This window comes from Clavelina lepadiformis, chromosome 6, assembly GCF_947623445.1.
Source record: "Clavelina lepadiformis chromosome 6, kaClaLepa1.1, whole genome shotgun sequence".
Classification (NCBI taxonomy): Eukaryota; Metazoa; Chordata; class Ascidiacea; order Aplousobranchia; family Clavelinidae; genus Clavelina; species Clavelina lepadiformis.
In genome coordinates, this window is record NC_135245.1 from 4,887,035 (window position 1) to 4,997,037 (window position 110,003).

Here is a 110,003-nt window from a genome sequence, read left to right on the forward strand (position 1 = left end):
ATTAATCGGACCAGTCCTTTTATAATTGTGACCAAATAACGTGAGGAATCCGTGATGCGCTTAGGTTTGATGATGCTCCTGGGGCAAAGTTCGTATATAAGCTCGCTTTCGGAAGTAATTGAAAGCACAGCTTTGAGCACTGCGCGTGCCACGAAAAGCTTAATAAACACTGCAATGAGCGGTGTTGGTTGGGCATTGATAAACCGATGTGACTTGGACAACACTATTGATGTGGCGCCGAATTGTTTTGCTCTCTTTAAAGCTGTAATTGCGCAATCTGGCACCTTTCAGGCCCCGTCGAAATGCGTCACAAAATTGTGACTACCCGACAAAGTGCTCTTATGCACTTATATGCCGAGAATTTTTTCCAAGCGTGAATTGTGACAGGTATTTTAAGTATGCCGCTAATCTTTTTTGTGCTCACGCCTAGCTTGGCTGCTGAAAACTGGTTATCATTCAAAGTGATTATGCCTTGTTTTGTATTGTGTCTTCGCTAAACAGATACAAGAAAAAGTTCTAGCCAAAACTTTTAATAAAAACAAACAACTGACAAGGTGATGACACAGAAAATAAATTACACACAGTGCGCAAAAGACACCGCTCAAGCGCTAAAAAACAACTATATGCTGAAAAATATAGAGGGTCGAGTTTGAATGACACGTAGGCGTTTTATAAAGCAGGTTTTAAACTAACACATATATATCCAACACACATTTGTAAAGGTAATACGATAACGTTGTTGTGACAAAAACACATTGAAGAAGATGTGAAGCAATATTAAATACATATCTATAATAAAAATGAGGCAGCACACTCCTTAGATTAGATGGCGTTCCTGAAAATGAGCGGCAACAAGCATTTAAAGTGTGTTATGTCTGCAACCGGTCCAGCGGTTGACAAAAGCAGAGAAGTGTTGATATTCTAAGAATAAACTGGGTATCTGTACGATTTGGAATGTTCTCCTCAAGTTACAAAACGAAATATTTAAAGGTCCGAACAATATGCGATGGTAACAGTTTAACACCCAGCTAAAGAAAAATAACAGAACGATCACCAAGGGTGCTGTCAGCTGCTTTTTCACCGCAAGAAGCAAGCACCATCCAATGGCAGTATTGTGTAGGCCCATATGCGGCCGCATTGACGCGCAAGGCGTGGCATGTCGAGCTCAGCTCGCAGCGTGGTTGGTAAAAATACAAGATCCTCAACATTTGATAAATATATTTTCAAAAAGTGGATATGACGTTCGGCGTGCTCCTACCAATGAACAGATATAGAAATCGTCACAGCTGCACAAAAATGACGTGATGCGTGTTTCTATAAAAACTCAATATCGTTGTCGATGGCCCAAGTCAAAAGAAGCAGCGGCGTAGCTGTCAAATGCATAAGCGCATCACAGTATGATAGGGAACACTCACATGTCAAAAAACAAACGAAATCGTTTTCGTCATAACGAGCCCGAGTCGGGTCCAATCGCTGTAAAGTAAACAGGAAACAATGGCAAGTGAGGAAAGCAACGCTACATGAATTGCAGCAGCTTCCACCACACTTCCCGTAAGTAAGAACCTTGCGTAAGCCAAATCTTTGTGACGAACGGTTTGACGTAAGCGAATGGCTTGCAGAAATACCGCCATACAGCAGGCCTTGACGTCAGAAAGCAATAAATAAATGCGCAATGCAAAAAACGAATTTCTTTCTAATACGACTTAAATTTGTTCTTGTTACAAGGAACGCTTTGTTGACGTAGTCACAACATTAATTTGGTGAAACTTTCATTCTTGAACAAAAACCGGCCTATCACTTATTAATGCGCAATGAATCAACAAAGAATAAGTAGATGATAAAAACTGAAAAAAACGCCAGCAAATAACTTTTAAAACTTGAAACAAGTTTGAATCTTTTTGGTCGTGGATTACTGTGTTCGAGCGTCCGATTATGTGTTGTCATATCGAGGAGTATTTCTCAGGTGCATGTGCATGACAATAGAATCATGTCGGACATTTGTGTAATTTTGAACTTGCCTTCGTTGTAGTACATGATTGTAAGTGGTTCAAGTTCTTTAGGAGCGCAGCAAGGAGCAGAGGAAGCTCTGGGGTTCATGCTACGGTACAACCCCAATATAGTTGCGTGATGTGAATCCATGCTCCACAAGTAAGGGCAAGCTCCCCCGCAGAAATTAGCTCTGTACCTTGGAGGAGAGTGAATCCAATTCCAGCCAAGGTCCCTGCGGAAGTCAATTTCTAGTTCCCGGAGACAACAGTTGGTTTCAGTTGGATTCCTCCGAAAGCAATAATCTGCATCCAGGGACCTCTTTCGCCGTCTGCTGTGACCATTATTTTGTGACTTTGATTGGGCAACTGGGGTTCTGGTCATTATCACCAAATGAGGGTTATTTTCTGGCGGATACTCAGGCATCATTACTTCTCCGTTGAAATCTCCGCGGCGCGCATCATTTCTTGGTAAAGAGGAGGAACCTAAAATAGAAAAGTGAATTGCTGATTGACAGCTAAGCGGAAAGACTGGTAAGCAATAGCCCACAGCTGTTTTAGGGTTTTGTAATCACATTCTGTAATCTATTTAACAGCTTCAAAATTAGCCCTTTAGCAACTGAGTAATACACACAAATTGGCTTGCGCAAGATCTGGAAAAACAAGCCGCGTTCTGCGGACGTCAGCAGCTTGGATAATAAGCGTAAAATGAGTGTAGCTGTCAGCTTAACGCGCTGGCCATGCGTCCAAGCTAACATATCGAGTTACTCGGGTACGTGGGAGAGTGGGACGCTCTAATTACTGGAAAGTATTACCCCAAAGCTCCGCAGTATTCCCTGTAGTGCCAAAGAAGCAAAGTACTAAAAAGCCTCAAAAAGCGCTCGGTTTATCGTGTCGTGGTGGCAGACCGACAAGTTAAACAAGTTTCTGAAAAGAGCGAAAGAAAAAATCAAACGTATTGTTATATTCCCGCGGGTGGTCTTCGGTTAAATGTCTACGCAGAAAATGAATTAAACAGTTAGGCCTACCCCTTATCTTAACAGGGCAACCGGGTCGCCGACCATCATTCGGCACCTGCCACCACTTCGTTCTGTGTGAGATGCTACGAGATAGCGCTGTCAGTAGTTTTGATAGCAATGAATATAAATTATAGCGAGAGAACAGACGTCGACAATAGACCTACGATTGACATGACTGGGATTGGGTTACGTCGACGGAACATACAAATAGCTATACATTTTATACATGTTTTTTATACTCTATCAACTCTTGACAAAGCCTAAATTTTTAATCATTGGCTTGGGTTTGAAGATGTTGAAGTAATAAATGTGAAAGTCAAAAGCTAACATCATCGCATTGCTAGGGTCATGCAATAGCGATAAATATGTACTTTATTAAATTCCCGTTAATTTATTGCGTTTTTGCCGTTTTTTTACCCAGTTAATCGGCGATGTTGTGATGGTTTATTGCCGAAGCAGCAATACAATGTTCCTATATACGTTGCTAATTTGCAAAATCAAAGCGTGTTACCTGCGAATCTGATCATGAGTCTCTTGCTCTCACCGGCGGAGTTCGTATTCAGCCCGCTTGACTCCTCATCCGAACATGGGATAGTCAACTCCAAACCTTGGTTATTTGCTGGAAAAAAAGCACACTATCAGAATTTTATTCATGCAAAGCACAATAAAAACATATCAATAGTTTTATCCTCATCATTTTGTGCAGAAGAAACGTAAAAGATAAAAATGTGTCATTCACATGTATCAATTCAGAGCCAGTTATTTTTGTTCTACGAGACGCTCAAAAAAGCGGTAAAGTGAACTTATAAAAAATATGCCTCCGTATAAAAGAAGTGTCCACGCCCAAGTAAATACTGTTCTACAAGGTTAATCCAAAATGCTATGGTTAATTCCTGCTGAAAAGCTTATGAAGACGTGACAGTTATTACATATAATTGTAGCGTGCTCTCGTAACTCTTTCCACGTGTAATTTGTACCGAGTGTATAGAAGCCTGTCCGACGTATAGCAATTTTAACCAAGTCGCAGTGGTGAGGGAAACAAGATTGTCAGAAGAGAGTAATTCAATGCTGGCATTCATATTCTAAGCAACTTGTTACAAGCCATCTGGATCCGGATGTTCCCCACAGGTCTCAATTACGGTTTTGTGACCTGTCACTGCTAACATTTTCTCTGACGTTTGCTTTTGAAAACCGATGATTTTATTTAGTTTGCTTTGCCACAAATACAGTATCATGACGTACGGCTTTGTTTACCAGCCGGACAGAAAAGTTTGCTTCACAAACGGCCCTCTTATGCGCCCAAAATGACGTAATTGAAACATATGAATAGTTGTACAAACTTCTGTAAAAGTATACCAGGGTATTTACTTTCTAAATTACCTGTTATTTTTAAAATGTACAAAGGTTGTAATCAGTGTATGCGACTAAATTGGGCATCAACCCTTGACCTTGAACCACGAACGAATGAAATTTGCGGAATGTCAGACTGGAAAAATGCAACAATTACTTAGCAGGTGGTGTAAACAACTAATTAAGCGTAGACATGTTTCTTGTATATTTAGGCAGAAAGCAAACCGGTTTATCTTAGCTATAGCTTTTCTCATGAGCACGCAAAGCAAACATTCCGTTCACGTTAATCGATTGTAAGTTGCCCGGCTGTTACAATGAAGCCTTCTAAACCGGGCTTAGCTTACAAAATCAACACAAATCCTAATAAACACGACACCGTGAGTAGCGCCAGCGAGTGCATTCGCACACAACTTGCAAATGAAAGCAGTGTAATGCATGCAAGGTAACGCACGCTATCTTACCAACTTGACTCGCTATAATCTTGCACAAGTCTGATATGCAACGCTCTTGCAGTGTGGTTTGTCTTAAGGAACAAGGTTTAAACCTGACCCTGCGACAAGACACCGTATTACAAACACACGACTTCGTTATTGGCGAAACACGTGGCTTAAAGATTGCAGACTCAAGGTGTTTAATTTGTCATGGGATTTATTTAAGAAGTAAATCTATTAAGCACTTCAGTCATGCTTAACTGGTCGCGAAAGGGTTTTTCAATACCCTTAAAAACTACGTGAACCCCTCACTAAATCTCTAATTCGTGTTGTTATTGAGCGACTAAGACCACTTTGTGTTTGTGAAATAATAATCTGAACCTTTCGTTCCCATGACGTTTGACACTGAGAGTATTTTGTAACTTTCGTGATCGTGTTTGTTGCCCGTGCAAGTGAATCCTAAACCGCGAGGTCTGTATAAACACAGCTTGAACGCACGCGAGAGTTATTTAGATGTTTATGTGTTACGATATGTGTCTTCGAGTGACCTCCTCAACTGACGTATTGATTGAAGTGCTTGCTTAAGATGTCACTTGGCTTACTCAAAACGATGTACTCGAACAGTCTATTATTTGAATGCCATAACTGTCAAAAGCCTCACAACACCGAATACATCAGGTCGATTGGTGTGAAGCCGTTCTCACTGGGTTGTCACAGCTTTTGTCCTTTTGTGAATTGAAGCTGTGCACTCTACGTAGGCCTTGGTCTTCCCTTACGACCTCTAAGGTTAATTTAGGCAAATTTTTTTTGGGAAGCTGACTTGGTCTGCGTTCACTTTCGTGGTGACGTATCAATGTGTAAATGGTCTAAGTGCTGAACTATAAGCCATATAGCAGAAACAAAAGGTGGAAAAAAGTCACGTAGCAAATAGATCATTGTCAAAGAAGGCAATGTCGACATTTCTGTCGACAATTTCACGCATTTTGCACCGAGCCTTCGTCCAGACAGCTGACGATTTACTCTTTCAATTAGCTCAAACTTTTGACATCCCAAAATATGATAAATCACTACAACGAAAGCTTTGCTTTAGAGCATATTTTCCACACACATTCACCCACTTTGATGCCGTTGATGCTTAATAACACAACACCCCATATTTGTGCAATTGTATATCGTACATGAGATATTAATACGCAGTGATTTTTGCTACAATAAAGTTTTCCTTATCTTTCAAAAGTCATTTGAGTTGTATGAGGGTTACACAAGGACGTTGCTGTGATGTAATTCAATACCAGTTCATGAGAGTGCGAAAAAGATTAACTATCGCAACGAAAAATCATTTCAAAATAATTGAAACGTGGAATCCCTCTTTGACCTTAGATATATTTAATTTTTTAAAAATCTTGTTGTCGATATTTTTGTGACATACTTAAAGTAACGTTTGGCTTAAAGCTGGAGCGTGAGAAGACCGATTTATTGAGCTTCAGAAATGAATTAACTACTGGTACAAACAGAGTTAACTTTGTCTTGCGTGGGCGTACGTCAATCACAGAGGCAACTTTCCCACCGCACTTATCCGCTTCGGTTTTGATTATGACGCAATCACAGCGGGAAGCTCGTCCTGAACAAGGCACCGTTTTACAGAAACCGATAAATCGAGCTTTTACCTCGGACGATCTTGATGACGAGTTCAGGTACAGCCCACAACGACTTGCCACCATGTGTAAGCACAGCTTCGAAGTGTCGCAATATCGTTCATGTGTGTGTGCTTTTGTGATTATCCGCTTTGAAGAACAAAGAAAACGAGCCAACAATATCTGGATAACAAAGCCATTTCCAATACTCGGCCGACCGCATTATCCCGTTGGGTCACCCTTGACTTTTTCAATATTTTACCGGTTCGGAATTTTGAAAATTTCACCTCGAGACGCGTTTGAAGATCCCTGTATCAGATAATGTCGCCTTGCTTTACAAAGCGTGCAATAACACGTTTTAAATGCCATGATATTCTCATGGGCGTCAGGAAGTAGAGTTTAAGGGTGTGAAGAGTGGTTAGGTGCCAGCAGTAAGCGACCCTTGCTGTTGGAGATAACCCAGATAAGAAAACAGTCAACTTTTTTAACCCAATTTTACACTCAAACACGAATCAATACCGCACGTCTAAAACCATGCCCTGATACAAAGTTAGCCAAGGTCATTCAGAGCTGAAATCTGACTCCGCAACGCCGAACATGTTTCTTTAGTACAAGTTTTGATTGAGAGATAAAAACTTGCAATCTTCTGACAAAATTTTTTCTGCGTAACAGCAAATGTCTACATGTGACAGGGTTTCAGAAATAAAATATCCCGCCTTTTGACCACGCAAGCCAACAAAATAACTCATCAAGACTCTATGCTTGGAGTTCGAAAAACATATCACGAAACTTTTAACCATACATTTCATATAATTGGTATCAAAGTAGACGACCATCACAGTACTTTACACCAAATTGGTGTCAAATGATAATAGATTGTTTACGAGCCGGCGAAATGCTATATCAAATTTTACGGCAGGCACCGACCTTGGGTATAAAATCGCATTTTGGTACAGCTGTGTCAGTATAGGATGCTATAATTCGACGCTTAATTTTGTTTACCATTAATAAAAGATTCAATTTCATCGGATTAAATGAGTTTTGAAATCAGCGAGTCAACGAGTAAAGTCATTAGTTTAATTTTCAAATCATGTTATGACAGGTGAGCGGATATACGGCGATGTTTTTTCTCAAGCTGAAATCATTCTGAGAATATCGAGATTGTGAAATCTTATACCGTCGCCGATCGGGTCGAATTTCACCGGCGTTATGTACTAATGAAATAAAGCTGCGGTAAACTTAATGCGAAAATCTTGTGTTTTTCGGATTTTCAAATTACACTTCGTTAATAAATTCATTTATTGCTATTTCCGTTATGTACAAAACCATTGTCTCTACGCGTTTAGCAAATTGCCTGTAACTCAATAGGTGGTAAGGGATCGGCTGTAAAAGCGTTACATTGCCAAAACGATGATAAGAAGTACTGTGTTTTATTGGCTTCAAAAAACCGCAAATAATATATAAACGACTTGGAGAAATTGACCTGACCAAACGGGGCATATTGGCGGCGTCATGGTTCCTGGCCCCCTCGAGGACGACTAATTGAGCTAAAGGAATAGTAATTTCCCAAGAAATAACAAGGCCATAATGAAACTTGCGAAACAATCACGTTGCCCAGATGATATGAGAAACAAATTATCTTAAATTATATCTATGTTAACACTTTAAGAAGTAGCTATTACACTGGCAATTTGTTCGTTTAAATCAAAATAGCCACGAGCGTTAAAATTGTTAAATACAGATTTAACACGATTTGAAATTACATGTTCCCTTTCTAAATCGGGTTTTATAGATGTTTCCTTACGTGTTTTCCGACCAATATCCAAGGGCAATTATGACAACTTTATATTTGGCTGGAAATGTTCATAAGGTTGAAAAATACCCGTAATAAACGTCACATCAAACGGAATTATATACCTGTATCTTTTAAAAGTTAAGAAGTACAAGATCGCGCTTATTATCTTTTCGTTTTCAGGACCAAATTAATTTTGCGGACGGAAGCTTTGTGATTAAGGTGTTTTGTTCATTGCCGAACTAGATTGTTACTGTTACTGTTACACCAGGCACAATATCAGGATTAGGACGACTTTAAAACTGTAATATCATGTAATTTCCTCTTTTTAAATGGCTTGAGACCGGTTAAACACCTGTACGACATGACTGCGACTGTATCGTTCAGTTCGTATTATTGTTCTCCACCAAGTCGAACCACTGTCCTATGGAGTAAGTATTCAAATCAAAATTTTAATAAAATTTACGCCGTAAGTTTGCATTTTCCTCCGGTGGTTTTCAGCTACTCCAATGTCTATATAAGGTGTTGATTTAATAAAAGCCTTTTCGAATTTGCAAATATTTAATTATCGTATCGCTTTCAGTAATGACAGTGTACAACTCTCGCGCAATTATTACATGATTAAGCCGAGAAATAACAGCAAGAATTCCCATGTCCCTGCCGATAGTTTATGTCAAGGTATCGCACTCTAGCCAGTGATGTAACCACAATGTAATGATAAGGGAACCGCTGATTTTACATGACAACAGCGGCACATCCAGAATAAAAAGGAACGCGGAAATTGTTGAAAATTCCCGTTCCTGTTTCCGTAAAAGTAAACGTTTCCCGCAGATCGGTACAAGCGTGTGTGAAAATTTTAGCGTGGGAACACTTCAGGTGGCAAAACACATAATACCTAGCAGTGCACCCTACTTTAAAGCCTTGGTATTGTTTCGTCTTAGCACCCCAAAACCTGGGACGTTTCACATGAATAACTCCTTTCGAAAAATAAGTTTCCACTCTTCATTAATGGGGTTAATGGTTTTATCTTGCTAAAATGACAACACCTAAATTAATTTACGCTCAACCGCTTTAAGCACTCGAAGGGGTTAAACCCCCGACTCCCGAACACCTTATTTGATCACTTGATGGGTTGCATTGTTTTTGTTAAGCTTCACGCCATTTTGTTCTGCCTAATACTTTCACGAGATTAGGGAAAGTTTTTGCATGACTCCAGTTACATTCCAACAAGATTGGAAGTTGGAAAATGAAAAAAAAACTTAAAATACCATGGATATGACTTTACCATAAAGGCTCGCTAATGGGTGTGACTCGAAAATACCGTTTAACGCTCTAATCACACTTAAGGTATCGGTTACAGACACCTTAAAACTAAAGCGCGGGTAGCATTACACTTTCCTAACTCTTACCTGGCGATTCAACCCAGTCCTTCACCGTAGAGGTCACGTCGAACGAGACCCAACCCTTTCTATATATGTCCATCGATCGCATGGTCAAGAAACTTTTTCCGGGCGAGTAGCCAGGCGATTCGGGCCTTGAAAGCTTATACAGCTGCACCTGTAATTAAATTACATCGGTCATTTGCGCTATATGCTCCAAGGGGAGGCTTAATTAAATCTCAGTCGCTTTCAGTGTGACATTTCTCGCCACCGGTCGCATACTCCGGGTACAAGAGCTTGTACCTGCTGCCTTGCTCCGCTCGGAGTTCCAAAAGACTCCACTTGATAAAGTCGCAAACTTGCGCTAACGATTGAGTCACGATTTAATTTGTAAGTTTCGAGATTGAAATGAAAGAACTCTGACACTCCTCGGTTCATTCTGTTTACTTTGTAATTTTTGGCTGTTCCGGCTGGAAAAAATAAATTTAAAATCGCATAAATAAAAGTAATAAACACATATTTTAAGAGAAAAAAATGTACTTGATCTCACCATCTTACAACTAGTATGAATGAGCAACTAAATGATCCAACTGTTGCTGCGATTGCGATAAACGGCGTGTATTTTCGCAAACCTTTTTAAATAATGATTATTACTTGATTCAGTGAAACGCAGCCATTTTCCATTAGAAGCAGCACATATTTCAATGCAGTGTATGAAAAACACTGCGCGTGTAGATATCACAGTTAACAACCTTGTCACACATATTCAGTTGCGCACAGCACATGTCACTGCGATAGAACTTTTTAGGATTTTTTGTTAGTTAATGTTTTATCGCTAAGTTTTGAAGAAACAGAATAATTTGGTTAGTTTTAGACTCATTTACCCTTAGGTTACAACAATATTTCTGACCAATCAACAAGGTTTTCTTAAATTGGGAATTCCCGTCGATTGCAAAAGCGCTGAAGCCACTTAAAAGCGTCTTGAGTGTTTGTTATAAGCAGCTTGGAGTGGGCAATGATTACATAATTACCAGCAATTTTTAAGTTGCGTTTTACAGTTAATTCAAAGTAATTCATTTCACTCTAATTTCTGGAATTAATTACGTCATTCCAGATTGCGCCTCCTGGAAATCTGTCGTTTGGTAACACGGCCATGAAATCACACTTTGACTCGAGGCTTAATACAATAGTTGACCTTTAAAGACGAAAACTTACGAAATCACCAATCTGCAGCGTAGCTGCCACGAGTTGGAAACATTGAAATAAGAACTTAAAAGTAAGATACAGAGCAAAGATTTAGCTTGTTTGTGATTTTATTTTTTTATTGAACGGTAGACTTGCAAACGAAGGTGGAATTTTAGTGAGCTTAGTCGGGAAGATCAACTCAATTCCAGAATTGTGTTTTTTTAAGCAAGGTATAGTTGCTTCAGTGTGGTCGTTTTAGAAACTCCGGTCACTGTGTGGTCCTTTAGATAATACACAGTTGTACTTGACACACCGCCGCCTATAAACGCTTTTTAAAGTGGCGAAACGAGGTTTATGAACTCCACAACAGTAACTCTTTATCTGTCATTTCACCATTTCCCTTTGGACACCTGTTCGACGTTTGGTTGCCTTTCAAAAATCTTCTCACGCTTTTTGAAGATGTTAATTATATTTCAATTTCTTCGACAAGGTCACGGAACAAGGTTTACGCGGGCGCCGTGCTTGTTTTTCTCGTAACCATGCCAACAACTCAGTAGCCTACTGTATGACCGCGTTGTTGCAATGGTCCAAATTATCAGGTAGTGGGTTAATTGATGTTTTGACCCAGCGCCAATCTCCTAATACAGGCTGTGTTCTATAATTTAAGGTTTGCTTCGTCCCGTGATCCTAAACCGCTCCCTTCTAAAAATGTAACGGCGCAGAAGTATCGCGGGATCTCGGGAGTAATATCTTCAGGCAACAAAACGATAATGACCAGAAATTAGCACGAGTAACTGGCCATTATCGCTCCTAATCCAACTTGTACTTAATACGGCAACTACAAAAGATGTAAACATACACGTACGCGCCCACTCAATTGTTTGAAGAAGGTTATTATTGTAAGGCAAATGAAAAGGCGATGAGCTTATTATCAAGTTAAATATAATTTTACTGAACTTTTTAGGCCATGAAACTGACCGCTGGCGAGACGTAGGAAGGAAATTAGGGGTTTGAGTAACACCGCCTTGGGCATTTCGGTGCTGCGGTTTGGTCAACACAATTGAATTGTTTTTATAGTCTTATCAGCCGGCAGCCCCCTTTGCTGTATCAGTTTTCCTTCGGCAAACAGGTAGGGCCAGGCTATAGCGCAGCCAATAGTCTATAAATCTTATGGTTCGGTGCAGCCATTGCGTCTGATGGGGAACGCCATTCTCCGCTATAAAGGGAAACAATTGCACAATAAAAATGCTCGGAACGTGCTTATCGTATCCATCGTCGCGCTTGCCACAATACGGTTTTCCAAGGGGTAAAATACAGTCTAGGGGTCGAGAGGTTAAGCTTGAATTTAAGTAAAATGTCAAGACTTGCGTTATCTCGCCGATAAGAGATATCCCTTTAACAATATTGGGCCGCGCAATTATATCCACATGACTGCACGGTTGTCGAAATGAGCCGGCAGCTATGCCTGAACAAGCTAACTTCATTCCGGCGGACGTGCAGTCAAGTTATTTGCAAAAGTGCTCATTTCAATTGGGCAATCCATCATAAACCAACCGTAAGCTCTTAAGACAATTGCCGCGGGTATTCTGACAGTTTTGGGCTTTGAAAACAATCCCACAAATCACATTACTCAAGCCCAAATGGTATCACTTGCGAAAACGGAATCATGGTTATTACACCGAACACACAAAAAGATTTCTGTTTTAAAAGAGCTTTATCTTGGGCGAGAAGTGTTTGGTCAACACGGCAAAAACGGAAAAAGAAGCACGTCAGGAAAGCACAAAACGACATCCCAGAGAAATAGAGCGTAACAAAAGGCATGGTTTAATGTATATTTAGCCCTTATCTATTGACTAGGTCCGTTCGCGCAAGAGCTGTTATCGTGCGAAAACCCTAACGTCCAATGTTTAACCACGACGAATTTTCTTGTTTTGAGATAGCGAACTGTGTTATCAGTTCGCTGTCATGTTTAGTTTATGAAGTCACAGTAAACTACTGGTAAACTAATGTTACTCTATAGAGGAGTAAATGTGTTTTATATGCTGGCGATAATTGTTTTAAAACTATTGCCATTACTCACGTTGTATAGGCGGCCGTGCTTTCTTCATATACACGGTTTCAATGTCTTGAGCATAATAGTCTTCGTCTTGTTCCTCGCATTCCTCGCGCTTCTGGCGGGCTTGTTCCATCACGAAATCCCGCGTGCGATTGTAGGTTTTCTCCAGCTCCGTCGTCATTGCGCCGACGGGAGGTTCTTTGTCGGGTAACTGTGTGAGACCGAGCTTACTCAGAATCTGTCCCCGAATCGCTTCTATTCTGCGTTTGCGCATTTTCTCGAAATCTGCGCCACACGCCGCATTGGTATTTGGCACTAGCATCGTAAAAAACATTATGCACACTACAACCCATTCCATAAAATTGCAAATTGTTTTCGAGTGAAAATTCATGGTGGTTGATTTCAGTTCGAAACCTCAACAGACTAGACTTGCAAGATTCCCGGTGGCGATCAGTTGTTGCTGTGGCGGTAAATTTGCTTTCATCAGCAGAGTCAGCCACTTAGATCCGTTCTTTGCTTTCTCAAGTCGACGCTACTAACGTTATTGTTAATAAACTGCACAGCTAAGCTTAACCTGCAAAAGTCGAATAGAATTACCATGAAATTCGCTTACGACAGCAGCAGGTACCGGATCATCGGCTGCACGCCCGTGCAACCTTTGGAAAGAGAAGCTCTGGAAAGCTCACACTGAGGAAAAAATGTCTTCTTTTCCGGGTCAATCGACTTTAGGCCGGGCGCCAGCGTAATTTGCGGTGGAGCGAAACTGCATAAATGAAATAAGGCCGGCCCGGCGTGCTTTGTTTAACTTATGAAGTTTTAATACCGGTGCCGGTGCTTACGTGGTTGCAATTTGACGCCTTTATCGGACCAAGCGCTTCCTAATGGCATGGCACCAGCGAATCAGGTGCCAATTGTTGTAGCCGCGAAGTCGAAGGTTACATGTATCGTTCTGTTTTCGAATACGAAACGTAATACACGAGACCTTGAGTCAACAGCCCGGCTATTTACGAAAAAGGGTAAGAATTGTGTCACAGTTTCTCAGCATTGCTTCCGTTGATTCAGTCATTTATCATTTAGCCGGTTCATCATTTATCATTCACCTGTTAGTTTATCGTATTGAATTAGTCAGGTGAAACGGGATAATTATGGTCGCACTGAGAGCCGCTTGTTTACGCCGGCGTGTTCCGCAAGACCACCAACCCGAAACATTACGCACAAACAAATTTGCGCTCTATTTGCTCAAAAACCACAAATCCCATTTTAGATTTTTCGCCTTAACGACGCAAAACGCGGCTTTAACCGACTGATAGCTCATCCAAAAGCAAAAGCTTCGGTGACTTTGTAGTGACGCCATCAGCGGTACCGAGTTTATCTCAAAATAAAATTATTGGACTTCTAAAAACAAGGCGTCAACAGACTGCTTAGATCCACTCGCAAAATCAGATTCTTCTCCAAATGGAGTCGTCATTTTTTGCAATGAAACCACGCCATAATATCTATAACGACCCAACCTAGGGCAAGCGAGTAATGTGAAACCATTGCAAAGACCGTTTTGATCATCCTTAACGGTTTAAGGGTATCACCCCTAATATGCGTAAAAGGGGTTAACGGTGTTACTGACACGCATCAAATATACAAGTGTTTCCCATGCAGAATCAACCTTCGCCAATATCATCTTGAGAGAGCCGGCGTTTTTGCTATTAATATTATATGACTGGTTCCTTTGAGTACCAAAGATGATATTATCTCTACTGTTAGCGGTTTCTATTTCTCTTTTCACCGTGCACGTGTTTCGACTGGTTTAGGGCAAGGCGCCGCTACAATCTTTTCAACACTTGAAAGTTGCTTTAGTGCGTAAGGTCAAGTGTAAAACGCGGTGTTTTTTTACCGTACTGCGTAAACAGCAACAATTACCAAGAATGTTAGAAACAATTTTATTGTTTTTGCCGGGGTCTCGAAATATTTTCAAGTTTAACTAACATCATGCAAAACAAACCTGGGCAACGAGCCATGACAGTCAACTTACGGACATGTCAATCGGCAAGCGGATTGTCGTCTGCTATAGCATTATCCATTTCAGGTTATCATCAGACGGCTTGAGAGGTGAAAAACAAGTACTGTAAATGTTTTCTTTTACAAAAAGTTTAAGTTTAATATTAAAATTTACGTCTTCTGTCGGTAGTAGTTGTTTGTGATAAAATAATAATGCAACTAAACAACCGGTTACCAAAATAATTTTTCTATCCGGGACTTCATGCTAACTTTAAAAGCTTACAGACACTTCATAACGCTCACACAGCAAGCAAAGATAACATCAACACTTTAATAGTTGCTTGATGAAACACTGCCACTGGTCACTCGTCAGCTTATAAAACGTGTCCCTCATTTTGCTAAAACTCGCTTACACGATCTCAAAAAACGAACATTGCGTTGATCTAAGGGGGCCACATAGCCCACTTCAAGATTTTGCACTTTGAATGCCATCCACTTTAACATGGCTTTGTTACGATTTTCGTTACATTACGTGCCTAACGCTTTACCATAGCCCGTCCAGTTTGGGGCGCCGCGATGTTGGTACCATGACACTAGCAAATTGCGCTCAATTAATTATAAGTATTTTGCCTCACCTATTAAAGTTTTATGTATGTCTATAAATTGCGTATCTCGGCGTTCTTGGCATAACATGCGCTTTTTCGCTATCGAAAACAAATAAAAATCATTCGATTAAAACGAATTCCTTTCCTTAAGCAAACAGAAAACAAAATACTTGATTCCCTATGAAAAAATCTAGCAATAACAGATATTCCGTTTCCATAACAGTGATGTGTCAGACGAGACTCTTTACGGGAGAAAATATATTGACGCCGAATACATAATCAAGCAAATTGACATAAATGCTCTGGTATCGGTCATGATATCAGTAACACCGTTTTCACACTGGATCAGCTGACTGCTTCTAAACAACCGTATACCAGCTCCACTAAGCAAGCAGTGATACAAAGCCATACGTCGACTCTATTGAGCCTGTAGGCACTTGTTATTGACGTGAGTCATCCTTTATCTAAATGCACCTTGTGACGTCCTAACTACAGCTGCTAGTTCAACGGTTGCAGACGTCTGAAATGTAATGGCAAAAGTGCAGTCGGCATATTCTGTAGTAAAGTCGCAAAAATGGCTTTATTGTGATGTCAAGGCCGTATCAATTCCAGCTGTTGCACGCGCTTTGTACGCTTTGTTAGACACGGAGACATTTAATAAGCGTTCCGAGCTTCGCAATTTCCACTCTGGCTTCCCTTCTGGTCTATGATTTCAGCAACAACGACTAGTATTATCCCAAAAAACAGTCATTCGCGGTTTTTGCTATGATTGAAACGATGAAAATGGCTTGGTCAAGCCGTTCAATTCTCAACAGTAGTTAAGTCTAAGGGTAAAAAAGTAACACTTTGTGTCTAAGGCAATTGTAGTTCCGGCACAAAGCACTCGATAAAGCGGGCAAGGAGTGCTTGATGACACTGCTGTTTCCTGCTCGTGCCCCTGGCCTCACACCTGCCAATTTCGTTTTCAGCGGCTTTAATTTCAATATATACCCGAGGGTATGCGAAGAGAAAAACTGAAGAGAAAAAAGTAGCATACGCACAGGAAAATAACCTATACCTGAACTAAACCAAAGCTTTGCAAATCTTTCTCTCGCCTGGAAGATACTTCTTCATATGAAATCTGCAAAGCTGATTGCGGGTTTTACTGGCACGTGGATTTACGTTTCGGAAGCCTGCATGGTTATAGTTGTATATTAATAGGTTTCGTGTGTGTTGGTCAGTATTTATTTGATGTACATTGATTTATCTTTCTGACTTGTCTCGACCAAACAGTTACTGTATTTGTTACAAGTCAGATTTTATTTGTCGCAGCTTGTACTTACAAGGGCATTTGCTGTTTGTACGTTTTATTGTTGCCCTGGACCAATGAAAATAGTCCAATTTTGAATTTTTGTTGGAAGAATGTATTTTTTTTTTGATAGAAAATTGTCTATAAGTATTATGATAATAAACGTTAAATTAAAATAAGTTGTTCGCATTGTTTTTCTATGGGACATGCGTATTTGCAAAAATTACCGTAATGGGAATTTTAAAAACTGATTCTCTTTCTACGTAACATGCCTATACTCCCATGCTTAATGACTTGAAGCTTACTTAATAACAGGAGGAAAACAGTAATCAAAGTTCTGTTATTGTTGCTACAACACAAAACACGCGTTAAATTCTTTTTATTGCCATTTCCCGTGCGTATTCCTATTCTTTTTTTCTTATTCTTAGATTAATGTCTTCATTCATTTTAGAGCAAATATGGTGAAATAAGATTACGCATTTCCGCCGCCTTTCGCCACAGATCCGTTTCCCATAATCTCTCCAATGACGTAATTTCGGAAAATTCCCTCTGGCGGATCCACTTTGATAGGTCTGTCAGTCAATTTGGGAAAGATTGATACTTGGCCCTTTTTTCAGACGACTTGTGCTTCCGCGAAAGCAAAACGATTGTTTTTTGCCATTGCTGTAAGGGTTTAAGTCCGTGTTGATCTCATATGCCATGACGCCCTTTATTGGTAGGAATCCTGCCGTACTTTATATTTACTGCATTGGTTTTGGAGCCAACCAGCTCCATTCAATTATCGTTTGCACCCTGTATTGCCTGTTTTGCTTTATATGATAACAACTTGACATTTTGTCTCTTTGTTATTATTCCGAACGAGTTGTTAAAAGTTCAGTTTGCATTTTTCACGAGCAGCAATGCTCGGTCGGTTCCTCGTGTTTGTCTGATAAGAAATGATGCAACGACCAACGGCTGACACGATCGCCGAAAAGGTGTAAATTACACAAATCACTTTGTCGTGGTTTCATTATACGTCACTCCTTGGATTTCACAAAGAATCTTTCGCCACTTCTCGCTTTTGGTTATGCGAACTGTCCCCGCCAAAACAACAATACAAGCTTGTAAACTCCACCTTACAAGTAGGGTTTGTTTTTGTGTAACTTCAGCACTTTTTGCGCAATCGGGGCCGATTTCTTAAGACCTTTATTTAACTCCGCTGCGCTTGATCTATTATTGTAAACGAAAGTTGAGATAACATCTAAATAATCGAACATAATTGCGCTCGAACTAGCAGCCGTTTGTATCGCCGGCAGAGACCGATTTTCAAATGTTTACAATGACTAATATAAACATCGTTTGTTCCTATTTGGCCACGTACACTATCACACCATCATAGAGGTGGTAGTGTAAACAGCTGTCTGGCTAAGTCAACATCATCACAAAATGTATAACCTTGTTCCGGTCTTGGCAGCACTGAAAATGAAAGAGGGACCTTTAAACATTACGTCATTGCTTGTAACGTGAGGTGTAATAACAACTTAAACGGTCTGTGACAGCTTTGCACTACAACAATAACTCTTTTCATTAGACGGATGGTCGGCTGGTCGGGTGGTTTTTCTCTGCTAGACAAAGCCACGCGACGACAGCCAGCCTGAAGTAGGTTTGTGTAATGGGGGGAGAACCAGTGTGGAGGGGGTTCGGGTCTTTTGAACTTCGATTTTTACAAATTTTGCAGGCGCTTCATCTTGTCCTTTTGCCTTTGTTGTGCAATTCACCGTTCCGGCAGTAAACGAGATATTAACTCTAGATAAATTTTCTAACGGCAATTACAAGTGCTTACAAAATAAATAATAAACTTGAACATGAAAGAATATTTATCGAACGCCGTTCGCCTGGGGTAAGCTCACGTTATGCCCTGCAACAAGAGTCTTAGAAAAATGGTGTCGCGGTGACATGCAGAACGCACTTTGGGGCGAAAATGTTGCAAAAACACCACCTGTTTTGCATCGTCTCTCGTTTATCGTCGTCCATATCTGTTATCGTAATTGTTGTGCGGGTGCCCTGGGCCGGACAATTATTATCTTACCAAGTGGTGGTCCCAGAGGGTTTTTCCTGACATCATGACCGCTTGAGGTGATATATGAGTCAAACTGGGAATGAAAAAGGACTTTTCTCTCGTTGATAAAATCGTTCATTTGGCTTTTTTTTGTTTAATTTCCATTCATCAGTCGCGTGCCATGCTGTAGACACTATAAATTATTACGACACATTCATCCAAACTCCAATGTTTTTACAATCAGCAGCAATCGATTGTGTCACGCAATAGTTTATGTTTTATTTTCTACTTTGATGATGTAATCGACATTATTGACTTTTTCGAGTCCTGAACAAGCAGGCGGCGTTTACAAAAGTGGACAATAGCGGTCCGCCAATTTGCGTGGGCGTTTTTTCCGGGACCGAACCCGGAAACCGGGTCATGTTTATACTCAGCTTCGTAAATATGTCTACTTTATGTCGCAAGTGTCACTTTTGTTTTTGTTCATGGGTGACGTTATTCCGATATGTTTCCAATTTGCAGAAATAAACCTCGGCAACTGGTGATGTGCAAATACGGTCAAGCGGTTGTCCAGCGCGCTTAAGAAAACATTTGGGTGCCATGGGAAAGCAGAAGTAAACTAAGGAAAGTGGCGCTATTGATTCATGGGTATTTTGCGTCTGACTCACAATCATTTGAACCGGCCAGGCTTCAGATGTTCGTATGCGCTCATCTGTTTTTCTTTGGTTTGAGCGTTCCCATAATATAATTTCTTTCACATGTAACTAGGTCGAAATATCAATCCAAATTAAATGATTCCAATCGCAGGGTTACAATTAAAATCTCCACCTGGGTACAAGAGTTATTTTCCATCTAGAAATTGGACTTGGTCGTAAGAAAGCTGTTACTTTTTTTCCTTTCTTTTCATGAGTTTTGGGTTTCTTTTTATACGCATTGACGAAACAAAAGCATGGAAACCTTATTTTCTTACATGATTAACTTTCCACAAGTCAAGTTGTTAGCACATGTTACAAATAATTCAAACTGCTAGGCGAACTCGCGATGTGTTTGCGACAATTACAGCAAAATTTCAAATAGCGCGTGTTAACGTCTGTAAATGTGTGAGCATTGAGCGTGCTATTGTTTTCACATTATAATAATTTTATGTCACGTGCGACTATTTATGATCTGCTTTTATCATGATCGACTGATTGAAAGCAAACAGCGCGGCACGATCGGTCGGAACCTGACTTCTGCGTACAGGATGCGGATAATTTTATTGCTCCTGTTTTCGGAGAAAGGTGGAGTCCATGGGAGCAAACTAAATCAAAAATCTGTCATCGTAAACGCTTACAATACGACTTTCGGCTTTTTTTCTTTGATCGTCTTGTCATGAATAGATATCGCGTTGTTCCCCAATTGCCTTCTTTTCCTGTCACGTCCGTGTAGTCTTTTACCCACGCTCACAACTTTTCAACGCGCCGCTACAAGCTCTAATGTTAGATCAAACATAGATCTAAAAAAGAGTCTTTGATGTTTTTTCCTGGTACACCTAGAGAACTGTTGTATCGATTGGGACTATATTGTTTTCTTTTATTTTGTAAGACTGCTCCTTTTACTATATAGGTGGGCTTGCCTGTAACGACCCCTTTTCGTTTGTTGTTTCACGTATGCTTGTCATGTGGGATGATACGGTTAGTTACAGCTTGTCACGGGCCTTAATAAAATCTTTAACGCCCTACTTCAGCAAACCCAATTTAGAAAGAATACAGGTTTATGAACATCTTTGTACCATCTCACGGACACAACTAAAACTTTGTCTACCCGCTAGATGCCGCAGCAGAGTAGTATACTGTATTTCAAGTACCAGCCACTTCATCATATTCTACACAATGTACAGTATGAGTCATCAGGCAACCCTCATAACCCACATTTACCTTTTACCTGATGTCTAGCGAGAATGCACGTGGCCCAACACCAAAAAATGTTACACATTTGCCACAGAAACCGTTTTCAAGTGGAACCGGCAGAGATACAGAAGATGATGTTGCAGAGTTCGACTCAACTTCGTTCAGATGTAGTTGCGTATAATCCCGCATCGATTTGAGATGCGTCAGCGTAAATTACCGGTCTCTGACCCCAAAAGAGCACGGTAACATTGCCCTGAGAAGTTCAAACAAGTCTTGTAGGCGGTGTTGTCTTACGCAAACCTTCGTCTCAATTTTCTCAGCCGCCTTTTCATTGTGTGTAAGATGCCAATCGATACTAGTGTTGGTGTAGATTAAAATCAAATAAGGACCTTTATTGAATGAATGCGTTGCATACATCGTTCGATCGTTGAAAGTTTAAAAGTATTCGGTAATAACGTTGCGCGCAAATAAAACTGCCAAGCATACAGTTTCAGAGATTGTGATAACGATTATAGAAAGTATTTTATGTGCAACCGCTAGTAACCACAATTTTTGTGTGTGAAAAATATCGTATCAAACCGTAGTTTTTGTCACAAAGACTGTCCAACGGATCTACGAAATGTGTGTTAACTACTCCGGCACTGTGCCTTCTCTGTCTCAATGGTTCAAACGCCGTTATTATGAACTGTACGACGCCCGCAGCGAGCGACCAATTAAAAGAGCAATGATTGTGCTTTGTTATTATCTGGCTATGACCGTCAGATCATCGGCTTAGACTTGGTTTAAACCGTGTTGATATAACCGAGATGCATCTTGACGAAACCGAGCGGAAATGTGCTGTCTGAAGTTGAGGACGTCGGCGCAAAAGGCCAAGCCGCTCAAGCTGACAGTCCCAAAACGTAAGTCGGGGGAAAAAAAGCGCCGCTTTGAGGAAACGACGCCGAAAAAGAAAGCTTATTTGTCGTACGATATGTATAGTAGCGAACGGACAAAACGTAAGTCCCTTCAAGTGCGCCACACCTGCGCTACTCTACGAAGAGCTGAATGTAATATTTTTTAAATAAATACTGGGGTCGCGCGTAGACCAATTGTACTCGACGCATGTCACGAACTTAGTTCAGCTGAGCCGAGTCAAGCTTTGCAAGGTCTTGCTGCTGCTTTAGACGAGTTATTCAAGTTTGCAAAGGTTTCGTAAGTCAGCACTGTTTCTGCACCATTGGCATTATCTTGTAGTGAAGCAACGGCACTGAAGCCCTTACTTACATATAAACAGGACGAAACGCGCCACAGAAATTTGATAAGGTGCTTTGATTGTGATCAGCATGTCTGTACACAAGGTTCCTTCTTGACCATTTGAGTAAGTTCCTCACCAAAGACAAGCGTAACATTTTTGCGAGTGTGCTTGTTCAGTTGGAATCTATTGTCTAACAGTTTTACGACCTCCTTTGAAGGCAGCCACATACTTAGCAGATTTAGACTTAGTACCGTTAAACATCATTGTTCATTTGTATTTGCTTAATCGACGCAAAGTGAATATAGGCCATCTTGGACTAAGTTGTGTCGCAATGTAAAACCACATAACTTTTACAAGCCTTTATCTCGCCTTGATTTATGATTGCGCTTGCCTAATACATTCTTATATGTACCAACTAGGGCGTAAGTGCTCCTGAACTGTTGGTGTAGTGCTGAAAAAAGTGCCTTTGGTAGACTTTTCTATACAGCAAGAAAAGGACCAAGTTCCTTGAAGGTAACAGAAGAATCAACATAAGGGCTATCACGTAACAAAGTTATCATTTCAACATCGTTATGAAGAAGGCTGTTTTTGCAGCCTGCCTGCTTTGGTTGTGCTGCTGCGCTAACGCTTTGGTAAGCTCCTACTGTAATTGTTCCAGTTACTTCTGCAAATGTTATTGATTTACATATTTTGTCCAGAATGATTCTTATCGGCTTATTATTGGATTTTCGTCTGCACCCCGGCTGTATATGTCTGTACCGGCATATCATTTACCCATATAAGCTACATTTACATGTTTGTTTTTACTTTAAAACCCAACCGCTACTCAAACACCATTGCGGTATTCTCTCAATTGACTTTATTTGTTATTATCGTGACGTCCGGGTTAATTTGAAGATCCATCCAGTCTCCCTGGAAGTCTTTGTGTGTGTATTTTGATTTTTGTTAAGTTTAGGGGACAAGGTTTGGCCATTAAGAAAACCAAACAAAGTATCATTATAATGGCAAGTATAATTATACAAGAATAGATTCACAAACTGTACAGGTCTATAAACTTATAACTGTTTGAAAAACGTATTGTGTAACCAAGATTGTAACTAGTTTTGCGGAGTGTTGTAATTGTCTTCTTTTGTTTAAATTGGAGATTGTTACTGCTTGAGTAATTCTGTTCACATATCATTATTTTTCTGACAAATCTTCTGATAGCTACTCCCAAACTTAATGGCGTAAAGGATTCAAAACAACGACATGATTCATGACAAATACTGTAATGCGTATATTGTATAATGACAGAGACTGTTATAGCTACTGGTTGCATATTGTATGACTATCAGTGGAATACCATTGTCGGATGCTTTTGCGTTGCAACTTTACTATTTGATTGATTTTACGATGAAGTCGTAAAACGTTATGCCATGTTTGATGTGTTACAACGGCAAATCAATATTTAAACTCACACGGTCTAACTCTCACAAGCAGTGTGGTTTACCCATGTACTTATCAATGTAATGTCTTATCGCTTCTTGTCGACTCCCGTCCGCAAACGAACATCCTTGATTAAGTGTCTGTCTCTAACCCAAAGGTCATGTCCTGAACAGTCGGGTTTCTGGACAGCTGTAACGGCCCGTAGCCGCGATACAACCGGTTCACTAATCCTACTTGTCATTTGGAAGTTTGTTCAACTGCCATATAAATTAGAGCTAGGCTAAAGCAACCATGGACGTAGATTATGATGTATTGCTTGCCGCTCAGCCTGTTCTATCAACATGTAGAGAGCATTCGCGTCTGTTTTCGTTCACACGCTGAAAACTTAGCCTAAATTTAGTCACGCCGCAGCCTTCCATTCCTTTGAATTTATTGGTAGCAGGAGAATCGCCTAAGTCTAATCTCCGTGACTTGCAAACTTACACAGCATAAGGATGATAGAAAACAAAAACCTGTTGCCGAACATCTAATGCCTGACTTCTAACGCGAAACAGGCCACTTTAAGGCTGTTTATAATTCACTAACATTGCGGCTGCAAAACTAAGACCCCAAGCAAATCGAATAAATTTTGACCCCCAAAGCGTTTTTTGGGTTTAAAAGCAATCCATAAGTTCCTAGCATTTACCGTTGCTTAAACGCGATCCCACGACATGGTTCATGTACTCTATTATATGTACGTTGTATTGTTTATGCTATAAACAATAAACTTTCTAGGGTTTCCCATCGTGAGGCGTGGCAATATTTTGGTGGGGCATGCGGATTCAGATTTAATCAATCAATGTGTAGTCAGTTTCATAGCTTTGTGCCTTAATTTGAGCAGAGTACACAGTACAATTATACAAACGTTAGACGTCTTTACAGGCAATATGATTAGCAAAAACATGCCTTCCATTTCATGACTTTTTTCCGTTGAAAGTATGTTAAACATATACATTACATAATCATCATCATCAGATAAGCCAGGCTTGTCCATGGGAATGGGATTCCCACGGGAGTCCCATGGGAAATGTCCCATAGGATGGGATGGGATGGGACAGCACGAATTGCAATTCCCATGGCATTGAAAATTTGCTAAATGAGCACAGTGACTCGGAATATGAGTACCAATGATAATAAATTGTCATAGATAGACAACTTTTCTGAACTTTAAAGTTAACAAAGTCAATAAATTTTGTCGTTTTGTATCTCTCTTTGTACATGTAGTCAATTCTAATAGACATTAGACTTAAATTTCCATAAATTTAATAACATTTATTGAATTGTATTTTGATGGGATGGCATGGGATGGGATGGGATGGGACAGGCATGAATTGCTATGGGATGGGATGGGATGAGACAGAAAAAAATGTCCCATGGACAAGCCTGAGATAAGCTCATAGACTACAATGTAGTCAGCTAACCAAGTACTGAATCCATAACCGGATTTAGCCATGGACTTCATTGACCTTTATGTATGTTTAAGTTTGAAATTGATTTTCTATCTTCGTTTTTGCATGATTTTTTATAGCAAATCTGTGCTCGAAGTATTTTACCTGTCACTTACTGATATGAAGCAATATTTAACTCAAATTTTATAAAATTTATCGTTGTAGCCGTTCTTTGGTGTATAATGTTGCGAACATAAACTGCATAAAACTAAATAAGAACTCAGAGAGCTCAGATGTCCTCTAAAGTGATGCAAATCACCTTCACAATTTATTTCAGAGCCATTCTGTAGAAGTGGTCAAATTTTATTAACGACGTTTTGAGTAACTTAATATAGCTAGCAATAAAACGCTTGTGTCTGCTGCAAAACTTTCGTCTTAATAGTTAAGTGATAGTAATAAGTTAATGACGTATCACGTAAACACAAATTGGTCAGGCTATGATTATTTTTAAGACACTGGATTACATATTTTGTATAATTTAGCGGTTTTCTATTAGTTTGTAAGCTGGTTATTTACTTAAAATTTTGCTCTTGCCTGTTGTTACTTTTTTATGATTGAATTTCTTTGTTGTTATGTAAGGAAAAACAAGACTTGATCAAAGATTTCCCAACAAATTATATTGACATTAACTTGCTCATCAGTATTTCATGTTTACCTCTTTACCAGATGCAATTATAACACTTCTACACCCATGGGTATAAGCCTCAGGCTTCAAATAGTGTGCACGCTTTTATGTCTCATTAACCGCCACTGCGTATAATCATTCATGATGATTGCTTTGCGTCAGTCTTTTGTGAAACCTAGGTGGATTTCTGCAAAACATGTGGCTAGACGTTGTTTGCTTATAAAAAATATTCGTATTTTTCTGATTCAAATGAACGACTTGTCTGACTTCTTGTGTGAAGTTAGTCTATAAGGCCATAACTAGACGTCCAGTCCAATGAGGTGTTTATGAGAAAATTGTCTAATTTTCAAACTACTTTTAATTGCTTTAGTTTTTGCGGACACTAATTATTGCGTCACTGCGTGACACAGGCATTACTAGTAAGTACATTAATTATATCAGATACTTAAAAGCAGACGTTATTGACATTGGAACAAGTTTACTAAATGTTAGCTTGTTGTTCTTTTATCGAGATTAATAATTTTTTCTTCCTCACACGTAAGAGGAAACAGCCTATCCAGAACGTGGACAATTAAGGCCTTGATAAGTACTTGGAATCGCCTTTAGGATATGGCTTCGCTGAGCCTGCTATTATAGTTTATCCGTTTGGGTAATATCCGGCTGTAACAATTGCTTTGTACAAGGAAATTAAAACCTTTTAAACTTAACCGCCAGTGACAGACGATATTTATATTTTTGAAGTTGTGGTCGGTTTTTTAGATCCACGCCTTTACGTGACCATCATGTACAAGTTTGGTCTGGTTTCAGCTGGCTAAATGAACCAAGTACTAACAGGATTTTGTCCCAGCTGGCCAGTTTTCCGCATGGCTACGTGTTATTGCCTCATTATTTCGAATGCCCACCCACATTTGCTTTAAGTCCCCGGGGAAGGTCTTGTCAATTTAAACCTTCTCCCTGCTGTTGCCCTTATAATGAGATCTATTGTGTGGATCATGATAAAGTGACCTTTATTGTCTGCCGCAACAAATCCTTCACTGTAACATGCGGGCGTAACCAACAAAATTGTAAACATTGCGTTGTTATCTGCTATTGCTAACAACTTAATTGACCGTGACCAACACGATTTAGTTTGCAATGATACTTTTAATAATAAATGGTAGTGTTCTCCAACCTAAATCGTAACTCTTGTTTTTTAGAAAAGGTTTACTGCTTTTCTCCGTAATATGTGTTAATAATGCGCAGATTTGTTAGAAAAATTACTCACATGTGAATGTGGTTTTTGAGTTGTATCCTGCGGTTTTAGGCTACTCCTAAGCGTTGGGCTTAAACAGTTCCTTTTGATTTAGTCTTAGTGTATGCTTCGGTTAACAACGTATCTGTTAACAGTGCAAACGGTACTGTTCATAAGCTGGCGAACGTTTGATACAAGCGTTTGAACTAGCAACGTGTAAAAAGGCTTAAGTAATTTGAGCATCTTAAGACGAAATTTCTAAGTCTTTTCTACCTTTTTTGAACGGATGCCATTCTTACTTCGTTCCTTTTTTAGCCGGCGCCGTTTTGCAATTGCTGAAATTTTTTGACATGCCAAGCTCGCAGTCATCCGGTAAAAACACGCGAAGTGTAGAAAATATTTCAACTAAACTATTACAAGTCGAAAACCTAAGCATGTATTAGTACTGACCTATGGCATCATCGACAGCCGGATAATGTATCTTATTCACACGCTAATGCACTGTGAAATGAATTGGTTATATTACTGGCATGTTAATTGAATGCTGTTGATAGGTTAAATGAATGGGTCTCCCATTCAACATGTTCAAAATTTCACCAGAAAGTTTCTGCTATTAGTGAAGCTCACAAAAACATATCAATCAATGCACTGTTTATTTGTTGTCACGTTGTATTAGTTTCCAGGCTTAAGTAAATGGTTGGTAAAACACAATTTTTTCATATTTTCCAACAACAGCAAAATTGCATCTTATAAAGTTGACTCACACTTCGGCTTTGCCCGGTTTTATCCGGTTTGCAGACATCTGACGCGGCAACTCAAAACAAACTCTTAAACCCAGCCAATGAATTTTTATTTTAGACCAGCTTTGGAAATCAATTATAGCGCCGTCTTCCTTTGGCACTGCTTTAGCCTTATATAGTAAACGGCCTCACACCGGCTGTTGCAATGTTTAACCATAAAAGTCCATAGATCATATTGCCCGTATTTACGTGCTAAACTGACCAAGATTTAAACTTACCGCTTAAAGGTTATGGCGATGTCATATGTATCAATTTCGAACGGAAGCGGCATCAAACGTCATGAATAAGCGATGACGCGTAGTGCAATTGTATTGATTTTGGTTGTCAGTCCTTGTGAAAAGGTACATGTCGTTATACTTCTTTCTAATTCATTCATTGATTTTGTTCTTATGCATTAACTATTTCTTTGTGTATTGCGATATTGCTACGTTGACGAGTCTGCTGTCATTAAGACGTCGTATTCAATTGACTATTCCCTGTTGACGTAGATTATACGTCAGCTGACCCTGTATTTATTTAAGGTGGTGACGTAAGAAACTTAGCAAATGTCTGCTTCTCGTTATAAAGATTGTATAATAATTGCTATTGTGACTTCTTTTCCGCTGGTCTTATGCGTGTCTTGTAGGTGTTAATTCTAAAATCTAAACTGTGGTTTTATTTGTGTTGCAATGCCACTTCTACTACCTATTATAATTTTTATTGAGATCTGGGTAGGATAAACGCATAGTGTATCTTGATGTACAGTACAGCGGATATTAACATATGGAACAGAATATTTGGTAAATATACGTTAGCACGCCATCTGTAATGAATCCATTTCCTGCATTGCCCTTGGCACGTTTTTGTATATCCACATCCATTCTGTTTGACAAAACAAAAGGTGAAAAATAGCTCATTGTTTCACACGAAAAAAATTCATTCATTGCTAACGAAGTATCCATGAGAATTTTGATAGTGTTACTTTAGAATATTCTTTGAGTTAAATTTTGAGTCACTGCTGCATCAACAATGTAAAATTTAATAACGACTAGTTTCGTGTCTTCTCCTTCTTGCCAGTCTTAAAATACTGTAAAATACCCTAGTGTGAGTAGCACAGTAGTTTGAAAGCCAACGCTTAACAACAGATCTTTTTACCAGTATTTACAATATAAGCTATCGTTAACGCCGTGTTTTTCAATTTTGAGGTGTTATGATACGTGGCGTGGAACTCTTCACGTGGCGTACTGCACAGACGAAACGTTAGGTATAGGTTAATTGCATTTAATGTTGCGTCTTTTGCGTGTGGAATAAGCGATGGTTGTTTTATTTTCCTCGTTTGTTGACCTTTACAGACATGACTGTGTTGTGTTTGCAATTCACAGTCTCCTTAAGCCCTTGAAACTATCATAAATGCTACTTGTAGCACACAGCGAAGTGGGCATGCCGGGTTATAACCGCAGAAGCTTAGAAAAGAATAAGGAGTCGTCCGCTTAGTTTTTCCTTAGACTTTTAACGCCTATTGTTTTGACAATTCTTTTCAAGTATTTCTTCGTTACCTTTTCAACACTTGCCATCTGTTTTTGGTTTCCGGATGCTGCCATCCTTTGCTTGAATTGAATTGGCAAGATGTCGAGGAACTTGTCGCCCAGAAAGAGGTTAACAAGACCGTCTGATGATTCACCTTGAAACTGATGCCTATTGTTGACAGAAGAACCAGTCCACTTGTCGGCGAGAGTCGCACGTTTCCGGATTATCAAAAAAACTAGATGCAGTTGGTTGCTAGATAACAGAAGGCCAAGGTCGGTAACACTTGAGCAAATCAAACACACTTGAGCTTGATACTTCATCGCTTGCTTTGAATTTGTCAACCAGGTGTTGTGAATAAATGTTTGCCCCCACTACAAACTTCAAAAAGTCGTCAGAGGAAGAAATGTATCTGGTTTCCCGCAAATATTTCTTTCCGCGACTTTTAAATTCCCTCAATGTTATTGGACGAATCAAGTCCAAAGCTATCGCGTGGTAATCGCATTTTCTGTCGGTGGTTTGGCTCGCAGAGATTTACATAAAATCAGTTTGCGTCTTGACGTTATTGTGCCAGCCCATTCCTTTTCTTGTATCGAGGTTTTCTTAAATGTTTTGGCCTATTATTCCAAGTCTTTAAACCTCTTACACGTTTTTGCGACATCTGTAAAAGAATGTTCATATTTTCATAAGTGGAGGTTATTTGGCTTATTTTGTGTATTTGACTTCAGAGAAATGTCGGAATTATTATCAGTACAAAATGTGGGCGGTTACGTTGCAATAAACCAGCAATCAAGCACGCGACTGCAAAATAATTTCCAAATTCGTAATATTTTTAAGAAATGACTTCATCGATATAGCAAGGCCACGAGAATAGTTTTTGCCAGACAAGCGTAATGGTCATTAGTCATTACTCATTCCTTTGAATTTCTTTCGGCCCAAGTTTGGTCGTCGATTCTTTGTTCTCCGGGTTCAAATGGCGAATAAACACGAAAGACTAATCATAATAGTGGGCATATTACCACTATCGGCCCCAATTAATAACCGTTTCGTTTCCTTTCAAAATTCCCTCCTTGATGTGGTGAGGCGAATAACGCGGCGTTGTCTCTTTTAAAGTTACAAATTTGGTCATTTTTTTCATTAGAATGATTTAATCGCTGAAACTGAAACGTTGTCGATACGTTTTACTGTTGGCGTCATATGTTGATAAAAAACATGATCAAATTTCATCTTTTGTTTTAATAATATCAATTTAATATTTTCAAGTCCTTGATTTTCAGGATAGAACAGCGATCCGTAGATCTATCCTTGTTCACCGGATCTCTCGCTCCACCAGCGGAAGAGAGGACCCTTTGTACGGAGAGGAAGCTGCTCGGAGGAGATTCCGGAGACAAGTCTTCCCATCGGATGATGAAGATTTGACTGAAGGAAGCGGAACGGATGGAAATGAAGTGGATGTAAATGTGACTCCAACAGAAAAACCAGCTGATGCAGATCAGACAGGGATATCGCCGACTGATTGGGGTAAAATAAAACTTAGTTACAACATCTACTGTTTAACTCGTATTAAAGGAAAATTAATTTGTCCCGTTGCCTGCAAACTCTTGGTTATATGCTACTGAGTATAGTTACAGACGAATTGTTTTGTGTGTTTCAAATAGTGATAGAGTTCGCGGAAGTTAATTCAATGAACACTCACGCTTATGTATTTTAGAGACCACCAGTGCTTGGTGCTAAACTTAATTACCAAGAATGCAGGTTTAAAATTCTCAAATGCGGTTCAGAACGCGTCACTGGATTGACGTTTAATTTAGACAGGCAATCGTCTTATAAATTTTCATGTTGCTCTACGATCTGTTTACTGCATTAAAGCCGGACTGTTTTATTGGCAGCACTTTGCTCTCAGTTTAGTTAGCAGGTAATGTAAAACAAGGAGGTTGACAAATGCTAATATCCTCGGTGGAGAATGTGAAATACAGGGTTGCATGCGTAGTGCTAAGGATTTAAAACTATGAACAAGTCCGGCTATGACTGCATACTGCAATTGCTGTATATGTGATAAATCCATGTTTTCTAGGTTGGTTTAGAACAAAAATCAACTTCTTGGATTCAATTGAGTACAGTGAGGATCTTACGAAATACCACACCGACGCTTTTGCTGATTTATCTCATGAAATTATGGTGGTGGTGAGTGCAGCATTGTTCATTGTTTTTATGGTTTATAGGAAAAACCGCATCTGCTTTGTAAAATACCTTTTATAATCACACAACACGCTCTAATGAAGGTACTCTGACGCGCTTTATTAACAAAATTTGCCTCCAGGCCAATTTTTGCTCAAATTTTTTAATAATTGCTAATCCCTAAGAAAAAATTTTTGGTCAGTTATCTGTATGCTTTAGAATTATCTTGGCTACAGATAACTAACTTATCATGCATAAACATGATTTTGAACGCTTATATTTTGTACACAGTTAAAATTTCTCTAGATAGACATAAAATGGACTAAAAGCCATGACCTAAATTGTCTGCAGCGATGTGTATATATGTCATATTTTCCTTAGGCCTGTTTGTTGAGGACAAATATTTCTATGAATAATAATTTTAACTTAGGTGGAAGACTATTTGAAAAGGCGATTACCCGGGTACCTTGAAGCAACCCCGCTTATGTTCAGGTGAATGAGTACCAAGTTATAATGTGCTTGTTACAATACTTTTAAAACTTCCTGAAACGTAACGTCGTGATTTGGAAAAGCTATGACACCGCACAGAAAAAGCATTCCTTTTTGCTCCATTTAAACAGGAAATAGCTTTAAAAAGCTTTATTAACCATACTTCAGCAATGGTGTGTTAAGTTGCTATTGTGTATCCAAGTCATCTCGCTCTCACCTACTCTAAAACACAACAAAGGTAACATTATCTCCTTTCACTCCTCCCATAATTAATTTCTTGTATTCTTTTTCTCCCACCAGCATGTCTGACGATGACGTAATTGTCATGATTGATGTGGGAATGTGCCTGGTGCACTCGATTGATGACATCACCGCTGCCATCACATCGATTACTGAGCAAGGTTCACTGGGAAGGTTTCGAGTCAGTCCTGATGGCTTTGAAATTCGACAGATTGGTGTTGATAGAGAACGTCGTGAATGCGGTGTGTTTAAATGATATAAGAAATTATTTCTATTGCGCCATGTAATGGCGCTGTAAAAGCTTGTTCGTATTGATTAATGTGTAGCCTAAGTAGGAGAGTATTTTATGGTAAATATTGTTACTAATTTTACATTTTATGCTTTGTGTCAATTAGTACCGGGACCGTCATTACCACAAGCTACTGAACCAACCCCGCCGCCTTTGGTAAGTTTCGTTTTTAACTAAATTTATATGAAAAAGCTATGTGTGTACGTGCAGGTATTAAAGCAACCTGCGCCCTAAGCAACAACCCAATAAAGATAACAGTTAGTGTTTTATGATCAAAGTAAGTAAGTAATAATGAGGAAATAACTATATGCCTTTGCTTCAGTTCTATTACTCTGTTTGTCATATGTCGAAACAACTGTGTTACGTATTTACACGAATTTAGCATTTGATTTGTGTCAGACATTTTGATAGCGTTTATTGGTCTTTGACGTGACATCATGCAAAGACCTCTTTAGTATATACAACCTATGTAAATGTTGTATGCTGTTCATAGGCCACGACCGAGCCGACCCCGCCGAGTGAAGAAGAAGTTGAATCTGATGATACAAAGTAAGTCCTATTGGGAGTGTTAATATGTAATTTTTACTTTTATTAATGCCTTGCTGTATCTCACTGATAGGACACAATCTGTGCAATGAGTTACAGTGCTGTAATATCTAACTTCATATTGCCGAAAATCGACAAAGTTATTTTAGTTGAATATAACCAATATCCTTAATTTTTGTCAATTTTTTTTTCTCAAGTGAGGCAACTGCAGTATCAACTCTTTCTCCAACCTTATGCCGCTTCGACCAAGCAACATGTAAAAATGGTCAGTGCATAGACAAAAGTTATTTGTGTGACGGCCACGACGATTGCTTGGATGGCAGTGACGAACCCGAATCATGCGGTAGTAAGTATTTTTGCTAAAACTTAAACGCAAAGTGTTAGGGTGCTTCTCTTTTTAAGAAATCGTGTAATGCGCTTTTTTAATGGAAATTCATTGGTAAATTATTTGCGAAATCTTTTCAGCATCGTCAAGCCAATGTGATCCAACAGAATTTCTCTGCGTCGGCACCGGACTGTGTGCCCAGAAGATATGGCGCTGTGATGGAGATGACGATTGCGGCAATGGATTTGACGAGCAGAATTGTCGTAAGTGCTCTGCAATTTGACATGACGTTTGCAATAGACTTAATAGTCAGTAAACTTTTTCACAAATGGCCGGTGTTGTCTTTCAGCAACGGCTGCCCCAGATGCCACGTGCGCAGCGATACAGTTCGAATGCGGGAACAAATTATGCATCCCGGCCAGTTATCAGTGCGATGGTGAATCTGACTGCGAGGACGGAACTGATGAGGAAGGATGCTGTGAGTACCCGGATCATCCCGACCATGAGCAAAACAAACTCGACGGAGTCTGCTCTCTTAAGTTTTCAACTTCATACGTTGTCCTTGTAGTTTTGTGAAGACTTTATTACTTCAGCGTCATCTAGTGGTTGCTGAAACGAGATATTAAAAACGTGCAGATTCAGTTTGCTGTTTGCCGAGTAACATTGCGTGTAATTTACGCATCTCATACAACTCATTATAGTGTTTTATTGCACAGAAATTGTTACATAGTTGTTATTTATGACTCATTTTTACACAATAAAGCTGCTCCCGTGGTTCTTGTATCGCCAAAGAGACTTATAAATGCCGTGGAAGGTGAAACGGTGACTATACAATGCGAAGCAGTGGGTGTGCCATCTCCTGTCATTAACTGGAGAATAAATTGGGGAAACGTCCCGCCACCACCTAGAGTGACCATGTCAACAAGCAATGGTGTTGGAATTCTAACCATAAGGTTTGGAATGGTGCTTGTCTCAACAGTCTAAAATCGTGCTCATAACGCCTACGAAGTGCTGAAAAGTGGCTAATTTATGTAATTTGTGGACGTTAGATCGGGCTCATGCTTTTGTGCAGTTAATATTTTTGTCAATTTATTTGTGAACGCATTTACAGAAAGGTGAAAAAGTCTGACCAGGGCGCTTACACATGTGAAGCCATAAATCCCAATGGATCCATTTTTGGAGTCCCGGATGCTGTTTTAACTGTGGAGGAAGGAGAAGGACCACCTCCTTTTGATGTTCCCTCTGAGGAACCGAAGACAACCAGTTCATCTACAACCACTACCACTCCTACTACGGCTACCACTACATCAACCACCACCACCACTACTACTACCACTACTACTACACCTGAGCCCACTATAACACCAGAACCTAGTACTACACCCACTACACCTAGCTGTAAGAAACTTTGCATACTACAGTAGATCATCGTATCAGTGTTAATTATTGCGTTTACCTTACAGTACTTAACTGGCGCTTATTTGCAATGAAATGGTTAAAAACTTTGTACTTTTAAATATTGCTTCAGTTGATTCTGGATTTTGTCCACCTGGCGAGTTTAACACATCACCTGATGAGCCGAATGAATGTGCACCCTGTTACTGTAATGGTGTGACTGACCAATGTAGATCAAGTAAATTGGAATACGACAAGGTAACGACTATCTAGCTGCACTGGCTGCATTTCCATAAAAACAGTGACGTTTTGACGACACTTTTAAATGTATTCTTAGGTTGAGCTGGAGTTTACGGAGCCCAATAACAACCTAGGTGTCAAACTGGAACCATCTGAGTTGGTCAAAGGGGAACCGGAAACGTCACAGCCCATAACTGAAAACCAGATCGACGTCAACCCTCCAGCTCGTGAACTTCAGCTGATCGATTTATCAAAGAGGTTCCTGGCAGCTGCTCATTACTGGAGCCTGCCTGCTCAGTTCCTGGGTGCAAAGGTTAGGAACCATAACATTGACAGAAGACTTTTGTGCAAAATTTATTAATATCCCATGCTATAAAAAAGTTGTTTTTTTAATTGTTGGATCTCGGTAAAAAGAAACAACTGTATGTCCAAAAAGCAATATCAAGTTTTTTTTCTTAGACGCCATTGCATGTTTTAAGTACCTGAGGAAATTAACATAACCATCAACGAGACTGATAATTTTGACCTTAATATATTAAAACCTTCAATACCTAGATTAACAGCTATGGTGGAACACTGACTTTCTCCTTCAGTTACAACAACTCCTATCACATACCAAGCATGCCTACCAACCATACAGACGTTATTTTAGAAGGTAATGGAAAGCGATTGTTTTATAACAATCCGGGACCTCAGCCTGAGCCGACTGTCAAACACACTGCAAGTGTGCTTTTGGATGAGGTAAAGCTAAAGAATTGAATACTAGATGCACCGTACTCCATCGTATTAGTTATAATACGCTTACCCAGACTTACAAGCGTAACATTTAAACGCGGCGTTTTATTTAGACTTATTACTTGTAAGAATCATAGTTATTACTTCCAATAATAACAGTTTGTGTCCAAATTTGAAGGACAATTGGAAAACCGCTGAAGGGGAGAAAGCGACTCGCGAAGAAATGCTCGACGTTTTAAGTGGACTTAGCCGTATTCTCGTGAGAACTGTATACGACAACTCAATGTTAAGCTCAGGGTAAGACGTTAAACAGGTCTTCAATGTTGGTGTGCTTAATGTTTAAGACTCTAAAGCTTCATGCCTGTTAAATCCGTCTGATGTCTGTGTTATTTTACAGCTTTTTCGCATATTATACATTTGCATTAAATTTTAAGTTCGGATTTTTACGATTGAAAGTTGAAATCCGTATTTAGAATAGGAGATGTGAGCTTGGACGTGGCTAAACCGCCAGAAGAAGTTGATGAACCTGCTTCCGTTGTAAAACCTGCTGGTTTGATTGCTTATGCTGTGGAGGATTGTGTTTGCCCACCTGGATATGAGGGTCTTTCTTGCGAGGTGTTTATGCGCTTTTATTTCTTTTATTCATTATAAAAATGACTCAGCTAAAACAAACACAAGGACACCTGGGTATAACCATATTTCTGGATATAGTTTAATCAAGTGTATCCGAATGTTTTCTGCCAATTTTACCTTGGTACAAAGTGTTCTAGTTACAAATGGTTTCATTGTTAGGTAATTTACTACTTGTTTGTTCAAAAAATGTTCTGTAGAGATGTGAAACGGGCTACCAACGTGTATTATCCGGTGAAGATATGGGAAAATGTGTTGCAATAGAAGGACGTTTATGTGATACTGGTTATACTGGTCCGGACTGCAATCAGTGTGCCGAGGGATACGAAAGAACTGCTGATGGAATATGCGCGGAAAGTCATACAAATTCTGATATTTCTTGTGATCCAGTTGGCAGTTTTGGACGTGGGTTGGACAGAGAGTGTATCTGCAAGGTTCATAATACTAAAAATCGTAATATTACCCACACGTTTTGTATTATTTATCTTGTAAGAACAGCAGTTTTTCGAAAATATGTACATTGGTTTACTAATAGTTGCTTTTAAAAGATAATAATTTAAAAGTAATAGTCTTTAATATAATGAAAAAACTGATTCACTGCTCCTACACATAATATACTTGCACATTCTGTTCAGCCTGGCACTGAAGGGCCTAAATGTGACCAGTGCAAGGAGAGTTACTATTTCCTCTCTGATGAAAGCTACGACGGTTGCTTGTCGTGCTTTTGCATGGGAGTTTCAAGAACTTGTACCAGCTCAAATTTGTACAGGATGCAGGCAAGCATAGAGCACTTTTTACACTTAGTTGTAATAACTCTGCCATGAAAAGCCTGTTTTATGTTTACATAACCTTCTGACCTCGGACTTATATTGTATTTTATGTATTTTACAACCTATTATACATGTTCAGTATGAAGAAATGAATGCCTATATGGGGTATATTGCCTAGGTCAGTGGTTCTTAAATTGGGAGGAGAAATGACAAACGTTTTATGAGTTATGACTAAACAAGCTTTCGAAACCAAGCTGGACAGTTAATTGCTGTCGGATGTCAAATTGTTGGCTTCCAAAAAGAAGCTACAACCTTCCCATTGATTAAAGTTATATGCAAATAAATTGTTAATCTGTTTAATGTTTTTTGATTTTGCAATAAGTTAGGGCGCGAGTTTTTTTGGCATCGTTAAAGGAGGACCCGTCTCAAAACGTTTAAGAACCCCTTGCCTAGGCAAATAAGCAACCTCTTTCATAGTTGCTTAACTATATCATATAATTAATATTTGTTTGAAAAAAGCACTAGTTTTATAACTTTGAGAATGTAAGCATCAGTTATTTCCAACTTTACAAAACACCTTGCATCACGAAATGCAGGCAGTCTCGTGTAATTAGAACCATGTGTGATTAGATTGTTCCCACCTACCAAGGCTCAGATTACTTTCTGCTCACCAACGCAGCAGCAACTGAGACCTTTCGTGATCACTTAACAGTGCAGCCGTCATCTGCTGGTTCACAACAGGTTGTGCTGGCTCATTTGAATAGGCTACCAAGTGACGTATATTATTGGCTGCTGCCGGAGGAATTTACAGAAAATCAGGTAACTTAGCAAATACGCGCGTGTGTGTGTTTTAAAAATAGGGTCCATCAACAGATGATTGTTAAATTATGTACTTACAGTACATACAATGCATTTGTACGAGAATAAGCACATTTACTAGCAGTAGGCAAAATCTTATCATTGCAAATTTTTCAACAAGTCTCAACAGTTGCTCACATAAAATTTCGGCATCGCTTCAATTTTTTATTATTTTTTTCCTTTCTAGTTGGCATCCTACGGTGGTAGTTTGGGTTATACTATAAATTACAGCCAAGAACGTGGTGCCAGGCCAATTACAGCAATTGCTAATGTAAGACTGATTGGAAATGGACTCACTTTGGAATATATCGATGGCAGCCACCCTAATCCAGATGTTGATAACACATACAATATTAAAATCAATGAGGTTAGTGTTAGTGATTGTTATCTTCAATTTTTTTTTGGTTTTTCAAGCACGAATAGTTCTCGGCTGAATTTGAAATATTTTGGTTTGTTGTTGTACTGTGTACCCTTAAAATCGACATGTCATCTTAAATTTGAAATCAAGACTTCAGTTAAATCGTCATTCAGTCTCTGTCGGACTCTCGATTCGTGAACGTTAGTTGTTAAATAAAATTTATGGTCAACTGGCAAATAATATCTCAGTATAATCTTATATTATAGAATGTTTGGCAAAGAGCAGACGGCAGTACAACTTCAAGAGATGACGTGTTAATGGTGCTTGCCAACGTTGAAAGCGTTATTGTCAGGGCTACGTACTCAGACAGGATGACCACAACAAAGTAAGAAATTGCCAAACACTGACGTAACATGACAAAAAGCTTTAAAAAAAGAACAAAACATGTAATGCATGCAGTAACGAACACGTACCAAATGCTGCATTTAGTGTTCTCATAAAAAAGTTTGAAACCATTCACAATTAAGAAAATGTTTGAAACGTATCTTGTTGCAGAATTACGGGCATATTCCTGGAATCTGCTGCTTCTCAGAACACAGGAAGACCACAAGCTTATGAAGTGGAGCAATGTGTTTGTCCACGCGGATATACCGGACTTTCCTGCGAGGTAAATGGTGTCATGTCATTTTAGGATAATAATTGAAACTTCGGATTTGCAGATTGTAGTTCTGCAAATGTGTCATTGTAAGCTGTTTAAGCCATATTAGTTACATTGATCCACTGTAAGTTATTTTCCATCGTCAGAAATGTACTCAAGGCTACTATCGTGTGGACGAAGGAGAATTCTTAGGAACATGCGAGATATGTGACTGTAATGGCCATAGCCAAGACTGTGACAAAACCACTGGATTGTGTAAGGTATAATATTAAAAAATGTTTTGTGATGATTATCAAACTCAAATTTCAGTTGAGCTAATTAATTAATAAATGCAGCATGATTAGTTTCCTGATAAATTTCTTCCTTTTAGTCAACCATTTTAATAAATTGTATTTGTAACAAGAAGTATCATATATCTTAACTTTAGAACTGTCGACACAACACATACGGTGAATACTGCGAGACATGCGAGCCTGGTTACTATGGTGATGCACGTTCAGGAGGTGTCGATGATTGCCAAAGATGTCCCTGTCCCACAGTTTCCGGGAGAAACGACCGCGGTGACATACCGACATGTAGCATGGGTCTCGATGGCGAACCTGTCTGTGACCGTTGTCCAACTGGCCAAGCTGGCGACCGTTGTCAAATGTATGAACTCCACTTAATTGCACTGTGTGCTAATTAATTATTAGCTATTTACAGTAGTTAACATTTTATTTTATTATCATAAAAAAGCATTTATTTTTACCACGCAATGTTTTACGTATTTTGGGCACATTATGTCAGACATTATCTGAATGAATCTTTACGCCGTACAGATGTGCCCCTGGTTACGTGGGGAATCCCCTTGTATCGGGCCAACCATGTCTGAGAACGGACACTAATTGCAACTGCGACCCGTATGGGTCAGTTGATGGCACATGTGATGCATCAGGACAATGCAACTGCAGGGTAGGTTATAAATAACATTCAGTCCTATACAACATTATGACAAACAGTGCTCATTGTAAAAATTAAATGATTAGCATGGGAAAGTAAATTTGTGGAAATTCTGGGTTAACACTAATTAATATATAACAAAGAGTTACTAACTTTGTTTCAAATTTTCAGCCAAGTACGACAGGAAAGAAATGTGATCAGTGCAAGCCGGGTTTTTTCCATCTGAGCGTAGAAAACCCCGAGGGTGGTTGCCTGCCGTGCTTCTGCATGGGCGTTGCCAAACAATGTACCTCGGCGTCGTATAAGCGTAATGAGGTATGCCACACGTTGCCACGTCTGATGCTATGCCATGTGTATGAAAATATTATTCTATTGCTAGCAATGAACGGTTTTGGATTTGGTGCTTGTTTGGATGAATTCAAGCAGAATCGACAAACACAGAAAAGTTCTTGTTTTATTTTAGATAACATCTGACTTCAATGAAGACTTTGGTGGTTTTAGACTGACCCAACGCGAACGACGTACTGAGATATCATCTGGGTTTGATGTTCTTAACGATGGGCGGGATTTGTCCTATCCAAGAGTGGATTTGTTGCCGCGAGGTGGCGCATACTACTGGCATTTGCCGGAGGAATATCTTGGTGACAAGGTCTGTAATTTTTCACTTGGTAATTTCTATCGGTTGATTAAATAGAAGAAGCCTCATTTTTTATTTTGTAAAAGACTGAAAGAAAAAAATTAATAATTTATGCACAAGTACTTACATTTGTGTTGCATATTACAAAGAACATGTTTGTCATGATGATTTAATACTTGCATTTGCCAGATCGTATCATACGGCGGTAAGCTCCAGTATAAAGCGATGTACACAACTTACCGCAATGGCATACCTTCGAATGACCCGGACGTAATCATTACCGGAAATGACATTACTTTGATGGCAAGAATGGCCGGCAGAAACTCGCGTGTGCGGCCCAACGTTTTAATGGATAGAACAGTGACCTTCAGAGAGGTTAGAAGCCCTTACACGCCATGGTAGAAGAAAGCTTTAAGCGCTTGTTGAAATGAAAGCTGTTAAACCCAATTTCCCCATCAAGAAATCATTTTTAGAGTTTCTGGTGTGTAAGAACGTTTTTCGTTTTTTAGAATTTCTGGCGCCGCAGCGACGGGCAACCGGCGACCCGCGAGCATATGCTGATGGTGTTGGCCGATCTCGAGATGATCTTGATTCGCGCGAGTTACTCAAGCGCAACTCTTCGCACCACCATCTCGCAAGTGTCGATGGAGACCGCGAGCGAAAGCATGCTGATGAGCGAACCCGCGTTAGAAGTGGAGCAGTGCGAGTGCCCAGACGGCTACGAAGGTTTATCCTGCGAAGTAAGTGTTGTGAGGAGAATTTGTTGGTGAATGGCACATTATCCGCTACTTCTTTTCACACCATGTTATGTTCTAGGATTGTGCCCCAGGATTTACTAGATCGGGAAGTGGAATTTATTTAGGGCTTTGCCATCAATGCCAGTGCAACGGACATTCTGAGGAATGCGATTCTGAAACCGGTATCTGTGAAGTAAGCCAGTCATTGTAGACCTTATTATATGATGTAAAGTAAGGTAAAAAGTACACACAAATATTTTAAGTAATTATTAATTAATCACTTGATGAGCAAAGACCACCGTTGAACATTATGGTAAGATGCAACACGCGCAAAATGATTTTATTTTTGTAGAACTGCCGCGACAACACAGCAGGGCCACGGTGTGAGGAATGTGCCCGTGGTTACTACGGTCTTGCCACTGTGGGAACATCGACAGATTGTCAGCCATGTGCTTGTCCCGGAACCGGTGAAAACAGGTAATTCGACCAACAGCGACTTAAAATGTGTACAGCAAATGGCAAAGAATGCTGTTTTTAACATTTCTTTTATGTTGTTTAGTTTCTCAGAAACTTGTGCGTTTGATGCTCTGCAAAATCGTTTGACGTGCACAGACTGTGAGGAGGGGTACGCTGGAGAAAGATGCGAGAATTGCGCTCCTGGTTATGAAGGAAATCCAACGGTTCCTGGAGGAAAATGCACAAAGAGAGGTATCGTCGCGGAGTGTGCAGGAATAAACCCTCTCCTGTACATCATTAAATAGTTGTACTCCAGCAGTCTCTCACAACAACTTGCTTAACTTTAGATGTTGCCCTCCCTCCTGTAGCTACGTTGCCAGTTGTGAAAGTGTCGCCAAAGCAGGCAACGATCAGAGAAGGCGGAAGTATAGTACTCAAGTAAGTTTCCTAACCAAGTAGTCGTTCTTTAAAATACCGTGAATGGCGACCGAAACACCTAATGACTTGGTCCCGCAGATGCGATGTTACCTCGCTAGTAGCTGTCGGAGTAGAGTGGCGCCGAGTCGGTTCTGAGGCAGGCCCGCTTCCATCCCATGCTCAGCTTACTGAGAGCGGAAGGGTTTTGCGCCTGCCTCGATTTTCGCGCTCACAAGCCGGGACGTACGAATGCGTTGCTACGAATCGTTACGGTACCGACAGCGACACTTCGGTTATAACGGCATTAGGTGAGGAAAAGTTATTGCATATTTCGTATTATAAAAAAGGTAAACGGTTTGTAATAGGTTTTAAAAAGCGAGCTAAATAGCCGCAGAGGGTCAATGTGTGATTTACAGGTTTTTTTTTTTTTCAGATGAAAAACCGATGCTCATGGTCACTGTAGAAGAACCAAGAGTAGTCAGAGCAAGAGTTGGCTCCCAAGTTACTTTTGTCTGTACCGCTTCTAGCAAGGTTGATATAAACCCTTCTTTACTGTTAATGCATGCATTGTTGAAACACGCGGTAAATTAGGATTCTTTGTCTGTCTGCGGTCCATTTTATAATAAAGATATGACTTTTCAGATGCCGGCATACATTGTATTTTGGTCCAAGAAGAACGGTAGGATCCCGATGGTGGATGGCCGAGCAACAGATTTTGAAGGGATTTTACACATCAATAATTTGCAGCTGTCTGACTCCGGAACTTACGTCTGCACTGGTTCTAATATGTATGATATTGCCACCGAAACGGCCACTCTTATTGTCGTGGAAGGTTAGTGCCGACTGGTTTGGTCTGGTTTGCACTGGTCTTGTGTTTGAAACTAGTTTCGGTTGTACTTTGGTTTGTATTGACTCCGATTCATATCAGCATCATTGTGTTTCAAATGCCTGCAATCATGTTTTTGTTTTCCTTTTTCTTTAATGTTTGTGTCTTTCCGATGCTCTTATTTCCATACTTTAGCAGTATAATACCGAAGCGGTTTGCAGTAGAAAACTTAAGACACAAACCGCACCAACGACTTAACGTAAATATTCAAAATCATAGTCTTAGCCACAAAGCAGGTTACTTTTTGCCGGATATTGCATCTTGCGTGAGTAGGCCTGTTTGCTGTTTCTTGTAATTATCCTAACAAAATTGAAACGGTTTCTTCCGGTCATTTGACACAATGTTATCTGTGTTATCAAATGAGCCAACCATTTTTAAACCCAAACCTGTGTTTCTGTCATGTACGATTGTGGTATCAAATTTCAAGTGTCTTCACATACCACATTCGTTGTTTGGTTTTTGTAGTATCTCATCTTAGATATCATGTCAATCTTTTGATCATGGTGCTTAGGATTTTGTCAAAACATTCTGCTTGAAAGTCTAATATTATACTGTAACAGTCTTTCTTGCTACTAATCTCTTATTTCATCATGCATGAAATATAATGTTGATGCATGTTTTAGAATCTCAAATTTGACATTGAAAATATTTCAATTACGTGCTGCATGTAGCCTTTGGTTTGACTTGGCACACTGGCATGGCGCGTAACATTATTACCAAGGCAGTTGCATTGAAAGGAAATAGAAGGAAGGCAAAACAGACCAGTTAAATTTTTTCAACAGTGCTAAACTTATGTAAAGTGGAAGTAGTTATGTGTATCAAATGGAAGTTAACGTTGTTGTACAGTCAGCCTTTGGCAAGGTGTAAAAATGTCTTGCTAGCTACCTTTCTGCTTTGTTGACCGCAAACCAAGTTCAAGCGAAAAGCGATATTGCAAGTAAATGCGACGAATATCATAAAAACTTGCCTAACAGCTACTGCTGGTGAAATGCCATAATTGAAAATCTATCTACTAATAATCCTGCACTGTATTAGGGCAGGAACTGACTCGGAATAAAAAGTTTGCTATTAATTAGCCAACTACCAAATTCAGCACAGAATGAGCACCATAGCCTTGTAGACTTCACTTTTGCCAGTTTAAGTGGCCGATGGCTAAAATAAATACATACGGTATATATTTGCTGCTATACTTCCAAATCTATGTAGTTTTACTTACAACAAACAACTTACTAAATCCTCACAATTAACCAGCTGCTAGCAAAAGCAATATGCATTTCGAACATAAGGGCTGCAAATAACTGAACAACGTACGTCAGTGTTAATACTGCATTTATTTCTCCAGTCGGTGCCGCAACTGCATTTTACAAAACTGCTAAAGCGCTTCCTCTTATACATATTACTCACTATAAGCAAATGCCATAACCGCAGAAATTGATTCAAAGAGCTTTTTAAAACTGATCAATTAGCTTACCAATCTAGCCATTCTTGAATAAATTTTCTTCCCTCTTGCTGCCGCGTCATTTTTTCAAATTTCTGCACACAAGTGAAGCATATGAGTTAATTTTTTCCGAAATATTACATCTCAGAATTTATATTACCATCTTGCTGATGTTTTCAGGCATAATGTTTTGACACCGTAATCATGTAGCGATTGTGTTTTCGATAAGCGTGCTTTTAAATAAGGCATTAACCGCAAATATATTTGGTTATACGTGAAAGATTGGTTTTTCTTCGTGGAACAAGGTTCTGTGCGTTGTAAGAACGCTTTTTTCCAGCATAGTTTAATTAATTTGCAAACGTTTCGGCATTTTTCGACTTTTTGTTATAGATTTTCTAGAATAATAATGTTTTTTAATCAGACTTTGAACATGATGTCAAACACATCTTTTAATATATTCCCTTTTCATTATTTTGTATAAGATGAAAAATGTTGCATTGCAGCCTGAATAAAATTGTGCAGTTGTGTTTTGGAATATGCTTGTATTATTTCGTGCCACACTTACAAATCATCTCCACCATAACTTAGTTAGTTACTCAGTAACCGAATGATATTATTCAACGTGTATTTACAAAGCTATCAAAAATAAATCCATTATTTGTCACTTTGAAGTATTGTTGCTGCATGTATGTTGTAAGAATTTCAATGTCATTTTCGTTCATACACCTGTTGGCATTTTAAAGCAGAAAGGTCGATAGCAGACATTTGAGCAGTCAAAAATCAGTTAGCAAAGCAAAAAATATTTTACGTTAGCTCGCTATCAAACTACGTAAAAGGTGAGTGTTTAGTATTTAGTGCGCTTGCATATGTTGTGTGTTGTGTGCATGACGTTTTTGCACTTTAAAAACTTTTCGACCCACTAACACTTTTCTGGTACAAATCTGAACAACAATAGCTCGAAAATCTTTGAAAGAAATTGATCTTTGCAGACGACGTTCCGGTCCTGCCCACAGTAACCGTCACGCCCAACAATCAAAGTGTAAGCTCAGGCGAACAGGCAATGTTCTACTGCACGGCCAGTGGATATCCACCACCTGATACTGTGTGGCTCAGAGGTCGGTACAGTTCCTTGAAAGCTTGTTATTTTTGTGCATTAACTAGCATCTAACAACACTAAAGCTGTAGGTGTAGGTTTTAAGACTTTATATTGCGACGTCATTTGAATTTAATCCAGTCATCGCAACAAATAAGGTAATCTTGAAATTTTACAGCTGATGGAAAACCGCTGCCTGACGACGCTCACGTGATCGGTAACATGCTAATGATACCTTCGGCGTCGATGGATGACAAAGACTTGTACTACTGCCGCGCCACGAATGACGCTGGAACGTCTGAAGCCACTGGAGCGCTTGATGTAACGGGCAAGTAAAATCTAAATTTTGTGCTAAGTTGTATTCTACAGTACTTTGTTCTAATATTATGGCTGGTTTAGAGCAAGGGGAACCGCCCGTTGTTAGAGTGATCACCCGAGAAGTCGTTCTGAATATTGGCGAAAGTGGCACATTATCCTGTACTTCGACTGGTGACCCCGAACCTAATTTTGCTTGGTCCAAGCGCAGGTCTCATCTCCCCGCAAATGTAAGTACTGCAATTTGCTGATCGTGTTTTGGAAGAAAATAGGTACGGTTTGTTCCTACCATGATCATCAGTGCTCATTCAATCTTCTGTTATTTCACGTTTGGACAACCATTTATTTTGCACATATCCTTACCTCCTAAATTTCAGTAAAGCATATTTGCATGTTTGCGTTTAGGCGGTCACTAATGGTGGTACACTTGAAATTTCATCTGCTATTGGGGAAAATCAAGGAATTTACGTTTGCGCTTCCAGTAACATTTATGGCCATGATGAAGGCTATATACGAGTCCGAGTGCATAGCAGAGGTAATACCGCCTGCTGGTCATAAAAGTTTTGAAAATGTTTTGCTATTTGTGCTATTGTATTTTTTTTTGGAGAAAGCAATATGTTTTTACATGTATTCCAACCTCTTGAAAAAGTGATTTTATTATATTGATTTTTCCAGCAGCCTCATCGAAACCGATTTGCCGCACGGAGCCGAAAGAAATGACGGCATACGTCGGTACAAACAGCACGATCACGTGTGTAGTCGGCGGTGAACCGTTACCTCACGTGACTTGGCAGACTGACGACGGTTCAGACTTGGATGATAACATCCAGGTTTGCGGCGAGACTGACAAAAACCTCTCAGTGTTGTGTGAATGAAATGGACATGTGATAAACCTTTTTCCTTTCTAGGTCATGGGAATAAGCATGTCCATTTACAAAGTACGACAATCAAACGCAGGGAAGTATGTTTGTGTGGCGACCAATGAAGCCGGTGTTTCCCGTAGCAAAATGACTTTACACGTTGTCAAGAAAGACCTTCCGAGGGTAATCTTAATCTTTCAAGTTTAAAACCTGTGGTTGCGTCCAGGGCGGGAAATTCGTTGTGAATTTTGCTCCTTAGCGCTGAAAAAAGTGTTAGTCATGCGATGAAAACGTACTTGTACGAAACAATATGGAACAATTTTTCTGTAGTCCATAGCCTCTGATCTAATTTTTATTTTAATGCTTGAAAATACTCTATTTACCCGATAAAGTTTGGGGTCTAGTGTGAAATACTTTGCCAATACAACATATTTCATCCCGGTTTTTAAGAATAGAAAGTAATTTTGGACTGCAGTTGACAATGTGACTTGACAATTAGCGACGATGCTAGATAGCGGAATGCTAAAAGCTAAAGAAAGTTCAATCAGCAGCTCTATGATATGTTTACAGGGTTTAGGTGCTTATGGTGGACGTAACCCTTAAAGGACTAATGTGCTGCTGCCAGGTGTTGAAAGTTTTGTATGATTTAACTTATTCCGCCATATCTGCAGGTAATTATCGAACCATCGAACTACCAGCGCGTAAAAGCGGATACCGACGTCACATTCACGTGTCTTGCACCTAACCAAACCGACGCCGATATCACGTGGCTACGGTCCGACGGCCGCCAATTTACAGGTAGCTTTCAAGACAAGACTTCACAGATAAATTTCAAAATATAATCACTATCTTTTTCGACCAGGTGAAACTTATCTAAGCAACAACAACCGACAACTAAACTTTCGTGAAGTGACCACAACCGAGATGGGCTACTACGTCTGTGTGGCTAGCAATGTAGTTGGTCATCGTGAAGTGTCCGTGTATCTTAACGTAGTCCGTACGTCAATTACTAGTTGATTATACTGCTAGTTAGTCATCTATTTTGTATGTAGAATATTATAAATTACATCAAACATGCTCTATAAGAAGACGCGTAGAACGTGATGTGGGTTTTCATACGGAGGCCTACTTCGATTGTTTTTATTTTACGTGGGAAAACGATCCGAGTGAACATTAGTTACTGAAGCAGTAGGAATTGAAATATCGTGCCTTACGTTCTACAGAGTCCCCTGTTATAACAGTGAAGCCGGCAAAAATCATCGACCTCACGCGAGGAGATTCCATCATACTGGAGTGCAAGGTGGTCGGGGTTCCCCCTCCCTCTGTTGTCTGGCTTAAATCGAACCCGGGAGGTGAATCTGTTCAAATTATTCCAATAAATCAATTTTTTACTTCGTTGGCGGGCTTAGATTCTTAAAGATGCTTAAAGATTCTGTTTTAGATTTGAGACAAGTATTATGATTTAACGTTGATGTTATGTAATAGGTACCTCCAAGATGCTGACCAGCTACAGACGCAGTTCCAATTTTTATTCCATCCGAGCTGCTCGATTTAGCGACGCCGGTGATTATATTTGTCGAGCAGTGAACGAAATTGGCAACACCGAGGAAAAAATTGTTATCATGGGTGGGTCAAATGTCAGCCGAACTGTCTATAATCACCTTTCAACCACAATTTATTAATCAACTATCATAGAACTTTGGGCACCGCTTCAAGCAAAAAAGAAAACCTTTAGTATTTTTTGTTAAAATCATTCTGTAAGACGTCACAATCACTCTTTTTACCCATTTCCTTTCAGTTCGATCAGAAATTATTCCCGTCTTACCGAGCGTTACCGTTGAGTTATCATCCGTGGCAGGAGTGGTGGGCAGTCAAGTGGAACTACGATGTATTACATCCGGAACACCTGTACCTACGATCACGTGGTCGAAAGTGGGAGCAGAACTTCCATTAGGTGAAGCTTAATCCTTAACACGTCGGCGTTGTTATTGTTTACAATGCAATATATACATATTCATACGGTTCCGTTTGAGAACATGCATTTAGCTTCAGTACCTTAGATTTGATTTAAAAGCCTCATCTTTTTTTCGTACGATTTAAAAGATCTTTTTTACTGAATAAAAGATTTTTTTAAATTCTTTAAGTGTTATATTAATCATCAGTTTTTGTCGTTGATCTATTGTGCTGTTTTTTCTTTCTTCAGGGAGCACACAGAACAATGGGACACTTTCCATAAATGGCCTTACGGAGGACGACGCAGGAACGTACGTATGCTCAGCATCTAATATATTAGGAGAGGACAGCGAACCGTTACAGCTAAGTATCATTGGTAAGCCGGCTTATAGATTCAAGATGCAACTTTGAAGCATGAATTATACGAACAGCAGTGACTTTAACGTTTTTCCTTGTCTAGCTTTACCCGTGCTTGAAATTGAACCTGCTTCGAAAGTTTATTTGGTTCGAGGCGAATCTGCTGTGGTCACGTGCACCGTGGTCAGTGGTAGCACCCCAGTCTCCTTTCAATGGACCGAGGTAATATCTTTTTGCTAACTTGTAAACCTTTATAGACGCTTTCAACTTCGTCATTTCTGTCATTATTTTCTAGGAGTCTGGCAATACATCTCCTTCTATACTGACATCTGGCGGTAGGATGCAAATCCTTGAATTTAATCCGGATCGGGATGTGGGACGATACACTTGCACTGGCACCAACGATGCCGGAATAACCACCACTACACTGACTCTTGCGGTTGCCCGTATGTTATTTGTTTTGTGAGATCTTATACAACTGACTGAAGAATTTAAAGCTTATACTGTATAATTCAATAGAAATTTTTCATTTTTCTCGTTAACTAGTTAACTAATTAGTCACTGGAACATCAGTGTCGCTTATTATTATACCCATAAAAAGTTTAAAATTTTCTTCGGACAGAACCACCTTCTGTGAACGTGTCACCACGTGACGTCATCAAGCAGGTTGGTCAATCGGTTAGCATCCATTGTGATGTCACAGGTGTTGAGGAGGAACTCGACATAGCCATCACGTGGCAACGATTAGACGGAACGGATTTGGACGCGGAACGGGTAAGATGTCATTCACCAGGAAAAAAAATTCGTTATTTACCAAACAATAAACTTAACGGCGTGTTATTATTACTACAGGTCTTATGTTGTGTTAATCTCTTCTCTTTTAACACAGGTCTCAATCAACAACGGAGAACTTTACGTACAAAATCTCCAATTAAGTGATACCGCCCAATACGAATGCACAGCCAGCAATTCAGCAGGATCGTCATCCGTGTCTGCTTCCTTGACAGTGAATGGTGAATTTTTATTATTATCAGTCCGTTTCCTCTACAAATCAGTTTGTTGACTTGCAAATTACAGCTAAAGTTACTGACAACTTATAAGTTAGAGTCGTATTACATGTACTAAGTTTTCAATCTAGCTGTATGGCTTGACGGCAACCATAGTTTAATTGCTGTATTTTGTTTTATGGGAAATGTAGAACCGCCTGAAGTTAGTTTAAGTTTGAGCGACGGCAAGACGAGCTTTGTAGAAGGAGAAAGTGTAGCTGTTGCTTGCACTGCCACCGGAACCCCGACCCCAACAATCTCCATATACAAAGTACCTTGTGTTGTGTGCTAATCTTTGTCTTCACATTAGTTTTGTATTATCTAAGTTTTGCACTGTATTATATCTCTTTTTCATAATTAGGCGACATATTTGTGTATGTTGACCGGCTGTTAATTTACTTTAAGGACGGCACTCGATTAGAAACTGACGAAAGTGGTCAATACTCCATAGGTTCTCTCTCTGCTGCCGACAGTGGAACTTACTCGTGCCTGGCTACAAACTCGGTCGGAAATTCGGAAATGCGATTGACGTTGACAGTTCACAGTACGTTAAAGCCGTTAGTGGTGGCCGTCATATTACTGTACCCGTTAAAACAACATACACTAGCGCATACTGAATGGTCTTATATCTCTTTGCAGGTGTGCCGAATGTTGAGGTAAGTCAGTCTATGGTGGAAGTACAATCTGGCGAGGAAGTTGTCCTGTATTGCAATGCTTCAAGCGGCTCGGTAGTGACTTGGTCGAAGCAGGTGAGATACGAAACACTCATGTGCAATTACTCCCCATACCTTGTTATGAAAGCATTTTGTTTCAAACGGAAAGATAGAAACCTAACTAACTGTAACCACTGTTTTCAGTACTTTAGTATTGCTGGAGTATTTTATGTTGGTTTTAAATAGTTATACTTTTTGTGATAGGTTGTTGTTTTGTAGAACGTATCACAACTTGTAAAACTTTAGTCTAAAGATAATAAGATGAAGTAAAACGTCTGATAAACAATAGTCAGTTTACACTCCTTCGCAGAATGGCACTTTGCCCGATGACATTGAAACAGATGATGATAGACTCAGATTTGAGCACATTGGGCTCAATGATGCAGGCACCTACCTGTGCACATCAACCAACCAAGCGGGTACTTCGTCTGCTCAGGTCCAGGTCAATGTAAATGGTAAGTTGTTTGAGATTGCACAATAAGCAATTTTTATTGCTGTAGTAGAAGTTGTCATGTCCATTACCACGTTTTTATACTGAAGTGTAGGTCACTTAATAGCAATTATGTTATTGCTGTATTACGGTAACATATTAGCTATTCCATGTTACCTATATCGATGTTGTACCGTATTTCTTGGACTGGATGAGTAAAAAAAGTTTGAAGAAAGTTTGTAAAAGTTTTAACGTAACTTATGTTTTAACTGAGTTTGCTCTCTATTGCAGCTTTTATCCCATACTTCACTCAAACCCCTCTCTCTTACCTTTCACTGAACATCCCAAGAAACAGTTTCTACACGGCGTTCAACATCACCGTCTCCTTCAGAGCAAACTCCTTCGATGGGTTACTCTTCTATAGCGAGGGTGGCATTAGTGACTTCATCAGCTTGTCACTTGCTGAAGGATTTGTAAGATTTAGCAGTAGATGTACTCTGTAGTAATTTCTACCCATATCAATCGCTATTACCATCTAATGACGTAAATGTAGTAAGATTGTTGTATAAGCCACAATATCGTAATCTATACAGAATAGAAATTGCCAATAGTTGTGTTAGTTTCTCTTTTACATCTCCACTGGCCCTTGCAGAGATCTCTTAAATGCTCGGCTACCATTGTACTTTTTTTAGGTCGAGTTTCGGTATGACGTTGGTTCCGGTCCTGTTACAATTCGCAGCGACTCTTCCATTGAGAGAGGTCAGTGGCATACGGTGACCGTATCTAGGGAGCAAAAACGTGGACAACTGCGGCTGGACAACAATGACCTGATCAAAGGGAAATCACCAGGGGAATTCCGGGCGCTCGACCTAAGTAACGATCTCTACATCGGTGGAGTCCCATCAACGACATTACTTACTTCTCGAATTCCAAACCTGGGTGTCGATCCGGGATTTTACGGTTCGTGATATTTGTGACATTAACTCAAATCTGTAACTTTTTTATAAATGCTTTAACTATTGTTCGATTATAGCTTATTTCCGTCGCTTGTCCTCTATTTAAAGATAAAAAAATAATCAACGTTAATTTTTTCATCTTCTTGCAGGCTGCATCAGTCGACTTGAGATCCAACAGTTTAATTCCGGTCCGGTAGACTTCGGTTCCTCCGATGAAGTCACCGAAAAAGTTGGTTTGGTGCGATGTAGGACGTGCCTTGGGGAAGACGATGAGCCAGCGTGTGAAAATGACGGCATCTGCATCGAATCTCACGTCAAAATTGGACGTCGGTGTTCGTGCGTGGATGGCTTTGTGGGAGCCAGATGCCAGTTAAAGGAAAGCGAACTTTGCACAGCGGGTAAGGGATCGGGTTGGAACCGTAAGTGTTGCTGATGTGTTACTGGTAATGCAACCCTGCCAATGGATACAGTATCGACAAGATGTAATGCCAACGTCAATAGCAAAGCATACTTTTGGTGCAAATGAAATATAGTGATTAGTTGTTGAAATCATTACACTTCCATTTCTATGGTATGTCGTATAACATTGACAATGTAAACCATGATCATATGATTTTACCAATCCAGAATCTTGCAATTCGCGGGGTACATGCCACGTAGACCTTGAACTGCGTCACGGTTACTTCTGCGAATGCGAAGATGGTTTCATAGGTACAAATTGCGAGGTCGTTGTAACTACTACAACTACTACCACAACCACGACCACCACTCAAGCGCCGGTGCTGCTGTCCAATCTCTTCTTTGTGCGGCCTAACACCCGACAGCCGTTCGGTTTACGATTCAGTAACCCAAACCCACTTGCGGTAAGGCGTGTGCCGCCTAAATCCACTCTGCGTGCCACCCCTGGGCGGGCAACAACATCCGGGACACCAGTAGCATCAACTCCCTCGAATTTCCATATACCTGGAGCGGTCTCTTTTAATCAAGTTAGTCGTTTAACACTTTTATTTGGATACCGTAATTTTACAAGCACGGTATCTACTATAGGCTGTGATACCCTAAATACTTGACTTAAGGTTAACTTCCAAAAAATAATTAATCAATGTGATACTATATCACATGAAACCTTGCTTTTTAAAAGATTTTTTCATCAATATTGCATGATGTGTAGCTTGGTACTCAATTGTCAAAAGAACGAACAAACGAACGCCGAAACAACCCTATTTATACCGTCTTTCTGTAGGAATCTTACTTAATGACAAGAAGGTTGAGCGTCACAAAGCCACGACACACGGATATAATGCTCCGGATTCGACGTCGAAGCCACGCCGACGGGTTACTGCTTTTCAACGGCGGTTCATCTGGAAACTCACTGAGCTTTATCTCGCTTTCAATAAGAAATAACGCGCTGGAATTCCGATTTAACACGGGATCGGGTGAATACGCAGTAACTTCTAGACATACACGCCGTACATTTTTATAGTGTGTCGGTTTAGAACCTTAACAATGCGACTTGTATACAGCTTTGAAACTCTGATAGGTGAACGTGGTTCTGCGATCATTTTTTTAAAATTACAAATACTGTTTCGTCTGAATAACCTTAAAAGAGTTTAATCTAAGTATTGTAGATATTCAACTTCAACCTAAATTGTGGATGGTTCTTCGGCTCGCGCCGCTGTGTTATTAGTTAATAAATTTTTCTTCCAAGGTTATCATAACTTAATTGGTGCTTTTCCAGCAACGGCTGTGCTCCGCGCCCCATCATCTGCTCTTGGGGTTGGAACATGGCACACAGTGCGCGCCCTGCGAAAGAAGGATAAAGGAAGATTGGAAGTGGATGGGAAGTTGGTGGATCGGGCAAAAGCTTCCGGATCGGAAATGCTGGAACTGGGAGGGGCGCTTTTCATTGGAGGAGCAAAATTCTGGGACTACATCCCCGCAAAAGTGAATGTTCGTGATGGATTTGATGGATGCGTGGAAGCGGTAATGTTGCTTTATTGATATATTGTAACTCGGAACGAACAAATTTTTCCATCTTAAGATGACACCATAAGCCTACTTTCAGCTCGTTAGGCCTACTTTTGTCAAACACTGTTATGTAACAATAAAACAGTAAGTAAAAAGTGCAGAGTCGGTTTGCTTTTGTAATTCGTCTGATAAAAAGATCTTCCCACGTTTATACCAACTGTCCCGTCCAACTAACCAAAACTGTCTCATTTTTACAACTGCGTTATTGTCATTGAACATGTATGGACAGTTTTTCCCTGCCCAGTTTGAAAGTTGCGATCACATTGGCAAGAGCACATGTTAAAGGTTCTTGAAGTTTTCTGTTTTCTTTGTAGTTACGAATTGATAACGTCGACGTACCGTTTGGTGACACCTTTAATAGGAAGAATACCGGTGAATGCAAAATGAAGCTTCGTTCACCAAACTTAGGTAAGCTTTGCAGATGAGTGAATTTTCCAAGCAGATTACCATAGCCTACTAAATCGTAAGTTATAACCGAGTTTTGGTTCCCATCCACATGATAATATAGAGTGTGCGACACGTGGTTTTAACGTAGAATCGCTACCTGTTGCGGTGAGCAAGCCACGTCACTCGGCCAAGTTCACTGGATTATCCTACGCCTCGTTTGATCGTTCGCTCTTTCCGCATGATGGCGCGGCAGATCAAATCAATCTTCAGTTTCGAACGACCGAACCGTATGGCTTGATTTTCTTCCACGGAGAGGTAAGAAACGTGGGAATGAATGAAAGTTAAATAAATATTGAAAAATAAGGTTATTATACTTTATCTTTGTGTAAACCTGCATAACACCAAATCGATCAGCTCAACCCAAATTTTTTGGTGTCCCCTATTTAGGATTTAGAAGGTTCGGACACCTCGTCCCGAACTCCCCATCGGCGCCATGGACGTCGGGCACGGCGCACGAAGAGTAAAGATTACATATCGCTTGGCGTGCAAGGTGCAAACCTTGTTTTCCTATTCGACCTTGGTGGCGGCCAGGGACGAGCCACAAGCGATTTCTTTGTATCTGATGGTTTGTGGCACACGGTTGTAATCGTGCGGCGTGGCTCCTTGGCGCTCGTGTGGATTGACAACATGCCAGTGCCAGTGGCCGCGCAGGCGCCAGGCTTGCACAGTAAAGTCAACGCGCCTGGCCGCGTTTATTTAGGCAAGTTATAAACTCATTCAATTTAATCATGTTTACCTACTTCTTTGTATCTATGCTTTATATATTATATATTTTTGCCTAACCGACAGCCCTGAAGTATTTCGAATTAATCAAAACCACAATTGTAATAAAATATTTTCCGGCAGGTGGCGCACCCGATGTTATATTTGCGACCGCTGGTCGTTACACTTCCGGGTTTAACGGATGCGTGAGAAATGTTCGTTTGACGAGCTTATCCGCATCAAGAGCGACTGAGCTCGGTTCAGGATATTTGGATGATTCGACGTCCGCCCCCCTGGACTTTAGCAGTGCCGGCTCACTAGAAAGAATTGACGTGCGTAGATGCGTAACGCCAAACCATGACGTACACTGAAGATGTCACAGAATCCCTGTCATGTGTTATACGTTAACGTATGTGTTGGTGCCACTTCAAATGCTATGTTTTCTTTTGGATACGCCACGTTCATCAAGTTTTTTTCACGAATGTTAGTTTTTCTTTATTGTTGTTTGGTGGACATGCCTAATGCAAGCACTGTACTTTTATAAGGCTGTTGTTTTTTTGTGGCTTTTTGTTGCAAATTTTAGGTTGCCATTTACAATTGCCTCAACCAACAGTATTAGACAATATTTTTATAAATTGAGATAACGTTAAGCCTGCAGGGCGGACTTGCATCATTATTTTTGTAACGACTTGGACAACTTGCTGGCACAATACTCGTGTTTGAGAGCGCGCTGACATCGCAACGTGAAAATGTCAGTTTGTGCTTGTGCGTTTTTCTACGCTTTGCACGCTTTCGTTTCTGTGATAGCTTTTATTATTATTACCTTATATTTGCCTTTTTTCAGCATCGTCTCATGTCTTGCCCCGTTTTTCTAGGTTCGTTTTCTTCTAAGCAAATGGCTTAAAATGAAAGATACCTTACGGCTAACAGCGTGTTATTCGCGCGTTGGTACACTTTTGAAGCTAACTCATGTTCACTCAGGTTTCCAGCTTAAACCGATACATATAGCCTTCATTTTCATAACTTCCATGAGTGCTCTTACCGTTTGTAATAAAACTATGACGGTCCTGTCTTCTGGTTTTGGTCGTTGCGGGTTGAAATGCTACCATCAGACAATAAACCAAACAACGGTTTAAGTTAACAGTCACCTGGTCGGTCAATTTATTCCAGTCGTCTAACCCGATGTTTAGTGAGTTGCTGACTTGTCACCAGAAAGTCTACAGCTATACTCATAGATAGATAAGTGTGAGTGTGTAATGACTATAACTATTATTACGATGAGCAAATACATTACATCTAATAAAAGTGACGTCGGCACTGTACATAACAAGACGGCACTAATACGATCGTAGCTTTTCTCCGGCTTTTGGTATTATTGAGTTTTAACGATCAGGTACACCGAAGCTATACCAGTTTATGTTTGACAAATTTTGGAAGTAAAATGTCACCAACGCAATAAATAATTATTTTTGGATATAGTTTCTTAACAAAAATTCTCATACAACGACGGTGCGTGTGGAAGATTGGTGAAAAGGTCAACCGGTAAACTTGACCGAATTCTTTCCCTGACCAGCCTTCATACATTTTTATAAAGATTGTCCAAATTCATTTACGCCTTCATAGAATTGAGACTTTTTCAAACGCCTATACATATTATCATGATCCAATTACAGAAGTAGACGTTGAAAAGTAAAACAGACATTTTACGACCATTTATTACAATACATTATAAAGTTATATAACCATCACAAAAAATAGGAACAGTGACTTGCAGAACCTTATTTTAGACACTTTTGCCTTAAGCGAGTCTAAGTTCTTCATTCTCCCTTTTCATTTTACTCCGCTTGGTCCATTCCCCTGGAGTTGAACTGTTTATCCGATTAAGTGAACGTCTGCTAAACCAATATTCTGCATATCGAAAGGTTCTTTTGTGTATATCGACCACACCAAGGTAATGATTGCACAGTGATGCTCATTAATTTCCTTAAAACTGAATAGACAGACTTGCATTGAATTTACTTCAAACGTTGGCGATATGACGACATGGAATATGTCTCAAAGGGAAAATTATTTGTCTTGCTGCATCATTGTATAGCTGCAACTTTACGGAATATTCAAAGAAAATAATAGATAAATGGAACGATTTCACGCAATTGCGCCATCTACACATTTCAGTGCGGTAGGGACGCGTTTATCAACACCAACAAAAGAATATCATTATCGCAGTAATTATGTCAGTTTAAAACGGCTTCAATAATTTCATCAACACAATGTTTATGGATCGTTCTAGTATAATTGACTAATTTCATAGACTAAAAATTACTACCAGAACTTAAATTGCATGCCCCTTCATGTGCAACCAGATGGCGTCTTGTTTAGTGATAAAGATTGACTTATCGCAACGTTGCTACGGGGCACTAATATTTTGCAGTAGTTGCTATGCTACATATAGCAACCACGGTACAGAGTATACCCATATATCAGTTAACGTTTAACTATGCCATGCACAAAACTTTAAATGTATACAAAACTCAAGTTAATAGTAACACTGTGAATAAAACTGTAAATATAAAAGCAGTGAAAAAACTTTAAAATATCTTTAAATTGGCAAAACATCTACTTGACAGTGCTCAATAAACCTACAAAGTTTAAGCAAATTTCATCCCCAAATACAATAAGTTCAGCTTTTGTCGTTTTATTTACATACATATAGCTTCCTTTGTGTTGAAGGTTTTATTGTTCCACTGTTTGTAATGATGGAACCATGGACGCCGAATCATGGCGTTATCTGCTGCAAGAATCGAACCTCGTCACGTTTTCGTGATGGAGCGGCGTTCTGGTGGTTTAGATTGGAAATTTCGATTTTCTTTAGGCTTGCTGGGTTCCAGAATCTTAACGAAGCTTTCAAAACTTATCCGACCGCTACCTTTGTCGTCCGCAGCGGCAATCATGTCCACCAGTTCTTCGTCGGTCATGTCGTTGTTGTCGTCTTCGTCGTCCGAATCAAACCCCTGCATCGCTTCACGGAGGTCAGACAGGGTGATGAACCCATCCTCGTCACAGTCCAGAATCTTGAAAGCTTCTCGCAGGGCGTCCACTTCCCCGCCCCCTCCATCCGTCGTATTGTTTAACGTCAGAGCCTGAAAGGAGTAAAGATGTTCACGCATTAGGCACTTCCAATGGAACGTTTATTGACAAATTATGATGGAAGATTGCTCGCACAAAGGAACGGCCTAAGCTGCTGTAATGAAAAGCGTTTTCTGACATTGATTTAATTTTGCTGCCTTATTTTTTTTGCCACCACGTCGAATGTATGAACGATTCCTAAACATATAAGTTGAGTTATCGACTGATGACCGACTTCATACCCGGACCAAGTCCGCAAACTCCATAATGCCTTCATCATCCTCTTCGGAATCGTTCCCGGAAGTACTACTTCCGTGTCCGCGACGTCGATTGCGTTCCTGGTCTGGATGCTTCGCAAAGTGTTCCGCTGTTGCAACAGCACTTTCAAATTGATGCAGTCTGGCTTTAACTGACGGCCTCGGTGCATGGTAGGCCATATTTTTTCAGCGCTAATTTATCAAACTTAGGTATCACAACCAAATTAACACTTTTCCCTTTAAACAAACCACAAAGCGTGTACAAAAGTTAATAAAAATCAAGAAAGCTGTATTTTTTAGCCTAGCAACTCAGCTGTTTATCCTGTGTATTCACTGTACAACTTCTTTCAAAGAACACATGTTCGATAGCTCTGTAGACTACAATACATTTATTAGGTTTTGACCAACAAGTCTGTACGGCGATTCACAGGCACTTCTGTTAGATTTCGACGCGGTAGTATCCTGTGCGCTGTTTACTGAGCACTAGGAATACAAGAATCATTACGAAAGTTAATGTTTACCCAGAATATTTTGAAAGCAAATACAGTGCGGAAATAAATGTCTGTCAGTGCAAGATCTCACCCTTAAGACTATCAACTACTATAGAGACGCTTGTTGTACAATATTTGATGTTGTTAGGTGTTTGTCAACAAAAATACGTGTAGGCCAGCAAATGTCTTACAAAAACTTACCATTGACGTGACATTATGCGTTGCCCTTTTCCTAGGTCTGACTATGAACAATGTACTGTATTAAAGCTCTGCTGCGCCATGCAAATTTCACAAATGGCTTAGTACTCACAAATCCCATGAGACTTTGAAAAGGCGAGGGCTCTACTCGAGCAATATTTATAGATCAGCCATCATTCAAATGTCGACATCTGATTTCAACAATACATCCGATGCGTCGAAGAGCTGAACATGCTTTCTATATTCTTACAGTTTTGAAACAACCTGTTGTTCAATACGACTTTGCTCGTAACAATAGCGAAATGTTTTCAAAGAAAATGATACGTTTATAAAGAAATCCGGTACGTTTTGTATCCATTCGTTATTACAACTTTGTAATGTAAGCACAGGTTACAGCGATGTGCAACGTTTGTTATTTTAAACCCGAGTTAACAAAGTACGATTTCCGTCTAGTAGGAGATTCTACAAATAGTTCTATTATATCGAAATGTTTCATCAGTGTTTGTGTCCTATGACTAAAACTTGAGGTAATGTTTTGGTTTTAATGATTATTTAAATGCCCTTTATATGAAGGTCTTCCTTTGTTCTGCTCTAACTAACCTCCTTGCCCATGTTCATCAAACACTTTTGTTAAGTCTGTTGGGTGCCACAGGCTGTTTCGTATCTCGTCATAGATCTGAATGAAATAGATAGAAGTTCGAACTCTCAAACGCATTCCGATAGTTTCTAGCATTGGGAGATTCTTATTGTCAAAACTAAAAAAAAACCTACAAGTACTTAACTTCAAGAGTCTTTTGTTGTTTGAACAAGCGTCTAAGCGGCGAATCAAATAAAAACCGAAGAGTATTTCTCTGCCTGCTGTGTGGTTTCAATGAAACCGATGGCTGGGTTTTACCAAAATAAAAATTTACGACCAATTTATACGGCAGTAAAAACATCAGTTTAGCTACCAGATTGTTTCTATACGTGCTGACAAACTGTTTTATAATGTTTATTTGGTCTTTGATGCATGTACATTTTGATGCAGTAGGTTTGACAGTGTCTCTCATTTTTCTCACGTATTACTGGGTTCAAGGCCAAAGGTTTTCTGTAAATACGTCTCTTGTTACATCATCTGTGTACATCACATTCGTGTTTGCATTTAATTACAGTTAATAGTAACCTTGCAGTGTTATTCCTTATATCTACATACTAAAATACTGTATATGGAATGTTTTAAAGTGAGAGTGTTTTACTGAATATATACAGTTATTATTCATTATACAATTAGTCACAGTTGCTTATGTCTTACGTACTGTTGCTGCAATTAAAATTTTAAATCATAAAATGGTCTTGCAAACGTCGAACTTTAGGTTTTGGTGCAGTGCCTGAATTCTGAACAAAACAAATTTAGAACGAGTTTTTCTTCTTGTCATTGCACCATGATGCACTTGAAAATATTTTGGAAGTTACAAGAAATCTCTATAACTACGTAGAAAATCTCCCTTCTTTATTAATTTAAAAATCAATATTTTTCGTTAAACTAAAACTTTAATGAAAATGAATTGGATTGTTACGTCATACTATTGAATTCATGTGCTTTCCCCGAAAAACACATCGAGTGAAGCTGGGGTGGATTTCGCTTTTGCAATCGCCAAAAACAATTCGACAAAACTACGATGATATGATAAAAGCTCCTGAATATCGATCACAGAAAGTAGAAAATGCATATCAAAGTTTTCGAGTAAATATTGCGATATAATGCGCTGCAAACCCACAAAGTCGCCGATCAACCGACATTCCTGCCGGATTAATACAATGTTTTGCTTTTAAGTGCTCCTAAGACTGTTCGTGATATTGTCGGTTATTGCCGCGATCCTGTTGAAAAAAGCTGAAGCTAGAAACCCAAAACAAAGACAGAGCTTTAAATTGAGTACAACTCCGTTATTCTTCACATACTTGCATAAGCGGCCAGTCATCTTTCGGTGCGTGAGCCACCGAAATAAAGATAAGGTATCATATTTGGTCAGTGTCAACATTTTTAAATAAATCATAATTTATAGGCTATATATTTCGTTCAAATAATGTAATTAAACTCGAGAGAAGAAATACTTGGCCGATGATTCACATATCTCTGGCGATTCAATGCTTTTAGCTGAATTACATCAACATCTTCTCCTTTGACTTTGAAAAAACATCTGTTTCCATACTTTGGGTCGATTGTCAGCAGGGCTTTGACGATGCCAAATACAAACTATAGCAAGCCACCGCTCACGCACATTGCTCCTGGCAATAGAAAAGTCGTTGCACAGCACCAAACCGTTCACCTGTCATTTATCAAAATAGCACTTAAAGAGAAAAATCGATGAAGTGACAGTAGTACACAAAACAAAAATTTCAAATCGGTACAGTCTCAGTTTTACTTGCAGACAACAGTAATCAGTCTTTGTGTAACGTTGAGACAGGAAGCTCGATAAGTTTTAGAACGCCGACAGCTTATGCCAAAGTTTTTTCTGGAATTGCTGCAACGATTCTACTCTAATACAGTATAGTATAGAGCTAGCATATCCCTGTTCTCTTGTGTTGCAGCAATATACCATATATATGGCAGGACTACACATATACCATATATGTTTAACTTATGAGCGTTTTGTCTGTTGTTATATAAGAAGAACACTTCTTATCCGGCAAAGAGCTTCGATATGATGAAGATAAGAAACATTATAAATCAAATAGGCAGGAGTTAAATTATTTAGATATACTCGCTAAATGACAACTTTTACCCATAAAATTTCCAATCCACCAGAATGCAAGTAAACTGAGCAATAGTTCTCTAGTGCCGTTTAGCGGTTTAAAAATTTCTATTAAACTGAAGATGCAAATATTGTAACAGAGCTATTGACTTTATGCTGAACGTTACTATTATGTAGAAGCGGGTTCTACAACGTCATTCTGTAAACACCACTTGTTTGTTCGAGTCTGGTCGCAATCATGCTAACCCGGATTAAGGTTTAATTAGAAGGCTCCAAAAGCGATATAGCCTACACCAAGTACTGCTGCTGTGGGGTTTGAAGCGAGATATTCTCAGTTCGTGAAAGGAATGTAGCTTTCTGTTTTTTTTTTAGTTTGGCTAAAATTAGTTAGTGGCATTTGATACCGTTAAGAGAAAGGAATATTAGCTCCAAGTAAACACATGTAAAAATAGAACATATGAAACATATGTATTTTAGTCAGGCAATAGTCTTACAACGTCTTCGTTGCAAAATTTTGTTGTTTCTTTGAGTATATGTTAGCTTTAAGTGCATAGCAATACAAGAATATCCAATTACGTAAGCAAATAAGGCTTTATATATTTGCGACACATAATACAATTTTCATGTAATAAGCATCTGTATTTTCGGACAGAAAAAAATCTTATAGCTATTACTTGCCTGCCCAAGTAAAGATAAAACACCATCACAAATCGATTGTAAGATTGTCCAGGAGAAAAAAGGTATAAATTAGAATATTTACTTACACAAAATCCCTCTTACCGGTAATGGATTTTCTCCTCGCGACCAAACGCTGGCCTTTAGAGATATTTTAAAGGGTATTATAAGTACACAAAAATACCATGTTGCCTTATACTGTAGCATGGCATTAGCACAATCGGTATAAATTATCTTAAATGTCGTGTCAGGACCTTCAGTACAGTCATTAATATTAATAGTTAATATTTGATAGCCTTGACAGTTTGTTTTGATTTACTTTTGGGCTTTATGTTAGAGGCGTTTTCGTTTTAAAATTATTTCTGTTTCAAAATCTGACTGGCAGCTTAACATGGAGTATAGCCTAGAACAGCATGTTATAATATGTTTGCTGAAAACACTTCTTCATCGACTATAAGCGGTCAGGGATCCAGCATCGCCCAGGAAGTTTCTCAACCGAATTCGACTACACAAAGAGTCATCTGGCATGTCATAGTTATTCAAGCAGTATTTTGTGTTTACTTGTGCTTTGCTTTAGCATGTTTCGAACACAAGGTCGTTAACAACTCACACAAGTCGCACAAAAAAGTCCGATATTTGAGGTAAAATAAAACTAAGGCACATAACAATATCAGATAGTTTAATTTTATTGTATTTCGATTTGTACAAAGTTTTGCGTTACTGCTCTTGTAGCCTTGCAAACTTCTATATGAGGTGGAAATTCTCTAGTATGCCTACTTCCACTATACGCTAGCCCGTTTTGCCGATTGACGATTTTTCTTTCTGACAGGTGGATACTTAACCTTGCAGCGACGACGTTAGTATGTTTTCTCGGGGTCACGCTTGCCTCCTTTCCACCGTTTGCCAAACTACAAATATCCGAAAGAGTTTGCCAATGTATGATCATCATGCAAAAACTATCCTATTTTATCGCCATTTACTCAATTTACATGTTTTTGTGGCTGCGTCAAAAGCTATTCTACGCCGCGCCATCAATGCGACATTTGTATACAAACAAGCTGAAAGTCATTAGCTGGACTGTGTTGTGCATCACGTTGCTGTGCTTTGCTGCTCAAGTAATATTATCTTTTCTGGGAGCTGCGTTTTCAGAAAGTGAAGATATGCCAGGTTGCATGCCGAAAGAGTGGCTAAGGAAAGCCCAGGTACAACTCGGGGCCAGCTGCAGCACTTTAGTTCACGTTTCCCTTCTGATGCTCTTTATTTATCCTTTATTACGTCATCACCGGGCAACAAACCTGTTGACAGAATTGCAAACGGAACTCAAAAAAGACGCCCAGGAAAATGAAGAAATATCTAAACCCAATACCCTAACCGGCGCCTTTCGTAACAGTTTTAAAAAAAGAACTGTTTCAATATCAAGCAATCACCCAGAAAGAAGCCGTTTGCGGATGTATGAACTGATTCGTCGATGCACAATCTTAACATCCTGTTGCGTCTGTGTAAACTTAATTGCCAATGTTTTTACGACAACTATGTTCTTGTCCCAAGCAAAAGTTGCGGCACTTTTTTACAGTTGCAACTTACTGGCAAACCTCGTATGTTCTGTTGGGTTTTTCAAGCAGTGGAAGATAATGCTCTTTCCTTTCTGCATCAAACTAACTGATGGTAACTCAAACGAATCCGAATCCTACGTCAGTAAACATCCTAGGTCTCCTGGACGCTGTTCGCGCTCCGCAATTCCTGATGTGAATTACTCCAAGGTCGTCTGAGTGGCGAGTCTATGTGATATAGCCAATAAACTAATACAGTACTCTTTCAATTTGCTATTTTGTATGTTTTTTTTTGTTTTTTTTTCCTGCCACCTAATTTGTTTTTAGATCACTGCAATGTGCAATTTACTTCATTTCGTATTTGTTTACGTCCAAGCTATGTATAATTATACAAAACAAAATCTTGCCTATACATATTTCTCTTTGATAAATAGTCTAAATCAGTTTCATTATTGCAGAAAATGCTATCATGTTGGAGGACATGTTAGTATCTCCACACTTCTAACAAAAGGTCAAAAGGTAGCTGTTATTCATGATTTGCTTAGGCGCCGCTAAAAACTCCGTGAACACAGTAGGAAGGGTACAACAACAGGAGTAATAAGTGACCCTATCTATCGATACGCAGGTCTTAGTGATATCTTTGTTTGCTACCACTCCCAAAATGGGAGGCTTGTCTCAAAAGACAATCAACAAAGCACAAAAGTCAACAAGTTTAGGGAGAATGTAACTAATTAGGATTACGAAGCGGGATATGGGGTGAAGATACTGGCGGATATTGACTTAAATCGAACAGTAAAGTGAAAAGAACGCAGTGCGCAAAGAATTTGTGGTCATCAGCTGACTGGCCTTAATTTGCGCAACGCGGAATGCGACGTCTGTAAAATGTTTGAAATATGCTTTTCTTTGAATCAGTAACATGTTACATTATGTTACTGAAAATGTAAAGGACGTAATCAGTTTAGCAGATCAAGACAGATCATAGCGTTATAAATAATTTCAGCTAATACATTAAAAGTACACGAACAGGGCAATTGCAATGGGATTTCCACTGTAAAATTTCAATCAATAAAACCGTTTAAAAAACGCGCAGTATTTTTTAAAGTTACCGCCTGACTAGCCGTTTTCACGTCATAAGCTCTTACGGTGATGATTATGCTTTCTGTGGAATCTCTTCATCATTAAATACGTGTTCTTCTTAGGCGTGATAAGAACGCAATAAAGACTTTTGTCTGCTCTATCTACCGCGTTTGTGTCGCTTTTCCCTTCTTCAAAGCATAGACAATAAGACAAAAGATAATGTTATTGTTTTGTTCAAACGACTTCGGGCGCCTTTAAGAGAAAGTAAAACTTTTTTTGCTAATTTGAGCCAAACGCGGTTGGTATATAACCCGGCGTCACTCTATAGTTGGTGTGAATTTCGTGCAGGCAAAGCAGCTACAACATTTCAAAGATATTGTTACAGTATTAAGAGTCTGAAAACCAGAAGTATGTTTATAGTACCGAGGAAGAGCCAGCGACTTTTGAACATGTCAGTGCCGTACCTTTGTCAAATTAGTGCTTGCATCCAGTTGGGGGCAAAAGTTTCGTCTGAGGAAAAACCTGGGCACATGCGTAAAAGCGAACGATTTGTTAAAAAGCTTTTATTTATTGTTTATGCGATAACAATAAAACAAGTCGTTGAAAATAATATTACGAAGCAAATTACTGATCAAACCAAGCATTATTCTGCGTTTCTTCGTACTTTGCCCAAAGCCTTCCGGATGCTGTCTTTCGTCTTCTGTCTTTCCCTAGCTGCTTGTGGAAGCAGCGCATCTTCAGAAACCGTGGAGGTTTTGAGCGAAGTGAAACGTGATCTCAGGTATAGTGTCCTGGAGCATTTGAATCTGGAAGAAGCTCCACGATTTACCAAGGAGGATTTCCAAAGCTTTCAAGTTCCGCTTCACATGAAAAAAAAATACGAAGCTCTTTTATGGAAACACAACATGAGAAAAGATTCAGCAATCCTCAGGAAGAAAAGATCAGAGCCGTCGCTGGCCGGACTTTTCAAATCAGTTCACAAAAATCCAAGTAAGTTTTTTTAACTGAAAAACACTTTCATTGGTTTAATTTATTTTAACTGAAATGTTTAATAGACTGTTATATCTGACTTAATTAATTGCAATATATCCTATATTTATTTTGCTAATTACTGACATCAAGCTATTTGGAATAAAAAAGCATTGTTTTTGAGAAACCCGTGAATATAAAAACCGGTGATTTTTTTCTGTTTTGGGACAGTAAAATAATTTTGAGATTTCATGTTAATATTTTTATATTCTGCAAACCGCGAAAAACCTGCGTCGTGCAGCTGTATCATTGTCATAATATTTGCTTTGTCTAGACATGTAATCCTCAACCAAGTGACAAGTGTAATCCCTTGTCTGTTTCCACTTATCACAGTCTTTGAAGTGGTCGCCCCAAATAACATCTCTGTCTGGTCAGTTTTGTGTATTGGCCGACAGTCAGCCGCTGGCTAACGACTATTTGGTCTCGACTAAACAAAAATTCGACTTTATTCGCGCACGAGATAATTATAAAGCGCCCGTCGCTTCAATACAACGATCGTAATACATTATTTCTACGGTTATCAACAATATTTCGTTTGTATAAATCATTTTAACCCATTCAGAAACAATGCTTCTATTGTTTTTAGAAACAATCCTTCTTTTGTTCCTAGAAACAATCGTTCTATTGTTTTCATATAATAGATGCAACACTAAATTGGAAACTGTAATTGATAGCGATTTAGTATTCTATTGTTTTCATGACAAAATAAATTAATTTTCTACGAAGCATGAATGCAAGCAATAATTTCATAAAGGATTTTTATTGTGATGGATTTTAGACTGCTTTCACGTTTGCTTTGAAAAATTGTTGAAATAAACCAAAAAATTAAAATTAGTTGAGTAAATACAAACAAAACTGTCCACCTATAACATTTTAAATTGTATTAAACATTAGCTTATCGAGATGTTTAAATTTTTCCCTATATATGTAGGCCTATGTATATGTTTTTATTTCATTACATTATCATAAATGTTTACTTTTAGGTATTTCTGGAAATGTAATTTACACCGACTCGTTTCGTGAAAAACTTCAGTTTGACATGGAGGAAAGGATTCCAGATGGGAGCAGAATAACAATTGCACAACTTCGATTATTCAAAAAACTTCCCAATTTCCAGAATCGCCTTTCAACCTTTCAACAATTTCGCTCCAGGACAATGACTAATCGACATGACACCGCAAGACGGCGTGCTCCGAAGGTGAAGCACGCAAGAGTTTCGGTCTATCATACCCTCACCCATGTTGATGGAAGCGAAGAGAGCTTGCTGATTGATTCCAGGCAAGTACCTATTTAATTGAAAACTTTATATTTCGAAAGACTGTCTTATAAACAAAACCTCAATAATATAAGCAATTAATTACATGTTTTCCTTTTCTAACGTAGAATGATAATGGTTAATGGATCCGGGTGGCAGTCATTTGACATCACAGCAGCAGTTAAACAATGGCAAGAACATCCAGTAAAATACATGACAATCACTTTGGAACTTAGAGTCGATAGTTCGAGACCTGGTCGGGCTGCGGCAGAAGTGGCAAAAATGGTTCGGTTCACTGGGCAGAGAGTCGATCCTAACTCGCCAAGACGACCGGAGTTGGTCGTATTTACAGAAGAGGAAGAAAAAATTAAGTAAGTAAATTACCATATTAAGTGACATAATTTATTTATACATTTACTTCCCTGACAAATACTTGTATATTAGCTTTCAAACTTACTTCGAAGATATAAACAATTTATAAGAATCTGTTGTTTATCAGTAATTTTTCTCTATGTTACTTTTATTTTCTTCAAGTTGAAGCGCTAAGGCTAAAATGACAAAGGGTAACAAATTTCGTTTTTCGTCACAGCACAAATGATTGTAAGCGGAATTCGAATAGCGAACGTCGAAAATGCTGCAGAGAAAAAAACTACATCAACTTTCGAGAAATGGGCTGGACCCAATACTGGATTATTGAACCGGCCGGGTACGAGGCGTATAACTGTGCGGGAAGATGTAAAGCAAGTCACCGTAGAGGAAACCAAGGAGCCCCGAGGTCATGTGCTGTTGCGGAAAGTGCACCTTTACCGGTTATGTACTTGGTCAAACGGGGAGACTTAACCGAAGTAGAAATATCAGAATTTCCGAACATGATTGTTGAAAAATGCGGTTGCTCTTTAGACAGTGTCTTTGTTGTTTAATGTCTTTTTGCCTTTTTGTTCGCTGAAACGTGTTATTTGAGGTTCCATCTATATAAAGTTTTTATTTTCTTTGCATTTTATGTAGTTTTATTTTATAATTCGAACTTAAACTCGGTTATAGAGTTTTGAAAAAGCAGAAATATTGCCTTAGGAGACAACACGACAGACTATATTTAAAAAACAGCTAAAGGTCTAATTATGCTGCTATAAATAAATGTGCAGCATCTAGCGCTATAAACACGATAAACGATCACTTTACAACAACAAAAAAACACTTACAGGCACGCCCCAAGAAAAACGCTACAGTTGTCAAACATTTAGAGTTTGAAAATTCCTATCTTGGAAAGCCAGAACAAATACAGCAAACTATAGTTTATGTCTAATCTTACATTTTCAAACCATTCAAATAGAAATAATTTTGAAAATGGAAACTGTAATCGTAAACACCGAAGCATAAGACTTGTTATGGACCAAATGCATCGTGTATGCCGTCGACAAACGGCCACGAGCTTTAGATATTGCTAAAAAGATCTGCAAGCGCTGTATACAGTGAGGAAAAAGGCTGTCACTGTTCCTCCGAAAAAAACTTTCATTTGAAGCTATTTTTCAAAGATTTCGTGGCCGCGTGACCTCTGGACAGCAATCTGTATTGACTTATCCAATTTTTTCAATAAATTTAAGTGTGTTCGCCTTCAGGGAGTTACCCCATGTTTTCTTAAAATGGTTTTCGAAAGTTTATCCATGCAGTTGGAGAAACAAATGAGTAGCCTATACCTGACAAAAGTAACTACAAATTTACTTGTTTTATCTCGGACAAAATGATGAAAAGGTTGACCAGGAATTAACAAATGGGGCCGGTCTTTTAAAAATAAATTTCATTTCCAAACAAAATACTCAAAAGCGTTAACAAATTGTTTTGAACAACCAGGAGAAAGATTATGACTTAATGGAAGCCTTGATCCGAAAGGTGAAGCGCATATGGAACTTGGAGTCAGAGGATGAGATAAAGTTAACAATTGAGTTAGATTTTTATTTTTTGCTTTCAACGGTGGAAGAAACTTAAAAGAGAGGAAAATATTGAGGTAACAAATGACCTTTTTAATAAAATGATCAATAAGATGATAAGAGATGCTGTTTACGGTTCTATATTGTTTACAATCTGTTTTTTGTTACATCACTCTGCAAAAAAATTGTTTCTTAGCCTTTCGCAAAACTGCATCTCTTTTTCGAACTAAGCGTCTTATGTTGCTGGTGAACAAAGTTTTATTTGTTGGGCTCATCTGGTTCATAACTACTCACATATGCATGATGTATTGAATATAACTTCATGAAATTTAGACTTATTAAACGCGATAAATTAGGTTAGAATTAATCTTGGGTAAAAAGAAAAGAATCAGTAGAATGATTAATGATCAGGAAGAATATCAAGAGCTTTCTCACAGAGAGCGTATGCTTTGTAGTGGCATAAGCCATCGTCAGATCGGTAATCTCGGCTTTCGGACCAGATAGCGCCGCAATCCTGCCCTTCCCCATGGTCGTCAGGCTGACGGGAGTTCCAATGAGCATGATCAGTTACCGGCGAACCATCCACCCATTCCCAGGCACCTTCTTCTTCCTTATCAGACAATCCAATCCAGGTGTAATCGATACTGCGTGGCTTCAAAAGTGCGTAGGAAATTTTCCTGCCGACAAGGAGGAATGAAAAAAAACTGTGTATTAGAACTTGTTTATTTGTATCAATCTTGTACGAAATACCTGCGCGCTTGGGAATGTTTTTGACTTTCATTTAACATAAACTGTACAAAACTTGCCATAACTGTAACGCATTATTGGGGTTGTATAATGTACATTTTCCGTATAACTTACAGTCGTATCTGATAGTCCTGGGCACCATGGACGGCCAAATCTCCACCAAGCCTTTGGCATTCCTCTCTAGCAGCTTGCCATGAAAGTGGGCCGACGACAGTGTACTGATAACCGTTAAGAGGAATGTACCATCCAGGATATTTTGAACAAATTTCTTCGAAAAAATATTTAAACTGAATTAAAATTAGGCTAATTTCGGCTTTATTGGAATCAAAGTTTCAAGATGATTCCCATTTTTACCTTGGGTTAAGTAATCCAACACCTGGGCGTTTGCGGTTGTTGCTCTTTTGAGATCTTCGAGTTGTTCGAATATATCCGAAGAAATACCTTAATGTTAAATAAGACAAAAAAAATTTGAAATGGCTACAGGTTAAAGACATGTAAGACTTAAGAAATAAGTTACACGGCAACCCCAGTTACTATACAGACTGAACATTGCACTAAATACTTACGTCTAGAGACTTCTGTTTCAATATAGTCGTCAATGGTACTGCAAATAGAACAATCTTTTTTACCAGCGTCAGAGTGAGAGATCCTTTGTGATAAAATTAAAGCCATTAGACAGGTAATCTTCCTGAAATCCATTTTACAATCAGTTGTATGATATAGTGTAAGGTGTAAGCAGACGATATGCTAAGTCCCTCAGCATCCCAAACACTGTCATGCAATGTTTTGATGTCTGTGGCTTATACAGACGCTTATATAACTTTCAGAACGTGTTTAAATTCCCAAATGTTTGCGGAATGCTTTCGCTATGAATAACACCGTCTGGACATGATTAAAATTCGTGATATAAATCTGAACAGTTCAGACACGAAAAGTTGTATTATTAATGATATTATCTGCTAATAACCGGCAAAAATTATCCCCTTATCACGCGCAACCAATCCAGCTGTCACAATTTTGTCCATATTTGGATTAATGTCGGGATGATGAAGACATTTTTTTTAAGTCAGATGAGTTTTTACACAGCAACTTCTCTGCAAGACCAACAACTAGATTAAAAATTACCTTCGTGAAATGCCAAGATTTTGCTGCAATTAATTGATGAAATAGCATACGTAGATTTTAAGGGCTGCAAAGAATAATCTCTTTGATTCCAACACATACACCTCGACGATATGATGCTATCTTAGAATCCATCGACATCAAATTTCTATTGAACAGGTTTTCATGTGTTGGCTTGAAAGCAGAGTGGTTAGATCGCTGGGCTGGCAATAATGCGGCCTGTGTTCAATATGGTTTAATGCTCCTGGTGAACAGTTTCAAATTCGGCCAAAACGACATAAAAATCAAAAACACCAATAAAAATATGTTTGGTTTTTGAAACTTGCGAAAAGGCTAGCTCAGTAACCGCAGCTCGAGAGATAGGAAACAGAGACTTTCCTCAGGTCTGAGCATAAACATTATGATACCATTACCACATTCTTTGTTAGTGTAAATTAACTTGTGATGCAAAAGTTTTATTGGTGCTCTCCGCAAAATAATGCCCAAATTTTGAATCAAAATAGATTGTTCCTGTATTAACCCTATCCTAACCAGGCTCGCGACTTTACTATTTTAACAGCCCATTCGTCAAGGATTAGCCCATAGGAAAGGGAAAAAGGAATGCACGGATTTAGCCATTGGTATGGGCTGAAAGGAATAATTCCATCTTTTAAAGTAATTATTGTAAGGCTAATCGTGTTGGAATGAGTAATCCATTTTGTCGCATACGGCTATTCTAATGCCCACAAGCCTTATAGATAGCCTGTTAGCAGTCTATGACGCAGTATCCGTTAATACTTTGTGCAAGGCCATTCCAACGGTTGTAACTGCAGTACCAATGCCATTTGCACAGAGAAACCTATGCTATATGCTAAACTAACCAGTAATCACACTGTACTATACTGTAGTTCGTATCAACACAACAGCCTATAGATGTCAATAATGTACAGCAGTAGCCTTCACCGTACAATGACCAGCGATAGTTTCACATAAAATGGATTACTCATTCGAACACGATTAGCCTTTCAACAATTACTTTAAAAGATGGAATTATTCCTTTCAGTCCATACGAATGGCTAATCCGTGCATTCCTTTTTTGCTTTCCTATGGGCTAATCCTTGACGAAGCGGGTGATTTTAACTAGGTGTGGCTGACCCCGCACACACATTTTCAATCGTTAATTACTAGAAAACTATACGTCGTAAAATGATCGGATTTTTACAGGTTAGTAGAAAAATCATCTGGCTTCCTGTATACATCATAATTGTAAAACTAAAGAAAGTGAATTTAGTGTAAATTAACTATTTCTAAAAGTGACACATTTCTAGAAATTTTTCTTGTTACGCCGCTCCCCCGCTGTGCGGAAAACCAGCTGACCGCGAGAAGAGAACGCAAGAGAATAGTTAGTCGAGTTATTGGTGCGTAAATGAGTAATACGCTTCAATGCGGAGAGAGAGCAAAATTATGAAAACATCACAATATCTCAAAAATTACAAAATCCAACTTTATCAAACAAACATGGACAGATTGCTGAACATTTTTTAGGAAAAGTCACCAAATTTCAAGTTTCTACAGCAAACAATGCAACTGTACGCCACGTTTTTCTGTGACTGTGTGCGGGGGAGGCCAAGCCTAGTTAAAGTAGGGTTACGTTAACACATCTCGCAATTAGCTTATCAGCAGGCCATTTCCTCATCTGACAGCAAGGATGTAAGAAGAATATAGAAACCCAACTTAACTTGGAGCTCTATCTCATTCATACTTTAAACCTCAAATCTTCATTGTACTTGTCATGAAACCGCTTCTTCAAGTGTGAATGATGGTTCGTCGCCAGAAAAAAACCGCTAAGCAACTTTTGTATAACAGAACATTTTTTATACGTGTTGTGTGTTGTGCTCACAAAATGTACACATGTATAAACTATGATACAAAAGAACAGAAAACATGGCTGCAAGTCTTACAACAAATGCACCTTGAGCATTGATATTGTTTTCTCGCTCGGGGTCACCAGCCACTTCAAATATTATGCACCGAAATAATTATTGTTTATATAACCAACTTGGCCTTTAATAGACAAAAAACCTTAAGAAATGCATCGTTATTGATGGGATAATAATTAATATACATAGATATTAACAAATAACCAACATTTCAGCAACTCATAAGCGATTTATCGTTACAAATGGTTAACAAACAAACGAATGGTTAACAAACAAACCTATATGAGTTACTGAAATACTTTATATATATATATATTTTATATTTGGATAAAAAAGTAAAACCACATGAAGAAATACATAGTTCATTCAGTGTTTAAAAAATAAGGACAATAAATTTCATTTTTACCAGTTAAATGTTTGCTGCCAGACAACCCAAGCGAAAAATAATTCCATTTGCAATATTAATAAAATTGGTATAGGTTAAGTCTTAAAAATGACAATGAAATTGTACAATCCATAAAGGACATCTTATGCCATGCTATGATGATTAAGTTCCTTTCTTAGTAAAAAGAAAAATATTAACTTCAAACTTGACTTGTAATTTTGTCTCATGCTCTGGCTTCAAGTCCCATATCCGTTCCACTTTTTTAATCAAGGCTTCCAGTAAATTATAGTCGTCCTGGTTGTCTAAAAGAACATCAGCAAACCACTCCCTAATTGATTTTTTTCGCTTTAGCAACTCGTGATACTTCGCCGAGGATCTAAAGAAACCACGAAGTTGATCTATTGACCAAATTTTAGTCAGTATTAAACTTTTGTGTTTTGTTTTTGTGAAAGGAATTGACTGATAAAAGTGGTCACCATACACGGAACCGCGTACTTGTTTCTCACGCTCCGCGTCATGGTTGGGTCCCAGGTAAATAAGTTTTGCAAGCAAATCATTGGTGACCTTTATCAGGTCATCATTTTTGTCTCCAACTGGATGAACTTCAGAAAACCAGTATCCGAACTCGGTGAAACATCCCGAAGGCTTTAGAACACGCTTAACTTCGTCAAAAAACTTCGGTAAGTCAGACCAGTGAATAGAAGATCCACAGGTTATCAGATCAACACTTTGTTCCGCAACGTTCAGTTCTTCGGCTTTGCCTACAAGATACGTGATATGTTGATGAGTGTTTTGTTCCGTTGCCAGACGAATTTGTTCCTCGCAAATATCAACTCCTACAATTTTATTGAAATGTGCGGATAATAAATCCGTCGCTTGACCGCTTCCACAACCGACATCGACCATAAAATCAAATTTCTTTGTGGCATCGGGATTGTCTTGCTGATTTCGCAAATATTCCAAGACGACTTTTGCTACTTCTTCAGAATATTTCGGGCGAAATCGTAAATACGCTTCAGCCACATCTTTTTGGTTATAAAAAATATCCGTTTCCATTGTTATTTCTGGTAAAAATACCTAGACCTCTACCAAACAGGTGAGAGTTGTGATTGGCTAAAATCTGTTTCAAAATATTTAAAAAAATTAATGGTTGCTTTATGGTATAAAATCACAAAAAATATTACGCAAGTGTTGCATCGTTATACCCATTTGTATAGCATTCCAAACAGTTAACTATTTTATAACAGGTATCTTGCTTAACTAAGTAGCCTAGGGTGGAAAAAGTGAAGAAACGGAATAATCCGATGACGCGAGAAACTGAAAATGGCCTTAGTCAGCTACAACAGCAATAGGCCAACAAGTTTTACATTAATAATTGAATCAACATACAAAGTACGACTGCACAGCATCTTCTTACTAAGAAGAAGTTTAAACTAAGGATCAGGTTGATAGGGCAAGCACCGCCAAAATTGATTTACTAACAAGTCTATCTCTTTTTAAGGAGGCGTCAAACACCTAAGACTAAGATCTTTATGAATTTGTTGGACGTCCTACGTAGGGCTTTAAAAAACATGTTTAGACCAATCAGAATGCAGCATGGTTGTAGTTGTTTTCTAGCCTGGGAAATACTCTAGCAGTTGGCGTGCTTCAATGTCCCAGGTCGCGGGCAGAATTATGCCAAAAATTAGCATGAAACTAGATAACACTGAGTTTTTTTAGACCAAAAATTCTAGTGTTTTTTGCGCCTCTGTAAAAAAGGTTTGAGTCATGTTTTTTTGATGGCATTTTATGGAATGGTAGTTCAAAGCTTACTAAATTGACATGCAAAATTCCAGAGAGCCCAATGGAGGATTTTTTGAGTAATCAGTCTTTTAGTAAATATACTGTATAATAAAACAAACAAAAATTTTATGGCATTTTTTGGTGTTTGACGCCACCTTAAGATACGGGCTTCGGAAACGAAAAAGCAGAAGTTATGCAAGTTAGTAGGCTATATGGCATATCTAGCAACGAGTCAAGCCTTATCAACAACGGAAAGTAACAAATAAATGTCCATTTCCGCTTTCAATTCTACTTGATCTTGGTCTTCCAAATTCCAGATTTTCTTCACTTTCCGGCTGACAATATCCAACAAATCGAAATTGTCTTCATCTTTGTCGAGAACATCAGAGAAGAAATTCTTCAGCTCTTCTTTTCCTTTTTCCAGGGCACGCGTCATCACACTGGAGGAGACAAATCCCAAAAAGTCGTCAAGGGACCAAGTGAGAATCATCGAGATGTCGTCATTTCGTTGCTTGTTTGGAAATGGGATTGCGTTGAAGACGTCATCGTATATTTTAACTTCGGCTTTCCCGAAAGCCGGCTTTTCACGGACCCACTCTTTTAAACGGTGACCCGTCAAACCAGTGTGCAACAGCTCAGTGAAAATGTTGGTAGTAGCTCGGGCTTTGTCTTCATTTTTCATACCGGTGGGATAAATCTCGGTAAAACCGTAAGCAAAAACGGCCAGGCATCCAGAAGGTTTCAAAACACGTAAAACTTCTTGAAAAAACTTCGGCAAGTTAAACCAATGAGCAGCTGTTCCGCAGGCTACCAGGTCGACGCTGTGGTCTTCAAATGGCAGTTCTTCGGCTTTACCAACAAGATAACTGATATTCTCGTGTGTGTTTTGCTTATTTGCGCATTGAATTTGTTTTTCACAAATGTCCACTCCCACAATTTTTTTGAAGTGTGTCGCAAATAAGTTTGTGCCTTGTCCACTTCCACAGCCAACATCAACCATCAGATCGTGTTTTCGTTGCGAGTGTTTCTTGTAATGAGCGTCTAGGTATTTCATAACCGCCTCGGCTACTTCCTCAGTGTACTTTGGTCGAAATTTCAAATAATTTTCTGCTATTTTATCCTCGTCGTAAAATCGATCCATTTCCGAGTGAAGAACACAACTTTTAACAACCCATTTCTTGTACCTAACCAAAATTATTCCATGAGAATGGAAAGGTCGTTTTGCAAAACAAACACCACCATTAAACGGTTACTGCAATGCAAAGTTAACTATTAGCTAGCAAAGCTACGTCTCTGAACAAATAAAACTTCCAATCTCTTTACAGTCCAGCAAATCAACTTATTTCGCTTATTGGCTATGCATTGAGTTACCTATACTTTTCATGTTAACACAGCGCAGAGTTGCTTGCTGTGCTTGAATCTGGTTGCTAAATATGATTGTTAGGCACTGCTGCTACTACAGTAACTACATAAAAGTTCTAAAACTCAAATCAAACACTTTGTTTGCATTGTCTTGCGCACTCAAGCTAAATAATGAAGAAAGCAAAGCGCAGCTGCGTACCTTGTAGCTGGGACACACAGCACGTCAGCGTGCCCAGCCATTGGTTCAGGCAGCGACGCCAGAATGACGATGTAAGAACAAAAACATAGGCGTCGACTATAATGACAAGGAAGCGTTTTGAGACTGCAACTGCATGGAACGAGGATTATCATCATGACGTAGGGTGTTCATCTTAGCCTAGCGTCACGACCACAGTGTGTTTTAACTTCTGTAATATTTCCTAAAATTCTAAGAAAATATTGATATGTTACTAATGATTAGTGGGCTTTAAATAATCCACTTCTAATTTGTTAAAATGCTGATGCCCTTTCAACCACGGACAAAAAAAATTCCTTCAAACGTTTGCTTTTAATTGAAAGCCAAAACGGTGCACCCAAGTAAATTACACATCTTATTCAGAAATAGCAGTTTTTGGTCCATTAATTTCGACAAAATGGTTCATTCCTTTAGTTGTTTTTCGTTTTTTCTAGATTTAGTGCTCTTCTTTGTTTTGCCGTGTGCTTTATCTTTCCTCACAGAGCGATTTTTGGGTTTGGGTTTTGTCTGAACCGGCTTAGTTGGTGTCGCTTCATCACCTGGGGTTGCTTTGCGTTTAGGTTTCGACTTTGGTTGAGAAGGTTTCTTATTGTTGGTCTTCTTCGCCAAATAAGCGTTGATGTTTCGTTTTTTCTCTGACAATCCTGTTAAAGGCCGCACGATGGCGCCCGGCTTCTTTTTTCTTTTCTGGTATTTCTTTAATTTCTGCATACTTATTTTGGTACCTTTATCTGCAAGACGTCAAATCGTATGACTGGTTGATGTGGTCAGTATGATTTTTAGCCAAATAAAATTGAAATTGTCTTTTGCGGAACCGGAACTATAAAAGTAAGGTCACTCACCTGATTTGGAAGAATCACTTTTCTTTTTATTTGCAGCTTGCTTCGTCTTTTTCTTCGGAATTTCCTCAGCTCCGTCGTCATTTGGTCGCTTTTTGGAAGCAATCAGTGGTTTCTCACCAGAAGTATCTTTTGTGATTTCATTATCTGAAAGTTTATAAATTAGTTCAATTAATGAATTTATCATAGCTAGCAAATATTATGGTAAGTACTTCTCCAAAAAATGTGTCTCAAACATTTTTAAAAATTACACCCAGAAGACTACACACCTGAAAAGGGACCACTTTCCGATCCGATTCCCTCGTCTGATTCCATTTCATCGTCGAGATCAGGTTTTGGTATTTGATTTGAGAACTTCTTCAGTTTCGCCACATAGAAGCCATCCATGTTATGGGTGTGAGGATAAAACCGGCGTGTCAGTTTCATGCTTGGGTGGAAGCGATACTGACGATATCTGTAGTGAACAGTAAAACATTTTACATTTAAACTTGTTGACAACTCACTGACTATCAAAATTTCAATTGTCTATAGCCCTGTCATAGCAGCCAGCAAGTGTTTAAATGTAAATCTTTAGCGTCTTGTAAAAAGTAAAAAAAAAATTTCAAAATGGTTTAGGTATGCAAGTCTTTGAAAATGTTTGAACCACGTAAGAAATTAACATATAATAGCACCTGTGAAATCCTTCAACTCCAAACTCCAAGCCAGTTTCGACCAGTTTGACATTTCGTTTTTTAAGGGCATAATTCACCACTTCTTCATTTTCCTCAACCTGTGTACAAATCAAATTGTAAATCATGTTTAAACTGCTGCATAGGTTAATAAGAGAAGTGTAGTAATTGTGTTATTAGTGTAAGGCTAGACACGACAACTTACCATGACAGAACAGGTGCAGTAGACAATATATCCTCCGTTTGTTGCAAGGGCATTACATGAATCGATTGCAGCAAGGATGAGTTCTTTCTACAATGCAAAGCAGTATAGTCAAAACCTTTTATGCACAAACATATTATACTCTTCCAAAATGTAATATCTTTATAACTCGAATAGAGTGAAAGCTCGTTAACTTAACTTTGCTTAACTCAAAATTTCAGAAACTAAACTGGTCTCAGCAAGATGCCTTATTAAACACAGGTAAACAACTGTTGCTAAATCGATTCTGAAAATCTCTAACTTGAAACTTCTGGGATCTCAAAGTGTTTTTGTCAGCCCATAAAAATAGGATTTAGTTCAAAGGTCACTCATGACATTCTACAGCTGTCTTTTTGTGCATTACGTAACTGAAGAATATAATTGGCACAATACTGTTAACACAATGTAAATGTAGGTTCTGGCCTGTTTTTCACGAGTAATTTGGAGAAATCTAATCAAGTTTGGATAACTTGCGTCCGTTTAGCTTCGGCATAATGCGCTTCCACAATCTCATATTTTGTAACGAACTAACACATAAAGGTTATTTATAGGAATTGACTTAAACCTACTTGGATTGTCTTTATTTATAAACCTCAGCTTATTTTTAAAAAAAAACTTATTCTTCTGTTTGAATTAAGTTACCTGCATATGCGAGCAGTGAGCAATGTCCGTTTCATCCTTGTTTGTCTTAACTGAGGGATCTTTTGCAATCACACCAGTCCCACTGCATGGAGCATCCAGCAGCACTCTTGAGAAGTTTCCCATGATCTGGTTACAAAGAAGAAGCAAAATACACAAAAACATAATAACAGTAACTTGTACCAGAAAATTTAACTTTAATTTAATAACGAATAAAATATGTGATGATGATCATTATCAACATCATCTCTTAGATTGAGCTCTAAGTACTGTAACTTGGTGTTTGTTCGTATGCAAGTTCATTCACAGATTAACAATAGGTTCAAATTATGACACACCGCTGGAAAAGATCTCCCATCATAATTCGACACAACTGTGTTGCTGATCCCCATCCGGTGCAGGTTGCCCACAACAGATTTAAGTCTGGCTTTATTTACATCATTGACAAAGATTAAACCGCTATTTTTCATCAGCTGTGCTGCAAAGATGACACATTTTATTGATAAAAAGGTAAGAACTTTTTAGAGATCATGACTTTTTGAGACTAACTACTATTAGTTTTCGGCTGTTGATGCAAATGTATCAACTGTTGGAGAAATTTAAGAGGTCGTTTCGGTCCCAAAGAAAAATACTGAGTGCATTATATACACAATTACACATAGTGTAAGGTGTAAACATATTTACCAATGTAAGTTGTTTTCCCTCCTGGAGCAGCACACATGTCCAAAATTCTTTCACCAGCTTGAGGAGCAAGCGCCATTACAGGAAGAAAACTGGATGCGCCTTGGATCATGTAGTGACCGGCTAAATACTCAGGGGTGGCACCTGACGGAAAACAGAAAGAATCGGTAGGGATTTGCCCACTTGTAACAACAAACAATCATGCCTTTGCTGTGAGCAATGAAAATCAAGAGTTTTAAAATAAATCAGAAAAAGGAAAGAGATCCTCGTTTACCAACGGGCACAGGGGAGTCATAAACAACTAGGCCGACTTTTGTCCATTTTCCAAGTGGATCAAGATTTACACCTCGTGTAATTAATGCCTGTAAACAGTACAAAGTTTTACTAGATGTCTAGAAGGTAAAACCATTAAAAATTCAATGTTTGCACGTGAATATTCGTAAGGAACAGCCAGTCTCAGAATCTCACCCAGATGTCATCAATGGTATATGACAGTGGAATAAGTCATCACAGACCACTATCGGTATGAAGTTTCAATAAAAAGTAGGAAATACATTTTTCTATTTGTGGTGCTTATCTTAACGCATTTTACCTGAGCAAGGTCTCTTCTCTTTGTCTTTAAAGAATTTGTTCGAATTGTAATTGGCCGACTTACTTCATTCGATTCCAAAAATGCAATCAGCTGAAACAATAAACAATAACCAATATTAAAGACAAGCCTCACATAAGGATTTAAGAAAACTGGAATCTAGAAATTTTCAAGTCGAGTAGAGCAATTGAAAAGACCAACCTCACTTAATGGAAACATTTCAATAAATTTTGTCAGTAGAAATTCGTTATAACTGTAGTATGTGCAGAGGTCTTTCTTCAGGACGTCCATGTACTCCATTCGTTTTCTTCAAGAGGCAAAACCAGTAAGAATTAGACAAATTTAACAGAAATATATATTTCAGTCAAGATAATTTTATGCAAACGCTCTTACCTTGTTGGGTCTCCACGCTTTCGCAGGTCTGACAAAACAGTTGTCACATCCTTGATTCTCTGATGAACTGCTTCTAATCCAAGGGGATGGCTTTGTAAAATGGGGTTACGGAATAAAACAAGCATCTCATAAGTTTGATTACAAACTACATAATTTCATATGTCAGCTTATTGTATGGAATATTCTAAATTAATCTAAAACATGGAAAAGGATATTTTCTTTTTCTATTTCCTGTCCACTTGGAAGAACAAAGGTTTCAGTTTCTCCGATGTTAGTTTGCAGATTTCCCTCTTGGATCGCCCTGTGAAGTTCATTTTTCATCAAAGCTACTTAAAACAATCATGAATAACAAACATTTACGATAACAAAGAGTTGCCAGCCACAAAATAAACTAGTACCAAGAAGTTTAAAAGCATACTTGTTGATCTGAGCTTTTTTGGCTTCAATTGCTTTCGTTTTTTTCTCAATGGGAAGCTCATCATCATTTGAGAGTATTTCGTCATCCGATGATAAATCTTCCTCTTCATCCGGCTGCATCTCAGCAAGAACCTGTTCTTTAATCTCTGCAGCAGGGTCATCGTCCGACATACCATCAAAGTCATCTCCAATCTGATTAAAAATATCGTTACCAATTTTGAAACCTAAACAAATACATAGCTTTCAAATCCAGTGCAAGTATAGAAATACCAACACCAATAAGACCTGTTGTGCACACTAGTAACATAAAACGATAACAATAGAATGACACAGGTACGCAATAAACAAATACAACAGTCTTGTCAACCAGAAAGCATAAAAATATTGGATGCTGAATGAAACTAAAAGATGTATGTACCATATCATTATCACTATCGCTGTCTGATAGCAGTTTAAGGCCTTTGGCTTCTATTTCTTCTTCAACAACATCGGCTTGTGGTGCTGGACCATTTTGCCCAATAGCCTCCACATCGTTTTCTAGTAAATCATTGTATATTACAAGTTAATTTTAATTTACTATCTACTGCTTGCATATGGCCAAAAATGAAATCGAAAGCATATTGGAAGAAATAAAAACGCTGTAGTAAGAACATAATGTATACCAGTACCACTTGGTGAAAGCAAGTCTTCTTTGAGCTTCTTTTTGAGCTCTCTCATCTTTTGTCTTTTTTTTGCCCGACTTGCATGTTGTTTGTTTGATATTTTTTCTATTGAAAAACGTAAAAAGTTTAATATCAGAAACCGTTAATATTCCATAACATTTAATTATTAAATGCAAATTCCGTCAACATAATACAGTGATGAAGCAGAAATGACCTTTCCATTCCTCTGGCATAAACAAGTCTTTCTGGCGCTTTGCTTTCCTGCCGGGGCCACGGACATGCTTCTTCTCTACATCACGGTGGTGTCGTCCCATCTTTTATTTTCTTAAACAGAATATCTGGTTAGCAGTTATGGGCTGAACAATAAAAAATAACGTGCATTACTAACTTGAGTTTCTTTTGCTTTGTCCAAAATCTGTTCATAAAACGGTTTGATGGTGCTGCTCCTAGGGGCTTCTCTTTTGACAAGGTATTTGTCTTTGTTTACCCTGCATATACAATGTGAACTGAAGCAAGTTTGCAGTAAAATTTATACATTTAAAAAATCATAATACTTCGCCTATTATACAGGAGAAACTCATTAACTTGGAGTTGAAAGGACCAATTAAATAAGTTTTAGTTTTTAGTTATCCAAACTTGGCAAAATTGGTGGCAAATAACCTGAAAATGTAATAGAGGGATAGGTCTAATTAAAATACAGATGTCTTTATAGTAATCACTTCCCAATGCATTTTCTAGTGAATCCTTTTTCATCAAAAGACTAAAATTTGTTTGATCTAAAAGCAGCATTTCACAGTGAGTATGATAATGGCATTGAATGTAGTAGCAGTCACCTAGACTAGCCTACAAAGCAGGGTTATGGAACCAGAGTTAGGGTCGAAGGAATTTTGGGTCAGTAGAGTCGAAATTATAGAGTTGAAATTGCCCTGACTCCAACTGCAGACAGAGTGCGTAGGACTGTCTTCTAGCGTGCGCAGCAAAGCGTATGGCATATGCAATTAAATAAAGTTACCGTGACAACTTCCTATTTTCAGCACTTCTAGTTGTGGTCCCATAATTAAAATAAAGGTGACATAATGCGAAGTTAAAAGAACTCTTAATCAAAGAAAGAATCAGACTTATCAGGCATAGTTAAATGTCAGCCATTGCATTTAAACAAAAATTCATCAAAGCCTTGTTTAGCCAAAATACTAGTATAGAAGTGGTTTATCATGTATCGTATTTTTTTTCAAGCCACTACGATTTCACAGCATATCAAAACACATTACAAATGCTGTTTTCTCAGCAAATCTACCTGCAACCTTAATCACATTTAAGCCAACAAAAACTTACTTGGACTGCAGATAAATACTTACAGGCAATAGATTGCAACAGACAAAAAGTAAAATCCAAAAGCGGCAGATCCAGTCAAAAGGTCATAGAAATTAATGAAGCGGCTCTGATGGTACCTTCTTGCACTTTGCAATCGTCTAACAAGTAACTTTTTTGTAAGTCTTGTATTCTTTGGAATGATGCTTCTTTCTTCTGAAGTGTGTAAGTTATCTTTCACTTTCGATGCTCCTTTACCCATTACCAACTCACCACATTGTAAGATTTTAGCATAAATGGCAACTATCTATAGACAAAGCTGAAGTATCATACATAACATTGGCAGATTTCGTTTAAATACATTAATTTACTTTAATCAAATGATGAACAAAATAGTTTTAAAGTTAATACAATAATTCACAGTATATAGCCTATTCAAGAACCACAATGCTAGTGCAGATGGCAATTCCATGAGCAAAACAAAATCTTTATATATTGCTTATGTTAAGACTAGTTTTTGTGTTACATAAAAAGTTTGACTAAAAGTACAAGTTTACATTCAACAAAAAGCAAATTCTGCATTTCAATCACACATGTTTGCAGAGATTATCAGCACAGACATCACAGAAACTGCAGGCTATATGGACATTCTGAAACTTGGTAATTGGTCAATTTATAGGTAGCCCATGTTTCTTGCTTAGATTATTAAGGCCCTAACCAGAGCGCATTCCATGTAGATCATGAAAAATATGTTCAGCATAATCGGCTGTCAAGTGACATAAAGTAGGAAAATTCCGAGTGAACCTTGGTGCTTGGTAAAGCAATACCAAAACCTCCAGTACAACAGGAAGCAGTGTCATATATTTGTCAATCACTTGCAATCGGTTGGGAAAAACAAAGAAGTAACAAATTTCGAATAGTTTTATTAAAAATGACATAACATTACAGTTTTACAGCAATAACTTAAGCTTTTGATATGATATTGATATGATTTGAATGGAAAATATCACCGTTATGTCATGTGCATAATGTCTCAATTGTTTCTCAAAGCTAAGGTAAATAACAGTAGGAAGGTAAATGTGCTTGTTATTTATTTCATTTTCAATCATCATATTCAATTTAAGTCGCTGTCAGTATTTAAAAATTCAAACGTACCCTATACGGTAGCCAACTTTTCGATAGACAATAAGTACTGCACTTGCTATCAATAACATGGCATTTTACCATAGCAGATTTTTTCATACACAAGCTCTGCAATAAAATTCAGACTCAAGCAGAGAAAAGTGCAAAAAGAAAAGACATTTACAAAAGCAGTAACCCCGCAAAAATTTAAAGAAACAGAAAGGATAAATTAATGTGCAAGTGTGCGAAAAAAGAGCTCTCGAACTTGTTTCTTTTCTGAGATATTGCAGTTTTTTTGCTGGACATTTAAACTTCATTTTAGGCTTGAAAATTTTTTGTTGAGTTAGGTGAGTTTGATGCTCGTATGGAAAGAAAATGCACACATTGGTGCACAACATAACTACCTGGTGCACAAAATGATTGAATAAAGTTTCTTTGTAAGCTAAGTAATTCCCAAACATCAATATTTGGTGTACACTCGTACATACCGGTGCACACTTTTTTTGCCTAATGGTGCACACCAGTCTACTAAAATTACACTGTCTGGTATAGACAAAAAAATACGTTCCACATGTGTTTGATATGATGGAACCTCTAGGTACTGTATATACTTAGAGAACTGAAATTTGGTATACAGTTAAAAGAATCGTGCTCACTACCTGCAAAAAAACATTAAATTGGATCAAAAGTTAATATAAAATAAGTGATTTTTGGAAAAATTCTGACATTAGCCATGACCCCTTCCGTGCACTGCTGGCTATACCTGATACTATCAGTCTGTCTGCTAAAAAATTGCTACCAATCATGTAAAAATACAAACAAGCTAAGTCCACAATTGATTAAATGCATACAAATTTAGCTAAATGTACATAATTGTGCTCATTAACGCCCCTCAAGTGAATTACTGAATATAGGCTAATTATAATTTGTAACCGAACTTAAGTGCGCTCTTGCTCAAATCTACAGACCGGCGGATAACAAGTTCCGCGGCCACTTAAACCCAAGAATCATCAAATTATTTTTTACTTGAAAAATTTGAAATACGGCTAAATAATCTTGCAATTTTTTACGGCATCACAGAACACAGTGAGTCCACATACAAATAACACTCTAGCAACCTGTTGGACTGATAACTTTTAACACCATGCTGGCTCATAGAAATCTTATGTCAAAAGAACCAAAGTCGCTATGCTCTCTATTAACTAGATATTTCTATGATCTTTGAAAAGAACGACAGAATGTGTTAAAATTGTAGATGCCTATTCAGCGAAAAACGAAATCATAGTCAGTTCGAGCAAAGATTACTAAGAAAAATCTTAAACTACTTAGTAATCTTTGGTTCGAGGCAAGAAGCACCGTCAAAAGTTATCACTGAATTATATTACCATCTTTTCGTTGGTAAATCCAAAGAGATTTAAACACATGAGTAGAAACTTCTCTTTTGCGCATGACGTCATGTTTGTTTCTTTTATTCTCTTGGAGCATATTCTACTTTCTCCACGGTCACGGTTCACTACATAACAATAAACATCCAGACGACGATAACGATTTTCAGATCTGTTTGCTGCTGGAACAGATTAGTCTTATTATTAGGGTGCAGTTATTGGGATCCATTGGGTGTTAATTTTAATTGAAATTAATTATTAAAATCAGGTGAGAGTTTTAGGTTCAGCAATTAACTTATTTTCAGTTCCTTGAACTGATAATGCTGCTGTTTTGTATCAAGGCATGGCTTAGCCTACTTGAGTTGCGCGGGAAGATTTTTTCGTTCACCACATTTATCTTCGACCAGGCAATTAGCAACTAAACTCATTACTCATTAGCATAGGCCTTATGTTGCAGGTGTTGTGTCATTAAAATAGGCTACTGAAAGTCTGATTTCAGATCTTGTTATTGTGGTGCAGTTGTTGGGATCTAATGGATGTCAACTTGAAGTTAATTATTGAAATAGATTGTGACCCAGAAGACGATGCAGCAAACTTCATGTAAGATACGATATGCCTATTAATCAATTAGCCAACTGCTGTTGAGCTTGTCCTGTATGGCGGTCACCCAGAGTGTACGTTCTCGCCAATTTATAATAAACAGCCAAGCAAAACAACAAATTAATGTAAGTCGTAACGAGTATTTGAAGTAATACTGTACTGATATATTGATGTCATTTAATCTGATAATGAAAATATTTATTTGCAGATGTGGACAATGTTTGCACAAGTAATGAAACTTTGCTGGCTCATCAAAAAACTGCTCACGGTATAGGGTCAATCGGCGCTATTGCGGCCATGGCGCTTTTGCGGCCGGTAAAATTGTTTCTGAAATTACCGAAAAATTTTACAACGAAAATTTTTTTTTTTTAATTAGCCTCATCTAATATTCCTAATAAACAACTCTAGAAAATTTCATGGAGTTACTCCAAGTAAAACGTTTGTTATTACCCTTAGAACGTGACTACCTCAAACAAAGACCAGAACGATATGAAAAACTTCAAACAAATTTTTTTCACTCTGCAAACTAAACTCTTGTTTCTCCGGCAAATGTTGCTCTTTTTTCATTCTTTTTTCGCACACGAGTAACTGTATCCTTCTTCTGTGTATGTATAAAAATTTTAGATTTCTATGTGTGTTTTTTCAATGTTTTTTTTTTATTTTTCTGTGTGTCATCACAATTACAAAACAACCCCCAAAATGCGGACAGCATAACGTGGCCATTCTCGTTTATGAATTCCTTTGTTTGCACGCGATTTTTTGCTTACTTTAGTCTACTTGTGCAATATGGAGTTACCAAGTAAGAAATCAAGGAACTTTTATGATCAAGTAACGCTAAATGCAGCTCTTTCAGCTATTTGCAAAAAGGGAAAAGAGGTCCGGCTGAACAGTCATGGGTAGCTTGTGATTTCTGGGACCATACCAAATACACCAACCTCAATATCGAGGTGAATGAAATTGAAAACGTGCAGTGGTATTGTGATATGTGTGTATGAAAATGGTGCTGATAAAATGTTTTTCGGTTCTTCTTTCATTAGCATCGATTTTTAAGAAGTATTTTCTTGAATTGTTTCTTGTCGCATGAAATAAACAAATACATTATCAGAAAACATGTTGTACCATGAATTTTTATCATGTACACGAGTATAAGCTTGCCGCCTTATTCCTTTGAAATTTTTCTTGTGCTCGATGCAGGCTAAGCGTAATGACTTACTTTTAATTTTGCATTACACTGTAAACATATGATAATCGTTACAATTAAGTTACGCTTTTAGGATATGCGAGGTATACTAAAAACGTTTAAAACTTGTCCCGTCCATTATATAAATGCAAAAGTAAAAACGAATCGTAGTGGTTGCGCATCGTTTTACACAAACCAAGTTACCTGAACATTCTTCTCCCTTATTATTACAATATTTATACATCCATATATTTATTATACAGTTATTCGATGAATCAATGAATAAAAGCAATTTATTTTGCATTGCTTTTAACTCCAATTTCTTCTTCAGTTTTGCACACAACAAACCGCAATTCTGTAAAAGGCTAAATTCTTCATAAAAATACGTCCGCAAAAGCAGGGAAATGCGGACGTATTTATGGAGATGTGTGACCGCATTTGCAAAGAGTGTCCGCAATAACCCGGAAAAAGTAGTCTTGGAAGAAATCCTTTTGCTCCGTTTTTGAATCAGTTGAAATAAAATAAAATTATAGTAAAAAAGTAAATTAAATTCTGCACAATATTGTGAAAATTTTTTTCTCTAGCCCCAGGCAATTGTATTTAACATGAGCTTTAAATTGCTAAGTAAAAATGTGGCCGCAATATCGCCGATACACCCTAAGCCTATTTTTTTCTTTTCAGTCTTCTAGTTAAATCTGCCACAGTTTCCTCTGTGGCAGTATGGATAGGTAGTAGCCTTGGTTAGAATGCAGACTGCAACTTTTGTTTATATTCTGGAAGATATCCCCCACGCATTTCAGTCGCAACCGTGAAAAACCACGCTAAAATCGAAAAACCGTGCAGACTAATGAGCGTCTTGTTCACTCATATCGTATGTGCCGCCATAGTTTTGTAGTTCTGTTTAGTTTTCTCTGACGCTACTTAACTGGAACTTCAGGAACTAGGCCTATTTGTTTTTTGTTTGAAACTTATTTCATTTTGAGCTCTATCATTGGCAGATTCCGATTAAAAAAATCAAACAAACTTAATTTTACACTTGTCTTGCAGAATCTTCTTGCAATAATGTTACAAGAGAAAAGCTGATGGAATGGTGGGAAACAGTGGGTGGCGTTAAAACAGATCTAACTGCAGATGCGGTTAACTATTTTATGAAGCTATTTTCTTCGTACAGTTCACCGGATGAACTGTTTCATAAATTCTCCTGTGATGGAATTACGTGCATCCCATCACTATTTTTCTTGCCAAGAAAATTGTCACTATGTTTAACACGAAAATTGTTTGATGTATTTTTATCACACGTTACCACTGTTGCACACAACAAAAAGGGGAAACACTTGACATTACACAAGTTAACCCGAGACGAAGAATTCATAATTCAGTACATAGGTGGTTATATTTTGCAGAAACTCACTAAGCGCTGTATAAATCCTAGAGAAATAGATCTATTGTCTTGTTTAACTGATTATAGTAATGAAACCACTAATAGTTCCTTGATTTCCGCTTTAAATAATACCAATTATGGACATCTTACAGTTCCAGCGAAATCACTAGTGAAATTGTTGATGTATGTAGAAAGTGTCTTTAGGAAACAAGACATAAAGGAGCACATCATGGAAAGTTGCATGTCTTCTTTGAGTGTTTGCAAGTGAAACAATTGCTCGTAGTTAGCTTGTAGTAGCCAAATTGCAGAGAACAGAACCCATACGCTACCGATAGTCATTTAGGGTGCGTGAGCTTGGTAGTCGTAAAATGCCACTTTGTCGTAATTCTTCATAGGCGCTTTTACTTTTAGCAGCTAGACTCAAACAGAACCTATAAAGAAAATTGCAAGGGTTGATTTTAGCACGCTTTTATGAAATAAACAAAAATTGAGGTCAACTGAACTTAGTTACTCAGTAGTAGTTCAGTTCTGAACTTAGTAGTTATTCAGTAGTTTATTACTCAAGGAGACCTAAACCTACTTTATTAACTCAGGGTGATATCTTTCCCCATTTCTTTTCATACTATTTAGCTTTTGCTGCTCTTTCCAAAAGATTGAGTAGAAGTTATCAATTTTATCCTCATCTTGAGCTAAAAAAATGTATGATATTAACGTAAACTTCACAAAAACACACGACACAAAAAGACTGAGTTATATGCATTGTGTAGGTGCATCACATTACATTTGTAGCTTCATTAGAATAGTTATAAGTAACATATTCTGGATTAGTGCAATGCATTATCAGTGTTACTAAAAATAAGTAAGTATATGGTCACTAGCAGCATGCCATATTGACCCGTTACCGACATACACATAGGCTTATACATATGCTTGTTAACAACCAGTTCGCAGATGTCATTAAAATTCCAAGAACCGGTTCGCACGAACCGGCTGAATCCCACCACTCTATATGATTCATTCAATGTTAAATAATGATAAATTTCATTTATGTAACAAATGCAATAGGCACAATTGAAAAACTAGTTTCAGCTGTATGCAAGTTTCCTAACCGTTGGTGCATTTTCAGAACTGAATGGTGTCATAGATTTGGTGGTCATGTGTGGCAGGCCACTTCCAGAACTATACAATCCAGAACATATTGAAAACGATTCAATATCTTTTATGGTGCCGTGTAGTGTTTGAGTAGTTATATCCAGGGAGTAAATACAACTTGAGCGAGGTGCTTTCCAGCCATAATAGCATATCCTTAATGACATGTCATATAATACTCCAATCGAGTATTTAGGTTGATCACAGCCATCATAAAAAGAAAAAACAAGATTTTTGTTTTCAAATGACCTCTGCCAACCTTCCGGCAAGCGAGCAGATTTCAAGGACGCAACAGATTTGAAATGTAATTTTGTTTCAAAGATACGCTTCTTCGGCGGCTTTCTTGAATGTACCTGCGCCAAAGTCAGCTTAGGCAAAGACAAAGTGGGTACTGCTCCTTCACGTAATTCTTTACGGGAATCCTCTGCAAAAAAACTCTTATTTATGCATACATGAACATTTTCAATTTTGATACTTGTAATGGTACATATATTAATCTGAAACCACAGTGAAGGTTTGCACTAATAGCTTGTCACAGATGCAGTGTTATGCTGTGCTCACTCGCTAGTAAATTTAATGAAGTTCTGCATCAAACCATCTCATGGAAAACAAACACTGCATCAAACGCTAGATATGCCATTACATTAAATATCTTTCCTCAATACACTAGTTACACTGCATGTAAGTCTATGTAGAACAAATTTTACTTAAAACAATGTCAGATCTTTCAAAATGCACTTCACACATTTTCACAGCATCTCGAGCAAATAGATTTTTTATGTGCTCGTCGCTTCTGCAAGCCAGCACGATACACTCCAACCTTTCTGCCCAGCTTTCCTTCTCCTTTTTTACAAATTTTCTCGAAGGTATCTTAAACAGAGTCACGGCAGGTGACCTGTTGTTGCACATGGGTAAACAGCACAAATTTGCCATTATTTCAGACTATTTAGCTTATTTCAATAACTTAAAGCCTGCAACATAAGACCTGTACTATTGAGTCTTAATCTGTAAAGTTTTTATTATGCGCGTGGAGCGAAATTTTATGCGCAGATGAAACAATACAATATGACTCGGTCTATCTAAATTTTTCATCCATTCATTTTCTTTTTCACCTTAAATGTGGTGAACGAAAAAATCTTCCCGCGCAACTCAAGTAGGCTAAGCCATGCCTTGATACAAAACAGCAGCATTATCAGTTCAAGGAACTGAAAATAAGTTAATTGCTGAACCTAAAACTCTCACCTGATTTCATTAATTAATTTCAATTAAAGTTAACACCTATTGGATCCCAACAACTGCACCCTAATAATAAGACTAATCTGTTCCAGCAGCAAACAGATCTGAAAATCATTGTCGTCGTCTGCATGTTTATTGTTATGTAGTGAACCGTGACCGTGGAGAAAGTAGAATATGCTCCAAGAGAATAAAAGAAAGAAACATGACGTCATGCGCAAAAGAGAAGTTTCTACGTATGGCGTAGAAAAGGAATTTTTATTTGTAGCCGATAGTCCAGATCAACACACTGTATAGTATGGTAATGGTATGGTCGGAATAATAATACTATTATGATACTATTATAATACTACTAATACTATTATGATAATAATCTTTATCCTCTGACTGAGAAAAGTCTTTGAACGCAGTGGCGTAGCGCTGTTTGGGCTGGACTGTGTATTGATTCCAAGCCAAACTTTTATGGATGTTAAACTATTGACTACACAACAAAATCTTTTTAAATGCTTCAGCAAAACAAAAAATTTTTTAAAATCTTTCATTAAAAATACACCCCATTCGTCTACTTTCCGCCCATTAAAATGGGCCAGAGTACGGGAATTTTTTCCTATTGGAATGGTTGAAAGTATGCCTTTCTTACTCTAGAGTAAGATGATATGCCTTTGGAATGGGGAGAAGTTTACTTCGGAAGAAGTATGGTTTGTGTAACCCATTCGTCTATTTTCCGCCCATTGACCTGCTTAAAGCAATGGGGTTTCCCAAAAAACATATTTCTGCCGAAGTAAACATCTTCCCATTCCAAATGCATATCGTCTTACTCTAGAGTAAGAAAGGCATACTTCCTGCCATTCGAATGGAAAAATATTACCGCACTTTTACCCATTTCAATGGGCGGAATTCACCATTTTTGGAAGGTTACTTAAAGGCAATTAATTTATACAGAGGCGAGTGGCACATATTTTATTCAGGACGATAATTATCGTATCAATATAATTATCGATAATCAACTTTTGTTTACGCAGAGTATTGTAAGCATATGTAAGTTATTTGCCTTGTAAGAGCGGTTTTCAGAAATCAACACAATAACGGCATGCAATCAACAGATGAAAGAAAAATATATAATAGCCTAAAAACTGCGTAAGTTGATTGCGTAGTGGCGTTAATAACCGCATTTACACTACTGTTTATGCTAACTAAACGTGTTCTTGTTAGGGTTGATTGTTGTTAGTTATTGCATAATCGATTGTTCTTCAGCCTGACTCCATTGATAAGTGCGTTCATTAACCATTGATAGCCTGGTGCGTTATCAGCCTATTAAACAAACGGTAGGTTACACATTACACAATAACAAAAATATAGACTGAAGGAGTATCCCAACTGACAAAAGACACGAACACAAAAAACTTCATGCTTTCATACAAAGAAAGTAGTAAATACGTAAAAAATCTCATTTGCAATGAAATAAATGGCAAAAAAGTCACAAAACACGATTACAGAATGTTTAGTTATATGTAAATAGACGTAGGATAAAATTATTATATTAGCTACTTTTCAGTCTAACTGCGATGTTTAGGATCTTAGACATATTTTCTACAAACGTTCACTGCAAGTCAAAAGCAGGATTTATGTAACTGAAACCATCGAATTCCGTTTGATTGAGGTTCATTATGAATGTTTTATCGCAGGGAGTCAACTTCACTCGCTCCTTGGTAAAAGACCGATCAAAATTACTCGCGTCCCGAGCTCCACCAGGCTGAAAAGAAAAAAATTGATGAAAACTTATGGAAAATCAAGAATAAAATGTATTCTAGATAAGTTATATATTCCGGCCAACTTTGAAAGACAGCATCATTCAAAGAGGTTCAGGTAAGCTTTGGTATGCGAAGCGTATTATGTGTTGGAGAACGAGGCCGTTATATTAGCTATATAGTTTATACAGTAAAGGCACGCTCCTATACGTCACAAAAAAACTAAATTACCAGACCCATTCCAACGGAAGCCAAATTTACTACAACTGCCTACGCGTCTGTAATTGTGACGTTCTAAATGTTACTGGTAGTACTGATGGGGTGAATGGCTGTGTAATAAAACAAACCTAGCTAAGGAGTATATGCAACGAAGCTCATTCAAATGAAAAATGTTCAATTAATATTAGTAATACACGTTTCTCTATAATATATTGTCTCATATACAAGACAGGCATCATTATGCTATTTCAAGTACAGAAAAATTACTAAGTACAAACATTTTGCGCATACACAACAATACATGATTAAGGATAATAATTCAGAGACACGAGGTTACGATACAACAAAGAACATGCATCGGACCTAACAATGCACCCTTACAATCAGCGGTAGTACTTTTTGACAAACATTCTAGTATTAATGTGTTACTGAATATTAATTCCATGGCATCAACGCGATATCGGCTCCTGGGAACAAATGAAAACTTTGTGGATACGTTTTTTGGCGGTTTAAGTGAAAGGCAGCAAGTCATCGTACAAAAACCAGTAATACTGAGCAAAGTTGTTTCTGTAGCCACTATTGCATTAATGAAAAAATTTCTTTTGTGAAGAAACAACTGCATTTCGGTGATCTGACGTAATTGCACAAGGAATAACTTATCAAAGCGGCTAACAGCGATTGCGGAATGACGGTCTTGAAGTCAAAGATGGAATGTAAATAAGATAATTTGATGAGGAAAAGAAAACGGGATCATGACGTACCAGTAAATTTAACTTGGGCCCTACTAGTATGGGTGACATAAATTTTTAAAACATTGCAATTTTCGGGAGACGAATCGTCTTTTGACTTAAAAAAGCTGTTGGCAGCCATCGCAATACTCTAAAATGGGGAATTTACGTTTTTACACAGCACTCACTCATTCATTCCTTAATACAACAATGGCGCTCTGTTAACAGTGCCAAAAGCAAGCAGCAAACAGAAAGACACATGCTAAGTAGTGTCGTCATTATTAGTGCAATTTTTCAACAACACATAACGTTCTAACAATATGCGCTACGATGTAGTACAATATTACCTCTACAATAGTCATATACTGAAGCATACAATAGGCAGCCTCGCTAATAGTTTGTGATACCAATAAGATAATTACTTCAATACTTTTCAGAAGCCAGACCATTGCAACTGTAATTGAGTTAACATCGATCAGCGTCGCTGGAAAAGACAACAGAAGTACAAACAACACCTGCTTTAGCCGCTTGAGAAATTACAGACAAAGTTTCGACCGACTTGCCGCATATAACAATACAGTAATTAGATTCTGAACAAAAAAACGTGATTATAAGCAGAAATAAATGCCGGCGTTAAATTATGCTTACTGCAATAAAATCGATCAACAGTCAAAAATCGTTGGGTTGCGTAAACGATAAGCCCCAATAACTGAAGTGTTCTATTTCTAAAATCCATTATACGACGAGGTCTGAGCGAGTGACCGGATGGAAGTTGTCGTTGGAATAAGAGAAACCATCGAACTCGTCCTGGTCGATATTCTTTAAGAACACCGGGTCAATAGGGGTCAGGTTGGGCTTGCTTTTGGTGAAGTACTTGTCAAAATTTTCAGTGATGTTCCCGCTCTGTTTTCCGTTGGAGGTTTTGGTTGCAGTTTGAACAAGTGAAAGAAATTTTTGTTGGCAATTTTTGATTGTGGGTTACATGATTTCATCGATGATGTCATTAGCAATGACGTGGTTCACATCGACGATGAACAGGTCAATGGTTCCACGTCAGAATGATGATGACAACGTACGAGAATGATGAAACATGAAAAACATGAAATGCACGACATCAAATGAAAAACGGTGACATTGCTGTGTATAATGGACAATACAATTTACCTAGGACCTCCGTACCGTCATAAAGCCACCATTAAAATAAAATTGTACGACTTCAAAAACACTGGTATATTAATGGTCAACCTAAAGGGCAGTCAATTTATCGATTTTTCGCCGCAAAAATGAAACTATTTCCCACCGGCGACCGTTACCGGGTCGCCGACCTGCTTAACCAAGCAAGAAAATTTAAATGCGGCAAACGTATCCTGATTCCCAGGCGGTACAAGACGGTATGTCGATCGATGAATAGACCTCGTGGTTCTATGCAAACGACATTTAATTTCATGGGAGGATCGTAAAGATTTACGTACGATTTTCGGCTTAAACGGAGGCTGGATTTCTCTGGCAGCGAGTCGGTCCCAGCTGAGCATCCGGAAGAAAGCGTGATCCATGATCTCCTGCTTGCTTTTCATCCCCAATCTCTTTGATGGATGTTTCTGAAGAAGCTGAAAAAAAAGTTTTTTGGCGTCATTTTTAACTAACAAATGATGTTTGGCGTTTGAGAGTAGAAATGAAATTTCAATTCTGGATCATATCAAAACTAACCACTGTGAGGGCAACTAAGCAGCAGTGGTACTTTTACAGACAAATTGCACGCATTCTGTCGAATACTCGTCAAACAGAGTTAAATACTGATTGAGAATGCAGGGTGAAAATGTTGTTGTACGTAAAACATGTGACATTTATCGAATCATAAATATAACCTTTAAATGTAAACAACGCGATTCATGAACGGAAATGTGACCAGCGCTTCGGGTGAAACACGTGAGCTGTATTGCTCTATTTAGTCTATTGCCACAAAAAAATGATTAAATCAATAAACAAGATGTATCCTTTAATTAACGCATTACAGCGCCGATAAGAGCAAACGCTTTGTGAGTGACAGACAGTGTGCAATGTGCATGAAGTATACAGCTAAATTGACTTACGCCCTTGCACAGGCCAACAGCTTCCTTGGACATGGACCGAGGATAAGAAATGCAATTCTCCATGATCGATTGGAAGAGCTCGTCTTCGTCCTCTCCATCAAATGGAGGCTGATGACGTACACAGGTTGTTACGCATACGATGACGTATGGACAAGACAAAATGTTAGCAGTTGAATTAAAAAACGTACGCATTCAAGGAACGCGTACAACAAGTTTTCTGGTTTTTGTATGGAGTAAATCTGTATATTTTCTACCTGGCCAGCTAGCATTTCATAGAGCAGCACACCGTACGCCCACCAGTCGACCGACTTCCCATACGGCTCGTAAACTATTATCTACATAAAGCAAGTAAATGACTCAAAATATGAAAATATCGGGTTAATGTACATTCATGGAAAAATCGATTGATAGGCCGATGTAAAACAATGCAAATGAGGCTTACGTATAAGATATTTAATTTATGCAACAGTATACAATGTTTAAGGAAGTACCTCGGGAGCAATATAGTCTGGCGTTCCACAGAAAGTGTTTGTGGTATTACCATTAGATATGTTCTCCTTGCACATACCAAAATCAGCAATCTTAATATGACCGGATGCGTCCAACATGACATTATCCAGCTTAAGGTCTCTATAGCAAAGTAAAAAAATTGACTTTTGTAGTCGGGGCCAGAATATATGACATCCGGCATTAATAATTTAATTTTTCAGGCATTTGAGAAACTATTTGAGCAGTATCGGGTCAAACGATCGCTATTTATGAATGATGAACAAAGCGCTTCAAAGGCAATGCCATCAGGCTGTGGATAATAAAATCCAGTCTCCTTATTAACGCGCTAATGGTAGTCATTGACAGCATGACCACAGCAGTGCCAATAAAGTAGTATTAATTTGCGTATTTCGATCTATCGCACCCTTGTTCGGCCTTATCTGCAGCCGTTATCTTAGTAAACAAAATGGAAATTAGCAGCACATGTTTCCTGTTATTTTGGCAACAACTTTTTTAAAATATTTTGCACCGACTACGCTTTCAGCAAGCGCCACTGTATACCGCCAAGAACAGCGTTTAAAAAGTGCGTGGCATACCGCAACTCTAAATTTAAAAAGAACGACTCCCTTGCAATCGCACCCACACACAATTGCACCCATGTTCCACGTGAGAAATACGTACACACACACTTAAAAAACTTTAAATTTGGATGATAAATCACAATCAGCTTTATAAGACGATATTTACAACTAAACCAGTTAAGAAAGGTCACCACACAACTAATTATGCCACCGGGTGGAATTTTGCGTGGGGAGAGTACAGTGGTTACTAGAAAAAACAGGGTAGGCCAATAAAAACATGAAGTGCTTGATGAAGCCTAACGCTTAAGTACAAGAAATGCCTGATTTGGAGTATTAAGCATCTAAGATTACCTGTAAACGATGCCTTTGTCGTGCAAATAAAACAAACCAAGGGCGATCTCGGCGGCGTAAAACCTGAAAAAGAATTTACAAAAAGCTCAGCCTAGTAAAGCAACGTTTAGAGGGCGCTCAACTGGGTACCAACAAACTTTTAGCATGTACGAGGGTGGTGTAACGTGGTTTTGCATCGAAAAATGTCATGCTGATGAAGAAATACTCACACAGCCTGTGGCTCTTTGAACCTGCCCACTTGTTGTATGTGGTACATCAAGTCGCCTCCGTTGATGTATTCCATGACAAAGTACAAACGATCCTGATTAACATAGAAGTAATGTTCTTAAGCTTGCTAACACAACTTTCAGCTGGAGAGTGTATGCAAACGGAGTCTTACGTCGGTCTGGAAGCAGGAATGCAGTTGCGTCAGGAAAGGAGGCTTATCCGGAAGGGCCAGGACGCGCTTTTCAATCATTGTGCATTCGACGTCGTCGTCTTGTACAATCACGTCTTTTTTTAAGACTTTTATTGCGTATATGTCGTTCGTCCCCTTCTTCTCGGCCAAAAGCACCTGACACCAAAACAAGGTCAATTAGTTTTAGTAAAAGTTTTATGACGCTATACATCGATTCTTCCAAACTGTTAAAGGCTTCTCGTTAATGGCGTACTTCAATATAATTAGTATCGCGTCCGAGTGGGAAGTTTTATGACGTCGTATTAATAGTTGCTTATTGGGTCAATAAAACGTAGTTTCCATTTTCATCAACTTTGTTTATTTGAGTCATAAAAATGAGTAATGTTCTAAGAAGATACCTAGAAACGCGCACATTTTTTGGCAATTTCATGCCAAAGGTAGCGATAATAAGTAAGCGAAAGTAAAAGAAATCCGAATTTTGCAACACCTATAGAAAGAAGTGATTTGTTGAATGGGAATTAGTGGTGAACCTTCCCGGGAGACAAAAGTCAAAACGAATAGCACTTACCTTTCCAAAACTTCCCCGGCCCAAAACATGCAGAAAATTAAAGTCGCTTGGTTTCAGTCGCTCCATGGTTGCTCCGTCTTCCCGCTGCTTTACATTCTTCCGCGTCTGCTCTTTCTGCTCATGTCGCTTCTTTTCGTCTTCCAGCCTTTGTTGCTATGCAGATAATCGAAATTAAAAAGACTCTATTCGTCTTTTTCTTTGTGAGACGACTAAATCTGACTTTTTAAACCAACATTGCCAGACTGATTGCTGCAATTCATGACCTATTCTGAGAGTTTATGCTAGTGTGGGTATATTTACCAGGTTCTACTGTATCGTGGTATATTAACGCAATATCGAAACCGCATGATCACATATTTAAGTTGCGATTTTCCCATATCTCACATATGCGGTGCAATTGGTTGCATGAATGATATTTCAAACGCTGAGGTGAAGACAGGAAATTACAACCACAGTAAAACTAACCAACTGCAAGTAACAAAGGCAATATCACGCCGAGGAAACCTAGCAGAGTTCTTACAACCTGTACGGGACGTGATAGACGTTCAGTTTGGTTACCTCCAGTTTCTTAGTTACACGATCCATTTCGACACCTTCGTCAATAATGGGAACGTTGTAGAATTCCCCTTCTTGCTGGCTGAGCAACTTGAACCAGCCGTCGACTGGAGCTTTCAACAACTCTGTTAAATGACAATAAACGTCCAACAAAATTGAAAGTTTCCTAAAGAACTGAAATGTTCAGTTGGTAACAACTAATGAAAATTAATGAAAACTATCAGTGTCTCGGGAAAGATTTTCAACGAAAATATAGGTTGGATCCACACAAGTGCGTTAACGTGTGCGTGCGGTGTTCCCGAATTAATTGCATTAAATGAAGATCGTTATCGCAGAGAAAAATCCCTAAACAGCAGAATAGGCCAATAGCTGGTGCGATACGAGCAAGAACTTATGGATATAATTGTCTTAGTTAGAATTGATTCAAGTCGTTCAGCAGAAGTCGTTCAGTAGTGAAGCAGTGATACTGTTCTGGTGCTGGCATTTTCAATGCACTTCCTTGTGCGGTAAGTCGTCGCCACGCACAACTAACATGATTTCAGCAAACACATTTACACCATTAATGACAGCTTTGTTAATAAAGTTATCGATTAAGCCATCAGGTTACAATGCTGATGGTTATGTAAATCAAGCAGCTTTGCAAAACAGAATCTCGACAGCAGCAAAAGCAATTCACTGTTATCTAGACTTCCACAGCATTTGCCACACTGTTTGCAGTCAAAGACTCGTGTTATGACTATACGGTTGTGTAATGCTAACGTAGCGTAAGGCGGAAGGATACTGTGCATACAACAATATATGGACTATGTGTATTGAACAGCTTCTTTTACGGCTTAATATAGATTCGGGTAAAACATACCGGAAATTCCAAATGACAGTGAACCCATAAAATCGTTGGCCGTGGTTAGGTCCCAATCCCAAACTTCGACCAACAGACGTCTGTCTTTATCCAAATCTTCTAGTGGTCTGTAAAGAAAAACTTCATTTACTCAACAACACTTGAAAATTCTTCACTGTACAGCTGTGGTAGGTAAATCTAGCCAAACAACTTTGCTTTTTCAAAAAAGAGCCTTTTACACTGGGAGGATTAAAAAAAATCCTTCCTAAAGCAAGTAAGTTATAATATATGCGTAAGCAGTACAGATTTGAGTAATCCTTTTAGTTCATAAATTCTTAGCTGCTTACAAAGAAACCTTATTGGAAACTTTGTGATCTTTGATGTGACCGTAAGAAGAAAGAAATTAACCAACTGACATTGTGAGGATTTCGTTCCAGTTGGGATTAAGATTCTTTTCCCTGATCGTGGTTTTTCGTTTCGAGCTGCGTTTGCTAGCCTTAATCTCTGGTATCAGTTTCACTTTCACGTAGGGATCAGATAGTCCGTTTGGATCCATCGGGACAAGATTTTTCCCCTCTTGAACTGAGAAGTGAAATGTGGATATATAGCAGCTTAGCAGCTCACATAGTTGAGTGGATATATAGTATATATATATGTGGATATATAGTACAGCTTATAGCAAACAGGAGAACACACATCTTATCGTACAGTCCTAAAGCACATGCTATAAGTGTAGTTCGAGAGAGATATACTGTACTTGTAAGTTAATTATGGCCATAGAAATTAACGGTTAAAACAAAAATTGTTTCATTTCGCAATCTGCTGTCGGGGATTTTAGACAAAAACAATCGTCATGTTCCAACCTTTAACAGTTAATTTTTTATCCTTGATCGAAGCATCCAAGCGGAGTCGTCCACGCTTTTCGGTGTGATCTCGACCACATAAGTAGGGTACGTGGGGTATGCATTTCTTATGGAAATTCAAATTACAAGCTGCAAGATAGAAAACGTGATTGTCAATTTGTAAATTTACGGTCGATTTTAATACAATGTCGTCAGGCACGTGCGCTGTGTCTTATTCAAAGATGGCATTAAAACAATTAGACTTGAAAAAAACGATGAAACGTAAAATCTCTTTGTATAGTTGCACCGCAAAAACCATCCAATGGAAGAATGGAACTTACGTCATAATTGTTTGATAACATTTGAGCCATGTCAGGTCTAGTCAAATTGTATTATTTCTATTAAATTACATCCATTACACACAAAAAACACCAACAGACAAGTTAAAGTTGCTATATTACGGCAAATGCGATAAATAATAAGAAAAGGTTTAGCTGGGACAAAATGTTTTGCAATGCACACTGCATAGCAAGAATAACGACAAAGCATCAAGCATGCATCACAGCAGCTGTACTCACAAGTGCATTTCATTCCTTGCCGAACCAGCCCGTACAAAAGCGAGCCGCAATGGTCACAGAACGTTGGTGAGGTGTACGATGCGACACGAAACTTGTGCTGACTCTTAACCTCCTAAAACCAAACACCATTAACATGCAGAGAAGATGTTTTACTAGCGGTGGCCCATTAGAAAATTTGCTTCATTGGACATACAACAAGTAAAATACAAGCCGGTGACTGCGTGTTTCACATCGATGCGTTTTGTTAACGTATGACTCATTAATGACGCGCTAAATAATCACCGTACATTTGTGCATGCAACTTGCAGGTATGTAGCCTAATGTAAGCGAAACGCCTAACCAAACCTAACCAGAAAAACAGTAAATGAAATGTGGTCAGCTGTTTCCATTCAACAGCTTTTTAACCATGTAGCTAGGCATATGCGCTACAGTGATTGGCGTGCTTCCTCAATTACGACGATGTGTTGGTAAGGGTGGGTGGGTGTCAATTCAACGCTTTATGATGTATTTTCCGCAATCCGTCGCTTCGGTGTACTGTACAGGTCTGCGTCTCGCACAAATTTGTCAAATACTGAACGGGAAGTAAGCATACGCAACCCTGCGACAGGAATAAGTTTGAAACGGAACTGATGTCACACGGCGAGCAAAGGAGTGACTATAACAGCAAGGGGTTGGGACGCAGAAGATGTGAAAACGGCGCACGAGTTTCGCCTGAACTTTTTTGGCCAGCAATGTATGCTCAAGCGCGTGCAGTGTTCCTCAGCTTGCAGCTCAAACCAAATGTTGAAGCATATTAGCACATAACCATGACGAGAAAAATAGTTATCACATGGGGCATGGTGAATACGTACACTTACCCCTCGTTCTTCTTTGTCGATCCCCGGGCAGGGAAAAGTAACATATTCATGACAGCGTTTGTGAACGACAAATCTGCAAACTGAAAACAAAATAACATGAATAAGACGAACTGCGTCGTATACAAAAATTGCAGCATTTGCACTGTTTTTGACCAAGTGCACAGTGTCAAATGTTGGTTAATGACACGAAAGCTAAAACTAACCAGTATCTGATTCAATGAGAAAATTTGTAAAAGCTTTTGTCAAAAACCACTTATTGGAGTTGAAAAGTTAGTGACTACTAAATAGCCTAAAGGTAGCAATTTTATGACTCAGTGCGTCCAGAACTAGCAACCATGCGAAAATCTATAAATACACGGCCAAGTTACGCAAGAATAACGTTTTTTTGGTAGATATAGGAAACTTCAAAATGAGAGCTATCGCAATGTAACGGCAATGCGACAAACTCTCGTTACTTGACGTACAACAAGCACACTGACAAATGTCAAAACAATGGCTGGCTGCCTTTCAAATATACGTATGTCATGGCATGAGGTTAAGTAGCGAACAGGTTGTATTCCAAAATACGTTGTACTACAAAAACTTTGGCAGTCGCGTGTCATATGACCAGGGTCAAGTCAAGTCGGAAAATGGTACATTTGACACATACGATTGGAAGCACTTCGGTGAACGTGAAAAGGCTTGAATTTCCGAATACGCGATAGTCAACATTTGGCTGCCCTGAACGAAACAAGGTGCCTGAAACGGCAAATGAACACGGTCCTACATTTCCAACGCAAGTGAAGTTCCACCTACAAACGTTTTTATTTCATTTTAATGACTAAACTAAACAGATTATGAGAATGCTTGGACAAACAACAACATCGACTAATATAGACAATTTTGTGAATGACACTTTATTTGTTTTTACAGCTCATACGTTGGACAAATGATGTTCCCTACAGTAACCACACCCGGTTAAGCACATAAAAATCCTTCCAATTCCGACTTTGAGCAACCCGTGCAAAGCTAATCAGTGTAATCATACAGTTTAAGTGAAAACATCACAATTTAAATATCTAACGATTTATAATCATATTTCCTTGAGCAAATACCGTGCAACTGCTCCGCCCAACAAAGGTTAGTAAGAAGTTTGGAATGGAATCGGTACGAAATCGATTTATCAATTTCAGGCGAATATTTGTCAGACCTCCGGCACAACCTTTTTCTTCGTTTTATTCACAATTTTGCGATACTTCCAGTAAGTAATATAAATATTTCATGGCTCCATGCGGCCATTGCACTGTGCAAGCGGTACTGTAGTTCTGGCATTCACTCATGGCACAACAAAAATTTGTTTTAAACGTGAGAAATTAAATAGAGCTTTTGGTTAAGCTCCCAGTCTATCAAAGTATTGATAAAAATTAATGAATTAGTAAATAGAAACGGCAAAAACAGTGAATATCAAACTCTGGAATGGCCATAGACCGAGCATAGAACAAAACAACTCCGATACTTCTACGCTATAACACACTGTGACAATTTTTGTTCATTTTTGGAAGCGTTTTGGAGCAGTAAGATACGGTCTGTCACAACAATATACAACTTGAATCTCTACTGTACTGATACTTAATGCAGTTTCAAAAGCATTCAAAAACTGGGTCAATTAGGGCAAGTAACTCGTGTTGGTCCTAAATGGCCACAGCTGGCAATAAGTGATAAGTCAATTAAGATTATTAGTATCGGACGTTGGGCATATCTGCTCCCGCATGGGAGTCACCAACCTGCATTACGAGAATTAATAATACGATGGGTAAGATTTTGTAGACGCAAAATATTAATTGCTGTTCGGCCGGCAGACAGACAGACTGATTTAAATTCAAGCTTATGTATAAAAAACTCACATCATAAAGTCACAATAGAAGGTGTTATTGAAAAAACATGCTAGCAAATTGGTTTGGCCGTGTAAATGGAAACAAAGATCAAGTGACGTTGGCTGGTCGGATTTCAATTGGTCTGCGGTAACTATGGCAACTAGTGGGTTGTTAAATGGATCTTTTCAGTGAGCTAGCGTTCTAGTTAACCAGATACTGTATCGAATATTGATGTTATAATTATGCGGCCATTAATGCCGATGTATTGCAACTTGACATGATAGACAAAACTTGACTTTAGAAACATGAAGGGAAAATCAGAATATCGACAATTTCACGTTTGGCGAATAAGTACATTGAAATGAGTGCATTACCGTGTACAGATTGTATTAAACATGGACTTGATCAAGCTGGCAGCCAACTAATTAAAATCTCATTGGACTGCATTTTTGTCAGTGCTGCAAATGTCGCTCCCAAACGGTTTCTTTGAGGAAACACCGCATTATAACCAGTACAGTGCATAACATTTATATGCAACATTATATCACTACCACCGGTACATCGGCAACAGTAAAATACCTAACCAATGGCACAGATACCAACGCGTTAAACACGTGTGTAGCATACGCGTGTAGCATATGCTGATTCATAGCCAAGCTTACTATGCGTCAGACAAACACCACTATTCCAAGCATTGCCTTTGAATATTGCAAAACGTAAGTAAAACAGTATTACGTGTTTTCCCATGTCTGCTTTAAGCCATACCTCAGGCTTATTTGTTTTGAGCGCATAATTTTGTTTATTTTCGAGGTCCACGGTCTACTAGTAATTGGAAACCACGTATACATGCGCATTCTCAGAGAAAAATCTGCTTTGAACGTGCGTGAAACGCCCTTTCAAGTCTGAAATCAAATTAATAAGTAGCAATGGTTCACCCCCTCAAATTCAATGTCAATGGGAAACCATACAATTACAGCCGGCAATTCCAAATTATAAACATGCCGGAAAGGCAACTTCCATCCCCGCTGATGTGTCACCAACAACATTACCGATTTGCAAAGATAACCATGGGTAAACAGTGTAGTAAGTACAAGTGTCATATTAAATGCAATTACTTACGTTGACATTGATATCCTTGCTTTCCAAATCCCCTGAAAGAAAGAAATACAAATGAATAGTTGAAGCGTGTAAAATCAAAAATCAAGGGCAAACAGATGCCAGATGTTAAAAATTCAACTTGTGCAATCGAACAAAATACTTGCTGAAATATGAAGAATGGAGTTTGAAAAAGCGTTTGGCGTTTCCTTTCAACGTTAAAAGGCAAGAGGTTCCTGAATTCGCGATATGACACGCATTCGACCTTTGCGATATGTCAATAAGGGCATTATAAGCACTAACAAGGCAATGCAATTGCTACCTGGTAGCGATATATGCCTTTCCATGCCGGTATTCATTATTGTGGGAATATTATGCATTGCTTTTACCTAAAGTGGCATATCTTCTTTCAAGTTGGTAATATAAAGTGGGGTTCAAAGTTTGTGTTGTTGCGGCTAATGGCATCTTCCGCAATGCCCTTGAACAAGGACTTCATAAAGACGCTTACCCAGTTTTCGAATTTTCTAAAATACGTGCCAACAATTCTGAAAATTACGGTAATTGGTCCATTAACAAACATACTACCAGAAACGGCGGCTTCAGCTCAGCGACCAAGTTACCACTGTATTTGATGGTAAACCTGTTCCCTGGTGCGCTTTGTTGCGAAGCATGCGGCGTTTAAGCATGAACAGATACGGTAATCATCCATAAATGTTTTTGACTCTTTCTAAAAAAAGACATACAAACTTATAGTATCGCTCTTTGCACTAAACGGTAAGTACGACATATATGTCTGTGTATAACACCTGGCCGAATTAACGCGCTGAAGCAGAACAATATAGCAGGGCGATACCGCAAAAATGGTTATATGAAAACCGCAAACAAATTCCGAAGTAGATTTACAAAATATGTAAGGTATGCAACCCTTGCATGCAACGTTTTAAAAAATGCCTTTATAATGTACGATTTCAGTCATTAATTATTTAATTCCAGGAGAAGTGTAGCTAACAACGCGCACTATTTTCCTCAAAAGATTAATCGGGCCCATAAATATTTATGATCTTGCAGATTTAAAAAATATGATCGAAAATGACAAACTGAATTGCACATTCTCGGAAAAGAAAAAAGTAAATCACTTCTGTAAAACGGTCGTGGTTGTATTGATACAAGAAACACAAATAACTGTTAACTCATGCCTTTTGACAACCACTGATGTAGAGTAGTTTAGCAAAATCCATATTCCTGGCCACGACACTGAATATAGGTATATTGGCATTTGTTGCCAAAAGGCATTGCTGTCACATGGTATATCAAAGATTGCACAAGTGATAAAGATTATCCGCTTTGAAAACCAACTTACCAAACAAATGCTGTACAATGCCCACAGAAAGTAAACTGTTTGAAAAATCGAGGAATAAACTCATGTCCCCTGACTTTGTGAACTTTCTGTCTTAAAGCACCACGTCTGGCGAACCCCTTGAAGTTTTCATCCCCATCACCCATTCCGATATCTTTCTTAACACAAATGCATTTAGATTAAAAATATGCATTTTTGCTGTAAAAGCCATAGTTTTATTGCCCACCTTCAAGCCATTAAATTTCATAAACCGATAGTTCTAATCCTAGTCTTCAGTAACACTTTAACATGGTTATCAAATCTACATGATTATAATATTGCAAACGATCAAATGTAATATGCCTACAATTAAACCACTTCTTATCCATTTTAAATATAAAACTCGGCTGTAATAGATAATTTAATCAATATAATCTGCGTAAGTGTATAAACTTAACTATCAAAATTCAAGTCAAATCAATAGTTTTAGTTTAAACTATAGTTCCAAGTTAGTCTGTACTCACATCTTATTTAACTAGAGCAGCAAATTCTTTCTTAATCCTATAAATTATTCACAATTTTAATCAAAATGCACAGCTTTTTTCATATCAATGATTCACTTGAAATACTTCACAGCAAAATTCTACCCCACACATCTAAAAATATAAAGGTACATGTAGCCTAGAAACAAAATAAAATATCAGTTAACTATATCTGCAACCAGCAAATGCTAACTGTTGTTACCAAACGGCTGGAATTATAGGAAATTCAAATGCATATATGACAGTAGATTGTTGTACTTCAATATTAGTTTAACAACATTGTTCGGCTAATAGTATATAAACCTTGGTGTAAAGCTTTATTTTGAAACATAGCTATATATATCATACAAAATTTGCATTTTGTATATACAGTATCTTGAAATTAGCTGGCATTAAAGCGAGCTCAAAACTAAACACGGTTTAAATATGCAATGATTGCTTCCAAACTGATGTTTGATAAAATAACTTCACGTCTTACTTACCATACTGAACCATTTTAAGTTTTTTACCAAATATATTTTAAGAACTGGCAGTTGTTTTCAGCATACAACATGGCCTGTTTTTATTTCATTGGAGAAATTAAATGTTGGGAGCTATAACACCCAATTCCTTACCCGAACAATAAAACATACAACTTAACGTAAATCTGTTTTCAAATGTAAGTTTAACTTCAATTTAACCATACTTAAATAAATTTCACTTCTTATGCATCTTTTCTCCTAACTTTAAAGGATAACGTTCAACTTCAATGAGTTGTATAAATAAATTGTTCCAGTGGATTTTGCTTAATAACTATGACTTAAGCCGAGATGAGAAAGTTTGCATACTGCATGGGGGGTTCTAAATCTACATACTACTCTGTATACTTTCGTATGCTTTTGATGCTTTTTGTGTGAGGGATTTCTCCCGTCAATTGGCAAAGTTTCCAACCTCAAGTTTTATGGAGCCATAACAAACCATGGCAGAATGTAGAAGACAGAGCTTTACTTTTATAGCAATCAGAATCACCTCGTCTAGGAAATTTATGTATAACCCTTGTTGTAATAACTCAACTTAGATTTCAAAACTACTGGAGCCACGATCTGACAATGACAGTAAAAATAAATTAATATTGTCTAAAAAAGTTGGCTTGACGTAAGTCACAACTTACATTGACATAACTACAATCAGAAAAAATAATTTGGTTACAATCCTTGGTTTAAGTGACATATCGTAAATCAATGCAAAAGAGCTAATATTGGTATTTTTTTAAATAAAATCGCTGGGTTAAAATGCTACCCTTGCAAACCTTGTTCAATATGCAGTACTACCACTGAAATGCCCTCCCAACTTTCAGCAATGCTTTAACTTGTACGAGATGTTCCTGCCTGCTTAGTGGGTCTGGAAAAACAGTTTTAAAATCGAGAAGAATCATATTACAAAAATAATAAAAATTGCATCTATTAAATGCACACCAACAGTGGGACAAGCTTGCACAGTATCAGTGGTAAGCAATCAAAGTTTTACAAAGTCCTTCTTCCGCCCAAGGAAAAAAGTTAGATAAATCTTGATTGTCAGGCCACTTGAATAGTTTCATAAGAAATTAAGCCTATTAAGTTACAATTTTCTGGCTGCCACTGAGTTGAAAAAATATAAAAAGTATGAATCAAAGTTACACAGTCACCTGTTAGTCTGCCCGACTGTAATATATCTGGTAATGGTAAACACACATATATATATATATGCATCAAAACTACAAAGTGACTATTTCACCTTATGCAGGTCAGCTTGTTTTTAAAAATAGCCTAGGCGGTTAGGTTAGAATGGCAGAAATGGTATGCAAAAAGTTGACTTTCGCCATTTAAGTTTTATTGGAGTTATATTTAGACTGGAAGGTATAGATTTATATTACCATGTTATAGGCTAGGCTACCGATAACATTAAAGTTAGGTTAACAGTAAACTATGATAAATAGCTTCGAACGCACAATTTTTTCCCATTAAATAGTGGCAGCCTACAAAATAAGGCAGTCTAACAGCATGTCACACTTGTTACTAACCTGCAAGCTTAAAATAACAAAATAATATTGACAGACAACTCAACCTTTTTACCGGTATCAAGTAATATAAGCCTAATTACAATTACTTTAAACACCTGAAGATCTATCTATATTTGATTACAACCTATCCTACAGTCTTAGAGCGTCTGCGCTTGTAGACCTATAGCCTTTAAGCATAGGCATGATTACACAGAGGCTGTTCGAACAACTTGAGTTTTTACACTTTAACACTTGATTTGCTTGTGGTTAAAATGCACATAAGATTTGCTTTGATTTAGGCATCCTCTAAGGCAGTGGTTCCCAACCGCCGGTCCGCAAAGTATCTTACTCTCTGCCAAGCTAGCCAATTTTAATATGGAATCAAAAGTATTAGCAAAGTAGTTACTCCCTGTAAAACCCATTTTACGCTTGGCCGGTTCACAGCAGCAAAACTGGTGTATGTCGCCTTCGTTGATACCGCAAAATTGTTTTATAACAAAGACTAACCTTTTGATAACCTAAAATGTCTTAGATTTTGTGCCGTTAATGATTGTTTATGTTTATGACATTTTGTTGTTTGAGTTGATTTGATTGCCGTTTTGCTCTAATTCCACTAACAATTGGATGCGTAACCCTCATAGCAGTTGCTACCGTCATCTTGTGACTTGATTTTCTGCCACCGCGGGAGTCAGATTTCGGGGCTCAGATCGATTAGCCACTGGATTATGCTGTCATCTAAATCACGCAGGTCATGTAGGGTAGGCTATTCCGTGGGGACACGGTAGATGGAGTGATCAGATATACTGGAACAGGTATGCAGCTTGCTCCTCCGTCCTACACTCCAAAGCCGTAGAGATTGCCACTACCGATTTGTACATAGCTGAACAGAATCGATC

At 38.4% G+C, this 110,003-nt stretch overlaps 10 protein-coding genes and 1 long non-coding RNA gene across 17 annotated transcripts; 3 read left to right on the forward strand and 8 right to left on the reverse strand.

Annotated features, from left to right (window-relative positions):
- Positions 1-514: 514 nt before the first annotated feature.
- On the reverse strand, positions 515-13,433 carry LOC143462029 (transforming growth factor beta-2 proprotein-like). The gene is made up of 5 exons (XM_076960029.1): positions 12,856-13,433; positions 9,894-10,060; positions 9,621-9,768; positions 3,516-3,623; positions 515-2,471 (listed from the first exon to the last, which is right to left on the reverse strand). Exons 1-5 carry the CDS (start codon positions 13,220-13,222, stop codon positions 1,960-1,962), a joined length of 1,302 nt encoding a protein of 433 aa, XP_076816144.1. The 5' UTR covers positions 13,223-13,433; the 3' UTR covers positions 515-1,959.
- An 8,865-nt stretch (positions 13,434-22,298) lies between these two features.
- On the forward strand, positions 22,299-56,141 carry LOC143463314 (basement membrane-specific heparan sulfate proteoglycan core protein-like). 2 transcript variants are annotated; one of them, XM_076961773.1, is made up of 67 exons: positions 22,299-22,509; positions 30,226-30,469; positions 31,023-31,132; positions 31,557-31,618; positions 31,916-32,097; positions 32,251-32,300; positions 32,638-32,693; positions 32,888-33,036; positions 33,156-33,278; positions 33,365-33,493; positions 33,779-33,968; positions 34,127-34,413; positions 34,544-34,668; positions 34,748-34,963; positions 35,206-35,391; positions 35,564-35,682; positions 35,859-36,000; positions 36,216-36,449; positions 36,651-36,791; positions 37,416-37,604; positions 37,831-38,010; positions 38,268-38,386; positions 38,557-38,668; positions 38,806-38,919; positions 39,087-39,307; positions 39,478-39,610; positions 39,770-39,913; positions 40,062-40,247; positions 40,425-40,610; positions 40,745-40,975; positions 41,052-41,165; positions 41,325-41,449; positions 41,532-41,680; positions 41,776-41,866; positions 41,945-42,153; positions 42,279-42,376; positions 42,488-42,677; positions 45,159-45,284; positions 45,441-45,590; positions 45,662-45,807; positions 45,983-46,112; positions 46,253-46,407; positions 46,486-46,620; positions 47,109-47,235; positions 47,300-47,434; positions 47,661-47,789; positions 47,923-48,063; positions 48,236-48,391; positions 48,641-48,766; positions 48,851-48,969; positions 49,043-49,193; positions 49,370-49,521; positions 49,637-49,760; positions 49,946-50,064; positions 50,199-50,337; positions 50,433-50,542; positions 50,817-50,961; positions 51,228-51,409; positions 51,629-51,896; positions 52,042-52,290; positions 52,520-52,878; positions 53,136-53,328; positions 53,631-53,875; positions 54,235-54,328; positions 54,456-54,622; positions 54,755-55,067; positions 55,214-56,141. In XM_076961773.1, exons 1-67 carry the CDS (start codon positions 22,450-22,452, stop codon positions 55,438-55,440), a joined length of 10,608 nt encoding a protein of 3,535 aa, XP_076817888.1. In that variant the 5' UTR covers positions 22,299-22,449; the 3' UTR covers positions 55,441-56,141. The 2 variants fall into 2 exon arrangements, with proteins under 2 accessions (XP_076817888.1, XP_076817889.1); XM_076961774.1 differs by having other exon boundaries at positions 46,256-46,407.
- Positions 56,142-56,766: 625 nt separating this feature from the next.
- Positions 56,767-59,480, reverse strand: LOC143463451 (uncharacterized). 3 transcript variants are annotated; one of them, XM_076961926.1, is made up of 4 exons: positions 59,254-59,480; positions 59,145-59,181; positions 58,438-58,935; positions 56,767-58,209 (listed from the first exon to the last, which is right to left on the reverse strand). In XM_076961926.1, exons 3-4 carry the CDS (start codon positions 58,630-58,632, stop codon positions 57,880-57,882), a joined length of 525 nt encoding a protein of 174 aa, XP_076818041.1. In that variant the 5' UTR covers positions 58,633-58,935; positions 59,145-59,181; positions 59,254-59,480; the 3' UTR covers positions 56,767-57,879. The 3 variants fall into 3 exon arrangements, with proteins under 3 accessions (XP_076818041.1, XP_076818039.1, XP_076818040.1); XM_076961924.1 differs by having other exon boundaries at positions 59,145-59,185; XM_076961925.1 differs by having other exon boundaries at positions 59,145-59,480.
- Positions 59,481-62,722: 3,242 nt separating this feature from the next.
- On the forward strand, positions 62,723-64,529 carry LOC143462426 (uncharacterized). Its single transcript, XM_076960594.1, has 2 exons — positions 62,723-63,189; positions 63,378-64,529. Exons 1-2 carry the CDS (start codon positions 62,972-62,974, stop codon positions 64,315-64,317), a joined length of 1,158 nt encoding a protein of 385 aa, XP_076816709.1. The 5' UTR covers positions 62,723-62,971; the 3' UTR covers positions 64,318-64,529.
- An 875-nt stretch (positions 64,530-65,404) lies between these two features.
- Positions 65,405-68,454, forward strand: LOC143463130 (left-right determination factor 1-like). The gene is made up of 4 exons (XM_076961509.1): positions 65,405-66,165; positions 67,188-67,482; positions 67,588-67,830; positions 68,049-68,454. The coding sequence occupies exons 1-4, from the start codon at positions 65,586-65,588 to the stop codon at positions 68,377-68,379; spliced, it is 1,449 nt and encodes a 482-aa protein (XP_076817624.1). The 5' UTR covers positions 65,405-65,585; the 3' UTR covers positions 68,380-68,454.
- A 1,220-nt stretch (positions 68,455-69,674) lies between these two features.
- On the reverse strand, positions 69,675-70,925 carry LOC143463131 (C-type Lectin CRL-like). Its single transcript, XM_076961510.1, has 4 exons — positions 70,698-70,925; positions 70,486-70,572; positions 70,246-70,399; positions 69,675-70,061 (listed from the first exon to the last, which is right to left on the reverse strand). The coding sequence occupies exons 1-4, from the start codon at positions 70,828-70,830 to the stop codon at positions 69,785-69,787; spliced, it is 651 nt and encodes a 216-aa protein (XP_076817625.1). The 5' UTR covers positions 70,831-70,925; the 3' UTR covers positions 69,675-69,784.
- A 2,547-nt stretch (positions 70,926-73,472) lies between these two features.
- Positions 73,473-74,641, reverse strand: LOC143463350 (putative methyltransferase DDB_G0268948). Its single transcript, XM_076961818.1, has one exon. The coding sequence runs from the start codon at positions 74,611-74,613 to the stop codon at positions 73,720-73,722; it is 894 nt and encodes a 297-aa protein (XP_076817933.1). The 5' UTR covers positions 74,614-74,641; the 3' UTR covers positions 73,473-73,719.
- Positions 74,642-74,690: 49 nt separating this feature from the next.
- LOC143463349 (putative methyltransferase DDB_G0268948) lies at positions 74,691-77,031 on the reverse strand. Its single transcript, XM_076961816.1, has one exon. The coding sequence runs from the start codon at positions 76,478-76,480 to the stop codon at positions 75,572-75,574; it is 909 nt and encodes a 302-aa protein (XP_076817931.1). The 5' UTR covers positions 76,481-77,031; the 3' UTR covers positions 74,691-75,571.
- Positions 77,032-77,229: 198 nt separating this feature from the next.
- LOC143462525 (uncharacterized) lies at positions 77,230-83,461 on the reverse strand. 2 transcript variants are annotated; one of them, XM_076960728.1, is made up of 19 exons: positions 83,421-83,461; positions 82,454-82,553; positions 82,280-82,389; positions 82,072-82,170; positions 81,822-81,940; positions 81,405-81,595; positions 81,201-81,287; positions 80,987-81,079; positions 80,795-80,900; positions 80,597-80,686; positions 80,279-80,366; positions 80,008-80,148; positions 79,662-79,801; positions 79,327-79,452; positions 78,649-78,735; positions 78,447-78,544; positions 78,045-78,229; positions 77,779-77,922; positions 77,230-77,667 (listed from the first exon to the last, which is right to left on the reverse strand). In XM_076960728.1, exons 3-19 carry the CDS (start codon positions 82,377-82,379, stop codon positions 77,339-77,341), a joined length of 2,223 nt encoding a protein of 740 aa, XP_076816843.1. In that variant the 5' UTR covers positions 82,380-82,389; positions 82,454-82,553; positions 83,421-83,461; the 3' UTR covers positions 77,230-77,338. The 2 variants fall into 2 exon arrangements, with proteins under 2 accessions (XP_076816843.1, XP_076816842.1); XM_076960727.1 differs by having other exon boundaries at positions 82,066-82,170.
- Positions 83,462-88,626: 5,165 nt separating this feature from the next.
- LOC143463441 (uncharacterized) lies at positions 88,627-91,092 on the reverse strand. Its single transcript, XR_013118308.1, has 3 exons — positions 90,834-91,092; positions 89,622-90,046; positions 88,627-89,472 (listed from the first exon to the last, which is right to left on the reverse strand). It is a non-coding gene; the product is annotated as an uncharacterized LOC143463441 (long non-coding RNA).
- Positions 91,093-92,487: 1,395 nt separating this feature from the next.
- Positions 92,488-107,233, reverse strand: LOC143461749 (protein kinase C beta type-like). 3 transcript variants are annotated; one of them, XM_076959599.1, is made up of 18 exons: positions 107,073-107,233; positions 106,573-106,723; positions 105,237-105,268; positions 102,265-102,344; positions 101,408-101,519; positions 100,851-100,979; positions 100,404-100,569; positions 100,009-100,115; positions 99,153-99,274; positions 98,595-98,747; positions 98,009-98,182; positions 97,839-97,930; positions 97,630-97,692; positions 96,700-96,838; positions 96,463-96,543; positions 96,209-96,316; positions 95,591-95,725; positions 92,488-93,176 (listed from the first exon to the last, which is right to left on the reverse strand). In XM_076959599.1, the coding sequence occupies exons 2-18, from the start codon at positions 106,713-106,715 to the stop codon at positions 93,024-93,026; spliced, it is 1,989 nt and encodes a 662-aa protein (XP_076815714.1). In that variant the 5' UTR covers positions 106,716-106,723; positions 107,073-107,233; the 3' UTR covers positions 92,488-93,023. The 3 variants fall into 3 exon arrangements, with proteins under 3 accessions (XP_076815714.1, XP_076815712.1, XP_076815713.1); XM_076959597.1 differs by lacking the exon at positions 92,488-93,176 and adding an exon at positions 93,549-95,021 and having other exon boundaries at positions 107,073-107,232; XM_076959598.1 differs by lacking the exon at positions 92,488-93,176 and adding an exon at positions 93,549-95,021 and having other exon boundaries at positions 106,573-106,727; positions 107,073-107,232.
- Positions 107,234-110,003: the final 2,770 nt, after the last annotated feature.

Excerpts from the sequence above, each read along its gene's own strand:
- LOC143463131 (XM_076961510.1), bottom strand. The coding sequence starts at position 70,830 with ATGGATTTCAGGAAGATTACCTGTCTAATGGCTTTAATTTTATCACAA. Across the intron at positions 70,400-70,485 it reads GTTGGATTACTTAACCCAAG|AAATTTGTTCAAAATATCCT; the intron begins GTAAAAATGGGA and ends ATTTTTTCGAAG. Across the intron at positions 70,062-70,245 it reads CAGGACTATCAGATACGACT|GAAAATTTCCTACGCACTTT; the intron begins GTAAGTTATACG and ends CCTTGTCGGCAG.
- LOC143461749 (XM_076959597.1), bottom strand. The coding sequence starts at position 106,715 with ATGGGTGATGGGGATGAAAACTTCAAGGGGTTCGCCAGACGTGGTGCT. Across the intron at positions 100,980-101,407 it reads GCAAGGAATGAAATGCACTT|CTTGTAATTTGAATTTCCAT; the intron begins GTGAGTACAGCT and ends TCTATCTTGCAG. Across the intron at positions 96,544-96,699 it reads CAGACTATATTGCTCCCGAG|ATAATAGTTTACGAGCCGTA; the intron begins GTACTTCCTTAA and ends TGCTTTATGTAG.
- LOC143462029 (XM_076960029.1), bottom strand. The coding sequence starts at position 13,222 with ATGAATTTTCACTCGAAAACAATTTGCAATTTTATGGAATGGGTTGTA. Across the intron at positions 9,769-9,893 it reads CGAGCGGAGCAAGGCAGCAG|GTGCAGCTGTATAAGCTTTC; the intron begins GTACAAGCTCTT and ends ATTTAATTACAG. Across the intron at positions 2,472-3,515 it reads ACTCATGATCAGATTCGCAG|GTTCCTCCTCTTTACCAAGA; the intron begins GTAACACGCTTT and ends TTTCTATTTTAG.
- LOC143463314 (XM_076961773.1), top strand. The coding sequence starts at position 22,450 with ATGAAGAAGGCTGTTTTTGCAGCCTGCCTGCTTTGGTTGTGCTGCTGC. Across the intron at positions 33,279-33,364 it reads ATTTGACGAGCAGAATTGTC|CAACGGCTGCCCCAGATGCC; the intron begins GTAAGTGCTCTG and ends GTTGTCTTTCAG. Across the intron at positions 33,969-34,126 it reads GTTGGAATTCTAACCATAAG|AAAGGTGAAAAAGTCTGACC; the intron begins GTTTGGAATGGT and ends ACGCATTTACAG.
- LOC143463451 (XM_076961926.1), bottom strand. The coding sequence starts at position 58,632 with ATGGCCTACCATGCACCGAGGCCGTCAGTTAAAGCCAGACTGCATCAA. Across the intron at positions 58,210-58,437 it reads AGTTTGCGGACTTGGTCCGG|GCTCTGACGTTAAACAATAC; the intron begins GTATGAAGTCGG and ends TACTCCTTTCAG.
- LOC143463349 (XM_076961816.1), bottom strand. The coding sequence starts at position 76,480 with ATGGATCGATTTTACGACGAGGATAAAATAGCAGAAAATTATTTGAAA.
- LOC143462426 (XM_076960594.1), top strand. The coding sequence starts at position 62,972 with ATGTTTGCTGAAAACACTTCTTCATCGACTATAAGCGGTCAGGGATCC. Across the intron at positions 63,190-63,377 it reads AAAAAAGTCCGATATTTGAG|GTGGATACTTAACCTTGCAG; the intron begins GTAAAATAAAAC and ends TCTTTCTGACAG.
- LOC143463350 (XM_076961818.1), bottom strand. The coding sequence starts at position 74,613 with ATGGAAACGGATATTTTTTATAACCAAAAAGATGTGGCTGAAGCGTAT.
- LOC143462525 (XM_076960727.1), bottom strand. The coding sequence starts at position 82,379 with ATGGGACGACACCACCGTGATGTAGAGAAGAAGCATGTCCGTGGCCCC. Across the intron at positions 81,941-82,065 it reads GCTTTCACCAAGTGGTACTG|AAAACGATGTGGAGGCTATT; the intron begins GTATACATTATG and ends ATGATTTACTAG. Across the intron at positions 78,736-79,326 it reads CTCACTGCTCGCATATGCAG|AAAGAACTCATCCTTGCTGC; the intron begins GTAACTTAATTC and ends TTTGCATTGTAG.
- LOC143463130 (XM_076961509.1), top strand. The coding sequence starts at position 65,586 with ATGTTTATAGTACCGAGGAAGAGCCAGCGACTTTTGAACATGTCAGTG. Across the intron at positions 66,166-67,187 it reads ATCAGTTCACAAAAATCCAA|GTATTTCTGGAAATGTAATT; the intron begins GTAAGTTTTTTT and ends GTTTACTTTTAG. Across the intron at positions 67,831-68,048 it reads GAAGAGGAAGAAAAAATTAA|CACAAATGATTGTAAGCGGA; the intron begins GTAAGTAAATTA and ends TTTTCGTCACAG.